This window comes from Pisolithus orientalis (assembly GCF_024613125.1).
Source record: "Pisolithus orientalis strain OTSU chromosome Unknown F5J12scaffold_34, whole genome shotgun sequence".
Classification (NCBI taxonomy): Eukaryota; Fungi; Basidiomycota; class Agaricomycetes; order Boletales; family Pisolithaceae; genus Pisolithus; species Pisolithus orientalis.
Genome location: NW_026260815.1, coordinates 160,296 through 295,056, shown reverse-complemented (window position 1 = coordinate 295,056; position 134,761 = coordinate 160,296). Strand labels below are relative to the sequence as shown.

The window sequence follows — 134,761 nt, the reverse complement described above, 5'->3', positions numbered from 1 at the left end:
AGCACCTTTGCTGATTTTACAAAAGACTTCAAAAGTTCTTTCACCTCCTCCAACACTGCTGGTGCTGCAATTACCAAACTATGTGCCATGAAACAGAAAGAATCAGTGGAACAATATATCACTGATTTCAGAACTGCTGCTGCCAACTTGACCATCATGGAAGATGTCACATTGATTGAGTTCTTTTCTCAAGGACTCAAACCTTTCATTGCAAACTGAATCCACATGATGGAAACCACTCCTACTGAGGTCACTGGGTGGTACACACAGGCACAAAAGTTTGATGCAAAATGGAGGAAAGTAAATGAACTTTCTGGAAAGACAGAGAAGAGGATGTTCTACCCCAAGAATAACCTTGGTGAAGAAAAAGATCCAAAGACCATGGACATGGATGGAGTGAGACTCTCCAAAGAAGCAAGAGACTGTCACATCAAAGAAGGAAGATGTTTTGGTTGTGGAAATAAAGGGCATCTCTCTTGAGAATGTCCCAACAAAGGGAAAACCCCCCAGAAGAAGGTAAAGAAAATCCACAAAATTGTGGAGGTTGAAGAAAGTGATGATGAAGAAAAAGTTGCTGGTCCATCCATCGCTCTGGTAAACATTGCTAGAGCACTTGGAAAGGGTGTTTTAGATGGGAACTCTGTGTTGATGCCAAAAGTTCCCAAAACAAAGGACAGTTCAGTTTCTGTTGCCCTGGTGCTAGTATCTTCTACTCCAGATTGTACTATGCAAATTCCCATCTCCCTCTACACATCAGAAAGAACTGAGAAAGTCATCAAAACCACTGCACTGGTTGATTCCAGTGCAGAAATCTCCTGTATCGATTGGGGATTTGTGCAAAAGCATTGAATCCCTATGCAGTGACTCGCTGAACCCATCCTCACAAAGAACACAGATGGAACCCAGAACTCCAAGGGAAAAATCCTGTTTTCCACCACCCTCTATTTTAAGGTTGAAGGGATTGTCCACCCAACCTTCTTCCATGTCATCAACTGTGGAACAGAGAACATCATCCTAGGTCTCCCTTAGCTTCAGGAAAATAACCCCATCATTGACTGGAGAATGGGAACCCTCTCCATTGATGAAAAGACCAATAGGTCTAAAGAACTGAAACACAATATCTCTTCTGTTGCAGTTGAAGAACCCACCATAAACCTTGTGTCCCCAATGGAAAAGAAAGGGATAAACAAGTTTATGGATTACAAAGAACCAGAAGATGAAACCATCCATGCCCACTTCATGATGTTGGTTGGAAAACTCATAGAAGAAAGCAAAGAAGATTAATCTGAACAATAGTCTTCTTCAAAAGATCACCATGGCCACTGAATTGGCCCAAGAACATAAAAAGAAATCAAAACCTGTTCTCCCTGAAGACTACAAGGAGTTTGCTTCAGTTTTTGAAAAACCCTCCGATGGAGTCCTTCCTCCATCACAGCCATATGATCATGCTATCAACCTTGCTGAGGACTTTGTCCCCAAGGTGGCAAAAGCATACCTGCTCTCTCCTTTGGAAAGAGAGTCTGGAAAAGTTCATTGAGGAGAACCTCCATGAAGGAAAAATCTGCCTGTCAAGATCCCCCCAAGCTGTGCCCTTCTTCTTTGTAGGGAAAAAAGATGGCTCCCTCCACCCCTGTCAAGACTACTGATATCTGAACAAAAATACCATGAAGGATGCCTATCCCCTTCCTCTCATTTCAGATCTCATTGATAAACTCAAAGGAGCATCTATCTTCACAAAGATGGATGTATGATCAGGCTATAACAATGTCCATATCAAAGAAGGCAACCAATGGAAAGCCACATTCATCACACACAAAGGGCTTTTCAAACCAACTGTCATGTTCTTCAGGCTATGTAACTCCCCTGCCACCTTCCAGTGCTTTATGAATGACTCGTTCCAAGACATGATCACTGAAGGATGGTTGATCATCTATATGGATGATCTCCTCATCTTTTCTACCAACCCTGAAGAACACACATGAAGAACTCGCCAAGTTCTTGAATGAATGAATGAGTTGTCACTTCCTCTCAAGTTGGAGAAGTGTCATTTTGATCTTACCAAGGTTGAATACCTCAGAATGATCATCAAGGAAAATACCATTGCCATGGACCCCATCAAGGTTCAAGGCATTGCTGAATGGCCAGTCCTGAAGAAGGTCAAAGATGTGTGGTCCTTCTTAGGATTTGCAAATTTCTATAGAAGATTTGTCCCATATTACTCAGACATTGCCTGACCTCTGATAGACCTCACCAAGAAAACGGTCACTTGGGATTGGTCAAAGAAATGTCAAACTGCCTTTGACATTCTAAAACAGATCTTCATGGCACAACTGACCCTCCAAATGCCTGATACTTCTCAGCTGTTCACCATCACTACCAATGCATCCAAGTATGCAACTGGAGGCATCCTCCTTCAGGAAGACTCCAATGGCCAGTGGCAACCCTGTGCCTTCCTCTCCCAGTCATTTAACCCCACTGAAAGAAATTATGACATCTATGACAGAGAACTACTAGGAGTTATTTGAGGATTGAAAGCTTGGAGACACTATCTCCATGGCTCTCCATTTCTGGTCAAGGTGTTCACTGACCACAAGAACTTGACCTACTTTAAAGCACCCCAGAACCTGAACCATTTCCAGGAATGCTGGCTACTTGATCTCACAGACTTTGATCTGCAACTTGAACATGTCCCAGGAAAAGACCTGGCCACCCCTGACACATTATCCCACTGACCTGACCATATTCCTGATGATGATGAAGACAACAAAGGAGTTACCCTCCTCCCACAAACACTGTTCATCAACCTCATTGACATGAACCTCACCCAAAAGGTAGCAACTTCCTCCATGAAAGACCCCATGGTCCAAATGGCACTTTGTGCCATAGAAAATGTTGATATGCCACTCCTGTTCAAATCCCATCTCTCTGATTGGTGATTTGATAATGGAGTGCTACTCCATAAAGATCAGGTTTATATCCCAGATGATCCCTCCCTTCGCTGAACTGTGGTGTCAAATCACCATGATCACCCTTCTGCAGGACACCCCAGTGTCCTGAAGACCCAACAGCTCGTCTCATCCGAGTTCTGGTGGCCTGGACTTGCTTCCTTCATCTGCAAATACATTGAAGGCTGTGCTGTATGCCAGCAAAACAAGGTTAACACCCACCCAATGATCTGCCCCTCATGCCCATACCCTTGACCTTGACACTCAGAGCAATCCTGGGTCTGAAAATTTTAGTATTGCAAATGCACAAACTATGCTGCACCAGTGGCATGACCCTGCCCTTGAAGGGACACTCCAACATTGGTGGATGCATTCCAGGAAAAATATCAAACCAGAAATCATGTGGTCTCAACTTCATAGGTGTTTTACTCCCAGTTTTGAATCACTGCTGGAATATGGGGTTCATCAAGGCTGGTATGACATTGATAATACACTCCAGTGGTAAGTCTTAGCACGTATCATTGTGAAGTTTTGACTACTGACATTGTTATACTCAGTATGATTTTTTGGTGGATTTTTATACCCTGGCTTCAAGAAGAACTCAATGGTTATCAGTGAGTGTGTCAATCACACTATGAAATGGCATGATCATCACAAGGTAACTGCTGCTTACTTCTAAGTTGCTCAGCATGTCAATTGACACTGCTTATAGGTACTCCCTCATGGTGTTCCCAAATTAATGTTTTGCTCTCCACAGGACTATGGTGTGATAGATTTCAAGGTGAGTTTGTTACACATGTAGTATGACATCCATTGACTAACTCTACTTGTAGTTCATGGTTGACAAGGCCACATTGACTCATGTTCACAAACTATACCTCAACACAGGCCACCCTGTGTTTGATTTAGTACCACATCCATTGAATGGACACATAGAAGAGTGCTATCACTTTTGAGGATGACAAGCTGCAGGATTGTCAAGTCTATAGAGAGGAATATACTCAGACTTCAAGTTGGTTGAAGCTGAGGTGCAGTAAGGAAAAAAATAAACTGCTAAGTGTCCGCTTTTGGATTATGTAATGCTGTGCTTGGTGGACCACAACTAAGGTAAAAGTGATAAACTCCAACAATCACTGCCTTGGACGTCCAGCCATCACTCGCTCGAGTGTTTGGGATGTTTACCTCAACCTCCTGCATGCACTTCAGAATCACACACTTTTGCCGCCCATTTTAGATTCGCTGCCCATAGACATTGATGTGGATGACTCATTACCATTACTCGGAGGACAACGTGAACTTCCTTTCAAGAAATGCAAAGATGGCTATTGCTACATGGGTGGTGCCGGTGGAGGCCTTGGTCTAGGTAAGTTACTACTAATCAGACTCAGATTAAATGAAGCTGAGATTTTTTCAGATGATGATTGTGTCGACGAGTTGGATGATGTAGAAGGAGAACTTGATGTTATGGAAGAGGGCCCCAACGTTGTTGTCTCGGACTTTTCTGATGAGGAGGTAGATGATAATGACTCCAGCGGGGATGAATCAGGTTGAGTATATAGCAACTGACTACATACTGTATGTCCACTGCACGTCGGTCATCTGTACTACTGTGTTGGTCATTTGTACTACCATTTGCCCGTCATGTGCCCTACCACACGTCCGTCATCTGCCCTACCGCACGTCCGTCATCTGCCTTACCACACGTCCGTCATCTGTGCTACTGCACGTCCAAGTTCTGCGTGACTGCGTGACCAACGACTGCACTACCGCGTGACCAACGACTACACTACCGCAGTGTCTGGTGTCCCCCTGCTGACAGAACTTCGAAACTTTGAAAAACGTACTGCACGTTCGACATCGGCACAAAAATCACCTGCCAAACAAAGCGCGGTTGTCTGGCTTTCCATACTGTTGTGAGTTTTGGCCAATTCTGGTCTATCATTATGAAGGTCGCTGTAAGTAATGCTTATGCTCGCAACACTGGTTTGATTACCGGCATACTTCAGGCTTATGCACCCCTGACAGGCGTCAGAGGGCACTCGCTACAGTCGTCCTCTGACAGTTCTACGACCCTCTCCTGATACCTCACCAACTAGCTTTCCCTCCTGATTCAATGCCTGATTCTTTGCAGTGGCCCATTCGACGACCTTCTCCACGAACCTGTCAACCTCCGCCTGCGTATTTCCAGCATGTACGATCACGCGCACCCTCGACACTTTAACAACCGGGTAGGTGACTGCACTAGCATTGTATCCGCAGTCGATCAGGTAGTGCGACAGCTCGACGGCGTGAGGGCTGAGTAGGGGAATCACAGGAGAGTACAACTTGAGTTCTGCACTTCGCCGGGCGGCGGCGCGGTCCAAGTCAGCAGGGGTGAGGGTAATGATTTGCGCAGGGAAAGGCTGCAAAACATTTCCGAGGTGGGTCTGGGCATATTGGACGATGTGGCTGAGTTTGTTTCGGAGCTGAGAGGTGCGCGAGGAAATGAGTAACGAACAAAAGAGAAAATCTCTGCTTTGGACATACCTCCTGTCCTTTTGGTCCGGAGATGATGTCGAGACAGGAGTTGATCACATGGACATCCATGTGGGCCATGGCAGTGGTGTATCCAAATGCTTTGGCATAATTGACCAGGTACTTGTGCACCGTGGTTGAGGTCAGAAGAACGGCTGTCCAAGTTCAAAGGTTTGAGGTACAATATTCAGCTTATCAGGGAGTGTTGAAAGGAAAAAAATTTAAATCTACGGACGGACTGACCTCCTCGATGTCCCCACGCTTTCCCAAGTGTATGCATCATCGTGTGGATGCGCCCCTTGAGACCAAGAAGGGCGACATATCCACGTCCATCGGGTCCAAATATTCCTGAACTATGGGCCTCGTCGACATAGATATGGGCATGGCCTTTCGGCACTGACTCCTCCACAGTACGCACGATATCCTCCAAAGGCGAGAAATCTCCGTCCATGCTGTAAACACTTTCAATAGCGACGAACACCATCCCCGACCCTTGCACAATCTGTGCATGGTACTTCTTCAAAGCATCCTCCAAGCACTGCTTGAACGCCGTCACGGAATTATGCCTAAATTTGTATTGTTTATCTTTCGGGATATGCGAAAGACGCACACCCTCGCGGATCGAGCTGTGTACGAGTTGGTCAAAGATGAGGACGTCGCCTGGTTGTGGTACCGTAGACCAGAAGACCTCATTGGCGACGCAGCCGGAGGTACAGAGCAGTGCATCAGGGGATTGGAAGAAGTGGGCGAGACGCTCTTCGAGAGCACGGTAGCCTTCGCTGTTGCCAGTGGCGAGGCGGGTGCCTGTCGAACCGAAGAGGCGGGGGGCAGAAAGGGCCTTGGACAGGAAACGTTCACGGAGTAAGGGGCTTGTTGACAATGAAAGGTAGTCATTAGAGAAGAAGTCCGGGGTAGGGGATACGAAGGGCCCGTCGATAGCAAGGAGGGGAAGGCCAGACTGTTTACGGCGGGTCAAGATATTATCGAGAGATTTTGTCAAGGCTGTTTCCTGAGCAGACATCGATGAACCAGAATACAGAATACAAAATTGGAGTGCTTGTGCGCGAAATGGCCCTTTATGTAGTCCGGAAGTGAACTCGGCTCGCCGCAGCAGATCTGGCGATTTCACAGCACCGAATTTTCCGGACTGATGAAATGGGCGTAAAGTATCGCATTAAGATGTCACCGTAGTTGTAACGGGGTTGACCATGTCTGGAGTTTTCTAAATTTGTCTGTTAGTTTACCAGGTTAGTATGTAGAACGGGTCATATGTCGAGCGTACACGTGCGGCAGTAACAGTATATACGTAGTAGCTCTTGGTAGCCTCTTGCAGACGCTCATCCGTGTGGAGTCTTTGTTGGGTCCGGAAGTAGTAACGGAGAGATGGCGAAATATGCGGCCACATCCACGCACATCTCGGCTCACGGCGCACTCGACACGCGTATATGTTGACTCGGCGAACATTCAAGTATCATATCGCCTGAACTATTCTTGATATGATTGCTATAAGATGGGATCTTCTTAAGACTGTGAGTGAGCATGAGAAGAGAAAGGAACTGCGCGCGGCCTCACACGCCTCGCATCAGCATTCACGCGAAGGGGCAGCTCGGGACACACTGACGATTTTGGTGTCGACGATGCAAATAGAACGGGATAGTTGCGGATGTCTGATCTGTTGATCGTGACGAATATATAAGTAGTTTGCCGCAGGCCGGTGTACTATCAACTTACCGGAGTTCAACAGGAGGTGCAAAATCACGATTCTACTACAACGCAGTCGATTTCTTGCCCATAAAAAAAAGGAGCGAGATTTGCTCAAGATATGTCAATTTAAGCAAATAACCCCCTCAATAAAAATAGGTGTATATAGGGACCCAACAAGCCGACAGGTCTCTACAGACCTCAAGTGGAGCATTGGTCTAAAAAAAACAGGATATGAGTATGAGTGTGAGGTCAGTAGATGGCAATCACGCTGTGGCACAATTCAGGCGCCGCTTCGACATCACAAGAAGCGATCAGGCCGACATCTTGTCGGAGTGACTTTCGGAATGCAGACGGCAGAGATGCCATCTGTGACAGTCGGTGACAAAACTTTGCAACTCCGGCTCCAATTGTGGTCATCAATCACTGCGGAAATGGGATTTTAATCGGGTGTGGTGATAGTTGGGTGATAGGCCATAGTCATACTATATCCTAAGAGTAGCAAATGCTAATAATATGTCTGAGAATCATCATGAGGTGTTCTCATTTTGAAGTGTAATCTGGTTGGATTCACAAACTTATTGCCATGACAATTCCAACATTAATCAACTATATTCTAAGCAGATTACACTGTGATTATAGGATATGTACATGAGTTGCATCATATAAATCACATTGATCCTTGCCATCTTCACTTGTGCTATTCAGAATAATAAGATCAGATTATATTCAGAGTGCCTACTACATGGTGCACTTCAAAAATGGTCACCCCCCCTGGGTGCCACCCTTGCTTGCTGCTCCCCCAGCCCCCTCATCTGAATCCAGCACATACAAACACATCTTCTGTTGTGAGTCAAAGTGTGGAAAGGTGGTGAAAACCAACCAAAATCAACACCAAAGACAAATATGAGTGAGTGGTGGTTTACCTCTGTGGAACCTGGAGGGCAGAGAAACCTAAAGTGGGGGAAATTTTGATGGCAGGTGCTCCTAGCACAAGTTGATGATGAGTTATGCAGGAGAAGATGAATGAATGCTGACTGAGAAGGGGATGCTGAACAGAGTGAAGGTGTTCAGCTGAAAGTACCTGGGAGTAATAGACTTTGATAGAATATGCTCCTGGTGCAAGTCAATGACAAGTTACACAGGAGTGGATGGATGACTAAGCAGACCTGCTGACTAAGTGTGGATGAAGCTTCAGATAATGATGGAGGTAGATAGACCCCTTTGTAGAGCCTCAACTACCAATGATATGAATGAAGACAGATAGACTCTTCTGAATGAGCCTCAACTGTTGACAATGAGTTATGCTGAGCTGAGCTGAACTGACTGCTGAGTGAATGGCTTCTGGTTCACTGGGGGTGTAGCTAAGTACATGGGGGTTTATATACTGTGGGGGGAGAGCAGCTTGTGACAAACAAGGCACAAACACTTGGTAAGTAATGAGTAAGGACTGAGTAATCATGATGAGTAAGCAAGAAATGAAAAGTAAGCAAGCAAAGAAGATTGGTAAGTATTGGCAATAAATGAGCCAAGGACAGTCAAAATATCACAGAATGAGTCAAATGGAGTCAGAAACTGAGTAAGCGCACTGATATCACATTAGGGGGTGGCAATGCAAGTCAGATCTCAATGGAGACATCTCTAGACCCAAAGATGGCATGACAGATGGATGGTGTTTCCAGAGAGGGAAGTATTAATTCCAGAATTGAAGGGCATGAGTCAGGCATCAAAGGGGCTAGGGCATTGGGGGTCTGTGGGGCAATGGGAGCATAAGCAATCATGTCTCCCACCCTTTCATCACTCTCAGCAAAGTTAACAAAAGCTTCATGAATGGGGCTCTGACAGAGGAGGAGGAGAAGGGGGGATGTCTTCTGCTGGATCTTGCAGTAAGAAGGCAAGATGCATGTCATACTCATCATGAATGCGATCAGGGAGGCTGGAGAACAGTAGACTATGCTGCAGCTATTGCAATGTGGGAAGAAGGATGGACAAGATTGGAATAAAGATGGTGCAGGGAGCAGGGAGGAACAATCCATATGCTTCATCAAGAGGGGAGACCAAAATGACCACATAAGACCTTTCTAACTGAGTGACAGACCTGCAGTGACCAAAGAATGTCCTTCTGGAAGTCATACTGACAAGGAGAACATGCTGACCAAGCTGCATGGGATGAGATGGGGCTGACAATGATGGGATAAACCAGGGGGCTTCAGGACAGAAGCTGGTGGGAATGCCTGGCAGATATACATAGCCACTGTCTCTGGAAAATGAGACAAGTGAGATGATCGATGAAGGGGCAGCCATGATTGATGGACTTAGTGAAATGAGTGTCTGATGGATGGCATGCTGTAGAAATGTGCAAGGTGTGAGGATCCTCTCCAAATTTGGAAGGCAGAACTGCATGGCTGAGCACATAGTGTAGTCACATTTAGTCACAACACATGGGCAGCCTGTGCACCAAAACACCAACACTTATATAGACCCCAAGACAGGCCCGCCTAAATAGATTAGCCAGTACACATGGACAGGCCTGAGGGACTAAAGTGAGAGCAACATATGTACAGGCCTGTAAGTGCATTACCACAACATATGGGAGGGCCCATGGTGGGTAAGGATGTTGAAACATTTAGATGGGCCCATGACCAATTAAGTATACTGAGTTGCTGTAAGACATGGATGGGCCCATCCTGGTAGGTTACACCCCTGTTGCATGGAGAGGGTCACAACATAAGGATGGGCCTGGAAGTAATATCATTTATGGTGTCCCAACATCTAGACAGGCCCGTTCATAATAAGCTGTACCCCTGTCACAACATAAAGACAGGCCCATCAGTAATGTCATTTCATAATGTCACAACATATAGATGGGCCTGTCAACAGTAAGATGTACTGCTGTTGAAACATAAAGACAGGCCTGTCACTAGTATCATTTAATAGAGTCACAACATAAGGTCAGCCCATCAGTAGTATTATGCAACATATGGACAGGCCTGTCCACAGTAAGATGTACCTCTGATGAGACATAAAGATGGGCCCATCAGTAATCTCATGTATAGCATCACAACATATGGACAGGCCCTTCAGTAGTATTATTTATATCGTTACAACATATGGGCAGGCCTGGCCCCAGTAAGATGTACCCTGTCAAAACATAGAGATGGGCCCATCAGTAATGCTATTTAATAGTGTCACAACATAAGGATGGGCCCTTCAGTAGTATTGTTTATATTGTTGCAACATATGGATGGGCCCATCAGTAATATCATCTAATAGTGTCACAACATAAGGACAAGTCTGTGTATGGTATTCTTAGGCAGCAGAAAGGGAGATCCAAGCTATCTACATAAGGACGGTCCATGGAAGGCATTCTCAGGCAGCAGAAAGGGAGATCAAAGGGATCTATGTAAGGATGGGCCCATCCATGGTATTCTCAGGCAGCAGATAAGGGAAAACAAAAACCAGTGTTACAACATAAGATGGGCCAATCCGTCCATCGCAGGATTACAAACCCTTGGCACTGCATAAGATGGGCCAATCTGTCATATCATAGATAGCTCACCACAAATGGATGGGCCTATCCATAATTGGGTTATCCCCCTGTCACAATATAAGATGGGCCCAAGAAGACAAGAAATGAAGAAAGTGGAACCTCTCGCACTATAGAGTATCTGAATTTCCCATTATAAATTGTGTTTCACATTGGACAACTTGCCTATTTAGTTGGAATCTCAGGCACTGGTCTATGTAGCTGCAAGTCAGGCTCCACCATTGGAGCAGATGGGAAACATGCAAAACAAACAGCAATGCTATTCCAGAACAACACATCATATTTTTATCTGAGCCTCTGCTTCATATATGCATTCAGGATTATTGACTTGTACCAGTATTGCCATCATGCCATGGGAATCATTCATAGGCAGGATATAAAATGTGACATCCATGTATCTCATTGTCTGTCTTTAACCTCTGACTCTTCCACTCTCCAATCACCATCACCACTCTCACCATCAAACTACTCCATTGTCTCATCATCAGACACATGTCATCATTGTTGTCTCACAAGCTCTTCAAGAAATTGCCTGAGCTTGATGCTGCAGCCAACTGCATCCTTCAAATTTACTTCAAGGATATCATGGAAAGTAGCAAGCTGGGAGAGGTGGACAAGATTGCAAAGTGGAGAGGTGCCATCAAGGTGATAAATGATGAACTAGTGTGTCATAGCATCATCACATTTTTTTCACTAACTGATACATTCAGGATGCTGTACATGACCTCATTGCTAGGACAGATGAGATTCTGATGACCCTCATTGGCATCAACACATTCTTAAAGTGGCATGAAGACCTCAGCTCGATCAAGCACCCATGGCCTGAGTGGAAGACCACCCTATCCCCTTCCAAAACTGACATTGCCAACCACAAGTGGCTCAACATCATCAAGTGTTGATACAACTACCACCAGTTGGGCCTCCCTATGCCCTGTGTGGTGTCAACACCCACACCACCTGCTCAAGAGACTGAAATGCCTATGAGTGACAAAGGAAGATGGAAAGTGACTGAGGCAGAGGTGGAGCAAATGATAGCAGATAGCTCGCACAGGATGGAGGTAGATGATGAGGGTGAAGATGAGGTGCCAGAGAAGGAGGAGGATGAGGAAGAACCAGTGTGAGGCAGGCAGAAGCACAAAGCTGCCATGAAAATGACATCCCATTGATCCAGATGTTGATCCCACTCTAGGAAGGAAACAGCAGAAACTGATGATGACGAAGATGTTCCCACTCAAGGCCAATTGAAATGCAAGCCTTGTCCACCATTGGATGGACTATACAGTCATGCTGCCATAGCTGCCAGAAGGACACCTTCCCCTGACCCCCATTCCTGCAAGTCATGCCACAGACACAAGGTCCAATGCTACAAGAACCCCAGGAAGTCCTGCTTCCTGTGTGACAGTCACAAAATTCGATGTAGCCATGCCAAAGGTGGGATTGCTGCTCCCACTCAATGGAATCCATCATGAGCCAGGGGAAAAAAGCAAGCTTGAAGTCTGTCCCTGACAATGGAGGCCCAAGAATCCCAAAGCCCAAAGGAATGTCCCCCAAAGCAACATGTTTTGATGGCTTCCAAAGTCATCAATGCTAGGGTTGGGCCCTCCAACCAGGGAGAGATGATCCCTGAGGGATCTTCACTCAGTATGTTCACAATTTCATGTATTTACACTGACTCAAATTTTATTTAGAGATTTGTATTCCTGCATTCAAATGCAGGGATTCCTGCCCAATCCTGGCTGCTGTATGAGCAGATTTGATTGTCAAGGCTGGCCCATCTGTTGCATGGGAAGTAGAGGGATCTACAGCAGCAGGTACATTTAATCACTCTACATTTATGCTAATTATCACAGTTAACCCTTGTATTCAAAGCAGACACCCACCCATTGACAACAGCAGCACCCATCCAACTCACAACTGCTGCAACTCCCAGCACACCATCACCCATCTGTGCCCCAATTGCCAAGGTGTTGCAAATGTCCAACACAATTGAAGAGTGAATCAAAGGTTTGGAATGTCGACTCCACAATGCTGAGGCCCACTGCCAATACTATGAGGATTGAATGTATGATTTCCAAATACAACAGGACAAAACCATGCAGATGCTGGACAGGATGGCTCATGAGCTGGAGGCTCTGCATATTCAGGTATATGGATGAGCATTGGGTGATGATCTCATCAATCTCTTAGGGCCTCTGGCAGATGAGACAAGGGTGGATAGGACAGCAGGGTGAATGAGGCCATCTATCATTTTACTCCTCCATGGTACATATGATGTCATTTTGTATTTCCATTTTAATTGACTACTCATGCTGCATTGTATATTCAACCTTTATTTAAGAGTGAGAAAAAGACAATAATGGCTAGACAGCCAACAGAATTGTGAAGGATAATCTCATTCTACTAAAACAACTGCTAAAGTATCCTGATAGGTGGAAGCTTAGTGAATGCATGGCTTTGTGACATAGAATAGTTAACTTGAAACTTAAAAAATGAGATAGCAGGATGGTCTCATTCTGCTAAAACTGGAGCTGATGGAACCTGATAGACAGAACCTTTGCAAATGAACAGACTGTGCGATATGCAATAGCAACCTGCCATTCAACACAAATGCAATTAATAGTCTGATTTGGCCAACACATCTGAGTCTGCTAATATGGCCACTGATGAATCCCAATAGATGGACACCTGGTGAATGAGTGGGCTATGCTATTTACAGTGTTCACTTGAGAGTTACAAAACAAGATAACAGCTAATAATAGGATAATGATGCAAAGAAAGATGTCAGCCTGTGAAAACAGCATTCCATGGATCCTGATAGACAGAACCCTTCCAAATGAGTGGCCTGTGCAATATGCAAGGTTGATATGGACTGTCTTGACCTGCTAACACAGCATTTGATGGATCCTGATAGATGGAACCCTTCAAAATGAGCAGACTGTGTGAGATGCAAGGCTGAGAGCAATCAGTCATTGGATGCAAATGCAAAGCAATATTCTCATTGTGCTAACATAGGATCCAAGGTATGCCCACAGGTGGGACATGTGCAAATGAGTGGATTGTGAGATTTGCAAGGTTCAATTCAGGGAAAATGTTGCATTCTGCTATTGCAGGAGCCAATGTATTTCAATAGGCAGAAGCTTGGCAAATGAGCAGATAAATATTTCTCCACAGATCAAAATACAACCAAGGGCATTCAGCCAGTCACTAATGACCAATTCACCCTCTGTAGTGAGCAATAAGTATTCTGTTTCCCAACAATGGTTTGTTGCCCTTCATCTCAGCCCACAGACACATGAGCCTTTCAAGACAAATGATATACATATTCATGTCATACCAGACATATATACACAATGGAAATAAAACATGCAAAAAGTGAATGAATGGGCTAGCTTGCCACTGGACATCTCCTGTGAAGTACCTGCTGACCTGCCCATCAGCTACAGGGCAGAATGCAAGGGTGGGGAACAGAAACTGCAGGTTCACATTAAGCCCACATTTAACTACAAATCTTTCTCCAGAACAAACTGAATATCAGTTGCATTCATGGCCTGCCATTTGTGTTTGGCATGCTTGGCCAACCTCAAATACATCATCCTCTGCCTCACTGCATAACACTGCACCCCAGGAGCTCCAATAGCACTGCTTCCCATCTGTATCTTATGCCATTCTTTTGCTCAAAATCTGAAGAAACTTATAGCCCATTGAAATTCTGATATTACAAGCTCTTCCTCTTCTTCCCAATGATCTTGGACAGATTTTGCTCGCAGCCGATGAATGCAATAAACTAATTGAAGAAAGTTCATCAACCTTAAAGCACTGTTGAACAGTAAGGTCAACATACATTCAGACATCCAACTCTTTGATTCTGTGTCCCATGGGATGTCAATTGACCAAAACCATGGAAGATGGGTTCTGCAGTGCTGCTGTGCATTTTGGGAGAAGGCCACTGTCTGCACAGCCAGGTCTTCTTTATGAAGCTCTTGATAACATCCTAAGATATCTGCACCTGCACCAAGTACAACCATGGCATCTCTGCATTGATTATAAATCATGGCCTGTTTTTTTACTGAGACATTGATAGTGTGGATCATATCCCAGGCCCGAGTTTTCATAGAATAGCTCTTAGCTGTGTGCACCACCCCCTGAAAGACAGCCACTTTGTCTGCCAATGTAAGACAGAGGCCATGTAGTGCATCATTAGCTTGACCTGTGTGAAGCTTCAGCTCCATTTCTGCAAGATTTTGAAGCCCTCAAGCTTGACATGCATCCATGCCAAGAGCAAATGGAAGTGGCAATTTGTCCTACAGTCCTGCCAGGGTTCCATCTGAAGTGGGCAACTCATCCCCCACATCATCCAGCCAACCATCATCCAAAGCATAATCCTGCTCTGAATTTGTGTCAAGAAACACAGTCTGCTGTACAGATTCACTGGTGGAAGTGTTGGAGCCCACTTCAAGGTGCAGCTTCAAGTAAATTGTGGCATCCATGATAAAACCTGATTGTTCAGATGCAATGCAATCAGCATGGTGTGCCATAGCCAATTTTTTCAATTCTGATGCCTGTTCCCTGACATCCTTTCTGTCCATGTGAAGTGAGGTTATGGCCTCTTCTAAGTGTAAACCATGCACTAGCCAACTAGCTGCTTCATGTAGGCTTCCACTGGGTCTTGGTTCCTCCAATAATGCTAGTTTGATGGCATGCACTGTTGGTGCTTCTCATGATATGTCAGTATTTTGCATTTATCCAAAAAGGCAGATGCCATACCCACCCTTAATTGAACTTTGAAGATGTCCATGACAGATGGGTCATTGACATGATTGTGCAGTGCATGAATCTCTTGCATTTGCCAGCTGTTTTGCTGCTCTGCAGTCAAGGCTTCATCTAGCTTTATATATGCCTGCCTCACCAATGGCACTGCTGCTTGAGCCACTTTGAGCTTCTGTGATAGGCTATCCACTTAATCTTGGATGTCAGAGAGTGCGCTGCAAGTGGATCCTCAGACTAACCAATCCAAATAATCTTCATGAAGTTGGAATCATTCATCTGGAAATCCAGCAGTTCTTGGTGGTGTGGTGAGGTCATCCTGTGTGCAGATGCAGATGCCACATTAAGGACAGACCACAACATTTCAATGATTTCTCCATCTACCCATCTGGCCCCCTTGATGAACAGTGGGGCATACCATGCATAACATTCCTTCTTGTGCCCATGCACATGCCATATGCTGATTCCAGGGATAATCTGAAGTGATGACAGGATATCAATCATCTCACTTTGACCCACACACTTCCACAGATTTGTCATGTAGGAGCAGTTAATGTCATAGAAGCAAACCACTTGTTTGATCCCTTCCATATTGTATCCCAACACATTTGCCAAAGAGTAGTCCATGTTCAACTGTCTGCAGCACCATCAGTGGGTGTCAAAATCAACAATTCAACCTCATACATTTCTCCTTTTTGGAAGTCAACAACATGATGTGGATAAAAGCATCTGTGCCATGCACATGCAGTTGCCCCAATTCTGGTCGCATGAAGCTTTCCCTGGGCTGCATTTGCCTGACTGATAGCTCTGTGGTTGTTGCAAGTGGATTTCTGTGCCTGAGCTTAGATCATGTTTTGCACAGTGTAGGGAGCTGTATACTCCCTGAGGCTGGAACAGGAATCTGTCACTAAATTCTGCAGGCCTCTACAACAAACCCATTTCAGATCTTTTCCTGCTCATGTCCTCATGTTTCCTCCCAACCCCTGTCACCTTCAGAGTTTCTACCACCCTTCAGCATGTTGCTCAGTCATCAAATTGCTGATCTGGAAATTCCATGTTTGCACAGAGTCACCTGGAATTCAGCAGCCATGCCACCACTCAGTCATGTCACCAGTCATCTGTGCCACTTACCTCTAATAAACTCTGGTTTCCCTGGACTTTGTGCCAGTATGCTATGCTCTGCCTGTTATGCCCAAGTGCAGTGACTTCTTCAAATGGAATAGGCATGACACATGCAAGGGGGAGTCTACAGGCTGAACACGTTGTAACCCCTATGGCTCAGTTATCTCTGAGGTCTGGCAGAGGTTCGCTCCTTCTGGTGAGTTCTTCTGAGATCACACAGAGGAGGGAACAAGGATGAAAGAGAAGGAAGTTAGCTGAGTTGCAAGCTATCAAAAAACTGAGGATACAAGGTAAGGTACATGGGTTTATATACCCCTAAATATGAGTACTGTACCAGTCATGACAGGGTGTGTTGCGACACATATCTGCAGTAGTCAACAGAACAATCAGTCAAATAAATAAATGAGAAGGAGTCATCCAGGGTCAGATGATGGGCATAACAAGGGGGAACGAAGGCTATACTGGCTGTGCAATCAATGTGCAGTGAGGAGCCAGACACCAGAGCTATAGTACAACATGTAAGCAATATAAATGAGTCAGAGGAACACAAAGGAAACATGTCATCCATCAGAGAGGGCAGTGGAATACTGGATCACACTGAGGGTGCAGTCTGCACAGGTATTGGAAATACCATGACAGTGGGAGATCCGAGAGATCCTCACAGCATATGGACCCCTAGGATGGTGATGATTATGAGGGATGCAACAAGGCATGTGATGCATGTGACCACAAAGAGGCAAAAAAGGAAAGACCCCTGATGCGGGCATAACATCACCCCCCCTCTAAGGTCCTCAGACCCTTGAGGACGAGGCAGGCACATTAGCAGGGCAGGCAGAAAGGGGTCGATGAGTAGTATAGATGCGGGAACAGGTCTGAGAGGTGATGGGCAATTGTGGTGATGGAGATGGTGGTTCCTCAAGGGCCGGAGTAAAGTGGGAGCCACATCCACTGCAGCAAGACCAATGTCCCAAGTAACAACATTGGAAACATGTGTGCTGATAAAGGATGTGTTCCACAGGGACAGGAGACTGCCCTCTGAGGTAGAAACAAAGTTGATCGAGAGGGATGGGGACAATGGGAGTTGCAGGGAGAGGATCGGTGGCATGGATGGCATTGTGGTAGTGCTTGTGAATTCCAGCCCACAAAGCATCCTGTAACAGCACCTCCCAAGTGGAGTTATGAGTCCCTGTCCTGAGGCGAGCACCAACCTCTTTATACAAGTCGCCAGAGTCAGCATAAGATAGCTCCACCACTTTCCACTGGTCAATCTTCTCTTGTTCTGCACGCTTCTCTTCTTTCTGCTTGTGGGAAACTGACAGTTCCTCTTGTTTCAGGTGAATCTGATCAAGAATTTGAGAAGCAGGTGGGGCGAGGTATTCACTGATCTGTTGGCTGCAAAGATGATGATAGGCTCCACCCATAACAGTCTCTAAAAGCTCCAAAGAGCCATGTTCCAGCATGTTGATCATGATTACCTCCAACAGGGGCACAGTTCTGGCAAGCTTCCAAGTATGAATTTTGGAGACAGCAGAATTGATTACATCTGTCACTCTGTAGATTTCAGACAACAGCCCAAAATACATAACCTGTTCTGGTGAGCACCTGTCAATGTTGTCCCCATCAGTGGAAGATGTCAAGTGCCCTAACAATGTCCAGGTAGTCAGCTGCTGTGACTGGTAGTCATGGCTCATCATCCCTGGCAAGGGCTGCAGTGGCAAGGAGGTCGAGCACAGCGCATTGAGCACCATTGGAGTAGGTGGTGAAGGTGGAATGTAGGTGGGTAGATTCAGGAGCATGGGAGGTACCAGCAGGGGTTGCTCGACTACCAGTGTCATCTGCAGTGTGCAACCTACCCTTTCCCTTTCCCTGCTGGTTACTGTCCCCATCAAGGGGGACTCTGGCCTTGGGGATGGGGACCCTCTTGATCATGAAGGCCATGTGTGGATGTGGTCAGAGAGGGCAAGTGACAGGGGGCGATGATGGGTGAGGCTGCAAGATGGGGGACAAGAGGTACAAGTCAGAAAAGCCAGTGGTGGTTGTTGGAGGTGAGGTCAGGGCATAGACAGTGATGGGAGGGATGAAGAGGTCATCTCGGTCTGTGGAGGGGTCATAAAGGGATTCTGTAGTGGGGAGATTGGCATAGTCATTTTCTGTGTTAATGGAGTGGGGGGAATCCATTTAGTTTCTGAGGTGATGGGCAAGCTTGTACTGAGAGAGAGCATCTGTGGCATGGTCTTTTATGTGTTCTTCAGGTTCCCAGGTATTGGACAAATGTGGGAAGCCTTTCCACTTTACCAGGTACCACCTCTTTCCTCTGCACCCATCAACCTTGTGATTGATTATTGACTCAACCTCCCATTCAATTTCATCATTGACTAGTTCTGGTAAGGGTGCTGTGGGTGCAGTCCCATATACCTCATTTTCAATAAACAGAAAGATGCGAGAGGTGTGAAACATGGGGTGAACTTTCCAGGTGGGGGGGAGCCCCAATTGGAATGCAACCAAAGAGACAACCTGAGTCACCTTGAATGGCCAGAGATGTTGGGGTGCAATCTTGTCACACTGGTTTTTGATTTGGAGATGCCCAGTGTCAAGGAGGACCTGGTCTCCAACATGAGGTGGCACATATGACCCTTTTAAGCATGAACACATCAGGTCCTGTGCTTTCTTGTGTGCAAGAATGGTGGCATCATGGTTCAATGCCAACCTTTCCAATCTTCATCCACTGATGGGACTGCGGTGAGCTGAACTTCTGGATAGGGGGACAGGTCACACCCCAATAAGAGTGAGAAGGGAGTCATTTGATGCATGGAGTGTACCTGAGAGTTGTGGGCAAACTTGGCAGACAGTAACTTTGTGGCCCATGAGTTTGGTGCTTCAGTGCAGTACAGCCAAAGGTATCCCTCCACTTCCTGGTTGACTCTTTCACTTTCTCCATTGGTCTGTGGGTGATATCCCATCAAGAGTTTAGGGGTTACCCCTATCACTTTGTAAAGTTCTTTAGTAAATGAAGACATGAACTACAGTCCTTGATTGGAGATTACTGATTCAGGGATGCCATATCGGGAGTAGATGAATTGATGGAAGAGTCAGGTGACCCCAATGGAGTCAATTGTTTTGTGACATGGAATGAACAGAGTGGCTTTGGACAGCCCCTGATCAACAACTGTGAGAATGGAGTCATATTTCTGTTCTCCTGAAACCAGGAGATCCATGATAAGATCCATGGACATTTGTTGGAATGGAAATGCAGTCTTGGGCATGTCATGAGGGACCACAGGTGGCATTGGTGGATGAGTCATGACCTTGGTAGTCTGGCACAAAGGGCATCCTGCCATGTAAGCCTGTATGTCCTTTCCCATACCTTCCCACCAAACCTCCTTCCACATCTTTGCAAACATTGCCTTTTGTCCCAGGTGTCTGGCTGACTTGTGATCATGATATGAGCACATACAATGGTGACAGTCTTCAGGGGGAATATACAGCCATGTGGTTCTGAACTGTTTTGTTCCATCTTCTGCCACTGTGACATTATCCTTGGGTTCTGGACCTACCGAATCCTTTGGCATGTTGTTCTTGACGCATTTGTATAGGTCCATGGATATCATGTAAACTCCCCATGCCCCTTTTGCAGGTTTCCTCAAAGGGCAGGCATCAGGTAGCCTATTCTCCTTTGGCTTTTCCTCAAGTGGGTGAGAATATGGCTTTGAGTCAGGCTTGGAGCAATGAATCTGAGCAGGTAAACATCCTACTTGACAAAGATGGTTGATTTTTAGTCATTTTTGAATTTTCGTAATGGAAAAAGAGGGTGAAACAAGACAAATTTGGGGACCCACCCTCTCTGAAAGCCAAAGGTCCAGGGGAAGGACCATGGCCACTGGGGCAGGCTCCTCATGAGTGTCTTAATGAGAAAGAGTGTTGGCTGGGACATGGAGGCAACCAGCCTGCCAAGAGAACCAGATAGGGTATGACTGGATAGTGGCAGCCCAATGGGCCTGGCAAGGGGTGAGCTGTTGAGGCTCATGGTAGTATTCCAAGTTCTTGTGGTCAGTGAAGACCACCATCAGTTCGACCAGAGAGAGAAGGTAGGGTTGGAAGGCCTTCAGTGCTTGAATGACAGCGAGCATTTCGAGGTCATAGACCTGGTAATGTTGTTCAGCACTGACCAAGGACTGCGAAAGGTAAGAACATGGATGCCACTCATTGTCGGCTCCTTTTTGGGCAAGGACTGCACCAGTTCTGAGTTTCAAAGCATCAGTGAACAGGGCAAAAGGCTTTGAGAAGTTGGGGATAGTGAGGACTGGAGAAGAGCATAACAAAGACTTTAGTTTTTCAAACACAGCATCACAGTTCCAGAGTCCATTGGTAAGAAACACCCTTCTTTGCAAGGTCATGAAGAGGTCTGGTGACACTTGAGAATGAAGGGATGAATTTGCAGTAGAAGTTGCAGAATCCAAGGAATCTGTGAAGTCCTATAAGACTATCAGGGGCTTCCCAAGTACTGATGGCATCAGTCTTCATTGGTGAAGTTTCCATATGCTGTGAGTCAAAGTGAGGTTCAGTGGTGAAAACCAACCAAACCCAACACAAAAGACAATGAAAGCAAGTGGTGGTGTGCCTATGCGGTACCTAGATGGTAGAACCTGTTCTTTGGGAGGGTTTTTGCAAGCTACAACACTCAAAGATGAGTGCTGAGGGTTGGGGGTGCTCCTGACGAAGAGGGAGCAAGAATGTGATAGAAAGCAATAGGGTAGACTGCTGTCAGCCTACAGAAGGATGGATGGTGACTTAATTTGATGTCCTAAGCTGTACTGAGCTCAGGGAGGGCTTGGAGTGAAGTATATGGATGATAGATGATGATAAGCCAAGTAGATGATAGCTAGACCCTTAATAAAGTCTCAACTATCAAAGCTGATGAATGATTTACTGAGAGATGATAAATTGCAAGCAAGAGGGGCTCTCTGATGTCTTCTTCTTTTTCTACTACCTAAGTACAGTGACTTATATACAGTACAGGGGCATTGCCTATGGAAAACAAGGTGCAAACACTTGGTAAGTGATTGGTAACTGATGAGTAAGGAATGTAAGTGATGGGTAATCGTCTTGGAAAGCATTGGTAAGCATTGGTAAGGATAAGTAAGCCAAAAAGCGAAGAATCAGTAAGCAAAGTCAAAAGATTGGTAAGTATTGGCAATAGGTGAGTCAAAGACAGTCAGAATGTCACAGTATGAGTCAAGCAATGTCAGGAACTGGGAAAGTGCACTGGAATCACATTAGGGGGAGGCCATGCATGTCACATCTCGAAGAGATCACTTCTAGGCTGAGGTGGGATGACAGAGAGGCAGCGCTGATCTGATGCCGATATAGTACATCCAAAAGTGGACAGGGTGAGTCAGATGTCAACAGGGGTCAAGCTTTGGGGGTCTGTGGGGTGACAGGAGCATAGGGGATCACAACTTTCCCCCCCAAACCATCCTCTCAGTGAAGCAAATAAAAACTTCATGAATGAGGCTCTGTTGGAAGAGAGGATGAAAGGGGAGTGTCTTCTGCTGTATCTTGCAACAAGGAGGCAAGATGTGCATCATACTTGTCATGGATGTGATCAGGGAGAGTGGAGAACAGTAGATTATACTGTAGCTGTCAGCAATTTTGGAAGAATGATGGATGAGACTGGTATGAAGACGTTGCAGGGGGCAGGGAGGAAGGATCCATATGCTTCTTGGACTGGAGAGACTGAAATGACCACATAAGACCTTTCCAAGTGAATGACAGACCTGAGGTGACCAAAGAACATCCTCCTGGAGGTCATACTGACAAAAAGAACACACTGTCCAAGCTGGATGGGCTGAGAGGGGGCAGATGAGGGTGGGATGTACCAGGATGCTTCAGGACAGAAGCTGGTAGGAACTCCTGGTAGATATATGTAGCCATGGTCCCTAGCAAAGGGGACAAGCAAAATGACTGATGTGGAGGCAGCCATATCAGAAGAATTAGCAAAATGAGTGTCTTTTGGAGGGAGTGCTGTAGAAATGTGTGGAGTGTGCAAATCCTTTCCAACCTTGGAAGGTAGGATCACGTGGCTGAGCACTACAAGCAAGTGTGGGAATGGTTTCAGTGTCTGCAGAACTGGTGGAGATATGTTGAAAACCAGAATGCTGTACACAGGTGCTTAAGAATTTTATTGGCACTTAACTTGCCTCCTCCTTTTTCTTTGGCATTGACAACTTGTTCTTGTGCAAGGGATGACTGCCAACATTGCTGGCTGTCCTTCCTCGCATGAGGGCTATGGTCTTCACCTCCATTCATCAGCTACATCCATGTCCACCTCACCAAACACCTTTGGTGTGTGACAATGCCCTTTTCTGATGATCAACCCAAGGAATTCTATTTCTTCTGCCTCAACCTACCTGTTTCTCTCATTGAGATTCAAAGGTTTTGTCCATATACCTCTGGAACGAAGGGGGTGAGTTGCATTGTCCAAAGAACATTACTGTGGGCTCGAAAAGCCCTCTTGGTGTGATAAATGCTCCTTTCCACTCATCTCCTTCCTTGACCCAGAGGTTGGTAAAACCCCAACAAATGTCAAACTTGGCATAGTATTTTGACTTGACCAACTTGTCGAACAATGCTTGCACATTCAGCAATGGGTGTGCATCTGGCATGGTGAACAAATTGAGGTAGCAGTAGTCTTGAATTAACCACTTCTTCCCATCCTCCTTTGCTATGAAAAACACCAGTGTTGCTTGAGGCAAAGTTGACAGTCAAATTTTCTTGCCTAAAACTTTAAGTTCATCAGGAGACATTGGATATACCATGGCTTTCTTCAGCTTGAAGTCTTCACGGAGTCTAATCTCATGATCTAATCCTGTCCAATGTGCCAGAAGTGGGATATCATCTTCTGCAAACACCCTAGTGAATTCCTTGTATATTTCAGGAAGCTTGACTTCCTCTTTTCCACTTGCTAGGGCAGCTTCAAGTTCTGTGGACAGAGTAGTTTTGTTAATTTTCACCTCAGGGGTGTCACCTGAGTCCTGTTTTACCACTTCTGGGGACAGGCCAGAAGATTCCTTCTTACTGTCTGTGTCTGAAGACACCACCTGTTTGACAAAATAGTCAGATCCTTCAGGATACACATACCCATCATCCCAGCACATAATTTTGCCAGTTTCCCAGTTCATTCTTGGTTTGAGCTCTTTGAGGAATGGCATCCCAAGGAGGACATGTTCTTTTCCTATGAGAGGGCCCACATAGCACTTGATTTGGATAATTTGCTCCTTGATCTCCATCTTCAGGGTAACCTTGCAGGTAACCCATTCTTCATCCTTTCCAGTAAATGAGGTCATTTTGAACTTTCTTTCCACATGGTAAGTTGGGATGTGAAGTTTTTGGACCATCTTTTCCAAGATGAGGGAGACTTCAGCGCCTGAGTCAATACAGGCCCATATTCCTGCCTTATAATCCAGTAGTACAACCGACCCAAGAGGGGAACAAATTCACATATTCAATTCATCATCTATGGAAGAACATTTAGCAGATAACACAGAGACAGGACTGACTGATGCAGGAGATTCATCAGTCCCCTTAAAAAACCCAACAACTTCCATTCCTCTGCATTCACTTCATGATCTCTGACATAAGCAGTCTTTGTGCCATCCTCCAAGAGGACAATGTGGACATTGGACAGTTGAGTCTTGACCTTTACTTTACAGTCACACTTGATGTGACCTTTGGCTCCACAATTGAAGCACTTAATTTCCAAACTGGAGTGTCTAATGTTCCATTTACATTTGTCAGATAGTACCATTGAGCATCTTGTTTTTGTTTTGATAGTTCTCAGCAAATGACACAGCTGCGCCCTTGGTCATGTAAGTGAGTGCAAATGAAATCTTGAGGGACTCTGAATTGTAGACATGCTTGTTCAGGTTCAAATATCCTTCAACCTGCATAATCCAGGTCTGAAGCCCATTGTGGTTTCTGTTGTATTCACCAGGATGCCCGACATTAAACTCCCAGCCTCCATTGGGTGGGCAGCTTCCATATGTGTCATCATCATCAGCTGGGGCCTTACCCTTACTGGACCCACCAATGGGGACCTCTGGGGGAATTACCTTTCCAAAGTTCCAATGATACCAATCATGCAGGGCCAAGTCTGTAGGTATACCTGTTGGGAACAGGTCACTTGTAGTTGCATGCATGGCCTGGCAGAGCTCCTCCACCATAGTGACTCTTTGCTCTTCCAACCTCTGTCTCAGTTCCTCTTCTGAAATGGTCCTTGGGGGCATTTCAGGAACCAAATCTCCATGACTGATTGTCATGGACATTTCTTCTTGATTGCAAGCTTCCTGTTCTTCTTTGAGGACTGATCCAAATGAAGTATCAGACTTCTGATCATCTTCTTCTTCTGAACTAAGCATGACTTCCAAATCCCTAAACTGGGATAGATAAGATAACCAGGGGTTTGTTGCAGTAACTGAAGGACTGAGTCATCCTAGAGGAATGGGTGGTAAGGGAGGATTCCGTCCAAGTCCAAGGGGGTTAGGTTGAGGAGGGACTGGAGGTCTTGATTTCTGTGGGTTAGACACTTTTATGGATATTGACAATGAAAGCTGAGGGAGGATTTATTTCTCAAAAGAAACCTGTCAGTGTAGAGGGGTTATAGGGGATGCACAAGTGACTTTACATGTAGGGAGACATGAGCACTGGCTCCAGGGAGGCGATCTATTAAAGCCTAGTGGCTGCCCATAGAGCGGTGGACTTGATTGAGGGTAGAGGGATGCTTCTCAAATTCTTGATACATGAGGAAGCAGGACAAAGGCAAGTCAGTCTTTACATGTAGGGAGAGTGATGAGTGAAGTGGTTTGTTGAAGTTCAGTAACCAGGGACAAGTAGACTTTCATGAAGAGGTCAACAAGTCCCAAAAGCTGTGTGGAGTTTTTCGATTTTGTTATGCCCAAGCACAGTAACTTCTTCAAATGGAATAGGCATGACATGCACGAGGGGGAGTCTATGGGCTGAACATGTCATAACCCCTATGGCTCAGTTATCTCTGAGGTCTGGCAGAGGTTCACTCCTTCTGGTGAGTTCTTCTGAGATCACACAGAGGAGGGAACAAGGATGACAGAGAAGGAAGTTAGCTGAGTTGCAAGCTATCAAAAAACTGAGGATACAAGGTAAGGTACATGGGTTTATATACCCCTAAATATGAGTACTGTACCAGTCATGACAGGATGCGTCATGACACATATCTGCAGTAGTCAACAGAACAATCAGTCAAATAAATAAATGAGAAGGAGTCATCCAGGGTCAGATGATGGGCATAACAAGGGGGAACGAAGGCTATACTGGCTGTGCAATCAATGTGCAGTGAGGAGCCAGACACCGGAGCTATAGTACAACATGTAAGCAATATAAATGAGTCAGAGGAACACAAAGGAAACATGTCATCCATCAGAGAGGGCAGTGGAATACTGGATCACACTGAGGGTGTGGTCTGCACAGGTATTGGAAATACCATGACAGTGGGAGATCTGAGAGATCCTCGCAGCATATGGGCCCCTAGGATGGCAACAATTATGAGGGACGCAACAAGGCATGTGATGCATGTGACCGCAAAGAGGTGAAAAAGGAAAGACCCCTGATGCAGGCATAACACTGCCCCCCTGTGCCACTCAGCTCCACCTCCCACTTGTACACATACTCTTGTTCTGTTGGAAGATACCCCTTACTGTTGTTCCATTCTTACTCTTGTCTACTACCCACCAGACTATTTCATGTGCATCTGTACTTCACTGACATCTGATGTCCTTTCCTTTATTTTCTGGTCTTTTAGTTTTTCTGCCCCACCTTACTCTGACCCATACCTACTTCCCTTGTACTATATAATTCCACCATGATGTTGGAAATATACCCACCCATCTTTTGGAGTCACTATCTGAGTCATTTGTGTGTCTAAGTGTTCAAAAGTGTCTGCTGTGTACTCTGTGTCTACTGTGTCTTCTGTGTTTCTGTGTCTTGCCTCCATGTCTCACAAGTCTTGGAATTACTTCTTTGTGCCAAGGTCATAACTCAGAATTTTGTATACAAGTCTACTGGTTCCCAATTCACCTATATCTCTGTGGAATTAAATTCCATGCCCCATATTTGACTCCTCAATTGACCCTACCACTGTATTCTACATCTCCTTCCTACTCAGCACCCCTTGGGTTGAGCCTAGGGATTGCCCTACAGCTTCCCCCCTAATTGCACACTACCCAGAGGTAGTGTCCCACATAGTTTTGGAGCCCACTGTGAGGGGTCTGTAGATCTGGAAAGGAGATCCTTATGACCCACTTGGCAAAGAAATGAACTTGAAGAGCTCTTAGAGCCCTTCTGTCGCCTTTCTATTTCTTCATCAGAGATCTTAATCCCCATAACTGATCCCAGAGAAATTTCAGAACCTCATTCATCTGATTCAGACCCCAGTCTAGACAAGATCTTTTGGAATTCAGATTCCCCAGTGTTTTACCCAGTGTTTCCAGGAGGTTTCGACCTCAACAAATCCTTCAATCCTCCTGTAGAGCATCAAGAACTTTTGCCTCTCTCAGAACTAACCTCTTCTTTGTCCTCATCATCTAGTGATTCTGGACTTGCTGCTGAACAACTTCTTATCCCTTTGCAATTGCTCACTTTAATTCCTGCTATCATTTCCCCCACCCAGGTTCCCACTCAGAATACCTCAGTCTCCCCACTCTTAAGTTCTGCATCAACTCACATAATGTCTGCAGCTAGAGATATACCACTTAGGGGCTCTAACAAAGCCCCAAAGTTTTCTGGTCATACTGAAGACATCACTTGCTACCTTGAAGATGTCAAACAACTCTGCATTGAAGCTGGCTTGGACACTGGAAAAGATAAAATCCACTGGGTCATCCATTATTCCAATCACAACAAGGCTGAATTTTGGTCCACCTTAGATGCTGCAACTGATGGCTTCAATGACTGGGATGTGTTTTCCAAAGAACTCCTGAACTACTATCCAGGTGCCTTGGTGAAAGATTGTCACTATACCAAAGCCAACCTCAAAACCTTACTCTACCACCAAGTCCAGAAACCTATGGGAGAATTTTGACACATCCTTGGCCTTGTCTAGAAGAAGAAGAAACTTCCTGATGACTACATCAATGAGAAATTCCTCAAGGGGTTTCCCCTGAGGTTCCAGAATTCTTTGCTCATGCAATTGCAACTTTCTGACCTAGATCATGACATCGATGAGCTGTGGGAGTTCACTCTGGTCTACAAGCATGCTAACTACCTGCTCAGCAGAGCAAAACAAAATCTCCCTCAGCTTGATTCATCAGCACTGTTCCCCCAGAATTCTGCTCCATCTTCCTCACTGACTGTTCCTACTATCTTGAAATGAGAGTATGTTCATGTTGCCCAGCAACCTGCTTCTGCCCTGCCTCCTCAACAAGGTCAAGAAGGCCAATTCTGTCATTCCTTCAATCCACAGTGTTTCTTCTGCAGAGGAACAGATGGCCACAGAACTGCAGAGTGTGTGCTGTGCCACAAATACATACAAGCTGGGAAATGCTCCCTGATTGGGGGAAGAGTTTTCATGCCAGATGGCTCTGACATCCCTAGGACAGCCACTGGCCAGAATTTTAAAGAGAAGATTGACAGCTTCCTTGCCATGCACGAATCCATTATTGCCTCAGCCAATCTTGTCTCTGTACAACAACCTGGTCAGCAGTCAAGCTCTTCTTGTGGTCACAATACCCCACCTCATCTTGTCAGCACAATGTTCTTCAGCAACAAAGAAGCCCCAGAATTTCAGGTTGACTTGCACCCTTCTTCCTACCTAATCAACAAAGAACTTGAGGAGGATGCCAACAAAGAAGACCAATGTGCCTTAGTGAGAGCTTATGCTCAGGTAGAAGAATTGAAGAACAATATCAGGAAGAAGAAGAACACTTGTTTTGATGGTGTAGAAATTCCAGCTCATTGCCAGTGAACCCCAGTGGCTGCTCCTGCACCTGCTGGTGTGCCAGCCACCTCTAAGACAGCTGTTAATTCCACACCAACCAATTCTATCACTTCTACAGAAATCCCAGCCATTACTAAAACTCTGGTCATCTCTAGTCCCACAGATCTCCAGAAATCCAAGCCTATGACAAATTCTGCACCCCAATTTCATTATCAAAGCAGTTTTGACAAAGTGGCAGCTACCAAACAACTCATAGACCAAGTCTTAGATGTGAAGATGGAAATTTCCACTAAAGATCTCTTAGCCATCAGCCCAGAGATTTGCAAGCAGGTTAGAGAGCTAGCCACAATGAAGAAGATAACTATTGGGAGTTTAGAAACAGCATTGGAAGCTTCTGCCTCTGCTATCTGGGCATCCTACAAACAGTATTGGGTCAGAGACACAGAAGGGAAGTGTGTAGGCCTCACTACTGCACCATTATGTGCTGTCAATGGCATCCTAATGGACAAACTTCACATTGAATGTATCCTGGACAGTGGATGTCAGGTAGTGGCCTTGCAATGGGAGTTGTGGGAAGCCTTAGACCCCCCTCCATACTGACATGACTATGACTCTGGAGGCTGCTAACCAATCCAAAGAAAGCACCCTTGGGGTCATAGAGAATGCCACCTTGCATGTAGGAAATGTCAAGGCCCATCTACAAATCCAAGTCATTGATCATGCACCTTTTGACTTACTGCTTGGTCAACCCTTCTTCTGCCTACTCTCCAGCATCCTCCATGATTTCCCTGATGGAGAACAGTCTCTAGAAATCCACAACCCTAATTCTGGGAAACAAGTTTTAATCCCAACATGACCTCACAACAGACTGCATCCCCTTCCACATTTTGTAAATTCTGAAGACAAAGAAGACTTCTTCACATGAAAACAAATGCATCACCATATGAAACAGCCTGAGCAGGGTTTTTAGTGTCAGTCAATGACTCGTTTGGATTGCAAGGAGGCCACAATAATCTTTTCTCTGTGTGTTCTCTCTATGTTTCTGATCCTCCTTTATTACCTTCAAAGACTACTACCCTTTTGCCTACAGACACTTTCAAAAATTCTGCTGCAGCATTTATCTACAATTTACAAAGCAACAGTATGCCCCCCATTGATCCCTTTGATACTAGTTCTGTCTCTCCAACTGACCCTTTCTTATTTTCGACTGCTACTACCATTTCTCCACTGACAATCTCTGCCTTACACTCTACTTATCAGTTTGATCCTGTTTATCATGTCTTAAAGTACAAACCTGTAGTGAGGAAGGTGAGGCCAGTACTGATGTCAATGCCAGCAGAATTCCAGGTAGAGCGTTGGGAGGCTGAAGCCCCACTTGCAGGTCTGCCTGTTTTACCTACTCATCCCCCACTGTTTGTGCCAGGTTCCAGGTTTACTCAGGAAAGAGCTGACAAGCTCAATCTGGACCTGGAAAGGTTCCTTTGGCCTACAGAATTAGACCTAGTATGATGGCTGGTCAAGATGCACAAGGCTGCCTTTGCTTGGGATGCTTCAGAAAGAGGGACCTTTCAAGAGGACATGTTCCCACCCCTAAAGATACCTATGCTAGCCCACAAACCCTAGGTTGAGTGAAATATTCCCATTCCCCCTGCTATGTTCCATGAAGTCATTAACATCATCAAAGAAAAGATTTCTGCAGGTGTTTATGAACCATCTACCTCATCCTATTGCTCAAAATGGTTCTGCATAGTCAAGAAGGATGGAAAATCTCTGCACCTTGTCCATGACTTGCAACCTCTAAACACTGTTTCTATCCAGGACTCAGCCATTCCCCCCTTCATCGATTCAATTGCTGAAACCTTCGCTTGCCATTCTGTCTATGGAATTTTGGATCTTATGGTCAGATACAATCATCGCACTATACATGACAATTACCATGACCTCACTACCTTCCAAACTCCTATCAGTACTCTATGACTCACTAAGTTACCTATGGGCTACATGAATGCCATCCAGATTTTCCACAGGGACATCTGTTGGATATTGAAGGATGAAATCCCTGAAGTAACCATCCCTTTCATCAATGATTGCCCAATCAAAGGTCCAAAATCCTGTTACCAAAATTCCGACAGTTCCTACCAGATAATCCCACAAAATTCTGGGATCAGACACTTCATCTGGGAGCACCTACAGAACATCAACCATGTCTTACACTGTCTACATCACACAGGAGCTACTGTCTCAGCAAAGAAATGCATCATTGCTGTGAGTCAAAGTGTGGTTCAGTGGTGAAAACCAACCAAAACCAACACAAAAGACAAAAAGAGCAAGTGGTGGTGTGCCTATGCAGTACCTAGATGGTAGAACCTGTTCTTTGGGAGGGTTTTTGCAAGCTACAACACTCAAAGATGAGTGCTGAGGGTTGGGGGTGCTCCTGATGAAGAAGAAGCAGGAATGTGAGAGAATGCAATAGGGTAGACTGCTGTCAGCCTACAGAAGGATGGATGGCAACTTAATTTGATGTCCTAAGCTGCACTGAGCTCAGGGAGGGCCTGGAGTGAAGTATATTGATGATAGACAAGGATAAGCAAAGTAGACAATAGTTAGACCCTTAATAAAGTCTCAACTATCAAAGCTGCTGAATGAATTACTGAGTGATGATAAAATGCGAGCAAGAGGGGCTCTCTGACATCTTCTCTTTTTTTGCTATCTAAGTACAGTGATTTATATACAGTACAGGGATGTTGCCCTTGGAAAACAAGGTGCAAACACTTGGTAAGTGATTGGTAACTGATGAGTAAGGAATGTAAGTGATGGGTAATCATCTTGGAAAGCATTGGTAAACATTGGTAAGGATTAGCAAGCCAAAAAGTGAAGAATCAGTAAGCAAAGTCAAAAGATTGGTAAGTATTGGCAATAGGTGAGTCAGAGACAGTCAGAACATCAAAGTATGAGTCAAGTAATGTCAGGAACTGGGAAAGCACACTGGAATCACATTAGGGGGAGGCTGCACATGTCACATCTCAAAGAGATCACTTCTAGGCCAAGGTGGGATGACAGAGAGGCAGTGCTGATCTGATGCCAATATAGTACATCCAAAAGTGGACAGGGTGAGTCAGATGTCAACAGGGGTCAAGCTTTGGGGGTCTGTGGGGTGACAGGAGCATAGGGGATCACAACTTTCCCCCCCAAACCATCCTCTCAGTGAAGCAAATAAAAACTTCATGAATGAGGCTCTGTTGGAAGAGAGGATGAAGGGGGAGTGTCTTCTGCCACATCTTGCAACAAGGAGGCAAGATGTGCATCATACTTGTCATGGATGTGATCAGGGAGAGTGGGGAACAGTAGATTATACTGTAGCTGTCACAATCTTGGAAGAATGATGGACAAGACCGGTATGAAGACATTGCAGGGAGCAGGGAGGAAGGATCCATATGCTTCTTGGACCAGAGAGACTGAAATGACCACATAATACCTTTCCAAGCAAATGACAGACCTGAGGTGACCAAAGAACATCCTCCTAGAGGTCATACTGACAAAAAGAACATGCTGTCCAAGCTAGATGGGCTGAGAGGGCACAGACGAGGGTGGGATGTACCAGGATGCTTCAGGACAGAAGCTGGTAGGAACTCCTGGTAGATATATGTAGCCATGGTCCCTAGCAAAGGGGACAAGCAAAATGACTGATGTAGAGGCAGCCATATCAGAAGAATTTAGTGAAATGAGTGTCTTTTGGAGGGAGTGCTGTAGAAATGTGTGGAGTCTGCAAATCCTTTCCAATTTTGGAAGGTAAGATCGCATGGCTGAGCACTACAAGCAAGTGTGGGAATGGTCTTGGTATCTGCAGAAACAGTGGAGATATGTTGAAAACTGGAATGCTGTACATGGGTGCTTGAGAATTTTAGCCAGCACTTAACCTGCTCCCTTTCCTTTTCTCTGGCACTGATGACCTGTTCTTGTGCAAGGGATGACTGCTGACATTCCTGGCTGTCCTTTGCATGAGGGCCATGGTCTTCATCTCCATTCATCAGCTGTATCCATGTCCACCTCACCAAACACCTTTGGTGTGTGACATCACTGTGCTGTCTATCATAGTGGTTGGGCATAAGGTGTCATTTGAGGGGAGAATTCCAGATGAAGCTAAAGTCCAAAAGATTAAAGACTGGCCCTACTGCACAAATGTTACTGAAGTGCATGGATTTTTAGGTCTTTGTTTGTATTGCAGGATCTTTATCAAAAACTTTGCTAAACATGCATGTCCCCTCATCAAGCTGACCAAGAAAGATGTCCCCTTCAAATTCCACAACAAACACAGAGAAGCCATGGAATATTTATGCCAGGCTATCATCTCGTCTCCTGCACTATGTACTATTGACTACAATTCTGAAAGGAAGGTCATTCTAGTGGTCGACACTTTGAATATCACTGTAGGATACCTCCTCATGCAGGAGGGGGAAGATGAAAAATGCTACCCTGTGAGGTTCAGCTCAATAACTCTCAATGACTGTGAACACCATTACAGTCAAGCTAAACTGGAGTTCTTTGGTCTTTTCCACACTTTACATGACATCAGACTTCACATTTTTGGCATGCAGAATTTTGTCGAGGTTGACATGCAATATATAAAGGGGATGATTAACAATCCCGACTTACAGCCCAACACTACCATAAACTGCTGGATTGCAGGAATTCTTTTGTTCAATTTTGAGCTCATACATGTCCCTGCACACAAGCATGCAGCAGCTGGACAGTCTTTCAAGGAGACTGAAAGCAGAAGAGGATGAGGAGGGAGACAAAGACTATGAGGATTGGATAGATGAGTGTGGGGCTTTCACAGTCAAGCTCTTGAATCATAGGGAAGCACATTTCAAGTCTCAACCTTACCCCTTGGGAATCTTGAGCATTGTGCCAGACTCATCTCTTGCCCTGTCACAGAGCCTAGGTATCTTTACTGCCAAAGAATCGATGCCTGGAATCCTCAACACTGAAATTCCGAGGTCAGAGAAAGCGATCCAGAAAGAGAAGAGGTTAAAAGTGGTGAAGGAGTTTTTGGAAACAAGGAAGACACCAGAAGGGTTGGAGGAAGGGGAATTGGAGAGCTTAGTATGTCTCACCATGTGGTATTTTGTTAAAGGAGGAGAGCTGTGGAGAAAAGAGCCTCAAGGACATCACCAACTAGTAGTCACACCACACAAATGCCTCAGGATCCTTTGTCAGGCTCATGATGAGCTAGGACACAAGGGTATCTACTTGACCTGCATGCATTTGCTGACTCATTTCTGGTGGCCTATGCTAGAGCAGGACACCCACTGGTACATCAAGTCATGTCACAAATGCCAAATCTGCTGTTCAGATTGTGTACATATTCTGCCAGTCATCACCATTCCAGAACCCCTATTCTATAAAGTGTACATGGACATGTTCTTAATGCCAAAGTCAAATGGGTTTTGCTATGTCACCCAAGCCCACTGTTCACTCACCAGTTACCCTGAATGGGCTATGCTTCATGCAGAGACAGGCAAGTCCATTAGAAAGTTCATCTTCAAACAGATTCTGTGCTGTTGGGGTGTTGTTGAGGAGATTGTCACAGATAATAGGGGACCACATGTTCTCCCTCTCGACTAGCTCTCCAGGACCTTCAGAATTCATCACATATGCATTTCTCCTTATAACTTGCAGGCTAATGGAGTTGTCAAACAGCAGCATTTTGATGTAAGAGAGGTGATGGTAAAAAGTTGTAGTGGGGAAGCATCAAGGTGGTCAGAAGTAGCCCCTGCAGTATTTTGGGCAGAGAGGGTTATGGTCCACAAGGCAACTGGGTTTTCTCCATTCTATATGGCTCATGGTGTTGAACCCAGACTCCCTTTTGATCTGGTCGAAGTGACATTTTTAGCACCTTTCAAGGCAGAGTTTTACTTGACCACAGACCTCATTGCTCACCATGCTTGCCAACTCCAGAAATGCCCAGAGGACCTTGCTCACATCCACAATCTGGTCCTAAAATCCCACTTTGCCTCAGCCAAGGATTTCATCAACCATTTTGCATGTTCTATCAAAGACTTTAACTTCAAACCAGGGTCGCTTGTCCTCATGTGGAATTCCTGTATTGAACTGGAACTCAACTGGAAAACCAAACCATGCTACCTAGGGCCTATGATCATCGTCAGATGCACTAAAGGTGGCTTGTACATACTTGCAGAATTAGATGGCACTATCTCAAAATTCCACTTTGCTGTGTTTTGCCTATACCCCTATTTCCCATGGAATAACGCTTGAATTGAAGTCACCCAGCTGACTGGTGCTTCCTCACAAGACCTGGATCATCTTGAAGATGATGTGTTCCCAGACCCTACACTTGCTGGCATCCCTTTGGACGAGTCAGATGAGTAGTCTGTCCTTCTCTCTACCTCCTTTCTTTTCTTCCCCTGTTCTTTCTTTTATCAATACCCATCTCATCTCTTCTATAAATTCTGCACCACTCACATGAAGGAGTCAAAAAAAATAAAAATAAAAATTCCACAGACTCTAGTATGCTATTTACAGGTCCTGGAGATCGTCCTTCAACCTTTGCAGCTCCTCCCATCTAGCCCATGCAGTCTCGATCCGATGTGTTACCTGCCTCACCAACATCTCCAGCAGCCAGTAGACCTGCTCCAGCTCGAATTCCTCATCCTTGGCCCTCACCTTGAGCACTCACAGATGCTCAACAATGTTCACTGTTGACCACTCACATGGGTATTCAACCTCCAGAATTTCCATGGCTGATGGAGTGTCACTCTGGGCTGTCACTTCAATGTCTCCAGGTTCATCCAGTAAACTGGTCACAGTTGCAAAAAACAGTTCAATCTCGACTTGCAGTTCATTGATTGGAAGTGATGCATGGGGATTGTTGACAGGGACTGGTGAGGGCTTGGGTGAAGGTCTGGGCATTGGAGAGGCTCTGCAGAAAAAGAGACAGGGTGTTGGCAAAGGATTGCAAAGTGAAGGGGCTGGATCTGGCAAAGGCGAGCACATGGGGGTTGGATCAGGCTGCTGTTTTCAAGCTGGAATTTTCAGAGTAAGCTTCTTGACAGGTTTGGTTGCAGATTCTGCTGGGGCTGGCTTTGAGGTCATAAACGATTTGACTCATTTGTGGGATGGCCCTGCCTCCCCAACGGTACTGGAGTTCTTTCACTGAAGGTGGTGCCAACTTGTTCCCTTGTGGATTTTCACCTGTGCAGTACTCACCTTTCTCCCTACACCTTGAGAGTGCAAGCACTTGTGTTTCGCCTTCCTGCACCATTTGCAGGATGCCTCTGGCTCCCTGATGCATGTGAGGTTTGCCTGGGCACATGTCTTGCAGGGCTCATTGTCCCCAGCTGTGCAAGGTCCCTTTGTGGATGGACCTGGGTCGCCATCACCCTCATCATCATCAATGTTGTCAGCCAGCTTGTCCTCCTTGCTGGTGGCCTGCAGAATTTTCATTGAAGTCAGCATGCATGCTCAGGGTTGTCAAGGCTGTAGAGTGCACCTTCTGCTTCCCTTTTCCCTTGCTTGCACTACCAGAGCCCTCCCCTGTTGAGTGTGCAGCTCCTCTTGACAGGTTTCCTTTGGTGTCTTCTGGTGCATGGTCTTGGCCCTCACCTCTTTCTGCTTGGCCCTGGGTGCACATGGATGGTGCCTTGGCCGACCTCTCAGCCTCCATCTGCGCTCTCTCCTCTACCTGCTCCTGGTAGTCCTTGAAAAGGTTGTTAATGTTGAACCTATGCTGCCCTTCTGGCTGCCAGAGATCCACTATTGCTATTGCCACAGGGATTGCCTCATTCTGCCATATCGCAGATTCCTTGGTCAGGTCATGTAGGTTGGCATTGCACACCTTCAGGATAGAAATCTTGTTCTCATCAATGTACTTCCACCATGAGTAGATCCCAGCCTGGGGATCAGTCAGTGTGTTGTGTTGCACAGGTCTCTAGCACATTCACCCAGGTCTGGTCCCAGTCCTCCACCCACTCATATATTGCCTCTAAGCTCTCTTTGGGCTGTGGCACTGTGTCAATTAGCACCCTAACGTGCCTTAATGCTGCCAACAGCGAGGTGATGGCCTGGTCCCTCATGCTGCAAACTGGTCATGCATCATGGGTCAAGTAGGCTTGCATGGTGAAGGTTGGGTATGGATTGGGTAGTGGGTGTGGGTGTAGCTGGGGTGTGGATGTTTGACAAGCAGTGAGACACCTTCTGAGCACATTTAAATTCCACAGGGCCATCTTGTACAATGCAGAATTTCCCTCTGCATGAGGCAGAATTCCAACCACATGCCATCATTGTTACATAACATCTGCCAATATTCCATGCTCATCTCTGTCATGTCTCAGTTTGGTCTGACCAAGGACAGTCAGCATTTGATGTTCCCAGGAGGTGTAGGGAGCTGTATACTCCCTGAGGCTGGAACAGGAATCTGTCACTAAATTCTGCAGGTCTCTACAACAAACCCATTTTGGAATTTTTCCTGCTCATGTCCTCATGTTTCCTCCTGACCCCTGTTGCCTTCAGAGTTTCTACCACCCTTCAGCATGTTGCTCAGTCATCAAATTGCTGATCTGGAAATTCCATGTTTGTGCAGAGTCACCTGGAATTCAGCAGCCATGCCACCACTCAGTCATGTCACTGGTCATCTGTGCCACTTACCTCTAATAAACTCCAGTTTCCCTGGACTTTGTGCCAGTATGCTATGCTCTGTCCCCCTGTGCCACTCAGCTCCACCTCCCACTTGTATGCATACTCTCATTCTGTTCAAAGATACCCCTTACCATTGTTCCATTCTTACTCTTGTCTACTACCCACCAGACTATTTCATGTGCATCTGTACTTCACTGACATCTGATGTCCTTTCCTTTATTTTCTGGTCTTTTAGTTTTTCTGCCCCACCTTACTCTGACCCATACCTACTTCCCTTGTACTATATAATTCCACCATGATGTTGGAAATATACCCACCCATCTTTTGGAGTCACTATCCAAGTCATTTGTGTGTCTAAGTGTTCAAAAGTGTCTGCCATGTACTCTGCATCTACTGTGTCTTCTGTGTTTCTGTGTCTCACCTCCATGTCTCATGAGTCTTAGAGTTACTTCTTCATGCCAAGCTCATGACTTGGAATTTCATATACAAGTCTACTGGTTCCCAATTTGCCTACATCTCTGCAGAATTAAATTCTGTGCCCCATATTTGACTCCTCAATTGACCCTACCACCATATTCTATGTCTCCTTCCTACTCAGCACCCCTTGGGTCAAGCCTAGGGATTGCCCTACAGCTTCCCCCCTAATCACACACTACCTGGAGGTAGTGTCCCACAACAGGTTGAATGAATTCATACTTCCACAATATGTGGAGTGGCCTTCAAATGGTCCATGTAGTGCGGATTGGTCACCATATAACCTAGTCCATCCATCAACCACACCTGATCTTCAGATTTCTGCTCATGCATGTGTTCTGCTTTAAAGTTTCCATCCATTACTACTGTGTGGGTGAACCACCAGCTGGAGAAGGTCAGCATATGAGGATTGCATTATTGGAGCTGCTTACTGGTCCAAATCCTCACTAGTATCAACATTTATTCCAGGCTGGGGGCATGCTGTGCAAAATAATGCCAGTCTGCCTTTCTCTGCTGACCTGGTTGTCCCATGGAATCCATTCCATTTAAGTAGCTTGAGGTATTGCCATTTCCATGCAACCCATAGAAGCTCATGGTATCTATCCTGATTGACCCTTCAGACATTCCAACACTTGGAACCAAAATACCAAATCTTACTGGAACAAGGTGTGGAAACACACTGGATGTGATCCAATGCAACTTGCTGTAATAGTTCATACTGGATGTTCCACATTCCAGGTTGTCCCTCAGGAAGTCATCCAGAACTGTGAATGTGAATGTGGTGCTTGGCTTCTTGAACATTGAGGGAAATAGTTTGGCTCTGAGTAACCATATGTATTGGGTTTCTGAAGTCTTGCATTCACACCAATTCACTACAATGAAATGAACACCTGTGACATCCATGACAGTGAGATATCTTGACCCCACTGGAGGATGGAGGTGCTTTGGGTTTTCTTTGATATCTTCCACATCTTCCCATTCTTGATCATCCATGGGCAGAGGTTCACCTGCTGCTTGCTGGGCTTGTGCAATTGCATGGGGACAGGGTGCTCCGCCACGTCCTAGGTGCAACTGAACACCAGTCTGTGGGTCTTGATGTGAATGTAATTCTGGGCAACCAACTGATCTCTCACCATGTGGAGGGCAGATTCCTTGTAGAAGTCCCCTGTCCACTGTTGGATCCTGTGGAAAGGCAGGCTCTCATGACTCTTCCAGCAACATTCTGTGCAGAATAGGGGCTGATGCAAGCAATCCAGACATCTGTATACCCTGTCATTGCCACACCAGGTGCAGTTTCTTGGCTCTGGGGAGGCTTCCAGCTCCAGGAGTATCTTCAAGAACTCCCCCTTCCATGGAACCCATTTGTGGATGTAATCATTCTGCATCTGACACACCATGTGAAGTCCACTTTTGGGTTGGTGAACTGCTGCATACCTTTTTCCATGGTAACATCAGTTGCTGGACCAGTGGGCTCATGCTTTCATGTCCATTGAAGGCTGAATCTGCCCATGTATCAAGGTACTTGTGGGAGTGAGACCTTGAATGCTTGGATGGTGAGGATCAGGGAGAATGGACAGGGGTTGTTGGATCTGGCTGTTTGATTGTGACTTCTACCAATCACAATCTATATCTACCTCCAGTTCTCTGAGTCTTGACTTCCAGCTGCTTCACCCAATGGCCTGGGGTAGGACCAATCATTCTCATACCCTTTTGAGTGCTTCCCTTGGCCATCTGGAGGTTGCTGATTTCACAGTATGAGGTCAGTTGTTAGAAATGCTACCACTAGCACAAGTCACTTTATCATTTGGCTCTATTGATGTCAGTACCTTAACACATGTCAGGGCATAAATACAAATGCAACTACACTGGCCTTGCACAATGCATGGTGCTGCCTTCTTATTACTGCGCAATCCCTGCCTGCACATTCCCTTCCTGCTGCAACATTACCTGGGTGCTTTGCCTGGATTATGATGGTGAATTTGGATGCTATATTAGCTGATGAAGGTGAAATGAGATGTTCAGTATCAATATAAGTATGGATATGATTGGGCAAGCCAACTGACAGCCTGGATGCAAACCAGGAGCTAATCTGCCTTTGGGCAGGATCCTGTCAAAGAGATCAGTCTGATTGGATATTTCAGTTGCTTCATGGAGCTCTGAATGAATTCCTTGGCATGACTGCACTAGTACTGAAATGCATTGAGACCAAACAGGGGCACAAAAAAACTTAGTAGCCAACCATCTATTATACACCATTATACATCATACCACATCATACTCCATGGAGTCCCAGTACAAATCAGATGCCTGGGATCAGATGGAAAGAGATGATGCTGATAGTGAGCAAGACATAGAACCATCAGATGTGGGGGAAAGGGAGGAAGAAAGGTTTGAAGTGGAAGAGTTGGAGATCCTTGGGCACCAATGCCAAGAATGGAGGCAAGCAGGGAAGAAGGAGAAGCCTGCAGTTCTGCTATCCATATGGGAGGAGATGCAGCAATTGGACAGGAACAAGGAGTTGAGAGGGAGAAAAGTCCAGACCAAGTGCAAGGTATGCTCTAAAAGTTCTGATTCAGATGCTCACAATTCAAAGCACCCTTGTAGCTAATACAAGATTGGTTGAAAAAGCCCCTCTGTTCAAAGAAGCCCTGCATTACCCTTAGATCCAGTGACAAATACTCTGTGCAGGCAGTGGTCTGCAAATTGTACCAAGAGCAAATACAGGAGAAGCTTGCAAAAATGAAAGTAGAAGAAGGCAATACCCATGGAAGCAAGCAGATCCAACAGTATCAGAATGCATTGATGGCTTTTATTCAGGACAACCTGACAGAGGAACAATTGGCTGCAGCTGAAGATATAGCAGAAAGGTGGAATGGGCAGGAAGGCCCCATGCCGGAGACAAATGCAAGGTGTGATTGTATGAGGTCAACTTCCCAGTCTTCAATTTATCCTGGTTCCCAGGAATGCAGCCAAGTATGGGTACAAGTATGTCTGAAACTTTGTGATGGAGATGTGGAGGTATTGCAGAATGCACATAGTGTGAATGGCTGGGTGGAAAAATGAGGAGGGAACTATACAGGCATGCATGTGAGTCCACCATATTCTCCTCTAGGCCTAGGTAAGACTCATGCAATGACAGTATGGACTTCAATAATGAAATTGCAGATGGAATCCCCTTCAATGATGTCCACACACTGGAAGGAAGCTGGCAAGAGTACCTTGGGGAAACATTTGAGGAACCAGGAACACTGCCTGAGCATGATGGTGAGTCAAGTCCCAAACATGCTCAGAAACAGACAGTGGCCAAAGCAACAAGGACTGGCAAGGTTGACTCCATGAAATTGGTGAAAAATGCTGATGGAGAGATTTGGATAGGAGAAATTGTGGGCCTTAGCCAGGACCAACTACAAAAAATGGTTTGTGGATTTGTGACTGCTCACTACTGTGAGTGGCCAGAGTATTTAGTGTCCTCAATCTCTGATGAGTGCTATCAGGATTAGCATGTGGAAATCCCTTGTCAGCAGTGCTGTTCAAGAATTTTGGTCATCATCAAGTGGAAATGATAGCAGCCCACCATCTTCCTGAAGGATTTACCTTCAACTGTGACCCAAGTCACATGTGGATGACAACAGCTACCCAGCTGCTGTCCTTTTTGTGCAAGTGACAGGAATCCCATCCAAATGATGTGTTTGGATTTCAGAAATGGATCAATTGATCTGGTGAGCTGCAGCCACCAGTGGATAGAACTTTGGCACCCCTCCAGGTTGTGAGGCAGCAGAAATACCAGAAGCCACCTGCCCCCAAATGCAAAAAGAATCCCAGAAGGAAAAATGTCAAGGGCAAGGGTAAAGTGCAGTAAGAGGGAGTGGTGGATGATAGTGCAGATGACAGTGTGGATGATGGCCCAGATGACAGTGTGGATGACAGTTTGGATGATCACAGTGAGGCTGAAGCAAGTGATGTTGGAACAGATGGTCCCTCCACTAAAAAGGTGTGCCATGTGTGATTTTCATGCATGACAGATCAGCACTAATGCAATTCTGGTCTTCAGGTATCTGGCAGGAGGCAAAACCATGCCAAGACACCATTCCCTTCTCATTCCTGCTCAAATCCCCCACCAGCTGATGGTTCCCATAGTGAGTGGCTCTCTGCACCTCCAGCCCATGCAAAGACCCCAGTGCATTGTCCACAAAATAAAGTGCTAACTGACTATAATAGGCAGGAAAGCAACAGCCATGATTCTGATGATGAAGCTGATGAAGACACTTATTTGCCCACCCTATCCAATTCAAAGAAAACAGCAACATCCCTGAATAGTGAGCTTCCTGCTGTAACTTGTATTTGCAGCAAACCCTGATCTGCACTCAGGGAACAAGTACACAACTGATCTACAGGACCACTCAGAATATGCAGATGAAGATGGATTGGAGAGCATTCCTTTCACTGACCACCCAACTGAGGAGGGGTCAACAAGCAGAAAAAAAGGTGGAAAGCTGAAATCCACCCTGAAGTGCACACACCAGGCAAGTTTGGTCATGTTGAATCAACTGTTATGGCTAACAAGTTTGCACTGTATATTAAGCAGGCTCTGTCAGAATTGAGTGAGCCAGACATGAATCAATGTCGACCTGGGGCCAAATACTTGTCCAAGTCCAACCATAATGGATCTGTGACCACCAATGCAGCATCCATGAATGTGAAACAGGGCATCCCTGGGAGCACCTGGAAGTCACCTCATGTCAGAAAGGCCCCTGCAAGGCCAGATGCAGATGTTCCATCTTCTGATGCAAAGAGATTGTGTAAGCAAACAGGCAGCAATCAGAAGCAGAAGTAGTTATTGAATCCCTCAAACAGTCAGAGTGGAAACATTTTTTGGAACTTGTGTACAGTCTATAGAGGACTTAGCCTAGTGTGACACATTAGAATACAAGTGTATGACATGTATGGTAGCTCATGACACCATGGTGGTTGTGAGAGGTGTCTTTGATATCAGAGAGAGGGATAGTTAAGTGGGACAGTTGAGCAAGACAACTGAGTGGAGAGCTGAGTGGGACAGGTCTATATATTGGCCATGTGAAAGCAACTGGTAGCTATCTATGTAGGGAGATATTGCTGCTCATCTCCCATGTATTGCTGTTACCCAAAATTTGGCTTCATCTGCCATTGTCCAACCTTGCTTCCCATGGTGTGAATGATATTCTTGCCATTGTTCCTACAAGTTTAAATCTTGATTGATCATTGACCTATCAGTGAACCCATCATCATCAAATATGTCCACCAAACAGTCCTGCCAAGTTCATTTCCATCATCAAGGTGAGGTGGTCTTTCAATGTTGGATCCAGCAACCTAAGCCATCCACAGCTAATGTAAGACCAATCGAGCCAAGGCAATCTAGCTCCCATGTGAAGCAGTCCAAAAATCTGGAGGAGATGCTAGTACAACTGCATGAGTTGCAAGAGCCAACCCTCCACCAATTGTCTCAAGTGGAAGGGCAGATATGGCAGGGTCAAACATGGATATCATGGCCAGTGAGTGAACATGATTTCTCTCCAAGCTAAACAACAAACATTCTTTTGCTATAGATTCATGTGAAAGCTTGCTGGATCAGTTCCTGCAGGAAAGGGAGCCAACTGCTCTGGCAGAGGGCAGAATCACAGCTGGTGAGTTGGCATGATTGCCCTTCAAGCTAATGAACAAACTAATTTTCTAGTAATAGATCCACATGACAACTTGATGAATTGGTTCCTGAATGGACAGGAACCAACTGCTCCCCCAGTGGATGGTATGAATGTGGATCTACTTGAGCAATTGCTGAATGTGTGGGAACCATCGGCACCACCAGTCACACATGAGAAATTAAACAGGATGGATGGGTCTTCACCACCTGCACAAGACATTACTATGCAGGTCAATTTTCTGGCAGACTTGCAGAATGTGTGGGAACCATCTCCTCTGCCCATCACCTGTGAATCATCAAATCTGAGGGACTGATCTCCTCAACCTGATTCTCTGACTAAACTGCTTGCTCAATTGCAGGATATGAGGGAACCAATGCCTCCCCCACTCATTTCAAATGTACCCATCAAATCTTTTGACTTGGCAGCAGATGAGGACAATGATGCAAACCATTTGACTTTTGGCATGCCTGAACAATCAGAGATGAGGGATCTTTTCAAGGAAATATGCAATGGTGAGCATTTATTTGGTTCTATTCATGTGATCAGTGATATCCATTGATTATGTAGGTGAACTTCCATCCACACAGCAATCTCTTCAAATGGAACAATGGGGATTGGCACCTGTTCCACATTGCGATCAAGGTATGGGCATGAGCTTAATCTGATACACCTTTGACATTGATAATTTTAGTCCTGTGTGCCTTACATGCCACAGTATCTTTCTATTGTGGAAACACCACTCCCAGTGACACACCATTCAATCCCACCCTTGATAGGCACCTTGTGCAGGCTGCAAATGCCATTGCAAGAGAATTGGGCACAGCTGCAAGGGACCAGTATGGTGCAGCCTCTCAGGGCCTTTGACTTGTCAATATGCTCAAATTGATGGAAGTCATTCATTATCTGCATTCTGCCTTTGAAAATTGTCCTGGGCCATTCATTGCCAGTCTGTGGTAGAGATTGGTATCCTCTACTTGGCATGCTGGATTGAGGTGGCCTCTGTACATCTGAAGCAGACTGCCAATACCATGGAATGGCCTGCACATTGGTTTGCAAACCTAGCAATGGACTTGGTAGGTTTTACATCAATTTTTCACAATGTGGGACTGATACATAATTCCTTCAGAATCAGCTTAATAGCTTGATTCTGGTGACAGTGTTGCATGCCAGTTATACTCCTCCCCTCCTGGTGTGCTACCATGCATACCTCAGACACCAAGATGATGAGGTTAGCTTCTGCAATCAAATGCAGCTAATTCCCCTTAGCACATTTTGCATAATCAACAATATCAGCACCATCATCCCACATTGGACCCCACATGCAGCTGATCCCAATTCCAGCTTTGCATTCCCTTGGTGGCTATATTGTTCCGAGGAATATGCAGCAGATTCCCAAAGATTGCAAGACAAGGGATTGTTTTCTGTGGCCTGGGATTTTTTTAAGGTATGCTGCTTATTCTCATTGCTGCAAATAGTTGATGATGGCCCAGGGCTGATGGCCATTGCCTGAGGTGCCAATCACAGACCATCTTGATGGCCATATTGAGGAGCAGGTAAACTACTGCATTGAAAATATTCAGAAATATGCCAATGTTGTCAATGGTTGGGGTCAACAAATTGACCATTTCTATGCTAGGTGGTGGGCATTGCATGGGTTGTTGGGCATGCTGCTTCAATAGTTTACATGTTTTTGACCGTGGAGTTGGTTGAATATACATTGCTGTGAATGTTGATCATTTATGAGGTACTGCCCATTCACATGATGTCTGAACCCCCACCCATCCATGTGATGTCTGACAATCCACCCATCTGCATGATGGCCTGAGTAGGTTTATTTTTTTTGCAGTTTATGATGCACACCCTTTAGCTCTGAGTACCTGCCCAATCTATGATGTTGAAGCACCCACCCATTTGCAAAATCTTGGCAACACCACCCGTCTGAAGTTCAAGAGCCAGCATATCCTAATAAAATATGAGATCTGCATTGCCTACTAAATCTTGCATTAAATTTTGCAGCTTCAAATCAACAGTTCTCCAGTTGCAACTGGTCTAGGTAGTAGGTCATCCATCCACAGTGATTGACACATGGGAACATGCACTGACTGATGTACATTGGCATGCATGTAGTTCACCAGGCATGCTCTGTCACTGTCTACAGCTCCCACCCCATGCTCCAATGCTGAACCTGAAAATGCAATGATCGTCCCTGGGTTGTAGTGCAGCTGCAGATTCAACATTGGAATGACAAAGTCCAAGGGTGGGTAGTTGCCCATAGTTACCAGCATGTCATACCATGGATCCTGTCCATTTATCCCTGTGGTAACAAGTTGCCTGATTCACCATCACAGACATGCTGCTATATGTGGAGCTCCATATTGGCAGTATGGAGCTCATATCTGAATCTGCCCACTGTTCCACCTGTTCACCAAGGTGGATCAATGCTTCCCTGCCATCTGCATATATTTGTGGATGGATGACATGCAGGATCGCAGATAACAGGGCATTGGTGTCAGACATTTGGTTGACCCATTCCCTTGTAGAAGTGTTTTCCATCCTGGATTTGAGCAGCCATGAGGCTTCCAGGAAGCCATTTTGGGGCTTCAAGACAGATGAGTGCTTTATGCACAAGGAAAGAAATGATCACCCACCCCATGACCCTGTTGAAACCATGCAGGTGACAGGTTGATGGTGCACCTTTCAACTCAGCATTATCATGGAAATATGACTTGTCCATCTGCCATGCCTGTGGGGAAGCCTTTATGCTCTCCTGCAGTGGTTCCCTCAGAAGATGAAGGCAGTTCCATATGTTGGCCTGCCATTGCATTAAGTCAGTAGAATATGAGATTCTGCATTCCCTTACCCTTCTTTTTGGGCTGAGAGCATCCAGCAAATACCAAATGTGGATGGTGTTTGAGTCAGTCACCAGAATGGATGGCTCAGTCACTTTGGCATATCTCTCAGCAGCTTCTGCATTGCAGGTTTTTCCATCCCGATTGTTCCTGATGTTGACTGCAGAAAGATGAAAACTTCCATTGCACCATTATGATGGACTTACTTGGGTGACAATAGGCCTGTGAGATTACTGACAATATGTGATCTGCTTCACATAACACTGGAAATGGAATCAATATATCTGGAAAGGGTGCAAGGTCTGCTGAATACCTCCTCTTGAAATCTGGCTTTCATGTATGATGCAATGCAGTCCATTAGTTCCATTCACCAGATGTGGGGGGTTTTAGATGTGTCTTGCATAGTATTCATGCTTGGGGTGGATGAGGTTGGAGTTGTATAGTGGGCAAGCTGCTTGCAGCTTGTTGGAAAATTATGGCATGTTGGGATGCTTGCCTCAATATTTTGCTGTGATCCAATCAATATGTTGTGACACTATACATGCTATTGGTGTTGGGCCCATCTTATGTTGTGACAGGGGTGGATCTTACTAGACAAACCCATCCTTGTTTTATGGTGATATAAAAGATATTACTGAAGGGCCCATCCATATGTTATGACCATATAAATAATGCTGCTGAAGGGCCCATTGTCACACACCAAAGGTGTTTGGTGAGGTGGACATGGATACAGCTGATGAATGGAGATGAAGACCATGGCCCCCATGCAAAGAAGGACAGCCAGGAATGTCAGCAGTCATCCCTTGCACAAGAACAGGTCATCAGTGCCAGAGAAAAGGAAAGGGAGCAGGTTAAGTGCTGGCTAAAATTCTTAAGCGCCCATGTATGGCATTCTGGTTTTTGACATATCTCTGCCATTTCTGCAGATACCAAGACCATTCCCACACTTGCTTGTAGTGCTCAGCCACGTGATCTTACCTTCCAAAATTGGAAAGGATTTGCAGACTCCACACATTTCTACAGCACTCCCTCCAAAAGACACTCATTTCACTAAATTCTTCTGATATGGCTGCCTCTACATCAGTCATTTCACTTGTCCCCTTTGCTAGGGACCATGGCTACATATATCTACCAGGAGTTCCTACCAGCTTCTGTCCTGAAGCATCCTGGTACATCCCACCCTCGTCTGTGCCCTCTCAGCCCATCTAGCTTGGACAGCATGTTCTTTTTGTCAGTATGACCTCTAGGAGGATGTTCTTTGGTCACCTCAGGTCTGTCATTCACTTGGAAAGGTATTATGTGGTTGTTTCAGTCTCTCCAGTCCAAGAAGCATATGGATCCTTCCTCCCTGCTCCCTGCAATGTCTTCATACCGGTCTTGTCCATCATTCTTCCAAGATTGTGACAGCTACAGTATAATCTACTGTTCTCCACTCTCCCTGATCACATCCATGATGAGTATGATGCACATCTTGCCTCCTTGTTGCAAGATACAGCAGAAGACACTCCCCTTTCATCCTCTCTTCCAACAGAGCCTCATTCATGAAGTTTTTATTTGCTTCACTGAGAGGATGGTTTGGGGGGGAAAGTTGTGATCCCCTATGCTCCTGTCACCCCACAGACCCCCAAAGCTTGACCCCTGTTGACATCTGACTCACCCTGTCCACTTTTGGATGTACTATATTGGCATCAGATCAGCACTGCCTCTCTGTCATCCCACCTTGGTCTAGAAGTGATCTCTTCAAGATGTGACATGCACAGCCTCCCCCTAATGTGATTCCAGTGTGCTTTCCCAGTTCCTGACATTACTTGACTCATACTTTGATGTTCTGACTGTCTCTGACTCACCTATTGCCAATACTTACCAATCTTTTGACTTTGCTTACTGATTCTTCACTTTTTGGCTTGCTAATCCTTACCAATGCTTACCAATGCTTTCCAAGACAATTACCCATTGCTTACATTCCTTACTCACCAGTTACCAATCACTTACCAAGTGTTTGCACCTTGTTTTCCAAGGGCAACACCCCTGTACTGTATATAAATCACTGTACTTAGATAGCAAAAAAAAAAAGGAAGACATCAGAGAGCCCCTCTTGTTTGCATTTTATCATCACTCAGTAATTCATTCAGCAGCTTTGATAGTTGAGACTTTATTAAGGGTCTAACTATTGTCTACTTTGCTTATCCTTGTCTATCATCAATATACTTCACTCCAGGCCCTCCCTGAGCTCAGTGCAGCTTAGGACATCGAATTAAGTCATCATCCATCCTTCTGTAGGCTGACAACAGTCTACCCTATCGCATTCTCTCACATTCCTGCTTCTTCTTCATCAGGAGCACCCCCAACCCTCAGCACTCATCTTTGAGTGTTGTAGCTTGCAAAAACCCTCCCAAAGAACAGGTTCTACCATCTAGGTACTGCATAGGCACACCACCACTTGCTCTTTTTGTCTTTTGTGTTGGTTTTGGTTGGTTTTCACCACTGAACCACACTTTGACTTACAGTGTTGTTCTGGAATAGCATTGCTGTTTGTTTTGTGTGTTTCCTGTCTGCTCCAATGGCAGAGCCTGGCTTGCAGCTACATAGACCAGTGCCTGAGATTCCAACTAAATAGGCAAATTGTCCAATGTGAAACACAATTTATAGTGGGAAATTCAGATACTCTATAGTGTGAGAGGTTCCACTTTCTTCATTTCTTGTCTTCCTGGGCCCATCTTATATTGTGACAGGGGGATAACCCAATTATGGATAGGCCCATCCATTTGTGGTGAGCTATCTATGATACAATGGATTGGCCCATCTTATGCAGTGCCAAGGGTTTGTAATCCTGCAATGGACAGATCAGCCCATCTTATGTTGTAACACTGGTTTTTGTTTTCCCTTATCTGCTGCCTGAGCATACCATGGATGGGCCCATCCTTATGTAGATCCCTTTGATCTTCCTTTCTGCTGCCTGAGAATGCCTTACATGGACCATCCTTATGTAGATAGCTTGGATCTCCCTTTCTGCTGCCTAAGAATACCATACACAAATTCATCCTTATGTTGTGGCAGGGGTGCATCTTGCTAGATGGGCCTGTCCATTTGTTGTGATGATATACATGATACTACTGAAGGGCCTGTCCTTATGTTGTGATGCTATTAGATGATATTACTGATGGGCCCATCCATATGTTGTGACAATATAAACAGTACTACTGATGGGCCCGTCCTTATGGTGTGACACTTTTAAACAGCATTACTGATGGGCCTGTCTTTATGTTTCAACAGGGTACATCTTACTGTGGCTGGGCCTGCCCATATGTTGTGACAATATAAATAATACTACTGAAGGGCCTGTCCATATGTTGTGATGCTATACATGAGATTACTGATGGGCCTGTCTTTATGTTTCATCAGAGGTACATCTCACTGTGGATGGGCCCATCCATATGCTGTGACAATATAAATAATATACTGAAGGGCCCATCCATATGTTGTGACTCTATTAAATGATATTAGTGATGGGCCCATCTTTATGTTTCAACAGGGTACATCTTACTGGGGCTGGGCCCACCCATATGTTGTGACAATATAAATAATACTGCCGAAGGGACCATCCATATGTTGTGATGCTATACATGAGATTACTGATGGGCCTGTCTTTATGTTGTGAAAATCTAAATAATATTACTGAAGGGCCCATCCATGTGTTGTGACTCTATTAAATGATATTAGTGACAGGCCCATCTTTATGTTTCGACAGGGTACATCTTACTGGGGCCAGGCCCACCCATATGTTGTGATGATATAAATAATACTACTGAAGGGCCTGTCCATATGTTGCAACTCTATTAAATGATATTAGTGATGGGCCTGTCTTTATGTTTCAACAGGGTACATCTTACTGGGGCTGGGCCCACCCATATGTTGCGACAATATAAATAATACTACTGAAGGGCCTGCCCATATGTTGTGATGCTATACATGAGATTACTGACAGGCCCATCTTTATGTCTCATCAGAGGTACATCTTACTGTGGACAGGCCCATCCATATGTTGCATAATACTACTGACAGGCCTGACCTTATGTTGTGACTCTATTAAATGATACTAGTGACAGGCCTGTCTTTATGTTTCAACAGCAGTACATCTTACTGTCAACAGGCCCATCTATATGTTGTGACATTATGAAATGACATTACTGACAGGCCTGTCTAGATGTTGCAACACCATAAATGATATTACTCCCAGGCCCATCCATATGTTGCCAACTTTGTATTCTAATCATAGATGGGCCTGTCCTTATGTTGTGACCCTCTCCATGTTATGATAGGTGGGCCTGCCTTGATGTTGCAACAGGGGGGTAACCTACCAGGATGGGCCTGTCCATGTCTTACAGCAACTCAGTATACTTAATTGGTCATGGGCCCATCTAACTGTTTCAACATCCTTACCCACCACAGTGTGAGTCAAAGTGTGGTTCAGTGGTGAAAACCAACCAAAACCAACACAAAAGACAAAAAGAGCAAGTGGTGGTGTGCCTATGTGGTACCTAGATGGTAGAACCTTTGACCTGGGTGGGTTTTTGCAAGCTACAACACTCAAGGACAAGTGCTGAGGGTTGGGGGTGCTCCTGATGAAGAGGGAGCAAGAATGCAATAGAAAGCAATAGGGTGGACTGCTGTCAGCCTACAGAAGGATGGATGGCAACTTAATTTGATGTTCTAAGCTGCACTGAGCTCAGGGAGGGCCTGGAGTGAAGTATATTGATGATAGACAAGGATAAGCAAAGTAGACAATAGTTAGACCCTTAATAAAGTCTCAACTATCAAAGCTGCTGAATGAATTACTGAGTGATGATAAAATGCAAACAAGAGGGGCTCTCTGATGTCTTCCTTTTTTTTTTTGCTATCTAAGTACAGTGATTTATATACAGTACAGGGGTGTTGCCCTTGGAAAACAAGGTGCAAACACTTGGTAAGTGATTGGTAACTGATGAGTAAGGAATGTAAGTGATGGGTAATCATCTTGGAAAGCATTGGTAAACATTGGTAAGGATTAGCAAGCCAAAAAGTGAAGAATCAGTAAGCAAAGTCAAAAGATTGGTAAGTATTGGCAATAGGTGAGTCAGAGACAGTCAGAATGTCAAAGTATGAGTCAAGTAATGTCAGGAACTGGGAAAGTGCACTGGAATCACATTAGGGGGAGGCTGTGCATGTCACATCTCAAAGAGATCACTTCTAGGCCAAGGTGAGATGACAGAGAGGCAGTGCTGATCTGATGCCAATATAGTACATCCAAAAGTGGACAGGGTGAGTCAGATGTCAACAGGGGTCAAGCTTTGGGGGTCTGTGGGGTGACAGGAGCATAGGGGATCACAACTTTCCCCCCCAAACCATCCTCTCAGTGAAGCAAATAAAAACTTCATGAATGAGGCTCTGTTGGAAGAGAGGATGAAAGGGGAGTGTCTTCTGCTGTATCTTGCAACAAGGAGGCAAGATGTGCATCATACTCATCATGGATGTGATCAGGGAGAGTGGAGAACAGTAGATTATACTGTAGCTGTCACAATCTTGGAAGAATGATGGACAAGACCGGTATGAAGACATTGCAGGGAGCAGGGAGGAAGGATCCATATGCTTCTTGGACTGGAGAGACTGAAACAACCACATAATACCTTTCCAAGTGAATGACAGACCTGAGGCAACCAAAGAACATCCTCCTAGAGGTCATACTGACAAAAAGAACATGCTGCCCAAGCTGGATGGGCTGAGAGGGCACAGACGAGGGTGGGATGTACCAAGATGCTTCAGGATGGAAGCTGGTAGGAACTCCTGGTAGATATATGTAGCCATGGTCCCTAGCAAAGGGGACAAGCAAAATGACTGATGTGGAGGTGGCCATATCAGAAGAATTTAGTGAAATGAGTGTCTTTTGGAGGGAGTGCTGTAGAAATGTGTGTAGTGTGCAAATCCTTTCCAATTTTGGAAGGGAAGATTGCATGGCCAAGCACTACAAGCAAGTGTGGGAATGGTCTCAGTATCTGCAGAAATGGTGGAGATATGTCGAAAACCAGAATGCCATACACAGGTGCTTAAGAATTTAACCAGTGCTTAACTTGCTCCCTTTCTTTTTCTTTGGCACTGATGACTTGTTCTTGTGCAAGGGATGACTGCTGACATTTCTGGCTGTCCTTCTTCACATGAGGGCTATGGTCTTCATCTCCATTCATCAGCTGTATCCATGTCCACCTCACCAAACACCCTTGGTGTGTGACAGCAGGCCCTCCCATATGTTGTGGTAATGCACTTACAGGCCCATACATATGTTGCTCTCACTTTAGTCCCTCAGGCCTGTCCATGTGTACTGGCTAATCTATTTAGGTGGGCCCATCTCAGGGTCTATATGAGTGTTGGTGTTTTGGCACACAGGCTGCCCATGTGTTGTGACTAAATGTGACTACACTATGTGGACCTCGGGTGAACTTGGTGAACAGCACTTTCACAGTTGGCTTTCCAGCATTTGGGTGGTATTCAACTTGGATATTGTCAACAATGTTGATATCAACCTCAGGTTCAGCAACTGCATAACATATTGGCATGGGAAATATGTGATCACATATCAACATGCACCATTCAGTTCATCATTTGCACCCACATCAGCACCAGCAGGCAGCTCAAGATCCATAACCATGGGCCAGAATGTGGCAGGCTCTGCTAACAATTGTGAGAGTCCAATTCGGAGAGTAGCAGGAAACTTACCCAGTGCTGGCTCTGCATGCATCTCAACAGTGGGCCCTGTCACTGATCCACCAGTAAGAATGCCTGTTCAAATCAATCCAGTGGTAAATCAGAAATAAAATCAACTGGTAAAATTCCTATGTACCTTCTCAACAAAGCAAGTCAAAGTGAGCATGATCTTCATTTGTTTTGCAAGCCCACCTGATGCACAATTTGTGATGAGGTCCTATTCCAGTCAGCTCATCAGTAAATCACTTTTGCTGGCCAGAGCTGTCCAGAGCTGTCCAGCACTGGACAGATTCCCTAGGACTACCAGCTCACAAAGTGGTCTACTGATAGGCTTGAACATTTTCCCACATGATTCACAGGTAGTAGTGTGCTTTTCCAGAGGCATACTACTGGTTGACAAAGGGAATGCATCCTGTGAGAGTAAAGACAGTAAATACAATAAAGAAAAACAAGTGGTCAGCAAAGTGAGACACAGACAGTAGCAGTCACTGTTGCAAAGGGCATTGCAACAGCATTGCCAGCATATTGCAACTCCACACTCTCACATGTATGGAACACCAGACACTTCGCACCACATAATTTTTGAACTCAGTGCCGAACGCCTGAGCACTTACTACTTTCGAAAAAAAACTTTCAGCGAGACCCCAATCACCATTGTGCCAGTTGATAGATGTCCACTCGTCATTGTGCCAATGTCCAAAGTTCCATTACCATAGGTTCACATGCTATAGCAATAGATTCGACAGTCATTTACAAAACAGTAGCATAGAGTTTTATCTAAGCCCAATATCCCATAGATCTACAAGCCGCAACAAAAATCTTGCTTCACTAACAGACATACCCTGGCCAGCAAGAAAAATAACCAGATCTTCATTGTTATGCACACACTCATGCGCCTGGATAATGTTTGATGTCCCCAGTGCCATATCCATGGGATGCAAGATAGCAAGCCACTAGGTCACCAAGTGGGTGAGCAAGGTTCCAGACACGTGAAGTCGAAGTTGGATAATAATTGCTGGAAACGATGCCATGAAGATTATGGACATGACTATAAATGATGGGAGAGATCACGGCCTCTGACCTAGATGAGACAGTTGATGTCAGAGTGGAGGAGCGAGATGTAGATGAGGTATGCAAAAAGGTCAGGTCAGACGATGACGTAGAAGCACGCAAAGGCATTGAGGTAGTTTGTTGAGATTGAGGCAAAATGGATAGCGAGCAATGGAGCTGTTCAGCCAAAGAATTGGCTGTGGCCTGGAGGGGGACTTTCACCTATCTGGTCGTGTGTCAACATGGGTGGCATGCATTGTGGGACTCCTTTGACGATCATGAAGGCTAATGCAGTCCAAAACGAAGTAGTTTCCCTTCGTACACGGTATTTAAATGACCCTTCAGCATGAGTTGCACTCTCACTGAATGAAATCAAGCTACAAACTACATAGTATGAGATTAAAGACTCATGCTGTGCGATGAATACCAGGGGGCGAACCAATGATGATCACATAAAAACTACTTTCATCTTCCAGTAATGTCTGTACACGTTGTGAGTCAAAGTGAGGTTCAGTGGTGAAAACCAACCAAAACCAACACAAAAGACAATGAAAGCAAGTGGTGGTGTGCCTATGTGGTACCTAGATGGCAGAACCTGTTCTTTGGGAGGGTTTTTGTGAGCTACAACACTCAAAGATGAGTGCTGAGGGTTGGGGGTGCTCCTGATGAAGAGGGAGCAAGAATGTGATAGAAAGTGATAGGGTAGACTGCTGTCAGCCTACAGAAGGATGGATGGTGACTTAATTCAATGTCCCAAGCTGTACTGAGCTCAGGGAGGGCTTGGAGTGAAGTATATGGATGATAGGTGATGATAAGCAAAGTAGATGATAGCTAGACCCTTAATAAAGTCTCAACTATTGAAGCTGATGAATGATTTACTGAGAGATGATAAATTGTGAGCAAGAGGGGCTCTCTGATGTCTTCTTTTCTTTTTTTTGCTACCTAAGTACAGTGCCTTATATACAGTACAGGGGTGTTGCCTATGGAAAACAAGGTGCAAACACTTGGTAAGTGATTGGTAAGCCAAAAAGCGAAGAATCAGTAAGCAAAGTCAAAAGATTGGTAAGTATTGGCAATAGGTGAGTCAAAGACAGTCAGAATGTCACAGTATGAGTCAAGCAATGTCAGGAACTGGGAAAGTGCACTGGAATCACATTAGGGGGAGGCTGTGCATGTCACATTTCGAAGAGATCACTTCTAGGCTGAGGTGGGATGACAGAGAGGCAGTGCTGATCTGATGCCAATATAGTACATCCAAAGTGGACAGGGTGAGTCAGATGTCAACAGGGGTCAAGCTTTGGGGGTCTGTGGGGTGACAGGAGCATAGGGGATCACAACTTTCCCCCCCAAACCATCCTCTCAGTGAAGCAAATAAAAACTTCATGAATGAGGCTCTGTTGGAAGAGAGGATGAAGGGGGAGCATCTTCTGCTGTATCTTGCAACAAGGAGGCAAGATGTGCATCATACTCATCATGGATGTGATCAGGGAGAGTGGAGAACAGTAGATTATACTGTAGCTGTTGCAATTTTGGAAGAATGACAGACAAGACTGGTATGAAGACATTGCAGGGGGCAGGGAGGAAGGATCCATATGCTTCTTGGACTGGAGAGACTGAAACAACCACATAATACCTTTCCAAGCAAATGACAGACCTGAGGCGACCAAAGAACGTCCTCCTGGAGGTCATACTGACAAAAAGAACATGCTGTCCAAGCTGGATGGGCTGAGAGGGGGCAGATGAGGGTGGGATGTACCAGGATGCTTCAGGACAGAAGCTGGTAGGAACTCCTGGTAGATATATGTAGCCATGGTCCCTAGCAAAGGGGACAAGTGAAATGACTGATGTGGAGGCAGCCATATCAGAAGAATTAGTGAAATGAGCATCTTTTGGAGGGAGTGCTGTAGAAATGTGTGGAGTGCACAAATCCTTTCCAATCTTGGAAGGTAGGATCGCATGGCTGAGCACTACAAGCGAGTGTGGGAATGGTTTCGGTGTCTGCAGAATTGGTGGAGATACGTTGAAAACCGGAATGCTGTACATGGGTGCTTAAGAATTTTATTGGTGCTTAACTTGCCTCCTCCTTTTTCTTTGGCATTGACAACTTGTTCTTGTGCAAGGGATGACTGCCGACATTGCTGGCTGTCCTTCTTCGCATGAGGGCTATGGTCTTCACCTCCATTCATCAGCTACATCCATGTCCACCTCACCAAACACCTTTGGTGTGTGACAATGGTTGTGTTCCTCTGAAACCTACAGGTAGGCTTCCAAATCCATTCGAGGACCCGTTCCAAAGTTCATCAGCTGTCTGCTACACTTAAGGTCAATGCTAGGGCCGCTGCATGAAACATCCTCACATATTTCATCATCTGATTCCATCTTGACTGAAGTAAGTGCCTGGAATTTATCTCATGACAAACTAGCTAAGGAAGGAAGTTTGTTACATTTTTATGGTCAGGCCTTGTGTGTGCCAGTGGTTCCATCAACTGGGATGCCAGCCGGTCATCATCTGGTGGATCGTACTTAACCTGTTTACCGTCGTTCTTGCCCATTCACTCAGTATCTTTGTTATCTTGTGATCCTTCCCCCATGCAAGCATCTGTTTCAAACCTCATTACTCAGTTTACTGAGGATGTGTTCACAAAAGAAGACAGGATCTGCCAGCAGTCTTGGTGCCAAGCTCTGATATGCAAGGGCAAGCCTTGCCTCTATGTTGTTTCCTATGATCCTGCTCAGCCTGGTAAATTCATCTGTGAAGTGTGTCATAGGTGGTACAAGAACAAACCTGCCACCATAGCTTGGGCACAAAACACCAATGGTATGTATGTTCTGCTCTGTTCGTTGGGCTTGGACTCATACATCCTCAGCATTACCTGATCCACAGTACATACATCAGTCCATAAGCACTGCACAGTCACGAGGTATGTCCAATCTGTGCGTTCAGACTTGCTGCTAAACTCAACTTATTCATAGCTTCGGTCAACCCCCCTGCCATCATGGCCATGTCAAATGCTGCTCCAAACCTCGGCAACTTGGCAATGCTGATGCCTCCACTGCCAATGCCAACTGCTCATCACAACTCCAAGTTTTTCCCTGCTGGTCCAAGTGTCCAAGTGCCATCCGCTTGGCAGGACATCCCTCGGCCAGCAAACCCTCCAGCAAATGCTGCATCAGGCCACATGATCACGCTGCCACCTGGCTCCACTGGTTATAGCGCACATCATGTGCATTATGCAGCTCAACATGAATGTTGGGCATGCATGGCTCACAATCTGCCTCCCACAGAGACAATCTCCTTAGAAATATGGGCAGTCTTCAGAGCTGGGGGCAAAAAGAAGAATCTGCAAGCAAACAACATCAGGGTAAGTTTTGCTCGATTCAGATTGTATGAGCAGTGTTAATCGAGTTCAATAGAGTATCTGTGAGGGGCTGAAAGATGTTGATGCACTGAGCACTGCACATGAACTTTCGGCCATAGCACTTGGCATTTTGGTACTGCGCATCAAAGATTACTGCCCACAGTTTCCCTGGCGAGAGGAGGAATTCTTCATCCATGACAGTAAATGGGTTGACCTTTCCAGACATTCAAGCCCAACAGCATACTTTTATGGTGACTGTCTCCATGACAGCAATCAGAAAGGATCAAAAGCGAAGGTTTTTAAATCAAAACAGTTCATGTTATTCATCATTGTACCTGTGAATCAATGGGAAGAATTTGAAGAATTTCGAGAGAAGCTCCACTCTAGCCCACCTGCCCACGAACAGCAGACATCTCGGGCCAGCTTGAGCACTTCTCTCCCTGGTTCTACGGCCTCGATGCTGGTTGTACCTTGGAGCACGATGATTTCTGAGCCATCCACTCTTTCTTTCTCCAAGGGAGTGGTTTCTACGATGTCAAGTAGCATGTTTGATCGCCCAATCTCACACGATGTGGCACATCTTCAGGATGGAGAAAAGGTATGCTTAGCTCCAACATGATTTTGACCCAACCCATCCACTAATGCATTGAACATAGGATATGGTGCCACCCACTAATTCAAGTGTGATGTCCAGTAAACGCCACCACCATCATACTAGTAGTTTGTCCAGCGGTTCTACTCCCCTTCTGCCCCAGAAGAGATCTGCGAAAACTTTCTTGTCCCCCAACCGCAATCAAATCAAGAAAGCATTACAGTCTGGGGGGCCTCCAAATTCAATGTAAAGACAGGTAAGCAGACTTTCCAGTTGATATCATTGTAGTTTCAAAGTACTGATGTATCTTAGTCTTCCAGCAGAAAGTCATACAAGTGGACTTTTACCTCATCCCGACCCGTGATCTTAACAATCTGGTCAGCGAGAAGGCTGCATTCGATATTAGAAATGCTACCTTTGCTCTGGGAAAATCCATGGTGTGAGTCAAAGTGAGGTTCAGTGGTGAAAACCAACCAAAACCAACACAAAAGACAATGAAAGCAAGTGGTGGTGTGCCTATGCAGTACCTAGATGGTAGAACCTGTTCTTTGGGAGGATTTTTTGCAAGCTACAACACTCAAAGATGAGTGCTGAGGGTTGGGGGTGCTCCTGATGAAGAGGGAGCAAGAATGTGATAGAAAGCGATAGGGTAGACTGCTGTCAGCCTACAGAAGGATGGATGGTGACTTAATTTGATGTCCTAAGCTGTACTGAGCTCAGGGAGGGCTTGGAGTGAAGTATATGGATGATAGATGATGATAAGCCAAGTAGATGATAGCTAGACCCTTAATAAAGTCTCAACTATCGAAGCTGATGAATGATTTACTGAGAGATGATAAATTGTGAGCAAGAGGGGCTCTCTGATGTCTTCTTTTTTCTTTTTGCTACCTAAGTACAGTGACTTATATACAGTACAGGGGTGTTGCCTATGGAAAACAAGGTGCAAACACTTGGTAAGTGATTGGTAACTGATGAGTAAGGAATGTAAGCGATGGGTAATCATCTTGGAAAGCATTGGTAAGCATTGGTAAGGATAAGTAAGCCAAAAAGCGAAGAATCAGTAAGCAAAGTCAAAAGATTGGTAAGTATTGGCAATAGGTGAGTCAAAGACAGTCAGAATGTCACAGTATGAGTCAAGCAATGTCAGGAACTGGGAAAGTGCACTGGAATCACATTAGGGGGAGGCTGTGCATGTCACATCTCGAAGAGATCACTTCTAGGCCAAAGTGGGATGACAGAGAGGCAGTGCTGATCTGATGCCGATATAGTACATCCAAAAGTGGACAGGGTGAGTCAGATGTCAACAGGGGTCAAGCTTTGGGGGTCTGTGGGGTGACAGGAGTGTAGGGGATTGCAACTTTCCCCCCCAAACCATCCTCTCAGTGAAGCAAATAAAAACTTCATGAATGAGGCTCTGTTGGAAGAGAGGATGAAGGGGGAGCATCTTCTGCTGTATCTTGCAACAAGGAGGCAAGATGTGCATCATACTCATCATGGATGTGATCAGGGAGAGTGGAGAACAGTAGATTATACTGTAGCTGTTGCAATTTTGGAAGAATGACAGACAAGACTGGTATGAAGACATTGCAGGGGGCAGGGAGGAAGGATCCATATGCTTCTTGGACTGGAGAGACTGAAACAACCACATAATACCTTTCCAAGTGAATGACAGACCTGAGGCAACCAAAGAATGTCCTCCTGGAGGTCATACTGACAAAAAGAACATGCTGTCCAAGCTGGGATGGGCTGAGAGGGGGCAGATGAGGGTGGGATGTACCAGGATGCTTCAGGACAGAAGCTGGTAGGAACTCCTGGTAGATATATGTAGCCATGGTCCCTAGCAAAGGGGACAAGTGAAATGACTGATGTGGAGGCAGCCATATCAGAAGAACTAGCAAAATGAGCGTCTTTTGGAGGGAGTGCTGTAGAAATGTGTGGAGTGCGCAAATCCTTTCCAATCCTGGAAGGTAGGATTGTGTGGCTGAGCACTACAAGTGAGTGTGGGAATGGTTTCGGTGTCTGCAGAACTGGTGGAGATATGTCGAAAACCTGGAATGCCGTACACAGGTGCTTAAGAATTTTATTGGCGCTTAACTTGCCTCCTCCTTTTTCTTTGCTATTGACAACTTGTTCTTGTGCGAGGGATGACTGCTGACATTGCTGGCTGTCCTTCTTCACATGAGGGCTATGGTCTTCACCTCCATTCATCAGCTACATCCATGTCCACCTCACCAAACACCTTTGGTGTGTGACACTGGCTCGATGCCTCTGCCGATTCAATCATCAGAGTCAGAGCATTCAAGATGGCCCAAATTGCACAACTCAACCTATCACCTCTCAGGGACACAGGTATCAGGTCATCTCCCAATGATCGCATCGTCCTCAAAAGACCGTATATCGATGACCATCCTGCGGAAGTCAAACCCCCATTCACATGTTATGCCCTACAAGACGAGTCCAACATACTCTACCATGAAGCTAACGCTTTGTACTGGGCCAAAGCACTCTTGCAGATGACATACCAATTCATTGATCGTGCTGTCAAAGATACCAAGGTACCACCACCTTTCAAAATCCCTCACCTGCACTTTGTGGACACAGGATTGTTATTTGTGTATTTGGATGTGCCAGTGGAAACAGAAAGGGGGTCTGGGAAGCCGTCCAAGCCCAGCAGTATTGTGAATGTCACATACCTTGTTGAGGAACTCATCCACATGTCCTCAGATGATGAGTTTGTGAAGTACATCCACAATGGCAATGTGGCTCCTTGCTTCCTTCTGGATACAAAGGCAGAAGAGATCACGGACTTTTTGGCCTTTACTCAACACGTACAGTACATCATGACTGGTGGTCAAGTATACATATCTGACTATCAAGGTAAGCTGTGGTGATAGGCAGCACTATTCATGCATCTACTTACATGAGTTCAACCAGGTAGCAGACTGCTTTTGACAGATCCACAGATCCTCACACATCTGTAAGTACATTTTACTCAGTATTCTACCTTGTCAACATCCCGTGCTCTTTTATTGTCCCTAGTGATGTTGCTGAAGGTCAAAGACTCTTCGGTGAGGGGAATGTGGAGAAAGGGGTGGCGCTGTTCGAGAATCAACATATTTGCAACTTGTTTTGTAGATGAGAAGGCTTTGGGATGAAGGCTTTCAGCCATGGATCGAAGTCTCTTCATTCAACCACTTAGACATTAGACACATATGTACTCTAAGCTGTGGGTCTATGTAATATTGAACTCAGATAAAACTACACAATATTTTTTGTAAATGACCGCCGAATCTATCACTATAGCATGTGAACTCATGGTGATGGGACTTCGGACGTTGGCACAATAGCGAATGGACTTGTTGTATTGGATGTTCAACAATGGTATAATGGTGATTGGGGTCTCGCCAAAAGTTTTTTTTTCAAAAGTAGGAAGTGCTCGGGCGTTCGGCGCTGAGTTCAAAAATTATGTGGCGCGAGTGTCTGGCTTTCCATACACACGCAATCTATCATGAACTGATTATCACCGTGTAAAAATCTGACATCATTGCAATGGACCGAATAATTTTCCGACATAGAGCTGTCACCAAACGCAAAAATACCATCGCCCACTCCGAAACCTCACAAGACAACGTGCGTACTATAGCGTTTAATTACGCCATACTACTGGGTACTGATACACAGGCTTACCAACAGCACGCAGAAAACATCATGGGCCGATGATGTCGACGAACTCGGTATGTATTATCCGCCCTGTGTAATCAGGTATCTCGTGGGAGAGAGAATCACTCTTGAGTTGTTTTTCGGTCGATTGACTCGAACTTCGCTGTTTTTTCGTGGTATCGTCCGCGCGGATTCCATGATGACGGATACCATCGTCGACAGATCAACCCAATATAATCGAAGATTACGTGGACGAGAATGGGATCCATGTCGCCGTCGAATGTACTATTAACGACGCTAGGGAAAGAAAGTCAAGGTCAGTCTCATTCTTGTGCTTTTCCTGCTTACTTCCGCTATCATTTCGTTGTTCAAGTACACACGTTAATCTGATCCCCGTTGACTCCGATAGTGAATAGATAACCTGAAAAATCAAACGTACTCTCCAAGAGTTCATCGTCGAGCACCCTGTTGCAGAACGCAAAAAATGGGCCAAATTCGGCAAGGAAAGAGAGACAAAGAAAGCCCGGATCACGCTACGACGACAGTCGGCGAGAACGTTACGCTCAAGATAACTGCCGGTAACAAAGTACGTGGACATTTTGTGATACTTTTTATCACGTTCGACGTTGTTTACTATTCATGACGCAGTCCTCGGAACCGGAACCATTCGCAGAACGGACGATCAAGGCTGAACTTGTGAAAGCGGGAGGTGGAAAAGTCTCTTGTAGACTTTGTAAAGGAGACTGCAAAATGTCCTTACAAGGACCACCTTGCAGGGCCGGAAACATCAGGTACGTCGAAACTCTACCATGTTTTCTGAACTGGTCAGGGGTTGACAAACAATTGAAAGACACTCCTGACGAGGGTACATTTGCGAATGCTGCAGCGGAACCCGAGCCGGCACCTACGACAGGCAAATAGGTCCCTCCCTCGATGCGCATACGTGGGCCAGGCGAATCGATGCCCCGGGTTTGGGTGCCGGTGGGCCAGGCACCTCACGTGATGAGTTCCCCACGCTACGCGTGACCAACATCTCCGAAGAAACCCAAGAAAACGATCTACGCGAGTTCTTTGGAGCTTTGGGTAGTGTCATCCGTGTGTATGTCGGGAGGGATAGAGAGACGGGTATTGGTGAAGGTTTTGCTTTCGTGAGCTTTGAGGATTGGATGAGTGCGCAGAATGCGATGGGGAAGTTGAATGGGAAGGGGTATGATAATTTGATTTTGAGCGTGCAGTGGTCGCGTGAGTGTGGTTTCTTTCTCGGCTGCATTCTGCAATGTGGTTCTCTGTTGATTTGTGGTCGAGTTTACAGTATCTGTACCCATTCGTATCGAACATGCCAAACCATGCTTTCGTCGGGACGTTTTGTAGGTGCGTCGAATCTGGTCTGGTAATCTAATTTGTTGCGGTGTCAGAGACATTATGGTGCGTGTAACTGATAGACCGGCTGTACTTCTTGCCGAGTCTCTGATAAGACCAACGCACTTCTATGACAAGACTCTGGCATGGATTCACATGCGATGATGGTGTTCATCGTCAAAGTACAGCATTAAAAGTACACAACATTAACCCTTCGTAGATCGACCATCATTTCTTTCCCGCCTTCTTCGCAGCAGTCCTCAATCTGGTAATCTGTTTCTTCCACCCGAAACACAGGTTACATTCTGTCGCATGACTCGTTAGTTGATATCGTCTGTGGGGGTGAGAGACACAGTGGACTGACCCGCAGATCCATGCTTCTTACACTGATACACACCATCCTTGTTCGTAGTCACAGCCGGGGGTTGGAGTGGCTCACGGTTGATGGCGTCAAACTGAAGGATGTGATTACAGTAATGCATGCCTGGCGAAGGAGGGAGACGAACCCCATAGAACCCGTCATTCTCCTCGCGACCGTCGTAGTCACAGTCCTTGCACTAATAGACGACGTGGGAGTAGTTATGTGATTGCAGGGTTGGAAGCTGATAAGCGGTTTGTCGTGTATGTATGTGATGTAATGGACATACCACTTCCTTGAGGTGTACGCAGAAGACTGCGTCGTTGATCTCTACGGTTGACATTATGGGCAGGTACAGTGCAAGTGAGGAGGAGGACAAGCCAGTGGGGTATATTTGTACCCGACCAGGGCGCTTGGGAAGAGTGGTCTGGTGACCAGAAGCACTGGGACAGGGGTGGGAACTATCGAATATGGCACGATCACATGACCAGGCGTGTCTTCCCAAGTCTATTACATACTCTAGCAAACTTGAGGGCATAGCGAACAAGCTGGATCTGCAGCGGACACTGGCAAAGCGTATTATTTCTAAAAAGATGGCAGACAGGCTCCCACCCGAGCTCTGGTCTCACATCTTCGACCTCGCCGCGGACGAGGATGTCATATTCTATCCAGGTCTGCCAACCAGCATGGCTCAGTCCACCTGGGCTCGCGCCATCTATGGCGACTGGAAGGTCAGAACACCACAGGATACCATCAACATCATACAGCGGAGGAGTTACGCGACGAAGAAAGTGAGAGTTTTTTTAAATCTTTATACCTTGCCGCGCTACACACCGATGAATTGATGATGTGTGTATGTCAGGCCATCATCCGAACCTGCAAACGATGGAGACAACTTGGAACCGAGTTCCTCGTCCGATGTCTCTTCTTTGACAATCCCACTAAACTGCGTGACCTTCGTCGCATCCTGGACAGAGATACATCCCTGGGGTGGTGGGTTCGTCGCTTGCACATCACCCATTTCTTCAACGGGCGCGGTCCAACCATGGACGACTTTGAAGAGCCCCTCCTGGCCATCCTCGCGCAGACGCCCAACCTTGAAATATTTATCGTAGATTGGCCAATGTCAACCGCGTTCGGAGCCGTCGCTGATACGCTAGGAGCATACTGTCGCAACCTCCGCACAGCCCACTGGCATGTCCCATCCGAACTGGTCTCCAAAGTTATATGGGCACTCGCATCCCTTCCTAGTCTCATCTCTGTCCACCTCACATTCGACGAGGCAATCAAAGAACCTGACACTATCACCCTCGGATCCGCGGAATCCGTCAAACTGACTCTACCTAGTCTCCAACAACTCTTTCTAAAGGGGTTCTGCCAGGAGTTTATGGAACAAGCTGCGGGGTGGACGTTACCTATGTTCAACACTTTCTCCTTCGACTTTGGAGCTAATACGCACGACATACCTGACGTCACTGGTTTCCTCGCCCAACACGGTGCAACTCTTCTCTTCCTTGATCTAAACTGCGTGCCCGCACTAGACATACGCGCCATCCTGGATCTCTGTCCAATCCTTACCACCTTCTGCTTCAACCTCGACTGGAAAATCCCCCCTCCCGAACGATCTACCTCCCTCAATCATGATGGCTCCAACAACGACCCCAATGCCGATTTAGATGCCGATCTCGCTCCGATATCCCTAACCAACCGCCCACACGAGCACATCCGCCACATAGGTCTCCATGGGTGCATATACGCCTTCGGAGTCGGTTACGCCTCCGCATACATCTCCGCTGACCCCTTGCGCACGCTCCTCGTCCAGCGCACTAACGACGCCAACTTCCGCGCTCTCTCTCGCGCATCGTTTCCCCGCCTCGAGCGAGTGAGGATTCTGAACCCGCTATTGTTGCAGGATTTAAATGACGAAAATGGACCGAGAGCAGGCGAGTGTTTTGAGAGATGGGAAAGGTGGTGGGATGCATGCGAATCCATGCGTGTGAGATTGGAAGATTGTTCGGCCGGGCTGCTAGGGAACCTCCCGCGGGATCCTGTCGGAGAACCCGACGGGAGTGACGAAGAAGAGGAAGGCGAGTATGAGGATTATACAGACCACGAGGAAGAACGGACGTCAGCAAGGGTGAGCAATGTCGCCGAGTTAAGGGAGCTTTTGGAGGAGTGTAGAAGGATGTCGGCGGAGGCTGACCAGCAACCATCATTTTTCTTCCCACTTTGATTTTGTTTGACTGCTTTCGTTGGCTCATACATACCCTATGTCTGTTTGATGTACCCTCCGTGTCTTTTATGTATACGCAGCCTAGAGGAAAGGATTTAGACAGTTTATACACGCCTAGTAGTCGAAGTCCACTATGGTTTAGTGATCTCCCGCTTTGCCCTCTGGCTTCCTCGTCTTAAACACGCCCCGTCTCACAACTTCCCTCACAATCTCCCTCGCTCGTTCCTTGAACAGCTCCCCATCCTCATCTCCTCCAACGTGCAACCGTTCCCGACCTATCGACTCCGTCAGACGAAAGTATACAAAAACGAAACTACGGCATGATCACGTACCAACGACCCCCCAATTTCTCGTACTCGGAATCCTCAACACCTCGCATTCAACTTTCCACCCCATCCACCGACTCAATCTTGCCAACCATATTCTATACACCGAGTACTGACTTTTACGAGTGCCCTCTGCACCAAGATTGAGGGTTTCTATGAACGCAGATTCGTCGTCCATGTCTCCCTCGAGGTTGATAGTAGATGGATCATATAGAGATGATCTGCAGTAGAACGAAAGCAGCGAAGATGTCGCTGTCGAAGACCTCGCAAACCGCTCATCGAATCCCCATGCACAGCAGGGGATGGAAAGGTATCCTACGGCATCGCAGAGCGTCGCCAATACAGGCACCCATGGCGTCAGCTCGTCGGCGTGGTTTCCGATGAGGAAGACGCCTGGCTTGAAGAAGTCTGTTCCGGTGTCGTTCTTGGTATCGTCGGAGGATTTTAGATTGCCACTTGATCCTGCGGATTCTGTTCGAGGGTGGTGGATGTAACCCGTAGGATCAAGGGAGTAGACGTGCAGAGCTTTTCTCGTCGCTTCGGGATAGTGAGACCAGGACTGGCGTGCTCGCACATCGATACCATGACCAACGTACCCCTCAGAAACAAGGATATGAACTAAGAGTCCATTTCCGCATCTGTCACAGAGGTAAACAATCGCTCAGAGAAATGAAAACGAGAATCGGTGGGGTGTGTGCACGCACCCTAGGTCCAGAAACCCACCCGCAGGACGAGGCCAGTTTCTGCATGGCATCATATTTGTATCCGCCCCGCCTCCATGATCAGCATCAGGTTCGACACTGCCATCGCGACGAGTCCCATACGTCGCCTTCCAGAACAACATCAAAAAAGTTGCAATGCCTACATCCTACATATATAAAAAACCGGCACACGACCGACCCCGTCAATGACATCTCACACAAAGATCTCAGGATGCATGAACTCACCTCGAACACATGCTTTGCTGGATCCGTCGCCTCCTTCCATTGACTGACGAGATGCTTGTACCGCTCTCGCAGGACGAGGTATAGATCTTGGTATGTCTCGCGTGGGACGAGCGTGTCATGGTGGACACGTTTGCGATAATGCGTGAGTGCGCCCCACCCATATCGGTGGACAGTGTCAAGAAGGGCGAGGCAGGTTCGGTAGAGGCGGGAATTAGAGTCGGGTGGATGAGGTGGGGTGGGCCCCGATGGGGGGAGGACGGCTTCGATGAGGAGCATACCAGAAGCTAGGGTCGTCGTTTCCGACTCACTACAAGGTTCCTGGATATTCTGGACGTACCTCACTGCAAGACGCCTTACTGCAGGATGGTAATAAGGCAATGATTCGCCGTCTTTCAAGAGCGGAGTCAGTATCAGCAGCGATGTTGCGCTGTCTTGCTCGTCTTCGTACATCGGTGTAGTAGTATGTTCCCCCTCCAGAGCATGTACTTTTCCTACTTCCGTGCTTGTGACCGTTGCGGTATAAAATACACACGTTTGTTCAAGACTCGCATCTCTTCCCGGCCTGCGCGGTAACAGCCGTCGGCGTATCGCACGCACAGGTCTATATCCCTCGAGATCGCAGTGCGTAAGAGCCTTGAGCAGCATCGTCTCAGCATCTTCCTGTTCACGGGCTGGACCGTCATCCTCCGAGAAACGCACATCGCTCAGCGTCTCGGATCGTAATATAAGTGTCGAGTTGTACTCTGGGTGGTGTACGAGTTGGTCCACTGCGTTTTCAAACTGGCAAATGGGCAGGTCGGATGCGATAGTATCAGCACGTGGGACGGATGGCGCGGCCGTATTTCAATTGGAACTAGTAATCATTATCAACCTGCGATATGAAACTGGTACAACTCACAAACTCGGTTGTGAATGGAGCAGGGCAGCGTATGATGGGTGTCCATATCTCAGTCCTGCCGCTGCATGATGTCCGGAGGGGAGCGTATTCAGCACTAGTGTTTGTGTCACATGGCAGTGGAGTAAACTGCGGACGGACGACGGGTTGGGTCATGGCATGAGCAGTGAGACTGATAGGAGCCACACGAATTTGCAACTTCGGTACATTGTAGTACTTACGTAATGACAAGATCGACGTGACTCGGAAGGAAGGAAGTACTGCATCCATTATCTCTGCGAGTAGCGAACACCATACAGAACGAATAATTCTGCTCTCCGAGTTACAGAAGTGATATGTTGACAGGCGGGTGATCAAGCAAATACGGGTCAGTGACATTGAAGGGACGTGAAAAATGTGGAACCCTTGACTATTTCTCAAACAGTTGCCATCCCATCGTCGTCGCGACGAAGGTTTTCAAATAGTGTCTCGGTCACCCCGGGTGACAAAACGGCGATAAAACTTTTATTTGAAAATGGGACTGTACGGTATTTCATGAGGACTTATTTTCGCGGATCCCCCCACCCTCTTTCCTTCCTGCCCTTCTCCTCTTCTCATTTCGTCTTAGTCGAGTTGATTCTCGACCCATTTTTGTGCCATGTTTTCTAGAATTTTTTTGGCCAGCATCGCAGCGGGACTTGCGGCAGCCTGGCCAGCGAATAATACGGTCGCTAGTGGTATGTGGTCGGTGAACAGCTACGCGGCGCAGAGCGGCACGGGATCGATGAATAGCTACACATCGCCAAGCAGCGGGTGGTCAGCGAACAGCTACACGTCGCCAAGCAGCGGATGGTCAGCAAGCAGCTCCTCGGCATCAAGTAACGGATGGGCTACGCCCCCATGCACCTGCGGTGGCAACATCTACACGACATCAACCACACCCTCGACCACGCCTCCATGTACTACTACTGCGACCGGCACCACTGCTAGTGGCATGTCTCATACTGTCGTTGTCGCGCCGACTCAGGGAATCCTTCGTTATGTTCCATTTGTCGTCAATGCGTCTGTCGGGGACACCGTTGTGTTTGTGTGGAACGCAAACAACCATACTGTCACCAAGTCGTCGGAACTCGCGGTAATGTGATTCCTCTGCTCGTAACAAATACATATCTAATAGGAAAGCTGTTTTAGATTTGTAATAAGACCACGGATGCGCCGTTTGCCTCGGGTGAACAAAACAAAAGTTTTGTCTGTAAGCAGCGGAACTTCGCGTCTAGTGATCTCTCTGAGGTTTTCTTCCAGTCCAACAGATGGTCAACGATACAAACAGCACATTCTTCTACTGCGGTACTCCAGGTCACTGCCAGAAAGGCATGTTCGGTATCATGTACGTCGGACGAATGTCGGCTACTATGGCGTTATTTGATGTTCACGTCTTGTGTCAGAAACCCTCCGAATGCTGCTATGGGAAGCAACATGTCGTTATCCAGCATGATGCCTGCTATGGCTGCAAACGTAAGTAGGTATGCCAAATTTCCCTCTTACTTGCTAACAGAGTTCGTCAGAGTTCGGCCATGGGCGCTATGTGGCAGTACACGCAAATGATGACTCAAAATAATACCATGGCAGCGGGCTGGGGGGGTGGCATTGATATGTCTGGCATGCCTCAGTGGGCTTATCAATACGTGGCCGAGAATGTGATGTAAGTTCTAGACTAGGAATCTAGGAGTCTGAGCTGATATCTCAAAGGTACACCCGTACGTTCCTGGCTGCCAACCCGGAAACCCTTAACGAGGATGGGAGTGTTAGCCTCAGCAATGCAGGGAGTACGCCGTTGATGGTCCCAGTTGACATCACGTCTGTGCAGAACGGCAGCACGTCATCGCAGGGAGGAAACTCTGGCAGTTCCCCAACTCAATCTGCGAGCTCGAACCCGTATGCGACAATGACAGGTGGTGCTGCGCAGCTCTTGTCCTCCAAAGTCGTCGTTGGTTTCACCGTTGCGATTTCCTTAATTTTCGTTCTCTAGGCAACTCGTTGACGGGATTGCTTTTTTTTTTCAAGCTGTCATTCACGGCGGAGATGGAAAAAAAAATCTATGATAGATCTGTACTGAACTATTAGGTACTGAATATACGTTGTTATTCTGTATGAAATCCTAAGGAATTTCAAAAAGAAAAAAAAGAACGCCTTGTTCTGGCGCAGAGGTACCGCCTTTCAATACCGCGTAACTGTCACTCAAACTCTGTATACTAATAGAGTAAGGACGAGATTGGCAGGAAGTACATCCATTATTGCTACTAGTAGTGTAAACCATGTGGAATGAACAAGTCTGCTCTCGGAGCTTCAGAAGATATATTGAAACGAGGTGAGAATGTGGAACCCTATTGTGAAGAAAGTAGGGAACGGTGCGGAAGGGTAATATGCCAGCAAGTGATTGTCGCACCATCGGAAATAACAAGTACAGGGTAGCGAATTCCTTGAACGATGTTATGGGCCAAATACTTTGGCACTTTAAAAATAACTGAAAAGACCAGCCCGCATGGGAAGCAACGCTACATCACATTTCCAGAGAGAACCTCTTCTTACGTATCCTATTGTGGCTGTACGACCTAGAATGCGGGGGAGTCATAATCGAAAACGGTACCAGTGCTGGTTCAGTGGTTCTTACCTCGGCAAGAGCCGTGGTGACAACGGATCAGGTGACCTCCGGCGCTGTCCGGCCGGCTATGTAGCAGGAGACATACCGCATTAAGATTATTGCACATTAAACATCCCACAAGACGCAGAAGAAGATTGTATCTCACCTTAGTCGGACACGTCGTCGCGGTGACGGTGACAGTGACAGTTTGAATTTGGGTACCATTCGCCCCCGGCGCGGTCGCGGTGCAAGTCGCATTCGGTGTGATCATGGTGTTAGTCGTATCCAACATGATTGATCCTGTCGCACTCGGCGTTATTGTAAGGTATGGGGTTGTGTCGGTCGGGTTATTGTGATGTTTTGTGTGCGTGTGCGTATGACTGGGTGCCGAAGAGCCGCCGCTGGAATGGGACGGAATCGAGGTAGCTGCACCTGCCGAAGTGGTTGTCACGGTGGAAGTTATCTGAGCCGACGTCGTGCCTTGAATCGAGGTTATGCCCGGAGTCGAGGAGGATACAGGTCGCAGCGGTTGACACGAGTTTAACGCCGGAGGCGGGGATGAGTGCCTAGTCGTGTGTGCACTAGTAGCGGGACGCGAACTTGCACTAGTAGTAGTAGGATGTGAGCTTGTGGTAGCGGTAGTGATAGAAGAAGAAACCTAGGGAAGTCGAACGTCAAAGGGAAACTTCAAAAAATCAACGAAGGAGACAACCAACGTACTCCTCCACCTCCAAGGATTTGTTGCAAGACGGACGTGTTAATCACAGCCGCAGTTACAACGCCGTTTCCATCCATAGTTAGTGTAACAGGATTATCTACATTCAACAAGGTTACGCAACCGAGTCCTATATATCGCGTTTCCCACGAGAGAGTTGAATGTTTAAGGACCAGAGGCAGCCACAGCATCAAAGTAAAAAGACATACCGGGCGCCGGCCCGAACGACGCCGAAAACCTCATAGCCAAGAAAGTGAATAAATTCGTCGCTTGGTCGGCGGCAGGGGAGGTCACTTGAGTGAACGCTTGTTCATTCGATGCGATGAAGATGCCTGACTGAGCAAATTGATGGCTATATATAAAAAAGTCAGTACGAACCATGGTAAGGGATAGCAATTTGTCAGGGGCACACACGCACCAATAAGTCGTCCCGGATGCATTGTTTTGGTCGGCTGTGGGTTGACCCACCCCTGCGCGATACAGGTTAACTTTGTCGAGAGACTCATTTCCATTGACGAGGACCATGGGATCATTGAGGGGGACCAGTGCTGGACCACCAGCCGGCGGATAAAATGCTCCTTGGAGTTCCTAAGTGTCCAAAGTATCAGTGGTGAGATTCCCACGCCGCAAGAAAACACTAACATTCGTCGATAGCGCAGGCGATTGACCAGTGGGGCAAGTCGCACAAGCGTTTTGGTAAGGCGTACATTTGAGTGTAGGCTGAATGAACTCGTTAAGGAGGGCATTATCGGATGCTGTTGGGGATCAGAACATGTCAAAACATGTTTAGGCGGATGTCCGTACCGTTCGATAGAACCTCTGCATTAGGATTGGCTTGCGCATTCTCCGGAGTGTGCTGCGCCAACGTATTATTGTTAATCAAAAGGTACGTGGTAACGACATTATCTGACTGGTCCTATTGAAGACGCCGTGGGATCAGACACCGGTGGGCGACACAAACGAACAAATAAAATATACCTGGTCAACGATCCGGAAATCCCGTGTCGTTGGACAAGCTTGGCCGTTTAAACCAGTACCGGGAGCCGGAACCTTAACAAGGTCGTTCGCCACAGCTCCGTTGACGGCAGTGAACCAAGCTGGGGCATTACAGTACGCGAACTATAAGTCGGTCAATAAACATGGCGAGGAGCGAACGAAAGACGAATCATACTTGTCCAAATACCAAGTTGTCCAGCCCGTTGACACAAGTATTGGTGTCGCCGGTCAAAGTGAGTGTATCAGCATTCGAGCCAAACCAAAGAGCAACAACTGCGCCGTTGGGAACGGTAGGCGTAATGGGGGGAATAAAAAAGCCTGCGCTTCCACCGGACTTGGAATGATTTGTGTTGTTCGCTGTACTGGTCATTCCAGCATTGATGACGAGGGGACTGTAAATCTGGATATTGCCAGTCGCAGGATCAAATATGTTTGCTTCCACGAAAACGCCTTGGTCAGCGAAGTCTAGTTGCTACGCATTGAATGGGTAAGTAGTTGCATCTTCAAGAGGACAAATTCTTGATTACATTACATCCCGAGAGTTCAAAAGGAGTCGCGAGGCCCGCCGCTGTGAGAGGATTGTTCGGAATTTTGAGCGTACATTGTGACCGTACGAAGAAAGGAAAGGAAAGGAGGGTGAAAAGAAGGAATGGGGTTTCAAGAAAGTGCATTTCGAGAGAGTGGACAGGTCACAGACCAAGAGCCACGAAAGCTAATCACTTACAAAACCGCACCCGCGGTAAAATGAATAGAATGACTATCAGACGGAGGGCGAGAGACGATGCGGGGATGGTTTCCGGACAAAGATATCGACTTTTATACTCACCTTAAGCAATATGACCTTCCCATAAGCTGTTGCCAGGCACCGACGGCACCTCACGAAAAAACCTCAGCTCAATCTGGCGTCCCTTGGGGGTGACACGAGGTACCTCTGTACCCACCCTCCTCAATCTGAGGACAAACTCAAAACGTAGTTGGTGTCAGGAACCATTGCAATGGTCCATTTTCGCTGGGTAGTAAGGATCGGCATAAACCACCTCTGAAGAACAGGATAATGATATCCGGAACCACTTCTGAGCAACAATGAGATACTAAGGGGCGAATGTGTCCTCCGTAACCAGGATGCCATGCGGGTCAGTGGTATAACAACTGGGCCGGTTGTTTTGGTTGCTTCGGCCCCCTTCTCCGTAAAACCATAATGTACGCCCAAATGCAGTAGCGCTTTTGTGCTAGTAGCCGCGATAATCCGTCACCCATCTGGATGTATCTGGATGTATCGACGTCCTTGCAGATAAGTGGGATCTGCCTCCCTTCGTTGCTAACTACTGGTGTTCGAAGTCCTCGCGCAAATATTACCTTGTTTAGGCATACTTTACGATTTCACATGTAGTCTGGATACCGGCAGGCCTGTCTATGAAGCGTCCAAATGTCTATCGACAGCTTGCTTCATATAGACAGTCTGGTATCCAGACTAACTTTGACTTAGTCTCGAAGTAACACGCGAGCATCACTCACGAAATTTAAAACCTGGTCCCTACCAAGAACGAGCATTGATCTGTACACTGCAAAATATTCCCCCGTTATCGCATCTGTTATTCCTGCTACCACCCTAAGTTTGCTATACAGCAGAAAAATACTAACACCAAATCTAATGTGTAGCTGGGGGGATTAAGTTTGTGATGTCAGTGCCAAAATGCCATGCCAGCAATCCGAAGCCTACCTTCGGCTCATATTTTCTGCAAGAATAAAAGTCAGCACGACGTGATCCAGTATGTACTGAAGCGAATCAGAAATATCGAGATACGGGGGATGCGACGGCTTCCTAATTCCCAGATTGTGTTTATGGTACTTGGCAAGCTGACCATCCATGCTCTCTCGTTTAAGCTACTCTCATTCATCGCGCAATCGCTCCTATGCCATGAATTCAGACGCACCCAGCAGTTTTCGCTGCCAATCTTCCACTTGTACGTTTGATTGTCTGGTCCGACAAAACATGGACTCCTGTTACCATCGGTTAGTATCCGCATGCGTTGAGCGATCAAGACAACACACGAGCAACACCCGTGCTGGGTCATCAACTGACTAGCTTCAACCTCTCTCCCCTCGAACCAAATCTTGTCACTACTGCAGTGACTCCATTTGATGGTGGCAAGTGTCGTGGGATCGTTTGAGCTACCGGAAGTGTTGGCCTTGTAAAGGGTCGTCTGTCGGTTTAAGAAACCACTGGTGGACACAGTGTAGAGTGATCGTCCGTGCTCGTCAGCCATAGACGTATTCAAGTAATCACTAGTGCTAAAGGTGAGTCGCATAATCGCCTTGGCTCAGAGCTAGGGAATCCGTAGACTTTATATGCATACAGGCGCTCTGACCGCACGGCGCACGCGGAGTACATTTGGGATGGCCTTTTCTCTGATCAGATGGTCAAGAAGCACGAGATGCCAAGACACATCCCCACGTAAGCTTGAACGTTCCGCAGTATACGGGCGGCGACGACTGTGCAAAACGGTTAACATCCAATCGCAGCAAAAGTAGAATCGGATGGCGGCCGCCCGGGTTGCTGACCACTATGGGAGAAGACCACTCAGAAGTATCGTTTTATTCCTCATACACGCAGCTCGATTGAAGGCGCGCAATATTGTCTCAGTTGAACTTATCGCGGTACTGCATTTCTGATTCTGATAAGTGATCGAAGCAGTTGTCTCTATGAGTCGATATGGCATGTGTCTACCGAGCAACAGAATAAGCCAAGTTTTGCAGAGACTCGTGTGTGCCATACCTTTTGGAGTCTCGACTCGCTAAGACTAAAAGGGACCACGATGCCCATGAATTCGAGGTGCAATCACTCTTGATTAGGCTTGGGTGAATAGGTAGCGACTCATAGTCTCTTCGTGCACGTGGATTTACAGTAGGACCTCGGTAAGGGTAAGTCACCGTTCTGTCGGTAAGAAGGTTGAAGCAGTCATTGAGCTGACAGGAACCGAATTCCTTGAAAGACCTATGTACAAGGCCCACGCGTTTGGTCCGACATATGTAGGGGAAAGGTCGCGGACGGGAAGGAGCCTGTAAACCAACCTGAAAATGGTATCCCGTCAGTCAGTTAGTAGCCACCAGTCAGCGCCCATCAGAAGTTTACTACTTCTCAACCATACCGCCGTTCCACTCCTTGATATCATGTACCCTATGAACGACACCTCCATTGTAACGTCGATTGGCCTGGGAGCGCGGAATAGCCTGCCCTAAACCATTCCATCAGCACAAATAGGGAAACGCGACGCAGTTCATTTTTTTCTTTTCAACTCATCCAAATGGACTCGCACTATTGTCCTCCTGCATGTTCCGGGGAACTTCGTTTTTCATTTGTATCTACATGCAGGAGTCTACCGCGGGTTCCAGAGCGACCTTTCTATTAGGCGGCGGCTTCAGCTGGAGCGTGCTTCGTTCGCGCGAGCGTTGGGGCTACGTTCCTTTACCGGAGTTGCTATATATCTTTTCTCGGTATTTCTCGTGAGTCTTTATTGCGTTAGGTAATGCTATTAGTCCTCTGGTATATGCACTGTATATGACGTGCCATTTTTGATAGGTGAATAGGATGCGATTTTGATTGATTTGTGCTAGAACGAGGTCTGTTTGAAATGTCTGATATCAACTCGTCGAGATCCATGTTATGCCTATGCTGGAATGATATTACTGCGCTGGAAGCTTGCAGTGGGTGCGGTAACAGCGGAGCAATCTCACCAGAAGATGATTGATGAAGGTCGATATGTATTTGAACATTCCACGAACGACATTTCGAGTAGTTCCGTTCGTCCCTGGAAATCTTAGTACATCTTATCTCTTAAGAGTCTTCAGAGTATCCTGGAAGTCACTACCGCTTCCCCTTGAGGTTTGCAGTGAGTTTTTCCCTTCCTCTTCAAAATATATTCCACTGAATTCCTGTTTTGACCTCCAGTTGGCTTTCTCTCCAACTGTAGATGATGCCAATATTCGAGCAGAAAGAGGACAGGCAACCCGCAGCCAACACCAGACGTATAATGACGTTGCTGGCAAACAGGGCGATACTAAGTACACCGCAGCGGCTTGTAATCTAAGCCAGAGCAACGTTTACAATGGATCGAAAACGTTTCACGGGAATTGACGGAAGTCAGAAAACCTCCTGGTTTGAAGATCTGGTAGATAGTAATTAGTACAAGTAACGAAGCCCAAGTTATTAGGCCAGCATGTAGCGGTACAGTGCAAATGGTAGTGGAATGGGAAGTTATGACGAGGGTGAAAGCCTGTGTGCTACTACCAGCCTCTTGCATGATTCGTCACCTCGTCGACAAGCCTGCGTCGTCCATTGCACATGACTATGAACAAATCTTGAGGCTCCCTCTACGTCTTTGAGTAACAAGTAAGCCAACGAAGACAGCACGAAAAATACGAACAGAAAAAAAGCCTCCGATAAAGGAAGAAAGGCAGACCATTAGCAACCGATGGTTGAGCCCAAAATCCCACATACGCACATCAAAGGATTTCCAACAGTTTCACTCGAATGTTCTTGGAGGTAATGTCGGTTCCGAGTCCCAAGACGACAATCCCGTTCTCTGCAGCGGCCCTCTTGTACATTCGTTCGGAAGCAATGCGTTGAAGGGCTGTCCGAGGTGAGTAATCATTTGTAATGCCCACGTATAGTCGTCAAACGTGACTCACGAAAGATAGCGTGTAATGGTGAAGGCGGCACGACCCCATCCGATTCAGCGTTACGATCTGATCTGAATCCGAGCCAGGAGTTGGTATCAGACTCTAAGTCATTTCCACAGGCAACCCCACTACTCGGACTTCGGATATGACGAATTCACGGATGCACGAAGACGCATTTCTGAGGCTGGCGCAGCGGGAGACCATCTGCAGTCGCGAATTCCACTGTTCCAAGCCCCGATACGTGGCACGGTATAGCGTCTCATTTCCTCTGGCAATGCATAGAAGGTGCAGACGGCAGGCCGCGAAGCGAGCGGGTGGAAGAAAGTTGATTTGATTGTAGATATTCGGGGCTTCTTGTTGGGGTAGCTTACTACGCAATTCCGTGACGCACGTTTCCATTTCTTCCCCTTCGAGTGATGGAGGGTTGTAATGAGTTTGGCTGTAAACGGAAACGGAATCCGGCAGACAACTGTTGCAAGACGACAACTTCCTTGGCCATGCACACAGTGATTTCGCTGGAGCGAGCCACGATTTCCTCCAGGAGATGTCCGAGAGCGTCGGCTCCTTCACCGTAGTGGGGCTTGACATCAGACTTGAATATGCCGATGAGAGAGTACGAGACGTCTTCCTCGACCGTCACATTGCGCGTCGAGGCGAGATGAAGTTTCTCGCGCACACCAAGATCGTCTAGAGAGAATTTGATGATAGTTCCGCGGGGAGTCTCGATAGCGTCTGCTAGCTCCTGTATAATCCCCGGAGATTCCTTGTTGTTTGGTACGGAACCGCCGAAGTACGATTGCCATGCGAGGTCATAGAAAAGAGGACCTTTGGTGAGAGAAGCTCTTGCAAAGTCCATGGCCGTGTCACCCGTAAACTACCCATAAGGTCACCGAGCTTGGATGAGCGCGCAACATCAGCAAGGAATACGAGCGTGGCTGCGGAATTCGCATACCATTTGTACATAGATGTGAGAGATTCATTAAGGATGAAGCTCGTGGACTCGTCGATACAACACATATCTGGCCATGCTCAATCGTGCCCAAGTCTGCATATGTCCCGCTAGAGTAGGAATCGTGCAGACTTGATCACCAATGGGCATGGTCCGATACGTATTTGGACCTGAATTTAACATCCTGGAATGACAGCTCATTTGGGCCCCGTTAAATGTGCGAGAACATGACATATCAAAAAAAAAAAAAACTTTCAACCACTCGTAGGATTCGCTCATTGTCCACTTCTCTCGTCATGGACGAAACCAACTCTTTGAACGAGGAATGGGCCTCGAAGATGCGCATCCACCCAGGACCGTTACAAAGGCAGCCAGGGCCGACATGAATGGCAACAAGGGGTCAGTTTCCGAGAGTCCCGCGAATGACAGGAAACACCTGCGCACCTTCGGTAGAGAAATCTGATGTCGTGTGGCTCGGAAGCATGAAAGGCAAGATCGAATGTGCGTGGGGCACGCTCTCGATCGCCCTGACCGAGTAGAGCACTTTCCATCGAAATATGGCCGATAGGCGATGGCTAAACTTGGAGCGACTTGAGGTGTGAGTGAGTAAATGTGCACATAGGGGAGTGAGAAGGCAGACTCACGTCCTTGATGTCCTCTATCACAGGCTCCAGTAAAGCATACTCGTATAAGAGCGCGGTTTGCTAGCACATCGTGACTAGGACTCGAAGCGTTCGCAATCCCCTCTGAGAGCAGCATTCTGGTGTTCATCGGGCCGTCCCGTATCTATGATTACGAATCTTATCTTTCATAGTTTCAGACGGATTAGAGGGTTACGCAGGGCACGAGAATAGCGTGATGATCGTTAGCGATGTGAGCTTCGTGAATACTAGTAGATGTACACTTATACCGCGATCAAAATACTTAGGTGGAAGGACACCTCTGAGATCGTGAATTGTAATATTCTTGCTGGTTCCACATGCAAGATACCCCCTACTTGGAGAGAGAGTAATGCATCCGACTCCTGCAATGCGTCCAACAATACTACCGGTCTGCTTGTGGGACACACAATCCCATAGTGAAGCTGATGAGCCTGTGGCACATGCAATGAATCTGCCATTGGATGCTATAGATAACCCACGTTTGTTTTCATGGATTGACCATTCTGAAGACAACGACTTGGAAAAGTCGAAACAGGTGATTTTGTCTGTTCCCGCGACGAACAGCTGCCGGCCATCAGGCCAACGGAGCAGACGGGTCTGGACTGGTTGAACTGTTTTGACCTGAATCGAATAGGATATCGCCATTGTGGGTGCTGTAGACGCGGAATCCACTGCTCTAGGGAGAACTTGACACAAGTAACGTAAGGGCGTGGAGTCAGATACCGGAGGTGATCCCAAATAGCTCGGCGTAGTTCCAGTCCACAGATACAAATTCTCCAGACACCACCCTGAATAATTTCGATCCGTTTCGTATCTGAAATAACCAAACCAGCGAACTGTCAATATAACGCCGCCTCAGCCTTTCTGACTGCTGGTACGCACCGACATTCATCGCTGGCAAGCCCGCAAGCACGGTTTGTCTTGGAGATTGGAGGGGAAAAGGACGATGCCAATCGTAGACTTCCTTGCGGCACCTAATATATGATCTACACGTTCCTCCGAGTACCGCTGTCGCGCATACTATAGGGTAAGGGTTGGAAAAAACGTGTGTAAGGAAGACGTGGTGACCTCGGATGTATTGGCAGATTTACAATCATCCAATCCCAGACGATTCTCCAGCGCATCCATTGATGAGTCCTCCGCCTCGCACTCGATCCCGGCAAATCTTTTTGCTCCACCATATCCTCACACTCGCGGATACCCTTAACCTTTTACCCTCGTGCGATGATAAAATACATCCGGGTCGCATCCCTGTCTCGCGTCCATCAGTAGGCTCGTCAGCGCGTGCACCTCCCTAGCGAGATGGGCGAGATAAGATGTAATATGATAGCGATATCGTCACCGGCGAGTATTTCATCCGAGTGCTTCGACGCCTCGCAGTTTGGTACGACTGGAATGGTGGAGTGTCATCCCTTTCTGTCACGTAATGGAAAGGGGGCTGGCGAGTCGGGAAGGGAACAAAGGTGAGAAAACGAGCTGAACTAAGAATGACGGAGAAGGAGCGGGTAAGGATGGTGGTGTCGCTGTTTCTCCTCATCCAGGACTCCCAGTCTCCGACAGTTCGAGTGAATGCATCAGTATTATAAGTCGGAGCAATACTCGCGTACTAATCCTCAGAGGAGAAGCTCTAGCTAGGCATAGCAAAAGACACGAAAGTACGTACATACTAATACCTGCGGGGAAACGGAGTGACGAAGGGACAAATCATCCACATCAGCCTTCCCAGACCACCCCAAACTTCCCGAACTTGAGGATGTCCCAAAATTGCCTCGAAAGGCGCCGCTGCTACTGATAGATGTGGAAGAGCGTACAATCAATCCTCACCTCATGATGAATAGCATAGACATCACGCGGGCATGGAGAGATCATATCGTATAGGAGGAACGCACATACCTTTTTCAAATCCGCCCGCACATGCGGGTACCGCACGAATACATCATCTATGTCGAACGGTACAGTCGCAGGTGGCGATGACTCGTACAGATCGTGCTCTTCACCAACAAGGGTTACATCAGTCCGAGTCTGTGGGCGGTACAGCCGTGCCGAGGTTGTTGTCGTCCAACTCTTGATGCTTGGCCGCAGTCACGGACGTGCCAATTTTGGCTTCCGAATCTGATAGAACATGGCACTCGATTATCGATTCCTTCCTTCCTCTTGTGGATGTATGTAACCCACGCTTGGCGCGCCGACGCTCCGTCTCCTTATCTGATGGACCTCCGGCCTCCGCTTTCGACATCTGCGGCGGCGGTGGAAGATAGGTGATCACACGCCTCTTCTGCTCGTGCTGCGGCGGTAAAAATGGAGCATCAGTACGCTTTGCCTAACTTGGCCCGCCGGCCAAGTCCCACACCAGGCAGCTTGAATGTGCCGGATTTTTTGATCCCACCACTAGGACCATTTCGAGCTTTGTTCGCCCCAGAACCGAGTGCCGCAGTCCTCTTGCCCAATTTCGCCGCGGAAAAAGTAGACCAGGATGCATCAGGATCGTTATCTTCGGTGCCAAATTTGTACGCACGTGCGAATGTGGGTGAAGATGCCGAGTATGGAGGTGGGCGGGGCTTGGGGGGCGGCGAGGGAGGCGAAGGCAAGGAAGTCCGAATCCTAGCTTTCTTGGCTGGCGTAGACGGTCCTGGAATGGGAGAGGCACTTCTTTTTGTAGGGCAATGGGAAATTAATGCGTGCCGCGGATTCGCCACAGGTCTTCCCGCGTGTCCTTGCGCATCCGATACCAGGTACGTCGACTCGCTGTCAACATGTAGCAGCGGGACCTCTTCGTGGATTCGGGTTTCTGCACCATAGGTTGGTGGCGAGTCAGTTCTGTAAACGGATAATAACTGGACAGGAGGGAGTGTCGTTTCTGCTGAGGGATAGAAGTGCAGGCCAAACAAGCGATGCGTGTGTATCCTCATTACCTGGATATCTGACAGGGCGTACGGGCGAGCTGTATAGTGCGTAAGGTCGACAAGAGGGATCTGTGCCAGGTAACCTGCGATCCTGATCATCCGATGCTCTGACATGGGGTACGCCAGGAGAGGAACGTGTGCCTGGATAGTGCCCATGCGACGAGGGATAATGTACGCGCGTTAACACTTTCTTTTCGGAAATAGAAGGTACGCAAGGTCGTGCAGGCTTCGCGGGGTCAGGGCATGCATAGGTTTCGGATCCCTTTCGTATGGGAATATTATTAACTCTCGTTTGGGGAGGAAGAATATTGGACTGGCACAGCCTGCTAGCCGATTCGTTTGGCAAGCTTGGAGCACCAGGTGATGATTCAGGAGGTGGAGGGAAGTTGATAGGAGGCATCGCGATCCCGTGCGCGTGACTTGTACGGCCGGCGGTTCTGGCTACCATCGGCGCCCTTTGTCTCGTTTGGTGCATTAGGTCGTCAGAAGGGGATATATGCGCATTAGGCTCTGGATAGGTAGAGTCTGATTGATCAGGCGGCATTGGAAACGCACGACATCGAGATTTCGGTCTGTTGACTGCCCTCTCAGGTGGATTAAACTGAGAGGGGGCGGTCGCCGTCGTTTGATCAGTTACGGTGTTCGCGCGTGTCTTCATTGAGAATCGCCGTTCGCGTACTTTGCATTACCTTTGACAGCTCGCCCATAAGACGGGTTACATACCTTTGTCACGTTCTCTCCCGAAGCGCGTTTCCCTTCACGAGAGATCTTCGTGTTCTGCGCTCTGTCAGCCTGTCTCTTAAAAGCAGTTTCGATCGGTCCCATCGTAGGGGTCGTATTAGCCTTAGAAGGCATCTGTGCCGTCTCCTTTGCCGACGGAAGACCATACGAACGTGCGTTGATCTTGGCGATACTCCAAGGGTTTGGTTTGTAGTCCACGGTCTCTTGACGCGATGATAGGTCGATGTCGCGAAGTAGACTCGAGACACCGCAACGGCCACGGTCTGCATCGTCACTATCAGAATCCGAGTTATCCGCATGGCTTACGCCGCCCGTTCTGTGGTTGAAAGACCAATCTTGCATCAAAGTTTGTGTTGGATATGTAACTAGCAGATCTCCTGAGACAAGCAAGCGACCCATCTTGGCGTTTGTTTGGCAACAGCCTGGGAACCAAACAAAGCCGGTCGCCGCCAAGCTAATCCTTTTACCATACTCCAGGGACCCGAACAAAAAATCAGCCCATCGGCTGGCGAGTCTTGATTAATGATTAATGTGAAGCTGACTGTGCCGCGGTCTTAACACCTTGCGTTGTTTGAGCGGAAATATGAGAACCGTGGTTTGCCTGCTTGAATTGCAGGCATGACATCATTGCAGCACTTGTCATAGTAAGATCAGATTGATCGTCGGAAACTCGACTCGATGCTCAGAGTTTGAACATTTACTTCCACGTCGTCTCTCTGTCAGGGCGAGTGATAAGTAATGACAGTATCTATTAGCGGCGACTGCAACCAACTTATAAAGATATCAGGGTCAGTGTCGCAACTCTCGGCTGCGAGTGGTGTCGTAAGTCCACCGTAAAACATAGAAAAAGCGTCGTGCGGTGTTAGAGAGGACGTTCAGACTTTCTGTCCCAACCCACCAGGTCCAATAAGAAAAAGAAAAAAGAAAAAAAGGAAAATGACATCCTCAAAGAAGGCCTGGGGGTGGTTGCACCGCAGGACGGAGTCCTTCAAAGCCCAGTCTGAATCTCTCATCTCTACCAGATCACGTCCCGTCTCGTATCTCAATCCCGTCCAGGAGGACCAGCAACGCGATATCGGCCAAGGCAGCAGCAGCCCAGCCCAGCAGCCTCACGAACAAGACGCCCGCGGAAGCAGCGTCCCCACAAATATTCCTCATTCTTCCGATCCTCACTCCGACATGTCTTCCGCCCCTCAAACCAAGGAAAAAGACGAGCTGCCCTCACCCGCTGTCGCTCAGAGCCGGCCAAGGGACTCATCCGACGCAGAGAAAGGATCCTACTCTCCCAGGATGAACAGCTTAAGGCAATTTTTGATGCAGGAAATTGACGGTTCACGCGCCTCTGCACCTTTAACCGCCTATTGCTTCATGACCGGCTTCATGTACGTCCCTGCTTCATTTCCACTGTGATACTGTTTAAATCCGTTATATCCGCTAGTGATGCGGTCTGCTTTTCCGCGATCTTCGTATGGTGTGCGTTCCAGACAGGAAACAGTGTCCAGGTACGCTTACTTCATTTCACCGCCCTGTACTACGCCTGACGTATGTGGCGGATATCAGCTTGCACTCGCCTTAGCACGTCTCTTCAACGGTACACACGACCTTTCTTTCCACCTCGCAGATCAACAAGCCCTCTGCTCTGTGTTCTCCTTCATCTTCGGCGCTTTCATCGGCCGACTTGGTGATAAGATCGGCTGCAAGACGCGTCTATGGGTCACCTTCGGCACGTTCATCCAGACAATGTTCACCATGGCAGCGGCCATCGCCATCTGGAAGTCTGGACAACCGAGTCTTTCGGATACTCGTGCTGACCCGGCATGGAGCAACGCGCTCTCGTTCGTGTGCATCGGGTTTATGAGTGCTAGCATGGGTTTACAGGGGATCATGGGAAAGAGACTAAACACCCAATTTACAACTACTGGTACGTCGAATACTTCCCTTCGGTCCCTTGTCTCTCCATTCCCCGTGACATACTGACACCCTCTCCACAGTCGTCCTAACCACAACATGGTGCGAACTCATGACCGAACCCCAACTCTTCCACTTCCGCCGGCTAGTAAAAGCACGTGACCACAAGGTTCATGGCCATCCTCTTCCTGTTCATCGGAGGATTCAGCGGGACGTGCCATCCTTGACAAAATCGGATCAGCTGGTACCCTCGGTGTCGGCGCCGGTATCCGTTTCCTCATCACCTTGTCGTGGTTGTTCGTGCCCACCTAAGAAAACTCCCAAGAACTAGTCGCGCGGTATATATCCGTGCTCTTTGAAGATGAATGCGAGGAACGAGGAAATGGAAACCACCAGAGACGACCGGTGACGAACGCAACGCGAATTATTTTCGGCGATTGTATAGCTTGTAGCAGTGGAAAGAGATGACGCAAGCCTGGCGCTGAGCGGTAAGATAATCAGGGAGAGGTCGTTGACCTGTTTAGAGGCTGCTCTTGCTGCCTAGCATACGACCAGCGAGACGAAAGACGGATATCCCGGGTTTCTGGCATTTAGATATAGTATCATTAGAGCTACATATATGCATATGACATTCGCCTTCATAGCAATTACGGCCATGGTTTAGGTCTTACAGGGATCCAGTTCAATAGATTGCTTTTGGTTGAATGCTTGCATGAACAAGAGAGCAGGGTAAGAAAGAAAGTATTGAGGTCATAGGTAATAGAAATGTAGACGACCTGTTGAGGGTTACAGTAGAAACTGCTGCCCTCACCAGCGAGAGGGATGTGCTGAAGTCACTTCGGCGTTCCGAGCTGGGAGCACGTGTACGACGACATGTCTCGTTCGGGAGCGTCCTGTGCAGAGTCCCAACCCCATCCCCCAATCCATTTCATTCGACGTTCAATGGGCACATTGGTTGACGCTACCTAGGACGTTTGCATCGGTCAAGATATGAGTGCCAACCCTTCTGCAACGCAAGTCTTTCCCCTAAATAAGAGCTGAACACACGGTACATGAGAGTGAACCGGCAATCACTGAAGTCCAGGTCAGTCTCACTTTCGTTCTAACTCTCACTCAACTGACTGGATGCCTTAGTCGCCAGATGGGTCTATTCAACAGGTTTCCCCAAAGTTTGAAGGGACGACCACTTTATTGCCCACGGATGCCGTCCTCGATAGTGCAGTGACACTGAGAGTGGAATCAGCATTGTGGGTCCGGTTGACTTGGGAAAGAGCTTATTTCTCCGACTAGCAGCATTGGAATGTGCTTCCGCCCCCAGCACTTTTTGTTCAATGCACGTCTCTAGTCGCTCTTGTGGAGTGTCTTATCAGAAACTGAGTGTGATGATGGAACTGGATGACGCTGTTACACTTGCAAATAATGTGTTGGCACTCTGTTCTCCAGAACACCCTGCACCAACTCAGGAGTTTCTCGCGACGTGTATTGATATAGAAAATGGTACGCCAGTTCACTCCTTAGGGGGTAATAGCAATGACTTCAAGTTCATATTTGTTTGATGTCAAACAAATAATCAGGAAGATTGTCAACGAAACTGTGAGAATCATTCCACTACGATTGCTGCACACGCAGACTGGAGTCCTATGTATCCGGGATGCGCAGATATCACGTTTTGACCGTGATTCTCAACGCAAAGAGCTACTCTCGTTGCCACCTGGCACGCACTTTGGACAGGATCTCGAAGGTACGTTGCCTCACATTTCGAAAAGTGGAGAATTGTTGCTATGCGACATCAAAGATACAAGTATCAATGACTTACCGCGTCCAGACGGTGTTGCAGAGCTGCATTCTCGTGCTCAGGTGCAGTTTCTTGTTGGAGTGGAGCGACACTGACTATTGATAAAGATAGCGGCGCTGAATTGCAAGAGAGAATTGGATCTATGCTCTCTTCGTATGGTCAGTCGGCCCCTGACGATTGTCCATCTCTTAGACGTAGCATCATTTTCTGGTGGCGTCTGGTTGGACTCTTCAAGAATTATTGGCTTCTCCGACGACCTTGTTTTATTTGCGATACTGGTCGCTGTACATGGACTGCGAACCGCCGAATCCCAAAACGGACGAGGTAGTGCTCAGAGGGCTCCAGAAGGCAGCAGGAACACAGAAACGACATCTTGAGGACTTCCGCCCGATCGAGGCTCGACGTCGTACCGCTCTGCTAGAAGACGCTATTTACTTGCTTTTTGGAATGTTCACGCTCCACTTACCATTCCTCTATGAGGAATCTGCAGAATATGCTTGGGCGTCTCTTGACGGGGATCATTTCACGCTCAGGAGACGTTTCGGTTTTGGACTGGGTTGGAGAAGCGTCGTCGCTCCACAGTTGTCTCCCTGCAAGCAAATGGTTCCGAGCGACCTTGCCAGGTGCGATGGCGTAAATCTCCAGTGCATGAATTGTACAGTGCCCTTGTCGAGTTACCGAGGCCGCAATTCATCGGACGTAGGCTTTTGTTGCCCCCTAAAGCATAATTTACATGCGAGATTTCGATGTCTAAAGATCATATACCACTCACTGCTCTGCTGTCAACTCCTCTGTCTCCGCGGCGTCCCCCCATCCTCATTCGCAAGTACACAGCGCGGCAATGCATTGGCATTGAGCTTGGACGGGCTAAACCTACAATCCTACATAATTGCATGCCTACAATTCATTGCCACCATGATTTGAATCGGACTTTGTTTTTGGGAGGATCACGGTTGCCGAAAAATGCGCGACGAATTTCAGGGTGCAGTGACCTTGTAAACAAGGTGATCGTTCACTCGATCATAATTGTCTAACTGATAACATTTGAATCTCCGCGCCACGTTTATGAAATTTATGCGTCCGGCCTGATGTCTATCCAGCTCAAATGCTTCGGACCTCCTCATTCGCCCTTGGCAGCCGAGGTAGCTGGATCCGTTAGCGCACAATAGGAGTCCTGTTCTTATCATTCGTGTGGTTGAAGTTTGGAAGCCGACCAATAACAGGTTACTGTTGGCAAAAGCCGACTGCAGGCGCAAGGCAGCATAGAAAAGCGTTATGCAGTGTCGAAAGAGGAGCAGACTTTCTATCTCAACCCACGAGATCGAAAAAGAAAAGGGATTAGAATGTCGTCCTCCAAGATGGTTGCACCGCAGGACGGAGTCCTTCAAAGCCCAGACTGAACCTCTTATCTCTACCAGGCATCCCGTTTCGTATCTCAACCCCGTCCAGGAAGGCCAGCGACATGAGCACGGCCTTGAAGGCAGCAGTAACCTAGTCCAAGAGTCTCACGAAGAAGACGCGAGTGCCGCGATAAATGATTCTCATTCTTTCGATCTGCAAGGAAAGGGAAAGGGAGACCTGCCGTCCCCGAGCGTTGTTCAGAGTGGGCCAGCATACCTGTCCGATGCAGAGAACGGATCTAGCTCTTTCAAGATAAGCAGTTTAAGACAATTTTTGATGCAAGAGGTAGACAGTTCACGTGCTACTGCACCTTTAACCGCTTCTTGCTTCATGACCGGTTTCGTGTATGTCCCTGCTCTACATGCACTACGCCGTTGTCTAATTCCATCATATCCGGTAGTGATGTAGTCTCCTTTTCTGCGATCTTCGTATGGTGTGCGTTCCAGACAGGAAATAGCCTCCAGGTATGTTCACTCCATTTCATCTCCTTTACTATTCCTGACGTATGTACATCAGCTCGCCCTTGCCTTAGCACGTTTCTTCAATAGTTCACACAACTACTCTTTCTACCTCTCAGACCGTCAAGCCCTCTGCTCCACGCTCTCCTTCATCTTCGGTGCTTTTCTCGGCCGGCTTGGCGATAAGATCGGCTGCAGGACGCGTCTATGGGTGACTCTCGGCACGTTCATCCAGACAATGTTCACCATGGCAGCGGCCATCGCCATTTGGAAGTCTGGACAACCGAGTATTTCAGATTCCCGTGCTGTCTCGGCATGGAGCAACACGCCCTCATTTGTGTGCATCGGATTTATGAGTGCCAGCATAGGGCCTACAGGGAATCATGGGGAAAAGATCAAATACCGAATTCGCAACTACCAGTACGTCGAACACCTCTCTTGCGTCCCTTGTCTGCCCTTCGCCCTTACTCTTTTGGTAGCAAACTGACACCCTCGCCGCAGTCGTCCTAACCGTAACATGGTGCGAACTCGTGACTGAACCCTAACTCTTCCACTTCCGCCGGCCAGTACAGGCACGCGACCATAAGGCTATGGCCATCCTCTCCCTCTTCATCGGGGCCTTCATGGGACGTGCCATCCTTGATAAGATCGGATCAGCAGGGACCCTGGTTGTCGGCGCCGGTATCCGTTTCCTCATCACCCTGTCGTGGCTCTTCGTGCCTTTGAGGAAAGCTGGCTGGAATTAGCCGTGTGGTATATATCTGTGGCACTGGTGGTGAACACGGGGAACGGAGAAACGGAGACCACAAGAAACGACGATGACGAGTGATGAACGCCATGCGGACTATTTCAACGATTGTATAGATCGTAGAGTGGAAGGAGACGACGCAAGCCTGGCGCTCAGCGGTAAGATTACTGGGAATGACGTCCGGAGTCATCGAACTGTTGACCCACTAAGAGCTGCTCCGCCGCCGTGGCGCACGACTAGCGAGACGACAGATGCATGACCTGTATTTCTGGCATTTAGATTCAGTATCATTTGAGTCACATGAGACATTCGCCTTCATAGCACTTACACCTTGCCTTGGATCACACAGGATTTTAGGGATTGCTTTTTTTTCTTTTCTAACCACCCCTTTGCTCGAACATCTACCAAGACACTTGGCACGGTGGCGTCCTTGCAGCCCACATCCTTGACCAGTGCTTCGTCAAATAACCTGATTCCAAGTTACATGCTATTGAGCACTATTAGCAACTCTGTAGATGTATTCTTTCGGAAAAAGAATAAAAGCGTAAACAGCATCATGAAGTCGTAAAAACTATGGTAAATGCATGACGAGGTGGGTATTTGTATTCTACTAATGATCAGCAATGGGATGAATGCATGCACGAACAGAGCAAGGTATAAAAAAAGAAAGCAATGAGGTTGTGGCTGATAGAAATGTGGACGATGACGTCTTAAAGATGAAGTAGAAGGGTTGGAAACTGCTGCCCTCGCCGGCGAGGGATAGGTAAATTTAAGAATTAAAAAAGATGCGAGTCTAACAAGCCAACAGCAAGATCAGAATGATCCACCACAAAAAAAGTAAAGAAAGATCCTTACCTGAAAAAAAAACCTCCCAACGACCTTCCATTATATCCTACACAAGTGGACCAGTACGGGTATGAGATGAGTCTTGATATGTATGCATAGTTTGAGTTGGGTAGTGGTTTATGTACAATCGGTTCGTCATTTCATCGTTGCGTTGGAAGTTTTTCTTTTCTTTTCTTTTCTTTTCTTTTCTTTTCTTTTCTTTTTCTTCTACGATCGGTTGGTGTTCGGGTGTTCGAGTACGGAGGAACTTTCGTAAAAAAAAAACAGGACGTTGCCATTTGGATCTTCATCACGGGTCACAAGTCCCACAGTATGCATGAGGATGCCGCATCGATATAAGAGCCAACCGACGCAAGAAGCGTAAGACAGCCAGGGAGAGGACCGCTGAATTTAGAAATTCGTAATTTCATGAAGAAAGCGTAGTCGTACACAGACGAGAGCGGGGACTCTCATCCGCGAACCAGCTCTCCCTTGGTCTATCTGTCGGCTCACTGGGCAATTCATGTGCGTCGTGTGCAGGAGTGGGCTCGCTGTAGTCTGCGGTTCCAAACGTCGTTGTGCTATACACGCGGTTCTTGACGAGCTGTAGTTGCAAAGGATTAGAGATAAAAGCGTTAAAGAAAAGTGGAAAATTCTGGCAATCGCGACAACACTTACTCCAGCTATCGGGCGCGTATAGTCCTCGAAATCTCGCAGGCTTGCGGCGCTCCGTCCGTCTACTTGAAGTCGGGGATGTAGCAAGCCCTCTGGAAGGCATGACGCTTCCGTGGGCACAGGCGATGGCACCGATGCATACGGAAGAGTAGGTGGGCGTAGCGAATCGTAAGGGTTATACGGCTCGTCGTTATGTTGTGGGATTGAGACCGTTGCAGCGTTCGTGTCCAGGAAGGGCGAGGGCGGACAAGGATTTGGATTCGAAACAATGTACGATCGTGAGGATGTTGGAACCGGCGCTTGTATCGGCACTGGCGTTGGAGGCCGGGCCTCGCCACCTCTTATGCCTGCGGTCCTCTCAACGTCGAATTCCTTCGAACCTTTCGTGGGCGTAGCAGGTAACGCTCTCGAGGATGACGATGGCGAAGGCGTATGACCCACTCTCCATAACCTATCCAACAACCCACGAACACCGTATGCAGGACTCGACCGACCCTTCCTCTCATCGCCACTTCCGGACCCCGAAACAGATATATTACTGCTTCCCGTACTCCGTCTTCGATCCTTGCTGTCATCCTTGTTGCGCACTGAGGATCCACGTTCTCTCCATACCCTGAAACTCGATGGCGGACTTCCGAACCCATGCCGATACTTCTTCCGCCCCATGCTATCGCTCGACACGCTCCGGACACCTCCAGAACCAAAGCCATGGTCAGTGTGCGAACTCGACAATGCACCCTGCGACGACATGCTCCTCAATACATCAAAGCTACTGGACGCCATACTCCTCGTGTGGGCATACGATCCGCTTCCAGATAAAGTCCTGCTCCTGGCATCGGCGTAATAGCTTGGACTGTACGCAGACCCTTCCGCAGACCCAAAAGCGGAGCCCAGCCCAAGTCTATTCCCACCCGAGGTCTGAGCATGAGGGTGATTTCCAGTGCCTAGAAGGGGTTCCTCACTTCCAGTAAGCGTCCGCGTGAGTGCATCGACGGAGCACGATCCAGATCCAGACCCCAAGGTCTGCGAACGCGCGTAGTGAGATGCACACGATGGAGCGATGTGACCGCTGAGCCACGCAGCAGCATCTGGCCCTGGGGAGCTCCTCCGGCGTCGCTCCGCTATTGGATTCACGTATGTTGAGGTCTGCGGGCGCGATGACAGGACCACAGCCGGCGGCGGCGAGAGGGGGGTGATATGTGATCCATCATCGTTGGCATGAAACGGAAGGGTGGGAGACGATGCACGGGCCGTATCAATGACCGAATCTCCATTTTCATTCGTCCGACGGTCCCGGTGCGATCCATAAACACCGTCTGTGCTACCCCCCGCCGTATGGCCGGTGTGTAGCGCTGCCAGTATACCCGCATAACGCTCCTCCATCACGGGTGGTCCAGTACTGCCGGAGCCCCGGCGGAGGTATTCGGGCTCTTCACCATCATCAAACACTTCACCTTCGAGCGGGCCGAGATGCCGTGAAGAACCCAGTAGGGCAGCATCTCTTTCACGTTTGCGATGATGTCTCCGAGCGCAGAAGATCCAAAGGGCGACGATGACCGCAGCCCCCACAAGACCCAATACGATGGCGGCAATCTTTCCCGGGGAGGTGTCACTGTGACAACAGTGAGGTCAGTTCAACTCAATCAGGACCACAACGAACGAGAAGCAGATCGAGTGTAAACCAAGAACGGCAAGCCACAGGAACCAGATTCACAGAACCAAGATAGAGGTCAAGGAAAGAGACCCGAGAGATCGAGGAGACAGAGATGGAAGTGGAAACCGGTCTACGCAACCCCAGCCATCACGTAGTGGGGTTGACACAAATGGATCAACGATTACTGCTATGATCTCAGCTGGCCGTAAGCCGTATGCAATGGGATGAAAACCCATGCCGGACAGGGGTTAACCTCTACGTCCCGGATAGATGTCACTCACCTACCGATGGCGTCTGCCCCGGCGGCCGTACTTAGAACACCACTAGTGGTCACTGTCAGGGTAGTTGTCCCAACGCCACCAGGTAAGGTAGAAACCATCGTGTACATGGACGTATAGGGCATGTATGTGTCACTGGTATGCGGTGAAACGGTGGTGTAAACCGTCTCGGGTATCGCGACGGTGGTAGTTGAGATTAACGTCTCTGCTGTAGTCCATAAGCTTGCAACAGTATTGTTTGTATTCGATGTAGCAGCACCTGACGTCGATGTCTCTCCGAGACTAAAAGATTCCGAGGTGGAGCTTGTCAGTGGAGATGTTGTTGCCGAAATAGACGTGTCAACAGACGGAGTAAAAGCCACGGACGTGGATGACACAGACACTACGGTAGATGTTGATAACGGGACCACGGTTGATTGAGTAGGTGAAGTGGCCACGGAAGACGTAGCCAGTACCGACGTAGAAAATGCAGGGTCGGAATAAGAAAAGGCAAAGCCAGAAGAAGTAGAAGTGAATGAGTCAGTGCTCGAGGTCATCGAAGTCAACGATGGCGTAGGCGAGCGCGTACCCGTGCTTGCTGTATCTCCTGCGGGCGTGCTAGATGGGACAGGGCTCTGCGTGACTGAACTGGGAATAAATTAGACAAGGACCCTCTGGCTGAAACGCGGAAGGATCTGACACACCTAGTACTGGACGCAGTCTCAGCAGCAGCAGACGTAGCGCCGGTAGTTTCGGTACCGGAGGAAGCGGTAGATATGACGTCGGAGGTGGATGAGTCCATGTTACTGGAGGTGGGGGACGGCGAGGGTGTTAGAGGAGAGGACGTCAGCGAGACGTCCATGAGAGGATAACGTTTCTGAGATATCAAGGTGTTGTAGAGAGATGGGAACAGATTGATGGGCATGCGGTAGCATGCATGTAGAGAGAGTGATAGCAGGTGAGATGAACGACGATGAACAGTGTGGTTGGTGGGCCTCGTGACAGTCGTCAGTGCAGACGTTTGAAGAAGTGGAAGACAGGGAAAATGGCTCGGATCGTCTCGACGCTCCGCTGTGAGTAATAATAACTTATAAGCGACGGCAGAAGGGTAAACCGTCCTTCTGAGCGAACTAGTAGACGCTGCAGGTCCCGATAATATTTATAAGTGTCCCGTATCGACGGCACCTGCGGTTGCAGTGCGCTGTGGAGGTTAGTGGTCTATCCTTCCCCTGGCCAGTACAGCTTGGAGACCCACACGCACACCCACGGAAGAAACCAATGACCGGCCACACAACGACCGAGTGGAGACAGCGAATAGTCACTACGGTTTCAAGCTTCAGCACAAATTCTGAGCGGGTCCACGCTACGGTGCTCACGCCATTAAATGTCGGAACATTGTACCCATTTCGGTTTAGTGAAAGGTACTGAGAACATTGTATTATTTTTTTTTTTCTGTGTTCTTTTTTTCGTGGTTTGATGTGAGTGGAGAGGGGTTGGGAGGCAAAAGCACCTCGCCATGCCACGTGGCCGACACAGCCGCGGGAACTGCTTGCCCTGCCGAGGAAGCATGTTGCATAACAAATAACGACAAATATGGACCCACACCTCTCGCTCACACTACATGGAACGTTTGATTGATGCAACGCACCCGGACACATGTCAAAAGCAGGCTCTGGGTAAACACTTTGCACCTCGACCACCCCAATGTGAACATACCCACCACCTGTCATTGGCACGCCTTCCATCATTGCCCACCCCAACTTGCCAAGATGACGCTAGATTATGTCATAGCATGGTTCTACTTCTTTCTTCCTTTGACCCGGGTGCCTTGTGTACCGATGACAATTTCAAAACATTTGCTGTACCTCGCAGTCCGAGAGGTCAAGGAACTTGACCGTGCCTCGATCAAGCTGTCATACTCACAGGCCGATCCCTAGCTCAGCCTCTCACTCTGACAGAAAACTATTCACCGTCTTTCCAGTGGATCAACATACCCACGATAATGACGCCCCACAAGACACCCCCCTTCTTATTACCACAGCGGCGCAGCCGATGATGGAAATTGTATAGACTGCCTACACGTATCATCGATGCGCACGGCCCAGCCCGTGAGACGACCCGAATAGTCGACCACATCTTATCTACCTGGGCTGCTGCGATCTCTGGCCCTCCGAACAGTCAATATTCGTTAGACCATCATTGCGGAAATGACAGGAATTCTCTCTACCTCGCTTTCGAGGCCGGAAGATACTCCTTATCTATTGATGCCCGCAAATGTTTCCCTATGGACACACATCTACACCCACTGCAGATTACCCCAGTCCCCAGTAATCTCCTTGGCGCTCAATACTTGCATCCTCAAGAACGTCGGCGTATCTTGATAATGAATTCCCCAACAAACGGTAGCACATGCTTGAACAGCAATCGACGCAATGCACGGAGGTTCGGACACTCGCACCATCCGAACGTGCAGTGTGGCGCTGACGGCCGCCGGTGACTAGAACGGTCGTTGCATTTCCAGGCGCAGGACTGAGAACAGATAGATCTAATTGCAGCCATGGTACGACGCACCCAGTCGTTCAACGGTCCGGATGTCGTCACTAGATCCGGTGAATGCAAGATGGACGGAGATTTGGATGCTTGAACATACCACCTCACGTGCGTGCGGTGCTGATTGTGGCCCAAGACAAGAAACGATTTTTACATGACTCAGCACAGAGTGAGAACATACTCTGAAGGCTGCATAATGGCTGTTATACACCTTTATTACAAACCCTTCGTTCAAAAATAGTGATCTTCGGTTCCCCTCTCGTGCATCTCCGGTAACAAGATTGCACCCCTGAAACTACCAGACCTGTGGTGACTGGTGAAGCTTGAAGTAGCAAGCACATGTGCACATTGACCGCGTCCGGATCCAGGGTACTGTTACCACTTATGTAAGTAACGATATAAGTCATGTTATTAGTTTTCCACTATTAATCAGAGACTAGAAGTTCCATGATGACTCAGCAACTGGTGTTTGTCTTCAACCCTTGCTATTTGAGACTCTCGCCAACACGTGCTACCCGACCTTCCGGTTCATGAGGAATGCAGGTGAGGCTGTGTGCAGCTCCTTCCTCTTCGCAGCGTTGTCTGTCGTTCAAGTCCGTCAAATGGTCTCCATTGACAAGTCTGCGAATCGATGCGGAATACCAAAGGTATCATGAATACTATGCAAGCGTTACAAGCCCCGTTGCTCTGGTTGAACGGCGAGAAGCTAAACCCTCAAGACTTCTGGGTATCTCATGCTCACTCACATTCTCAGGAAGATCCGGTCTTGTAGCAATCCAAGAAGGTTCAGGCGATGATATTTGAATGTTCGTCGTTAGCATACACGAGTGTCGAGTGTAACGTGGTCCGAGATGTGCGTGGATATGGCCGCATACTTCGCCATCTCTCCGTTACTACTTCCGGACCCAACGGTCTGCAAGAGGCTACCAAGAGCTACTAGGTATATACTGCCACTATCTCGCGTGTAAGCTTGATATATGACTCTCCTATATACACTGGGAAACTAAACAGACAGGTTTGGAAAATTCCAGGCATGGTCGACCCCGTTACAACTACGGTGACATCATAATGCGGTATTTTACGCTCCCAACGTGCTGCCACGTGGGTCAACCTCCAAACCATGTAGAAAAAAGCAAGTATTGCAATTTGCATGGAGGTCCACTCCTTCCCATTCGACTGTATAAGGAGAAAATGATCTTCCTCCGAATGCAAATCACTGAGATGATTGTTGGTGCGATGCGGGCTGATCCCTGATAAGGCTTGCCGCGAGGACACCACGGATTCGCCATTACTCTTCTAACGGCCATCTCTTGCCCGCTCACCACGGTCCGGACAACTGCTCATGGCTATCGGTTCATACATGGCATTTTCCCCATGGAATATGTTGCATCAGGCTGTAACCATGGGTCGCTTTTCGAAACCTCGGAGTGAAACCAGTCGGATTACTTTTGCCGTGTGTATGCCAGCACATCTAGCTCTGTTAAATGCGCCAAATCTGCCATGGCGTGCCAAGTTCGTTCCTTATCGGCATAAAAGGCCAGTGCGCACACAAGCGTTTTCTGGCTCAACGATGTCTGCTCAGGAATCAGCCTTGACTAAGTCTCTCGATGCTATCATGACCCGCCGTAAACAGTCTGGCCTTCCCCTCCTCGCTATCGATGGACCCTTCTTATCCTCTGCTCCGGACTTCTTCTCTAATGACTACCTCTCATTGTCCACAAGCCCCTTACTCCGTGAACTTTTCCTGTCTAAGGCCCTTTCTGCATCCCGTCTCTTCGGCGCGACAGGCTGCCGCCTTGCCACTGGCAGCGGTGAAGGTTACCGTGCTCTCGAAGAGCGTCTTGTTCACTTTTTTCAATCTCTTGACGCACTGCTCCGCACCTCCGGCTGTGTCGCCAATGAGGCCTTCTGGTCCATGGTACCACAACCAGGTAATGTCCTCATCTTTGACCAGCTTGTTCACAGTTCGATCCGCGAGGGTGCGCGTCTTTCGCATATTCCGAAAGATATGCAATATAACTTTAGGCATAATTCCTTGACGGCATTTAAGCGGTGCTTGGAGGATGTTTTGAAGAAGCACCATGCACACATGCACAGATTATGCAGGGATCGGGGACAGTGTTCGTCGCTATTGAAAGTGTTTACAGCATGGATGGAGATTTCTCGCCTTTGGAGGATATCGTGCGCACAGTGGATGAGTTGGTGCCGAAAGGCCATGCCCATATCTGTGTCGACGAGGCCCATACTTCAGGAATATTTGGACCCGATGGACGTGGATATGTCGCTCTTCTCGGTCTCAAGGGGCGCATCCACACGATGATGCATACCCTTGGAAAAGCATGGCGACATCGAGGAGGTCAGTTCGTCGGTAGTTTGAAATCTTACTAGCCCCCCTGATAAGCTGGACATTGCATACTAACCCTTGAACTTGGACAACTGTTCTTCTGACCTCACCTATGGTCCGCAAGTACCTGGTCGATTATGCCAAAGCGTTTGGATACACCACTACTATGGCTCACATGGACGTCTATATACTCAACTCCTGTCTCGACATCATCTCCGGACCGAAAGGACAGGAGGTATGCCTAAAGCAGAGATCTTCTCTGTTATTCCTACCCATTTCCTCACGCATCTGCCTCAGCTCAGAAATAAACTTAGCCACATCGTCCAATATGCATACGCCCTCCCCAGAAACGCTTTTCGACCTTTTCCTGCGCAAATCGTTGCGCTCACCCTCCCTTCCACGCGTGCGTCCGATATTGACTTGGACCGTGCCGCCGCCAAGCGAAGTGCCGAACTCAAATTATACTCTCCTGCGATTCCACTACTCACCCCGCACGCTGTCGAGCTTGCCGAATACCTGATCGACTGCGGATACAATGCTGGTGCGGTCACTTACCCAGCCGTTAAAGTGTCGAGGGTGCGTGTGATCATGCATGCCGGAAATACGCAGGCAGAAGTAGACAGGTTCGTGGAGAAAGTCGTCGAATGGGCCACTGAAAAGGATCAGACATCGAGCCAAGAGGGGAATCGCGGTGGCGAGGTACTATTGCGCAGAGGAACGGGAAGTAACGAAGAGCAAGGCACGAACACTTGCCTTTATATCAGAACGATAGTAGCGTTTAAAGTTGAGGTAAGCTTGTGAGGGGCTCAGTTGTCGAATAGACAAGTGAAGAACGAATATAGAATTCGATAGGGATTGAGGAAGAAATCCCTGAGTTTATATACATGAGTAGATACGCACGGACCAAGAGCGTAAAAGGAAACTACTACCATGTATAGTAAAGAATAGTGCAGAAGGTCATGGAATATGACGTATGACATGATATCATTATGATATCATTGTGGAGCTGATTGCTAAGGAAGGTCATGTGGTATACATCGTGTATCAACACGTGTAAGTCTGGATCAATCTAGACGTCGGAACATATACTCATATTTCCAACACTCCCCCTCGCTCTAAAATGGTAAGGTCACAAGACCCATTGACGAGCGATTTTGTTCAAATTTTTGCCACGTCAAAGATTTGGTAAGACCGTCTGCTTTTTGTTTGTCAGTTTGAACATATTCAACACTGAACAAATTATCTTGAACACATTCGCGAACGAAGTGCCATTGGACGTCGATATGTTTAGAACGACCGTCCGATACAGGATTCTCAGCAATGAAGCGAGCTCCCATATTATCGCAATAAAGAATAGTCTTTTCGGTCTTGAGTTGAAGTTCATCAAATAGCATAGAGAGCCATTTGATTTGACGTGCAGCATCACATAAAGCCATATACTCGGCTTCTGTGGAAGAGAGTGCGATTGTCTTCTGTTTACGAGAGCGCCAAGAAATAAGGGATGATCCGAGGAACATAGCATAACCGGTGGTAGAATGACGTGTGTCTTTGTTTGAAGCCCAATCAGAATCTGCAAAGCCATAAATTCGAGATTCAAGTCCCGAATAATATAAGGCCAGTTTAGGAGTAGATGCAATATAGCGAACTATATGCAAGGCCTTATTGCAATGATCTTCAGTAGGATTTGCCATATATTGAGACATGCGAATAACCGCATAGGCAATATCAGGACGAGTACCAAGAGCCATATAAAGCAATGACCCGATAATTGATTGGTACTGTGACCGAAGAGAAGATGTGGCTTGATAGTCTGATGGTGCTTTTTCCGGTTGGTATCCCGAAGGTAATGGAGTGCGAACATTTCGAGCAGTCTCCATATTGAACCTTTTGATAACCTTTTTAACATACGGGATTTGGTCAAGATAAAGTTCCTTTTTGGATCGATTTCGGTGAATTTGAATGCCAAGGTATTCCTTGACTTCACCAAGATCTCGTGATTCCCATTTCTTCTTAAACTGTTCTTTCTTGGCTTTAAGAAGATGTTTGTCCGAACCTAGAAAGAGTCCATCGTCGACATAGACGAGGAAAATGACGATCCCAGCTTTGGATTGATGAATATAAATCCCTGCATCCACTTTAGATCGAATATAGCCCATTGAGAGTAAAGATTGATGAAGGGCTCTATTCCATGCCAATGCAGCTTGCTTTAAGCCATAAAGGGCTCTAAGCAACCGATAAACCTTGTGTTCTTGACCCGAAACTTTGAAACCTTCTGGTTGCTCCATATAGATTTCTTCATCAAGGTTGCCATACAAAAAGGCAGTTTTAACATCCAGTGCTTCCATTTCCCAATTCCTTTGGGCAGCGAATGCGAGTAGAATTCGCACAGTTTCAAAACGAGTGACTGGAGAGAAGGTATCTTCAAAGTCGGTACCGAATTCTTGTGTGAAGCCTTTAGCCACAAGACGAGCTTTGTAACGACCATCGCTTTTAATAGCGAAAACCCATCGACACTTGACTGGTTTCCGATTTTTAGGAGGATCCACCAAAGTCCATACTTGTCTTTCTTCAATAGACTTTAATTCGTCCTTCATAGCATCGAACCATTTCTTTTGTAAATCAGGAGATAACTTCAGCACATCTTTATAGTGTTCCGGAGATTCTTTGATCCTGGCAGCCAATGCAAACTCGAAAGTATGCATTTCAGAAGGACCTGGCATTTGAGCATGTTGGTCCGGCATGCCTTTAGGAGAACTCGGAGTAGAAGGAAGTGGAGTGAGTGGTGAACCAGGAGAAGGAGGTGTTGTTCCTTGTGGATGTTCTGTCCACTGACGAGGAACTGCAGGAGGAATCATAGCTGGAGGAAGTCTCGGAGAAGGAGGTCTTCTTTCCTCTGCATATCTACGAATATCTTCTCTGGATTGTTGAGCATGTCGCTCAGCATTACGAATCCACTCTTGTGCTTGATCCCGATTCCTTTGAATATCTCTTTCAATGTCAACTGGGGGTCTGTCTCCATAGAGATTCCCAGGGCGAGATACTGGTATAAAACGACGCTTTGGACGAGGTTCTCTGTCATCTTGAGGAGGATTAGCTCTGCGAACATTATGCAAATCTCCTTGAACAGGTTGTGGTTCATATGGATGTCGAAGATGACGAGGGTCGACTGGTGGTACAGCAGCAGATGCTCTTCTTTGTTGACCTCTATTTTCATTTTGGTCCGGAGGTCTCTGCTGTGGGTTTTGTTGTGGAGGATTATTTGGACGAGGTGGTTGGCGGTGATGAGGCGCCGGTTGGATCTGATCAGGATCCGGAAGTGAATGAAGGCTTTCAGAATTGGAATCCGATGATTCATGGTCGTCTTCGGTATCGGGGTCAAAGGTTTCGGATTTGTCTTGACCAGAGCAAAAAGGAAAAGAGTCTTCTACAAATTTGGCAGTACGAGAAAGAACTATCTTCTGTCCATGAAGGAACCTATATCCTTTGGTATTTGGTTCATAGCCCAAAAATACCATTTCGACTGCATGAGGTTCCAGTTTATCTTTCCTTTGTTCTTTAGGAACCCATACATAGGCTTTACAGCCAAAGGTGCGGAAATATGTGATATCCGGGATTTTTCCTAAGAATAATTCAACCGGAGTCTTGAAAACAATCCTTTTGAGAGGAGTGCGATTATACACATGAAGTGCACAATCAAAGGCGAAATTCCAGAAGCGTTTAGGAACGCAAGCATGATGTCGAATGGTCCCAGCTTTCTCGGAAATTGTCTGATTAAAGCATTCTGCTCGACCATTTTGTTGTGGCTGGTCAGCAATAGAAAGGTAATGGGTAATTCCGCGCGAAGAAAGGAGCGCTCTGAAAGTAGAACCCATAAACTCTCCCCCTTGATCCGAACGGAGCGCAATTAGATGACGTCCAGTAGCATGTTGCACAGACACCAACCAATTGGCAAAAGCAGTATAAGTGTCGGATTTGTTACGAAGATAGAGGCAAAAACCGTAGGACGAATAATCATCCAAGAGGGTTAAGATATACTTGGACCGAAAATAAGATTCGACAGGTAACTCCAATAAGTCGGCATGAACCAACTCAAGTGGTTTAGTAGCGCGTTTCCAAGAAGGTTTAAAAGCTTCAGAGGACAACTTGCCCTGTGCGCAACCTTTACAAGAGGTAGCCTCCCCCTGTATATGTATTTCTTGTTTCAGGCCTAATCGGCGAATATGTCTGAGAACTGCAGTTGCAGGGTGACACATGCGATTATGCCAAAGAGACTCTTGAAATTCCCTAACCAGAGGGCAAAGGACCCCATAGGCAGTGGTAGGTGGAAGCGGTACGCCCACAAACCAATGAAGAGGTGAAGTCGGTGAAGCTACTTTTGCTTCAAGGACAATCCGGCCATCTGGTGCTCTGATAGTCTCGCCAATAAGAGTTGCTGTGCTCCTATACCCGTTGTTAAGGAGCGCATTTCGAGAACACAGTCGCTTTGAGAACAAAGGACTATAAACAACATTATGAAGTGGAAGGTTACTGCCATTTTCAAGGCGAATAACCACTGTTCCTTGACCTAGTAATTGGACCTTCTTCGAGCCTGCAGTAGAGGCGAGAGGTGGATTTTGAAACTCTCGGTAGGTCAAGAAATCAGTTTTAAACGGAGTCACATGATGTGATGCTCCAGAATCCAACATCCATAACGACTCACCCTTTGGAAGGTTCTTTTTAAGATTCGCATATGATGTCACACCAAAGGGGTAACAGTCATAAGAATTGAAAGCATGGCCATCGAACTGCGAGGGTAAGTACCCGGAGGCAGATTTGTTGGGATCATACTCGATGTCTGGATTATGCTTTATATGGAAAGATTTAACAACAGGACTTTCTGGCACAGATTCATGAAAAAGTGCTAAGGACATAGGCTTATTTTTCTTTAATTTTCTTCCTCGAGTAATTCGAACTCCAGAGGAAGGGAAATTAGTAACCCTGTTTGTCGCCTGAGGCGAGTTGCCATTGTCCTCAACATTCCTAGTCTCCACCAAGTTGTCGCAAGCCACAAGGGAATTTCCCATTGGTACTGAGGATTCGATGGAACCACTCGTACATGTCCCGTCCTGCTCAGCAGGGGGAAGGGAAATCGTCCTCGGATAAGAGTCCGAGTTGACCCGTTTTCGGGGTTCCCGAAGGGATAAGTCCAGCTGGTTGCAAGCTGAGACTACTCGGCGACAGATAGAACATTGGCAGATATTAGAACCAGGTATGTTGACACGAATCGGTACTGACTCAACTTGATCTGGTTGGAAATTCTGAATTTCCTCCAGATACCAAGGAGCAAGATTTCCGGTTGTTACATCAACAGGATAATTGGGGTTCTCCCCAACTGTTTGCATCGCCATATTAAGATCTTGGCGAGAAAGATCAGGGTCATACATCTCGGCATCAGTGATAACATGTTGCCCGAGATATATATTGAGGTCAGAAGAATAAACTCGTTCAACCGGAGTAGGATCCGGGAGAGAATATTTGGGAGATGGTTCGCGGGGTGGAATATTGATAGCAGTGATATCGAAATCACCAGCTTCAAAAGCAGTCGCAGCATTTTCATAAAATTCCTGGCCCTGAGCAGTATACTCCGGCTCGTAGGAATTTTGCCCATAATAGGACTCAGGGAGTTCCTCTATGTAGGCAGCGTCGATAGGTTCAGCACCTTCGACTTCTAAATTGTTGGCTCGGGCTTTGCCCTTGCCTCTGTGACGGTTCTGGCCTCGGCCACGAGAACCAGAGCCTGACTGCTGCGGTGCTTGTTGGTAGGGAGTATAACCTCCACGTCCACATCCACGAGTTCCGCGACCTCTTCCGCGACCTCCACGGTAACCACGAAAGGAACCTGATCCTTGTCCTGATTGATGATCGGAAGTATTATGTGCGCCTCTGCAAACTTGGCAGAGTGGCGGCTTATTCATGCGTGCCAGAAGAGAATTGGATTCTTGTTTGACTGTGGTCGATGATGACCCAGTCTTTTCCTGTTGTGGAAGCATAGTTTTGCCCGATTTGTGGGCCCAGACTTCTTTCATACGAGGTATGACGGTATCAGGAGAAAGTTGATCGGCGGCAATAGAGGATAAAATGTTAACCGGAGCTTGTTCCCAAGCATGTGTCATCGAATGGACTAAAATTAGCGCTTTCATTTTGTCATTAAGGGCGATGCCCTGAGCGCTGATTGCCGATATGAGCATAGTGATTTTGGCAATCTTCTGCATTATGTCATCCTTCGGTTTAATTTGAATGCGGATAAGCTGCTGGAATTCCATGAAAGTAGTCATGGCCGAAGGTGCTCCGTATGCAGTTTTAAGAGCTTCCCATTTGGCATGAGAAGTCACATGTCCATCGATTGACATTGCGATCATCGGATCGCAATAAAGCGTAAGAATGCCTTGGGCGCGTGTATCAGAAGTATTCCAGGCATCTTGCACATTTTGTGCAGCGCCAGCTCCGGGTTGAGCAACTGTGCCGTCAACTATTCCCATGATACCAAGAGTTTGCATATATGCTTTCATAAGAACTGACCAAGAGGCCCAGTTCAACCCATTGAGTTTGGGGATCTGTTTCGAAAGACCTTCGGACATCTAGAAGTCCATAAGCAGGTGTTCGAAAAGATACGAGTGAGTCGGATGAAGATAAATGGATGGAGGATTGAGTTCATGATCCCAGTGTTTGGTTCGACGAGTGGATGCTCGTTTTGATTGAGATGGGCGTTGTGTACGTCGACAAGTGTTTTTGTAGTAAGGACGAGGATTTCTTCTCTTTTGCCTTTTAGTTTCTGGTGCCAGTGTGCCTTTCTCAGCGAATCTCCAAGATGAGATGCGAGAACTATTTCGCTCCAGACTTAAAAAGTCTAATGGAGGAAAATAATGATACGACATGAAACTCCAATTGCAATCATGCAACGGAATTCCATCCGATCGAAATCCTAAATAAGGATCGGCACAAGAATAAGGAATATTCAAGGCATGGGAATGACGAAAATGTTTGTCCTTTACTAAAACCTCAAAAACATTGTAGGATTCATATAGTACACAAGTATTAGTTGCCGAATGGCTTCGGCCGCCTGATGCGTACGGTGCGTCCAGCGAGTTTGGAAGAGGATAACTTTTGACGAACGGCTCGAGCTTCGCGAGCTCGGCTAAGAGCCGTGGTGCGTATTCCGCGAGGTCGGGGAGCTGCGAGATAGTCGAAAGTAGAGTCGTCCATGATACGTTCGAAATCACGTAGAATCTCTTCTGTGCCGGGCCAGTAAGCGAAGTCTGAGTCAGCGGGTTGGTAACCCCACTGAAGATGCCGGTTAGAAGAGTCGTATCGCAGGGAATTTCCCACATCTGCTTCATCCCTATACCGTCGTATAAACCTAAAGAGACTGCTATCAAAGCGGTCTCCTCCGCGGCGCCGTTCCCTGAACCACCTTGGGACACATCGGATGTCGACGTCCCCACTATCCCAAGCTCCTCGGAAACAGCGTTCAAGATGCTGGTTCCAAACGCAGAGAGGAGGGACGAGGCCGTTAAACTCGGGGTCGTAGTAGGGATGGACGTTGTAGTAGATATAGACGAATGTGTCGTGGGTGACCGTAAAGGCGGGAACAGAGTAGAGGGCAGGATCTTCATAATACGCTGAAGGAAGATCGCAACCGTTGAAGTTAGCTATGGCGTGCGGAGACGACGTATGGGAAAGTTTAGGGAAGAAGTCGGTAAGGTAGCCATGATAGGCGAGGTGGATCCCTGGATAAAAATAGGGCGATTCGAAACCAGGAAAGTGGGGCATAGACTGCCACGCTGTTTCCACGGTGTCAATAGGGACGAGGAAGGTCGCAGGATTGGGTTTCTTGAAGAACCCGACGCTCGACGGAACCGCTTCTCTCCAGGACGCACAGTTGCGTACATATAACATCTCAATATACTCTATAATCTCTTTTACCGCATACTTCCTCCATTTGACATCATACATTCCATCCCGATGTTCAGCAACCTGGAGTTCGGTTGTCTTGGCAACGACGAGAGACATCTTTTTATTAATCAGTAACCGTTCTGCGACAAAGCAAACGAGACTAAAGCAAATCGAACTCAGCGTTGTCATCGACAGCGAGAACGATCGCAGGATTAACTAGCTCGTTGACAGCCGCAACTTCCTCAGGAAGAGGAGTCGGTGCACGTCGAGGAGAAGGCGGGTCACGCGCTTCAACCTCATCGTACGGCGGAACGGGATCAAGATCTGCGTCGTGGTCAATGTCGGGAAGATGGAAATGTAGATAATGGGGAGGAGGTGTTGGTGGACGAAGAACAAGGCGCTGTAACAGCAGCCTACGAGCAATCTGCTCTTGAAGCAAGAGTTGTCGCCTTCGCCACCAGGCGGAGAGACCTAGAAATGAGAACCAAAAAGCGATGGAGCGTATTGCGAGCTCCCGCAAGTAAACCGGGTCATGTCCACCATAATGAAGTAAAAGAACGGCCTGGTTAAGGCCAGCGACTATAGCAACGGTGAAGACTACTACTACCGATCCTAGCGCATCTAGGCCTACGATATCCATAGTGATATGCCTGTCGGCAGTGATCGCTCTATGCAAATACCGCAAATAGCTTACCACCTAGTTATAGGCAGGGCTCATAACCTATTGCGCAGAGGAACAGGAAGTAACGAAGAGCAAGGCACGAACACTTGCCTTTATATCAGAACGATAGTAGCGTTTAAAGTTGAGGTAAGCTTGTGAGGGGCTCAGTTGTCAAATAGACAAGTGAAGAACGAATATAGAATTCGATAGGGATTGAGGAAGAAATCCCTGAGTTTATATACATGAGTAGATACGCACGGACCAAGAGCGTAAAAGGAAACTACTACCATGTATAGTAAAGAATAGTGCAGAAGGTCATGGAATATGACGTATGACATGATATCATTATGATATCATTGTGGAGCTGATTGCTAAGGAAGGTCATGTGGTATACATCGTGTATCAACACGTGTAAGTCTGGATCAATCTAGACGTCGGAACATATACTCATATTTCCAACAGGTACTAGGGGAAAGTCGTGGAGTCGTCAGAGGGCGGCTGTAGCGAGGAGTGTCGTCTGACGTCTGGCAGGGGTAAACCTGAAGTATACCAGTAATCAAACCGTTGCACCCAGTGTAGCGAACATAAAATAATGTAAAGTACTATGTAACATATGTTGCACCCATCTGTCGATGCGAACGTACGAAGGGGAAACAATAAGGGGAGTTTATGTTGTCACATTGATAGCCACAATTGGAGTCGGAGTTGCAAAGTTTTGTCACAGACTGTCACAGACGGCATCTCTGCCGTCTGCATTCCGAAAGTCACTCCGACATGATGTCGGCTTGTTGGGTCCCTATATACGCCTATTTTTATTGAGGGGGTTATTTGCTTAAATTGACGTATCTTGAGCAAATCTCGCTCCTTTTTTTAACCAAGATATAGGCAAGAAATCGACTGCGTTGTGGTAGAATCGTGATTTTGCACCTCCTGTTGTTTTTGCAACTCCGGTAAGTTGATAGTACACCGGCCTGCGGCAAACTACTTATATATTCGTCACGATCAACAGATCAGACATCCGCAACTATCCCGTTCTATTTGCATCGTCGACACCAAAATCGTCAGTGAGCTGCCCCTTCGCGTGAATGCTGATGCGAGGCGTGTGAGGCCGCGCGCAGTTCCTTTCTCTTCTCATGCTCACTCACAGTCTTAGGAAGATCCCATCTTATAGCAATCATATCAAGAATAGTTCAGGCGATATGATACTTGAATGTTCGCCGAGTCAACATATACGCGTGTCGAGTGCACCGTGAGCCGAGATGTGCGTAGATGTGGCCGCATATTTTGCCATCTCTCCGTTACTACTTCCGGACCCAACAAAGACTCCACACGGATGAGTGTCTGCAAGAGGCTACCAAGAGCTACCACGTATATACTGTTACTGCCGCACGTGTACGCTCGACATATGACCCGTTCTACATACTAACCTGGTAAACTAACAGACAAATTTAGAAAACTCCAGACATGGTCAACCCCCTTACAACTACGGTGACATCTTAATGCAATACTTTACGCCCACTTCATCAGTCCGGAAAATTCGGTGCTGTGAAATCGCCAGATCTGCTGCGGCGAGCCAAGTTCACTTCCGGACTACATAAAGGGCCATTTCGCACACAAGCACTCCAATTTTGTATTCTGTATTCTGGTTCATCGATGTCTGCTCAGGAAACAGCCTTGACAAAATCTCTCGATAATATCTTGACCCGCCGTAAACAGTCTGGCCTTCCCCTCCTTGCTATCGACGGGCCCTTCGTATCCCCTACCCCGGACTTCTTCTCTAATGACTACCTTTCATTGTCAACAAGCCCCTTGCTCCGTGAACGTTTCCTGTCCAAGGCCCTTTCTGCCCCCCGCCTCTTCGGTTCGACAGGCACCCGCCTCGCCACTGGCAACAGCGAAGGCTACCGTGCTCTCGAAGAGCGTCTCGCCCACTTCTTCCAATCCCCTGACGCACTGCTCTGCACCTCCGGCTGCGTCGCCAATGAGGTCTTCTGGTCTACAGTACCACAACCAGGCGACGTACTCATCTTTGACCAACTCGTACACAGCTCGATCCGCGAGGGTGTGCGTCTTTCGCATATCCCGAAAGATAAACAACACAAATTTAGACATAATTCCGTGACGGCGTTTGAGCAGTGCTTGGAGGATGCTTTGAAGAAGTACCATGCACAGATTGTGCGAGGGTCGGGGACGGTGTTCGTCGCTATTGAGAGTGTTTACAGCATGGACGGAGATTTCTCGCCTTTGGAGGATATCGTGCGTACTGTGGAGGAGTTAGTGTTGAAATGCCATGCCCATATCTGTGTCGACGAGGCCCATAGTTCAGGAATATTTGGACCCTATGGACGTGGATATGTCGCCCTTCTTGGTCTCAAGGAGCGCATCCGCACGATGATGCATACACTTGGGAAAGCGTGGGGCCATCGAGGAGGTCAGTCCGTCCGTAGATTTAAATTTTTTTCCTTTCAACACTCCCTGATAAGCTGAATATTGCACCTCAAATCTTTGAACTTGGACAGCCGTTCTTCTGACCTCACCCACGGTGCACAAGTACCTGGTCAACTATGCCAAAGCATTTGGATACACCACTGCCATGGCCACTGGATGTCCATGTGATCAACTCCTGTCTCGACATCATCTCCGGACCAAAAGGACAGGAGGTATGTCTAAAGCAGAGATTTTCTCTTTTGTTCGTTACTCATTTCCTCGCGCACCTCTCAGCTCCGAAACAAACTCAGCCACATCATCCAATATGCACAGACCCACCTCGGAAATGCTTTGCAGCCTTTCCCTGCGCAAATCATTACCCTCACCCCTGCTGACTTGGACCGCGCCGCCGCCCGGCGAAGTGCAGAACTCAAGTTGTACTCTCCTGTGATTCCCCTACTCAGCCCTCACGCCGTCGAGCTGTCGCACTACCTGATCGACTGCGGATACAATGCTAGTGCAGTCACCTACCCGGTTGTTAAAGTGTCGAGGGTGCGCGTGATCGTACATGCTGGAAATACGCAGGCGGAGGTTGACAGGTTCGTGGAGAAGGTCGCCGAATGGGCCACTGCAAAGAATCAGACATTGAATCAGGAGGGAAAGCCGGTTGGTGAGGTATCGGGAGAGGGTCGTGGAACTGTCAGAGGACGACTGTAGCGAGTGCCCTCTGACGCCTGTCAGGGGTGCATGAGCCTGAAGTATGCCGGTAATCAAACCAGTGTTGCGAGCATAAGCATACTTGATGTAAGGCATTATGTAACGTATGTTGCGTCCACCTGTCAATGCGAACGTACGACGGAAAGAAAAAGGGGGATACATTAACACTGGGGTTGCAAAGCTTTGTCTGGGATTGTCGTAAACGGCACGTCTGCCGAATGTGCACTCCGAAAGTTACTCCGACGTGATTTTGCCTTGTGATGTCGAAGCGGCGCCTGAATTGTGCGACAGCGTGATTGCCATCTACCAACGTCACACACTCGACTTGAGACTTGTAAGGACCTGTCGGCTTGTTGGGTCCGTACCATCGCTGTATACTTTGGAACAGTGCAAGAGAGCCTCACGAGCGATGAACTGAACTCGAGGCGAGCTATGATGATGTATCCACTATTGTACATTCTTGCAACACCAGGCAACCCGACTCTGACTCAGCACTCAGCACTCAGCGGCTCTGCTCCCTGCCAGTCCTCCCACTCCGACGTCTATTTTTATTAGGGGGTTATTGAGCGAACCTCGCTCCCCACAGCGCAGCTTTTTAGGGGACTCCTCGTACGACACATTGGAACCCTCGTTTGATTGTTAGATGGGCAAGAACTCGACTGCGTTGTGGTAGAATCATGATTTTGCACCTCCCGTCGTTCTTGCAACTCCGGTTAAGCGATAGCAAACCTCACGGCAAACTACTTATGTATTCGTCACGAACATCAGATCAGACATCCTGCATCCACAACTATCCCGTTCTTCTATTTGCATCGTCGACGTTCAAATCAGTGTGTCCCGAACTGTTCCTTCGCATGAATGCTGATGCAAGGCGAGGCGTGCCTTGAGGAATGCAGGTGAGGCTGTGTGGAGCTCCTTCTTCTCAGCGTTGCTTGTCGTCCAAATTCGTCAAATGGTCTCCGTTGGCAAGTCTATGAATCAATACGGAATTCGAAAGCATCACGAATATCTATATCATGCAAACCCTTCCAGCCCCCTTGCTCTGGTTGAGCCGTGAGAAGCTCAATCCACAAGACTTCCAGTGGGTCTCTCATACTCACATTCTCAGGAAGATCCAGTCTTATAGCAATCATGCCAAGAATAGCTCAGACGATGATACTTGAATATTCGCCGTCAGCACATGCGAATGTCGAGTGCAACGTGCGTCGAGATGTGCGTGGATATAGCCGCATAGTTCGCCATCCCTCCGTTACTGTTCCCGGTCCCAACGGTCTACAAGAAGCTACCTGTGTACCGTGACCATCTCACGTGTACGCTCGATATACGACTGTCCTACGTTCGCCGGGAGACTAATAGACGGATTTAGAAAACCCTGAGGATGGTCAACCGCGTTACAACTACGGTGACATCCTAATGTGGTGTTTTACGCCCATAACATGTTTCCACGTAGGCCAACCTCCGGACCGTGATGGAGCAAGCGAGTATTGCGATTTGCGCGAAATCTGCTCCGCGCATTGACGTCCACACCCATCCCATTCGTTTTTCTAAGTGAAAGATGATCTTCCTCCGGGTGCAGGTCAATGAAATGATTGTTGGTGTGATGTAGGGTTGATCCCTGATGGGACTTGTGTTTGCGAGGACATCACTGATTCACCATCACTCTCCCAAAGGTCATCCCCTGCCCGCCCATCACGGTCCGGTCAACCACTCATGGGGTTGTTAGTACACACATGCCTCTTTTTTCTACGGATTACATTGCATCTAACAGTACCCACTTCATCAGCCCGGAAAATCCAGTGCTGTGAAATGCGCCAAATCTGCTATGGCGAGCCAAGTTTGCTTTAAAGAGGCCACCTCGTACACAAGCACTCCGGCACTCCAATCTTGTCTTCTGCTTCCTTGTTCACGGATGTCTGCTCAGGAAACAGCCTTGACGAAATCCCTCGATGGTATATTGACACGCCGTAAACAGTCTGGCTTCCCCCTCCTTGCCATCGACGGACCCTTCGTATCCCCTGCCTCGGACTTCTTCTCTAATGACTACCTTTCATTGTCAACAAGCCCCTTACTCCGTGAACTTTTCCTGTCCAAGGTTCTTTCTGCACCCCGCCTCTTCGGTTCGACGGGCTGCCGTCCTTGCCACCGGCAATAGCGAAGGCTACCGTGCTCTCGAAGAGCGTCTCGCCCACTTCTTCCAATCCCCTGACGCACTGCTCTGCACCTCCGGCTGCGTCGCCAATGAGGTCTTCTGGTCTACAGTACCACAACCAGGCGACGTACTCATCTTTGACCAACTCGTACACAGCTCGATCCGCGAGGGTGTGCGTCTTTCGCATATCCCGAAAGATAAACAGTACAAATTTAGGCATAATTCCGTGACGGCGTTTAAGCAGTGCCTGGAGGATGTTTTGAAGAAGCACAACAAACAGATTGTACAAGGGTCAGGGACAGTGTTCGTCGCCGTTGAGAGTCTGTACAGCATGGATGGAGATTTCTCGCCTTTGGAGGATATCGTGCGCACTGTGGAGGAGTTAGTGCCGAAAGGCCATGCTCATATCTTCGTCGACGAGGCCCATACTTCAGGAGTATTTGGACCTGATGGACGTGGATATGTCGCTCTTCTTGGTCTCAAGGGATGCATCCACACGATGATGCACACCCTTGGAAAAGCATGGGGACATCGAGGAGGTCAGTCTATAAAAATCTTTCTATCCAACCCCCACCGATAAGCTGAATATTGCACCTCAATATTTGAACTTGGATAGCCGTTCTTCTGACCTTACCCACAGTGCACAAGTACCTGGTCAATTATGCCAAAGCATTTGGATATACCACTGCCATGGCCCACATGGATGTCCATGTAATCAACTCCTGTCTCGACATCATCTCCGGACCAAAAGGACAGGAGGTATGTCTAAAGTAGAGATCTTCTCTGTTGTTCGTTACTCATCTCCTCACACACCCCTCAGCTCCGAAACAAACTTAGCCACATCGTCCAATATGCACGTACCCACCTTGGAGGTGCTTTGCGGCCTTTCCCTGCGCAAATTATTACGCTCGCTCTTGTTGACTCAGACCGCGCCGCCGCCCAGCGAAGTGCGGAACTCGAATTGTACTCTCCCGTGATTCCCCTAGTCAGCCCGCACGCCGTCGAGCTGTCGCACTACCTGATCGACTGCGGATACAATGCTAGTGCAGTCACTTACCCGGTTGTTAAAGTGTCGAGGGTGCGCGTGATCGTACATGCTGGAAATACGCAGGCGGAGGTAGACAGGTTCGTGGAGAAGGTCGCCGAATGGGCCACTGCAAAGAATCAGACGTTGAGTCAGGAGGGAAAGCCGGTTGGTGAGATATCAGGAGAGGGTCGTGGAACTGTCAGAGGACGACTGTAGCGAGTGCCCTCTGACGCCTGTCAGGGGTGCATAAGCCTGAAGTATGCCGGTAATCAAACCAGTGTTGCGAGCATAAAAGAATAATGTAAAGTACTATGTAACATACGTGGCGTCCATCTGTCGATGGGAACGTATGGGATAAAAGAAATAAGGGGAGTATACGTATGTTACATTAACCTGGACGAGACGATGCGGAAAAGAAGTGGGAAAAAAAAAAGAGAGATCCAAACACCGTTAGATGCACAACTGATCGGGGACTATGAGGCCAAGTTAGGTTACAGTGTGGGTTTACATAAAATAAACGAAGTTGGGGATGATGGGGATCGAGGCCAGCTAGTACACCCTGCGGCAAGCTATTCGTCACGATCAACAGATCAGACATCCACCACAACACCCCGTCCTATCTGCATCGTCGGCGCCCAAGGTCCGTGTGACCTGAGCTGCCCCTTCGTGAGAATGCCGATGCGAGGCGTGCCTTTTTGCTCAGGGCAAGATCTTCTGAGGGAATGGCGTAGGGGCGAATTGAAAGGTGGACTATCGTGGGCAGGGCATGAGGCGAGGAAGACGATAGAGATGTGGGGAATCCAACACCTAAAGTGAGGTCAGATGTCACGATCTTATTTTAGGAAAGATGGCGGCGCTTTCAATAGCACCGATTTGGAGCACCATCATGTGATCCCATCAACGTGTCAACCAAGCCCGCAGCAATACGAGGGGCCAAGGAAAGGAACATAGGGGAAGTTTACTCACTCATCAATGTTTCTTCATCCTGTAGTATCTTTCCCAGGTACAGAATACGGAAATATGAAGGGGCAGGGGGACGCTCTTCTGGCCAGGCTGAAACCATCCAAAAAAAAAATCACATGTCAACATCGCACATTGCCGTGCGTTTTGTTTTATTCAGGCATCCAGCCAGAACTGATAGACTTGCCTGCATCACGTGTAGGCCACGTGTTCCATACCAGCTCTTTCACTCTGCCAACCGTTGTCGCTGGATCGAACGACTGAGACTTTCGGCGGCCAGATACGAGCAAGAACGTGAGTGTCACTTGCGGTGTCTGTGGAACCGGCGACTCTACTGCCTCATTAGGCGTGACAAACAAGCCTACGTTGGCAGCGTTTGAATGGGGTACCGGAGCTGAAGCTCTGGCGAGTTGAGAGGCGATGTACTTGGTTCGGGTAACGGAGGGTACATTTCAGAAGATGGTAAATCCAGATCAACACGCGTGTAGGATGTGTGTGCGCTAGCGGACATATAAGGTCCCAAACTGAAGGCGGGAAGGGCGTTGGAAGTGCCGTGGGCTGTGTAAGGTCGTTCTGTGGAACGTACGCGAGGGGTTGCAGAGTATGTAGCAGAAAAAGGACGGAGGGGGGTACGACTGCCTTGAGAGGTCAGAGGTCGTACGACAGAATCGGGTAATGGTGGATAAACTTGGGTAGCCGGTGATGATGGTGACGGTGGTTGATAATCCGAAGTGGTAGGATCAGGATCAGTAGTAGACGCGGAAACAGGCTGTGCAGTATCGCTCATCCGTGGAGACCTGAGGCGTCGGTGGGATAGGTGGACGACGGACAGGGAAGATGAGACAAGCGGAGTGGGGGTGTGAGCGGTACTGTTGAAGAGCAAAAGTGTGTCTCGATGACGTACGTCTCAATGTGGGGTGGAGGGCGTTTAACTTCTAGAAGACACCACGCGTCAAAAGGTGGGGCTAGCACGAATGCTCAAGCTTGGGAAAGAGGATGTTTTCAGGAAAGACGAGTCTGGAAGAACAGGAATTGGATTGGGCGTACGACTCTCAGTCTGCTAGAGAAAACTCACGCGACTGGAGGGCCCTTCACGGATTGCGTCGCACGCAGTTGGAAGTAGAGATATTAGGATTTGACGGCGAAAGGATTCAGTCAAATCGGAGATATTGAGGCTACAACTCTAACCAGATGCGGGATAACCTGACCGAGGCGGCTTTAGCAAGGGATCATGACGAGAAGTATGTACGACTGGCACCTGATGCGGTGGAGAGTAGCGGACTGGGTGGGTCCTGGTCACGCAATGAAGGTGGCAAGCCTGGACGATTCTAGGCTAGTAATAACCAAGAAGGCCAAATCGAGGTTTTCGCTTGCGAGTCGTGCAAAAGGTTCCGCTGTCAGTGTAAGACAACTCGACAACTCGCAGACTTCTCAGCTCTCTGCGACGATGACGAAGGTCAGCTGTGAAGAAAGAATCCAAGGTCCGTCTGTTTTTTTTCTTTATTAACAGGCAGTGACGGCACAGCTATGATCCAGCTAAGGGTCTAGTAGTGTCGGGAAGCACGTGACCCACGACTGCGAGTGGGCTGGCTCGGCACACCGGTAATACCAGTTTGAGACACGATCGGATAGCCCCGTCTTTCAAATGCTAATTGCCGTATGTTCATCGTGATTCGAAACAGTAGTCATCTGGAACTTCACTTATATGCCGACTCCTCATAGCACTAATACCTACACAGCGGAAAAAAATTGTACCCATAAACGAAAGGAAAGCCAAACAATTAAAGATCTTCCTCCCCCACATTAGAGGAGCCCTTGTAAGACATCGCGTCCCGATCCATACTCGACACTCGGGCGTACTCGAGGAATAACCTATTACCAACCATTTAGTGCGATTCTGAATCTCGAAGCGACTGACACACCTGTAGAGGTAAGCGCTCATATCTTCTTTCCTCCAGAATCGCATACTCCAAGCTCTGCCCTCCGAGGCTATGCGTTTAGCAAGGTCGTCATGGGTGCGGAAGAACGCAACGGCGTCGTATAGGTCTGTATAAGAAACCTGAATGGGGACATAATGCACCCACGGTGCTATGCGAGACGTATACCTGCCCGACAGTGATGAGCGGCTGTAGAGAAGAAAGTGAAAACCATACCATTCCGGATAGATGGTCGCCTTGAATATCAGCGAATTGGTGGTCATCAGTCGCTTGAATCGACCTGACCATCCATTTCCATCGACCTGTTCAGGACATCGACGTCAGCGATATCCAGTCGAAGTACGCAACCAGTAGCGAACTCACATCAAAGATGAACTTATACCTCCCTTCCTCCTTTCTCCCCTGCGATCTCCTGAACTCCCACATCTTCTCCATCTCCTTACACGTCCCTCCCTTCTCATCGCACATAATTGCCCCGCCTACAAACGCAACGTCCATCCAGGCAGGATTAACTCGCGCCAACCTCACTTCCTCTGGCTCGCCCACTTTCGTATTCTCATCCTCCGGAACAGGGAGTATACTCACATTCCCAATCACCGAATTCGCAAGCGAGACCAACCTCGCTCGCTGTGCATACGACCACGGCGTGTTAGACGACGCGTACAACCCCGTATTGCTGCCCCTCCAATCAAGACGTTCGTCGATCTTCTCTTCCCACGGCACGTCACCGTGCTCCTCAAGATCCAATCCTGAAACCCAGCCATACGGCACAGGCGGACGGATGTCGTGGTGCAGTTGCGTTGCGCAAAGAGAGAATCTAGGCACGAGCGTTTTCTGGGGGTAAGGTCCTGCGTAATGCGAGAGGAACTGGCCGTGGGTCACCAGTAACGAGGGGTGCGCACACGGATCCATCGTCGCACGGTGGGATGCAATAAAAGTTTTTGGTGCGCTCGTATTGAATTGCGGTTCATATGCGTGCGGAGGAAGTGCGGGTAAGGGAGGCCTCTTCAGTCGTGCAGGAGTGGAAGGCTGGCAGCCTTGCGCCCAACCAACTGTATGAATGGGAGGGAAATCCTTTTGCCTGACGGCTGAAACAGGGGGGTCAGTGTTTTCTTGGGAATAAAAAAGTGCGCAATGCATACTCGTTCCTCTTTTGGCAGCGTTCATGACCATGGATTTTATCCTCCAATCAGATAACATGTTTGGATTGTCGTGCGGGGAGAACGACATCCTCAACGGGGGGAGGTCATGTTCGACTTCCTCGAGGAGATTCAGTATATCTGAAATTCGAACAAGGAAAGCGGTAGGGTTTCCCTTGACAGTAGTACGAACGATTTCAAGTTTATCACTCTCCGGCGTCTTCGCAACGACGATGATATCGTCGCGCTCTTCGAGCTCCCGCTCTGAGGCCGCGAGATCTTCCGGGTGAAGCCCCCAGTAAGGTTCGAGATCGTAGTATATTTCGTCGTACTCGTCTGGAAGTAACACGTCGTGCTTGACAACGTAATCCCACCTAACCAGATGAATCACGTAAACGTAACAGCCATCATGAGGAGACTTACCATTTGTCGAATCCGAGCGGGGGAGGGCGCTTATACCGGCGTTCGTACTCCACTACAGCCTCTTCGAGTGTCTTGCTTGCGCGCTGCAACTTTGCGTTCCACTCTTTCTCTGCATTGCGAATCAGTTCAAATATAGGATGGGGACCGTTAGGGTTGACGATGAGCAATCCGTCCGGCGTATAGGTGTGCTCTTCGGGTGCAGAATTCCATGGATGGTATCCATTACGGTATTGATGTTGTTGTGGTTGCTGGAGAACAGACATATCCACGACAGAAAATACTCGGACATGGGTGGGCGGTGAGCCGAAGGAAAGGCTATGAAGGGTAATCGCGGCGAGCCAGAGGAAACCGAGGGAAAACGCTGATCGGAATAAGAGCCTCCATACACTCCTCTTGGTTCGAAGTGCCATCCTCAGATGATCGTGTCTAGCTTAAGACCGTAGTCTAAGGCTAGGATGGGAGGGAGAAAGGCTAGAAGCGCTTGGAATCGAATGAACGAGAGAGAGAGAGAAGAGGGGGCCTGGATGGGCGTCAGCTGTCATCCAGATCAGCGTAAACTACATAAAGCACCGGTACAAAGTTCCCCAATAGGTCTCACTTGCCAATGATGGAAGACTGATCTTTGGGCCACATCGCCATCGTGGGCGACTGGTAGGGGTCATCGTCGCTAATCGACAAAAGCCCTGCAAGATGAAAAGGCGGTAATTAGAACATTCCACTAGATTTCACGGACACTAATAGTTGTCACGTCGACAAGTAATACTTAGGCACCAGGGTGGAGTGGGCAGCACATGGATGTTATCTTTATCGGTGATCTCCGCCACAGCCAAGATAATCAGCCCCGATCACATCAGCTCCGCCACTTTATCAGCCTCTAAAAGCTTGGGCCCCCATTCAATTTATCTCCTTCCACTCAACTACATCATGGCCAACGTTTTCGTAAGTACCCCCCACGTACGACGCTCTCGATCTGAGTAGTTAAACCTTCATCCAGTTCGACATCACAATCAACGACAAGCCTGCCGGTCGCATCGTCTTCAAACTCTATGATGACGTCGTCCCTATAACGGCCAAGAACTTCCGCGAGCTAGCCATGAGAGAGAAAGGCTTTGGTTACAAGGGATCCAAATTCCACCGCGTTATCCCCAAGTTCATGCTTCAGGGTGGTGATTTCACGAAAGGCAACGGTACCGGTGGCAAATCGATCTATGGCGAGAAGTTCGCCGGTAGGTCACCACTTTGATTCGCAGCGCAGTATCTCAATGACAGACCCTGGGCAGATGAGAATTTCAAGATGAAGCACACTAAGCCAGGCATCTTGTCTATGGCAAATGCTGGCAAGAACACCAACGGCTCTCAGTTCTTCATTACTACCGTCGTCACCTCTTGGCTTGACGGTGCCCACGTCGTCTTCGGTGCGTCTATCATTTGGTAGTCGGTATCGGTGATTAACGTGGTGCTATAGGTGAGGTCGTCGAGGGTATGGATGTCGTTAGAGAGATCGAAGGCTATGGATCTCCAAGCGGCACCCCGAAAGCGTCTATCGCCATTTCTAACTGTGGAACTGTATAAGCTTCTATTGTAGATTGATACAGTACGGAAAACGTCGCGTAGGCTGGATGAAGTTGTGAACTCATGTACAGATAGTGAATCTCATGTTGTCTGGACATTTCTGCGTGTTGCTTCAGCACTCGTTTTGACTTGCTGCAGTTCTCATCGATCGTGATTATCGATATCAGCAAATACCACAGCCACGGACCAAGGAGGGATCGCATCCTTGAGTTGCACTTGATTATCACCACTTGGCGCTGGAGAGTGGAGACGCGCGATTTTCGGGCTTTACAAGCATTAATCGTCTAACTGGAAACCAGCGTTGATTATACACCGGGGGTGCCCTTCGGGCCATAGTAAGATACCCACGTTCGCCTTGTGAGACCGTGACTAATAGCTTTGAATCAACCTGCATGCGTTAATTGCTAAGCACAACACTTCGTCCTCAACCGTGCCGGGAGATTGATGAAGTTCCCTTGGACCCTGGTCAGATACGCCATGATACACACCTTATCGCGAAATTAGCTGCTCAGTCAGCAGTGATGCGAGTAACACATATAAACGCGGTCGACGATGGAAGCATTCTAACAAGTTCATAGGACAAAGTACCTACCAAGTTTTCCCCGCAGTTCAACAGAATCATATCGGTCTAAATAACTACTATGGCTTCAACGAGCAAACGCACTATCTTTTTCACGGGTGCTACAGGTCTGTTCTCATTGACCCCTGTGTAATACGAATCCAATCCATGAATCGAAACAGGTTATGTTGGCGGCACAGTGCTCACGCGCCTCATTGACCACCCTACTTTTGCCAACTCCGAGATCACCCTGTTGATTCGTCCTTCGAAGAAGGACAAAATCTCCGCTCTTCACTCCCTAGGGCTCAACACCGTCCTTGGTTCCTATAACGACCTCGATATTCTTGAGGAACAGGCATCGAAAGCTGACATTGTGTTCTCCGTTGTGAGTGCAATTTCGGAATTAATCATGGACATTGACATACCGTGCTGGTGGGATGTATAGGCGGACGCAGATAATTTAGCCGTGGCCCAGGCGATCTTGAGGGGTTTAAAGCGGCGGTAGCGAGGCGACGGGTCAGCAACCTCTGCTTATACACACTGTAAGCACGGATGCCTTTGTACCGCTTTCTCGGTTCTCATTTCCTTTATTACGGCAGTCTGGAACTGGTAAGTGTCTAAGCTCTGGCACTCACAGTGATATTGAGCAATAGTGGAAAGGTGTGCTGGTGGACGATGCTAAGGGCCTGTACCCCACCGACGTTATCTATGATGACTTGAATCCAGACCAGATCGATGCTCTCGCTATCACCCAGCTTGCACAGGAATGTTGACGTCGCCATTGTCGACGCAGATAAAGAGAGTACGTATCAGCGTCACATTGCAGTAGAGCTGATAGGATAATTCTTGAACAGACTATGTCAAGGCCTATATCATTCTCCCTCCGACGATCTACGCACTGGCGAAAACAAGATTCGTCGGTCTTGGGCTGCAGAATCCCCGTTCTCTGCAAATCCCGCAGCTTATTCGTGCGGGGCTTCTTAAAGGCCAAGGGGGAATGGTAGGCAAGGGCGAAAATGTCTGGCCCAATGTCCACATCGATGACAGTGAGCACCCTGTATTGCTTCTACTTTGCATCGCAGTCCTTGAGTGTCGACTATTCTAGTTGCCGACTTGTACATAATCGTGTATGAAAATGCACTATCAGGAAAGGCAGGTCACGGCCGGGAAGGATTCTACTTCGGTGAAAATGGGGAGCATAAACTGTACGACCTGAGCAAGGTCGTTGCGCAGGAACTTTACAACGTCGGAAGGGGAAAGTCTCCAGAGCCAGCTCCTTTCACCGAGGAAGACTACAAGCGTCCTGAGAATTTTGGTGTGAGTAGTTTCTCGTTGGTTATAGTATCACGGAGCCTGAGCTGAATGAAATATGTATAGCTTGAGTTCCTTGGGACGAACGCCAGATGCCTCGCACGAAGGGCTCGCGCGCTGGGTTGGAAGCCCAAATATACTACAGAGGATGCATTCAAGAGCATCAAGCCTGAGGTCGAGTACGCGATCCAGAGTGGAAATTACTGATATGGAGTATTCCGGGGAGTCTGTTCATATAATTTTAACGAAAGCTTTCTGTACCAAATGTACTACTATCTACGGCTATATTGTCTTACTTGTCTTCGTCTTTCCTGTGTGTTATGGTTCACTGGAACCTTGCTCTGATGGCATTGCTCTACTGTACATACCCCAAATGTAACCAGAGACCAACAGATGAATCCCCACCAACCTTGTGCGGTTGAACCAGGTCAGGCGGTTTGTTTGATACTCCACCGTGGAATATTGGATCCCCGGAGAGCGCTGTGGTTGAGCGTACTGGTTGCCCTCCACTCCAGTGTCATCGAACATTGCGGCGCGTAGAACTAGAGAAGGCTGTTTACACACCGCATTCTTGACTCCGCAACCTGAAACATTGTAACATGCTAACCACTACGTCAGATAACAACGAACAAGATCACGCCTCCACATCAGCCCTGTCCGTTGCTTGACGTTTGACGTGTTCCATCGCAGCACCGGAATATACTGTCGCAAATTTACTTGGTCTATTGTCACGTGCCCCCATTGTCGCAAATTTATTTGGTCCATTGTCACGTGCCCCCATTGTAAGCAGCGTGTAATGGACCACTTGCCATTATAATGGTCAGGTTTGGCTAGATTATAGCAAATATGTGATATTTTATCTAAGATATAGTGCGAATGTGTAAAATATTATGTACAAATACCCATTTTTGGCAATCTTTCAATGACACATGGGTGGCATTGGCATGGCTTATAACGGAAGTGTGAACAGCCACCCTTAACATGTATTATAAGGTTCTTATCACGTGCCCAAGAAATTTGCGACAATTACTACTTTAAGTTTCGACGCACCTGTTCGTGAGACCTCGTCGAGGGATGCCTTTTCACGATACAAACTATCAGTGAATCCCATGTTGTCTGGATGTTTTTGCCCATTGCTTCAGAGCCGGCATCTACGTACTTCCTGCAGTCGACGTCGATCGTGATTGTTTGAAATACGCTATCGATATCGGACCACGGATCGGTGGGGGATGACCGGGATCATTACTGGCAATTTTCGAGTTGCACGAGTACATCGATTATACACGGTGGGGGTACCCTTCAAGTCATGATACGTAGAACATCCCGAAGATGGACATGACAGCATAACCTTTCCATCGATTGTTAAGCACAACATTTGTCTTCGACCGCCAAAAGCTGATCAAGCTGCCTTTGACCTTGGTCATATATGCATGCCATGATATACATGATATCGCAGATTTAATTTGCTCAGTCAGGACCGATACGAACACCACATATATCCCAACAACACCCTGGACATAGGACTTACCGAGCTTTGCTTGCAGTTCACCAGAATCATATTGGTTTAAACAACTACCATGACTTCAACAAACATATCCACTATTTTCTTCACGGGTGCTACAGGTCTGTTCTGATTAACCTTGTGCGACGTTGGTCTTCTACTCTGACACGAATCCAATCTGTAAACCGAAACAGGTTATATTGGCGGCACGGTGCTCACACGCCTCGTTGACCACCCTACTTTCGCCAACTTCGAGATCACTCTGCTGATTCGTCCTTCGAAGAAGGACAAAATCTCCACTTTTCACTCTCTTGGGCTCAACACCGTCCTTGGGTCTTACAACGACCTCGATATTCTCGAGGAACAGGCGTCAAAAGCTGACATTGTATTCTCCATTGTGGGTGTAATTTCGGAATTGATCATGGGTATTGACATACCGTGCTGACGGGATGTACAGGCTGACGTAGATAATTTGGCCGCGGCACAGGCAATCTTGAGAGGTTTGACGAAGAGGTACGACGCGACGGGTCAGCAACCTCTTCTTATCCACACGGTAAGTACGGATGTGCATGTCCCGCTTTCCCAGCTCTCATTCTGCCCGTTGCAACTTGCGGCAGTCTGGAACTGGTAGGTGTCTAAGTTTTGGCATTCAGAGGGATATTGAATGAAAGCGGAAAGCTGTGCTGGTAGACGATGCTAAGGGCTTGCATCCCACCGACGTTGTCTACGATGACTTGAACCCAGACCAGATTGAGACTCTTGCTATCACCCAGCCGCACAGGAAGGTTGACGTCGCCATCGTCGACGCCGATAAGAGAGTGAGATCGTCGTCGCGTTGCACCAAAACCAATAGGATAACCCTTGAACAGACTATGTTAAGGCCTATATCATTCTCCCTTCAACGATATACGCACTCGCGAAAACAAAATTTGTCGATCTGGGGTTGCAGAATCCTCGCTCTCAGCAAATCCCACGGCTTATCCGGGCTGGGCTTCTCAAAGGCCAAGGGGGAATGGTAGGCAAGGGCGAAAATGTCTGGCCCAATGTCCACATTGATGACAGTGAGTACCCTGCATGACTTCTATTTTGTATCGCAGTTTTGAGTGCCAACTACCTTAGTTGCCGACTTGTACATAGTCGTGTGTGAAAATGCACTATCAGGAAAGGCAAGTCACGGCCGGGAAGGATTCTACTTTGGTGAAAATGGGGAGCATAAATTGTACGACCTGAGCAAGGTCGTTGCGCAGGAGCTTTACAACATCGGAAGAGGAAAATCTCTGGAGCCAACTCCTTTCACCGAGGAAGACTACAATCGTCCTGAGAATTTCGGTATAAGTTGAGGTTTCCCATTAGTCATAGTATCATGGAGCCTGAGCTGAATGACATACCTATAGCTTGAGTCCTTGGGGACGAATGCGAGGTGTCTCGCACGAAGGGGTCGCGCGCTGGGTTGGAAGCCCAAATATAGTACAGAAGATGTATTCAAGAGCATCAAGCCGGAGGTCGAGTACGCAGAATGGAAATTACTGATCTCGAGCATCCCAAGGAGTCTGTTCATATATTCTGTACCAAATGCACTGCTTTGTGCGCCTAAACTGTACTTCAAACATGAGAGTCAAAGCGAATTTTGCCCTTCGCTCTTTACCAGCAGGACTGCAGAGCTTTCAGTTTTGGAGGACACTTTAGTCACTGGCAGGCAGCCCAAAGACTCACCCCTCTCCGTCTTTTTCAGCAGTCTTCCTTGCTCCCGGTATCATGTACGTTAGCATCTTGTATGTCAACCCCTGGAAAATGCTCACTGTATCCCTGCTCTACCCAAAATGTCATTGCTCTACCGTACATAGCCCGAATGTAACCGGAGAGACAGATGGGCCCCCGCCAATCTTCTGCAGTTGAACCACTAAATTAGTCAACAGCGGACTCACACCTTCATCATGCCAGCCCTATCCGTCGCTTGACGTCTTCCATCGTAGCACCGGAATACACTATCGCTTTCGATGCCCCCTTTCGTGCGACCTCGTCCAGGAATGCCTTTTCATGTCTAATCCTCTCAAACTCCGATCTAGGACCTTTGAGCAATTCTTCAACTGCGTCTGCGACGTCATTTTTCAATTGCCCATGTCCCTTGCTTGTGTATATCCCCGCAATATCTTGTGCGTTACTCCCCGTGCATGCAGCGAGGATAGTCAGGAGGTTCGATGTGCCTGGGCGAGAGACGGGATCATACGTGATACCCGGTATCGAGTCAGTCACGGCAGCACGGATCTTAGACTTGATCTGAGACGCTGCATCTGACAAGAGAATACGGGATGCCGTATCTGGTGACGACTTGGACATCTTGGATGTTGGGTCTCTGAGCGACAGTATTCGTTTCGATGGTGCTATTACAATCGCTGTCTAGCGGGTAGAGACAAAACTGTTTTGTATATACTCACCGTTGACGTATATAGGAAGGGGAAACAATGGTTTTTGACCTTTGAACGTGCGATTGAATATCTCCGCGAGATCCCGTGTCAGTTCTATGTGTTGTTGCTGATCCTCTCCGACGGGAACATGGGTAGCCCTAGAGACACGATGAATCAACCAGCCATCGACAAGACGCGCTCAATTATGACCTGTATATGAGTACGTCTGCAGCTTGAAGAACAGGATATGTGAACAAGCCGGAGTTCAACAGTGACTCGTCCACTTCAGCCTCTGAGGTGGCGTTCCTAGACGTGGCCAATCGGGACTAAGACAGCGTCAGATAGTTAGCTCAGTGGGCTGTAACGATGTGTTCACCTTCCAGGTTGTCGTCCGACGCAGCTTGCCAACCGGGGTCAAGCAATTCAGGATCCAGCAGAGTTCTACGTGGTGCAAATTCTAACGGGTTGATCGGCTACACGGACATGTCGGAAAAGTTCGCCACTTACATGGTCTTGGTGGAACAGAACGGACCGTTCGGGATCGAGCCCTATGGCCAGCAAAACCGCCAACATATCATCTCTGGCCGACCGCAGCACAGCGGGATCTTGGGGCAAAGTCAGCGCATGCCATCCCACGATAGAAAACAGCAATGTATCATCGGGGTCTGCTGTCTTTTGTAGTTTAACCCAGTTAGAAAGAGCTCCTAGGTAATTTCCGAGCTGTATTGCCAGCGCTGTCAAGGCGTTGAGTCTCTGGGCGGAAAACGGTTGGACTGACGTGAGGAACGCCTGTCGGCTGAATACCAGAAAAAATAACGCGTTTCTGCAGCGGTTTTGTTGACTGTGAAATTTGCCTGTAGACAGTTAGGCGATGGCCGGTGCGTCGCCGCAGAGTTACTCGTTGACAGACGCGCAACATGACGGTAAAATCCGATAAAAGAGTCAGTCATCACAAGGCGATACTAAATGTTCCGTAGCGACAACTAATACGACGTCACGACTCTGTTCGAGCACGCCAACTGTGCATTACTTATAGTGAGAATCTGCACGCGTTCTACGCTGGTGCTATTCTAATCCTGCAATATAGCTTACCTGCTCATAAATCGCCTGAGTAAGTTATATACTCTACCGAGGACGAGCGAGCGCCGGCTTGAGGACTGAGTCTTCAAGCGTCCGCAAAGTGTGTAGTTTTAAGGTTCCGGCTTTGAAATGTGCTCCGATACAGATTGTGGTGGCCATGCCAAACCGACGACACGGCCGTCAATGTGTCTCTCTCACTGAAGTCTAGGCTGTTTTCCGACGTTGTCGCGCAGCGCGTTGCATACGGAGACTTGCGAAATGCTACGGTGCCTACGGAGGAACTGAGGAGCAGCAGGCCAACATCCTGCTTGTTTTCGTTCTTAGTCTGGCACATGAGACCACTCCGCAGTAGACCCGGATTCATTCTTTCGCATTTTCGCTGTACTCACCCTTGTCGCTCCCGACGCACACACCTCGGCACCCCTGATCATTACAAGGCGACAGCCATCTAATACTACTTGAGGCTCCTGGACCGTGCGCTCACCTGTCGGATTCGTTTAAAAGTCCTTTGCATTAACGTCGGTGTAATGGACAGCCCGAAGCACCGGGTTCAGAACGTTCAGGCGTGGGTTGGTAGTTGCTGATGCTTGCTGCCCGGAGTCTCATGGATGCGTATAAACACCGCCATTTGTACCTGTTCTAGCTGCTACATCTCACAGCAGACTTCCGGCGTGTTACAAGGAGAGACTGCTTTGTACATACGGTGTCGAGTCGGTCCGAGTCCAACCAACTCACCGACGAGGTTCAGGTCGTGGACTAATAGTGGCGCCGACACAGGCCGAATGCTCCTCTATCAACGTTAGCGCTTAGCGTTCGAAGAAATGTGTTACCTTGCGTGGTGTTGGGAAAATGAAAACCGGGTGTTGAGACGTACCGAAATCTACACCAACAACCTTTGACATGCTCCACTTATAAATAGTGGTGAGGAGTCGCTGTATTCGCTAATAATTGCATCATCTTACTGCATCGTCATTCTCCCAGGGTAGATGCATTACACACCATGGTTTTTGAGCACTACCCCACGGTTTGAGCCTTCAATCCCGAGGACGGACACCGCGCCACAGGAAGACCTGGACGTTGTGGCGCCAAGTTGTATCGCATGCACAGCACGATATGGAATCAGCTTCTCGCCCTGCTCAGTCAGCAGTATGAGGTCTATATGACGACAGTGGCCCTCCTTTTCGCTTTCGCGGACTTCTCCGTTGGTTCTCACCACGAGCAACTCTGAACAAGAACTATGGCTCCAACCGGCACCCGCATCTTTTTAACTGGCGCAACGGGTAAGTCGAATGTAGGAACAATTCCTCATCAAACTCACGGTTTGTCGATGAACAGGCTTCGTTGGTGGCAGCGTACTTTCGCGCCTCATAGAACACCCCACTTTCGAGCACACTGAGATCTGGGTCCTCATTCGCCCTTCCAAAAAGGATAAAATTCCGGCGTTGCACTCCTTGGGTGTCAAGGCTGTCCTCGGGTCATATGACGATCTTGACCTCCTTGAGGATCAGGCAGCACATGCGGATGTTGTATTCTCCTGCGTGAGTACTCATTCTGATCTGTGTCGACGAATAGCAAGTGACTGTACTGCAATGCATCAGGCAGATGCAGACAATTTGTCTGCTGCACAGGCAATTTTGAAGGGGATGAAGAAGAAGCATGAGAGGACCGGAGTGCAACCCCTTTTTCTCCATACTGTGAGCCGCGGCTCTCCTGACGTCCGGTATGGTCGTTGATTGATGTGGGATTTGGGTTGGGTTAGTCTGGTACCGGTGAGCGAGGCTTTTCACTATGCAAAGTTAATGGAGTACCGAAGGAATGGTCAGGTGTCCTGGTAGACGACGCGAAAGGCTTGCATTCCACAGATATCATTTACGATGATATGGACGCAGATCAGATCGACAGCCTTCCGCCTACGCAGATGCATCGGAACGTCGACTTGGCCATTTTAGAGGCAGATAGAGACCGTAAGCAGTGGATTTGTTCTTTGGCAACCCCGAATCATCTTATGGCATTCTTATAGATTACATTAAGAGTTATATTATCTTGCCTTCTACTATTTACTCCCAAGCGAAGACGGAGCTTGTGGCCCTTGGCGTGCAAAATCCTAGCTCCGTTCAAATCCCGATGCTTATCCGTGCGGGGCTTCTCAAGGGTCAAGGAGGCGTCGTAGGAAAGGGAGAAAATATCTGGCCTAACGTCCACATTGATGATGGTCAGTACCCCGACGTTTTTCTCTCCAGTAGTATTGATATATCTATCCGCACTGTGTGCTTTTAACTTTACCCAGTTTCCGATTTATATATAGTGGTGTACGAGAACGCGCTCTCGGGCAAGGCTGCCCATGGCCGCGAAGGCTTACATTTCGCCGAAAACGGCGAACACAAGATGTATGATGTTTCTAAGGCAGTAGCACAAGCGCTTTACGAGCTTGGGAAGGGGAGGTCGCCCGAGCCAGAGCCATTCACGGATGAGGATTATAATCGTTTTGGAAGGGAGAATGTGAGCCTTTTAAGTATGTCATGCTTGAGTGTGCGCTGAATGCTGCGAAAACGTTCAACAGCTTGAGTACCTTGGAACGAACTCCAGGTGCCGCGGGCGAAGGGGTCGCTTGCTCGGTTGGAAGCCCAAATACACGGCGGAGGATATGTTTAAGAGTATCAAGCCTGAGGTCGAGTATGTCATCCAGCACGAGAAAACCTGAGTTTTTTTTGAACAAGTATCGTAAGCGCTTCAATTTTTTTGTTCGTACAGTAACGGTTGCCATCTCTCGAGTTAAACGTTAACATTGACCAAACTGCGATTCCAAATAAAATCGAGTGCAGCTGTTGTTAGAAAAGTGACTCGCCCCGCGACCGGCTGAATGCGGACCCATAGTCACCTTCGTTGAGACATATCGTATCAAGTCCTGGGAACCCCAACGATGCCCCTGGGGATAAGGACAAAAAGAGAAGAGTCAAGACGTTTGTTCCACCTACCTGAAACTGAACGGACCATCTGCACCTGAGTGGTTCTCACATCTCAACCCTACTGAACCAGCGTCCTAAACGACCTCACTTAAAATGTCCACTGCATTTGGCATTCCTCACCCCCCTGTGGCATTTGCCACTGCCAAAACATACCTCAAGACTCCAAATCAGTGCACTGACTAGGTAGTTGTAGCTGCCCAGAGGTGAACTGGCACTTACTACTGCTGCCAGGACCGGCGTCTGGTTGTTTACTTGCACATCGCAGCAGACTGCATGTTTCGGAAGGTAATGCTGCATGGTCGCCAGCTAACCTAGTGGTAGCCTGGGAATTTTCCACCGGAGCGAAGGCTGTTATTTTGGCATGGTAGCCATTAACGTTGTTCACCATCCCGTGTGGCTAAACCCGAGACAACAGTCAACTTACAAATGACCATTAACATCCGGTCAGCTCACGTTCAGCAGTCGCTGACATTCCGGAAGGACCACAGACATTGCCACAACGCTGAGAGGAAACGGAAGCAGGTATATTATTGGGTTATGCTGCCCAGACAATGCATGATCTAGCTAAAGTATTTTAAGCATTGACATTAACGGGCATGCAGCCCATGTTGGCGAGGCCGAACTGAAATAGGTGAAAGTGAGGTTAATCCACGATGCTTGGATAAAGCAACGTACCATGTTGTTGTTGGTGCAGCAAACGGGCTGGGTGTTGCACTGAGCACCGCTGCCAGTGCCAAGAACGGTGACAGGGGTACAGCTAACACCGACGAGAGCGCTAACCGGGACGGAGGCGGCGACTGCAGTAAGACCGGAGGTATTGAACAAGTTCTGGACCTACATAGAGGTCAGCAATCTCGACTAAACATCGCAATGAAAATATTACATACAGTCTGGACTTGGTTGCAGCACGAGAGAGAACCAGTGTCGCACTGAGAGGAGTCACGAACTTCGAGAGGTCCAGCAATAGCAAGAGCAGCGAAGGCAGCAACGGCAAAGATGCGGGAGAACATGACGATTGTTTAGTGAGTGACTGGGTTGAGTTGGCTCAAGAGAGTGTGTTGTAGTTGGCAGAAGAACGACGAGTCGATGAAAATTTCAGTCTCCCACTGCCATCCTTATATACGATTTCTGGAAGCAGTCATTCGGACTTGGCCAATATCGCCCACCAGATGGAAGAGAAGCCCATCTAGACACGTGATCGAGTGTTCCAGATGGTTTGCTCCCGAAATTAACAAGTAATATTGATTTATGTAAGTACTCTGTCTCAATATGATCTCCGTGCTGATGATTCCCCACGCTGTGTGGGCGAAATGCAGGACAGTGCTCTCCGTTCACAACGTGCCAGAAACACGCTGTTGTCTGCTGCATGATGGACGTACAAGATTCCTGAGGAAAGGTGCAGGTTGCCTCGTTCCCAATCCTATCATAAGAAGTCTGCCAAGTCACTGACAAGTTTTTGATGAATTTCTGAAAAGAACCGACAGGGACGTCAACTGAAGCTCCTCCAATACTTACGCAACTAATCGCATCAGATCAGAGTTGAGTTCTCGGCATGCTCGGTCATTGCGATGAAGTAATGTAGTTTTTCTTTATTAGTTAGCTGCTTTTCTGATCCTTACGCATCCTGACGAATCGTAATACTGCAAGGTATTTAACTAGGTACTACACTGGTAAGTAGGTTAATCAAGGAGACTCCTCTGGTCCAACCTTGACGTCTGATAGATTGACTCATTTCCCGGGATCGCGCCCACATGATGTGGGTTGGGGCTTGTCATGTCAGGAACTTTTTTGTCCGCGTTCAGGAATATCATTTCCCCCTGCGTACTTACTTAAGTCTGGACGCTAGATCAGATTTCTGACTTAGACGAAAACGATATCCACAGCACGGTCTCTGGCCCTTCAAAGGGAACAAACATTGTGGGCATCCCTCCTCATGTCTACGCGTTCAGGAATCGTACCGCGTGATCTTTGAGGACGTTCAAACTGCATTATTGCCAGTCTATATACCGCAAACCACCGAAAAATGCAAACCTTGCATGGTGTGCATTACGTATCGTTCGTAACAAGCATGACAACCACGATCCGAGAGCTTGGGGAATTTCTTCGGCTCTTCGAGGAACCTGAGGTAAGTAGTTCGCAGAACAAGCTATAGTAATATCCACTTTTTCGGCCGCGGTCTGGTCGTCGCGGTGGTCCAGACCCACACAAGCGGTTGCCGCTTATACGAGAGAATTCTTTTTCGACACGAGATGTCTTGAGTACCGGTTTGTTGCCTTACCTGAATGAGGACGGTTACCGCTGAGATCGTATACTCGAGGATTTTTGAATCCACTGAAGGGAGTCCATCCCGTTTTGGCAGGGAACTGTCAAACACACTCCGCCCGCAGTAACGCCGATTCGCGGAACGCCCAGGAAATTCCACCCCGAGGGCTTGCGAGTTGCGCACATCAAAAAAAACGTTTGATCGCGGGCGCTGGCAAAAATGACAGTTCCGACCCTGTCTGTCCCACATTAATAATGGCTCGGCATCGCAAGCGGGCGCTGAAGGCTTGGATGCCAATCTTTTCCTGCAGGCCGGAATACCTCCTCAACCCAGCGGGGACATTTATGTATGAGGTCCTTTGTCATTTGGTCATGAGGCTCTAGACCGCTCTGTGGTGGGCGGTGACCGTCCCGATCGCAGGTCCTATGCATATCTGCTGCTGTGCTTAATTCGTAGTGTGCCTCTGTGTCACATGCAATGCTTGATGCGATAGACCTCCCGTCTTTAGACCTATCTGCGCAGTGACTGTTAGAAAGCTCCACGGTGGCCCGCAGATTTTGGTCATTGGTGACGTTGCTACGCCCTTCGCGTGAGTTTTCGATCGGGCGATAACTTCGAGGTGTCCGTGGAAAATAACAGCCCGCTTGACAGGATTATCTCACTTGCCTATCATACGGTAGCGTCTGTGTGCTGGCTCCGCCGATCGACAGTGAACAGTCCGTACAAAAAGGGGGGAATCTTATTCCTGTCGAGAAAGATCTGTCTGTCTTTACACCTGATGCCAGAAGTCTGTGCCCTCGTCGTCACATCTGTATCCGCAGTGCCCCATCTCGTTCGCGCCACCGCTTACTGTGCGAAGAAAACCAAGGAATATTTTGATGCCCAGATCCGCATAACATACATAGACAAGTACTCACCAATGGTACCATGTACGTCTGAAGGCAGAAATAGGTGCGTCCAATAAACCTTCCACTTGCTACCGAGAATTTCCAGGCGGGTGACATTTACGTGCACACTGCATATATAATCCTGTGTTGCAAAAAGATGGAGAAAGTAAGTAGGCGGGACGTGTACGTTTGGCGAACCCAAGCAGCCCTCGTCCTGCGTATAAGTTAGTTACAGTCCTATCAGAAAACATACTATGCCCGCGCATCGAACAATCCAGATGTCACGTCAACCGTTCAGTCAAGAATAGGATGTCCTAGATAACGGGGAAAGTGACGATCAGCGACGGCAACAAAATCTCCAAAATCGAATGAACTGATGTTTCACATTTCGTTCGTAGAGGGCAGGTGCGATCAGCACCCTTGGCATGAACGAATTGCCGATCGCAGAGGCTAGTGTCCGACAGTGTAAAGTGAAGCTTGGGAGCGTTTGGCGACGACCCGATTGAAGCTGGAGGGAGGGGTGAAGTGGAACTGCTTACGATCGCCATAATTTGATAAATACTGGTTGGTCGGCATCCCGGGCTGGCCGCGATGGTGATCATACGGAGCTACCTCTCATATTGGAGGGAACCCTGGTTGAAGATTTGAAGGCCGTCCCGGAGGCGGATTGCATATAATACAGGTGGGGGTAAAAATACCTGGAGCTGCTTGCGTTGGAAGTCATCTTGTTGGCATGATGTGGGGACATGCTTCAAGGCATTCCGAGGGAAATGAATGATGTCTAGCGAACGACCACCGACACAGCCCGTAGCTGGCTAATTGATTAATCCGTTCAACTGATTGACCGGCTGAGGTGGTTCCCTGAGCTTCCTATTAATGCGTTGCAGAAATGCGGAATTTCCGGCTCGTTTTCGCCGTGGCTATAGGATATCGTGTCAGCCCACTTTGGCCAAAGAGAAAAGGTCCTAAAGTTCATGCGGGACGTCATCTAGGTCTTCCTGGGCTCAGCTTGAGTTTTGAGCGCCAGCCGCACGGTGAACTCATGTGAAGCTCACATTTCAGAAGGTTGAAAACGTGTACGGGGCAACGTCGTCGTGTGGAGTTTGAAACAACATCTCAGGCTCGCGTGTGTATTATGAGACATACCCTCTGATATCCAAAAGTTGTCTGGAAAGTTCGGGGAGGTGTAACGCCTAATTAGCATACAGACGAAGAACTTCTACGTAAAAGGACTTTCCTCGTTGTGGTGGACAGACTAGGCTGCTTGGCTCCAAGCCTAGTTCGTGTTAGACCAGTTCCAGACCGCTTATTCTTTCCATCTGAAAAAGTTCAACTACGGATCAAAGTCTATCGAAGCCTTCCAAGTCGAACACGACGCTGACGTATAGTACGTACGCATCCCGTATCACTTTCCGCTTCTCGGTCAAGAGTGAGCGCAGGTGACTACACAGAGAATCGAAGCCTCGAAAAATTTCGCTGCACTGACTTTTGATTCCGAACCCTTGGGATCTTCTGCCCGAACTGCAGGTTGCCATTCGGTCGGCCCGGCACGATGAACTGTCTCGTGCTCTCCAACATGCGATCTGATCACCACGTTGGCATTCAATCGTTAAACATATCTTGTTCTTCGCTTTCACCGACGTGGCGAATTGCATATTTGTTCATTCCTGGGTGATGGCCCTCGGGCACCACATGATACATGTCAAAGAACTTACGTGCGACTCTATCCAAAAGAAAGGTGGCAGTGAGAGAATGAATGATACTCACACTATTAATGACATACTCCGGAGCTAGTAACGATGTTGATTCTGCCCTGAAATGTACGTACATACAGGTAGGAAGGTCTGCAGCAGCTGCTCAGTGGCTCCGGTTTAAATCAACCTATGAGTGCGTAGATCGGGCTCTCGTTGTTCATCCTTGCAGTGCTGTGCTCAAAGCTGCGAATGCGCATCTCGAGACCCGCAACCAGATGTTTTGAACAAACTTGGTTGGGTTGAATGTGTGAACTGAGAACAACCTTGGCAAGCATATGGTACATGAAGGCCGGACAACGGAATGAGCAGAGAGATAAATAGTGCGACATGGTTGGAGATAAAGAGCGTCAGTGCAGAAACTGGATGAACAGGACTCACAATTCTGGGGAACCTGGCCAGGGAAGGTCAACAATAAGAAGGATGGCGGTGGCAATAACGGTGCAGCAGTAGCATTGACCCCGCGGAGTCAAGGAAGTGCTACTGGCCACGTAAGAATACACGCACCGGGGATACATGGCAAGACCATATACCTCCCACAAGCAATTCGTGCGGCGATCGAGCCTCTCTGGAACGTTGCTGGAGGTGGCCTACCTACTTACTTCAAGCTCAGGGTCCCGGGGCAGACTTGGCAGACCCATGGTGAATAAAGTTGAAAAGGTCATAATGCATATATCGTAAAGCATAACGCACAACTTTTTGAGGGAAAATTTGATGAGGTAGCGTTCCCAACCAGCCGAATTGCATGCTGATAGCCCATGATTCTCATAATGCATTGGATTTTGGCGGTCCCAGTCGTATGCATTATAATGTCCTTTTCTACAGTGCTCGTTGGATGAATAGATTTCATGTGAAGGTAAGTATGGACTCGGAGAACGCGGCGAGCACCACTGGAGTGTGTGCGACTGTGCGGACTTACCAAATTGGGGTAGCACCACTTACGACATGTTCAAGTTCAGCCATGACAGCACACTTCGGCTTCACAGCGCGTGCTACTTACATATTACATATTAACGGCAACAAAAATCGGCTGGTTAAGCGGAGAAAACGTATATAAGGATGGCAGTGGGAGATTGAAATTTTCGTCGACTCGTCGTTCTTCTGCCAACTACAACACACTCTCTTGAGCCAACTCAACCCAGTCACTCTCTAAACAATCGTCATGTTCTCCCGCATCTTTGCCGTTGCTGCCTTCGCTGCTCTTGCTATTGCTGGACCTCTCGAAGTTCGTGGTGGCTCCACTCAGTGCGACACTGGTGCTCTCTCGTGCTGCAACCAGGTCCAGAGCGTATGTGATGTTTGTATGATATTTAGTCAATGTTGCTGACCCCCTTGTAGGTCCAGAGCTTGTTCGACAATGCCGGCTTCATCGGTGCTGACATCCCGGTCAGCGCTCTCGTTGGTGTTAGTTGCACCCCTGTCACCGTTCTTGGCACTGGCAGTGGTGCTCAGTGCAGCACTCAGCCCGTCTGCTGCACCAGCAACAACATGGTACGTTGCTTCATTCACGTTATAAATTGATCCTAATTTATCTATTTCAGTATGGCACTGCCAACATGGGCTGCATGCCCGTTAATGTCAATGCTTAAGTACTTTAGTGAGATTATGCATTGTCTGGGCGGCGTAACCCAGTAATATACTCCTGTCTGTTTCCTCTTAGTGTTGTGAGTATCTGCAATAGTTCCGGAATGATGGTGACTGCTCAACGTGAGTTGACATGTTAATGGTCATTTGTAAGTTTACTGTTTTCTCAGGCCCCACCATATAGAATGGTGGGGAAATGATATACCGGCGTCTGTCTCCCTTTGTGTAGTGTCATGATACTTTTAAGGTTACGAATGTCGGTAACAGTCTGTTAAAGCACATTGGGTGCTGTTCACCCTCCAAAGTTGAAGTCGAAGTTTTTGACTTCGACTTCGGCAATGTAGTCATGTGATGATTATATAAGCTGTGCATGCCTATGTGAATGTGAAGTTCCAAGTTTTGGGCTTCTGCTTCAGTAATGTAGTCATGTGATGATTATATAAGACAACAACACAACTTGTAGTTCAATAGATAACATTGTGATAACAGATCAAACAACTCTGCTATGGATCTTGAAGCACAGCAGCTCCAGCACCATTGTTGTTGCCATCTTGCTGCACTTGTAGTAGCAGTGATGATCCAGGTGCTATGCCTCTATGACCTCCTTTTTCATTCTGACTCAGAACCAATCCCCTACCATACCTCAATCCTGACTGGTGAGGGGTGGATGCTAGAGCTCCTGAATGGTCATCCAGACAGGATATGGACTTGCCTTGGTGTCAGCCATGGGGTTTTTGATCACCTGATGCAGGTGCTCACCCATCATGGTTTTGTGCCTTCTCACAATGGAATTTCTGTGGAGGAACAACTTGGGATATTCCTCTACACCTGTGTTACTGGGTTGTCATCCCAGCATGTTGCTGAGAGGTTCCAACACTCACCAGGGACCATCACTAGGTAGGGA

At 47.7% G+C, this 134,761-nt stretch overlaps 31 protein-coding genes across 31 annotated transcripts; 16 read left to right on the top strand and 15 right to left on the bottom strand.

Moving 5' to 3' along the window:
* Positions 1–3,195: 3,195 nt before the first annotated feature.
* On the top strand, positions 3,196–3,563 carry F5J12DRAFT_725316 (uncharacterized protein; the record flags this gene model as incomplete). The annotated part of the gene is made up of 2 exons (XM_051741627.1): positions 3,196–3,446; positions 3,503–3,563. Coding segments are annotated over 2 exons (312 nt in total), but the record flags the coding sequence as incomplete, so codon positions are not given.
* Positions 3,564–4,987: 1,424 nt separating this feature from the next.
* On the bottom strand, positions 4,988–6,480 carry F5J12DRAFT_725421 (8-amino-7-oxononanoate synthase; the record flags this gene model as incomplete). Its single annotated transcript, XM_051741634.1, has 3 exons — positions 4,988–5,410; positions 5,472–5,614; positions 5,703–6,480. 3 exons carry the CDS (start codon positions 6,478–6,480, stop codon positions 4,988–4,990), a joined length of 1,344 nt encoding a protein of 447 aa, XP_051596905.1.
* A 28,612-nt stretch (positions 6,481–35,092) lies between these two features.
* On the bottom strand, positions 35,093–36,648 carry F5J12DRAFT_895917 (uncharacterized protein; the record flags this gene model as incomplete). The annotated part of the gene is made up of 4 exons (XM_051747890.1): positions 35,093–35,239; positions 35,783–36,004; positions 36,066–36,467; positions 36,517–36,648. 4 exons carry the CDS (start codon positions 36,646–36,648, stop codon positions 35,093–35,095), a joined length of 903 nt encoding a protein of 300 aa, XP_051596904.1.
* An 8,577-nt stretch (positions 36,649–45,225) lies between these two features.
* On the bottom strand, positions 45,226–46,569 carry F5J12DRAFT_785210 (uncharacterized protein; the record flags this gene model as incomplete). The annotated part of the gene is given in 8 exon segments (XM_051743193.1): positions 45,226–45,324; positions 45,355–45,411; positions 45,474–45,693; positions 45,713–45,960; positions 46,007–46,174; positions 46,223–46,371; positions 46,418–46,433; positions 46,525–46,569. 8 exon segments carry the CDS (start codon positions 46,567–46,569, stop codon positions 45,226–45,228), a joined length of 1,002 nt encoding a protein of 333 aa, XP_051596903.1.
* Positions 46,570–56,585: 10,016 nt separating this feature from the next.
* F5J12DRAFT_785209 (uncharacterized protein) lies at positions 56,586–58,311 on the top strand (the record flags this gene model as incomplete). Its single annotated transcript, XM_051743192.1, has 6 exons — positions 56,586–56,814; positions 56,864–56,917; positions 56,970–57,358; positions 57,411–57,953; positions 58,077–58,203; positions 58,271–58,311. The coding sequence occupies 6 exons, from the start codon at positions 56,586–56,588 to the stop codon at positions 58,309–58,311; spliced, it is 1,383 nt and encodes a 460-aa protein (XP_051596902.1).
* Positions 58,312–60,388: 2,077 nt separating this feature from the next.
* On the top strand, positions 60,389–60,838 carry F5J12DRAFT_686744 (uncharacterized protein; the record flags this gene model as incomplete). The annotated part of the gene is made up of 2 exons (XM_051740323.1): positions 60,389–60,559; positions 60,605–60,838. Coding segments are annotated over 2 exons (405 nt in total), but the record flags the coding sequence as incomplete, so codon positions are not given.
* Positions 60,839–62,091: 1,253 nt separating this feature from the next.
* F5J12DRAFT_895910 (uncharacterized protein) lies at positions 62,092–65,557 on the top strand (the record flags this gene model as incomplete). Its single annotated transcript, XM_051747889.1, has 7 exons — positions 62,092–62,193; positions 62,256–62,331; positions 62,384–62,398; positions 62,458–62,472; positions 62,529–62,814; positions 63,848–64,115; positions 64,187–65,557. 7 exons carry the CDS (start codon positions 62,092–62,094, stop codon positions 65,555–65,557), a joined length of 2,133 nt encoding a protein of 710 aa, XP_051596900.1.
* A 69-nt stretch (positions 65,558–65,626) lies between these two features.
* F5J12DRAFT_957073 (uncharacterized protein) lies at positions 65,627–67,881 on the bottom strand (the record flags this gene model as incomplete). Its single annotated transcript, XM_051749880.1, has 5 exons — positions 65,627–65,832; positions 65,890–66,521; positions 66,588–66,751; positions 66,831–67,610; positions 67,729–67,881. The coding sequence occupies 5 exons, from the start codon at positions 67,879–67,881 to the stop codon at positions 65,696–65,698; spliced, it is 1,866 nt and encodes a 621-aa protein (XP_051596899.1). The 3' UTR covers positions 65,627–65,695.
* An 817-nt stretch (positions 67,882–68,698) lies between these two features.
* On the top strand, positions 68,699–69,733 carry F5J12DRAFT_895908 (uncharacterized protein; the record flags this gene model as incomplete). Its single annotated transcript, XM_051747888.1, has 6 exons — positions 68,699–68,839; positions 68,896–68,956; positions 69,007–69,091; positions 69,150–69,219; positions 69,270–69,406; positions 69,454–69,733. 6 exons carry the CDS (start codon positions 68,699–68,701, stop codon positions 69,731–69,733), a joined length of 774 nt encoding a protein of 257 aa, XP_051596898.1.
* A 235-nt stretch (positions 69,734–69,968) lies between these two features.
* Positions 69,969–72,858, bottom strand: F5J12DRAFT_914832 (uncharacterized protein). The gene is made up of 10 exons (XM_051749134.1): positions 72,584–72,858; positions 72,232–72,528; positions 72,039–72,179; positions 71,865–71,976; positions 71,703–71,815; positions 71,479–71,648; positions 71,270–71,412; positions 71,066–71,190; positions 70,376–71,003; positions 69,969–70,316 (listed from the first exon to the last, which is right to left on the bottom strand). The coding sequence occupies exons 1-10, from the start codon at positions 72,725–72,727 to the stop codon at positions 70,219–70,221; spliced, it is 1,971 nt and encodes a 656-aa protein (XP_051596897.1). The 5' UTR covers positions 72,728–72,858; the 3' UTR covers positions 69,969–70,218.
* Positions 72,859–73,581: 723 nt separating this feature from the next.
* F5J12DRAFT_340481 (uncharacterized protein) lies at positions 73,582–74,492 on the bottom strand. Its single transcript, XM_051738969.1, has 4 exons — positions 74,109–74,492; positions 73,991–74,057; positions 73,777–73,940; positions 73,582–73,715 (listed from the first exon to the last, which is right to left on the bottom strand). Exons 1-4 carry the CDS (start codon positions 74,363–74,365, stop codon positions 73,658–73,660), a joined length of 546 nt encoding a protein of 181 aa, XP_051596896.1. The 5' UTR covers positions 74,366–74,492; the 3' UTR covers positions 73,582–73,657.
* Positions 74,493–77,239: 2,747 nt separating this feature from the next.
* On the bottom strand, positions 77,240–77,742 carry F5J12DRAFT_914831 (uncharacterized protein; the record flags this gene model as incomplete). Its single annotated transcript, XM_051749133.1, has 2 exons — positions 77,689–77,742; positions 77,240–77,630 (listed from the first exon to the last, which is right to left on the bottom strand). A coding segment is annotated over exon 2 (351 nt), but the record flags the coding sequence as incomplete, so codon positions are not given.
* Positions 77,743–80,358: 2,616 nt separating this feature from the next.
* Positions 80,359–82,333, bottom strand: F5J12DRAFT_895905 (uncharacterized protein; the record flags this gene model as incomplete). Its single annotated transcript, XM_051747887.1, has 5 exons — positions 80,359–80,459; positions 80,523–80,631; positions 80,696–81,207; positions 81,260–81,902; positions 81,974–82,333. The coding sequence occupies 5 exons, from the start codon at positions 82,331–82,333 to the stop codon at positions 80,359–80,361; spliced, it is 1,725 nt and encodes a 574-aa protein (XP_051596894.1).
* Positions 82,334–82,836: 503 nt separating this feature from the next.
* Positions 82,837–84,727, top strand: F5J12DRAFT_851856 (uncharacterized protein). Its single transcript, XM_051746555.1, has 4 exons — positions 82,837–83,373; positions 83,430–83,493; positions 83,552–83,912; positions 83,983–84,727. Exons 1-4 carry the CDS (start codon positions 82,928–82,930, stop codon positions 84,228–84,230), a joined length of 1,119 nt encoding a protein of 372 aa, XP_051596893.1. The 5' UTR covers positions 82,837–82,927; the 3' UTR covers positions 84,231–84,727.
* A 1,162-nt stretch (positions 84,728–85,889) lies between these two features.
* Positions 85,890–86,842, top strand: F5J12DRAFT_340310 (uncharacterized protein). Its single transcript, XM_051738968.1, has 2 exons — positions 85,890–86,698; positions 86,795–86,842. Exon 1 carries the CDS (start codon positions 85,983–85,985, stop codon positions 86,616–86,618), a length of 636 nt encoding a protein of 211 aa, XP_051596892.1. The 5' UTR covers positions 85,890–85,982; the 3' UTR covers positions 86,619–86,698; positions 86,795–86,842.
* A 538-nt stretch (positions 86,843–87,380) lies between these two features.
* On the top strand, positions 87,381–88,774 carry F5J12DRAFT_851833 (uncharacterized protein; the record flags this gene model as incomplete). Its single annotated transcript, XM_051746554.1, has 5 exons — positions 87,381–87,439; positions 87,496–87,559; positions 87,612–87,890; positions 87,922–87,973; positions 88,121–88,774. Coding segments are annotated over 5 exons (633 nt in total), but the record flags the coding sequence as incomplete, so codon positions are not given.
* A 779-nt stretch (positions 88,775–89,553) lies between these two features.
* On the bottom strand, positions 89,554–92,637 carry F5J12DRAFT_895902 (uncharacterized protein; the record flags this gene model as incomplete). Its single annotated transcript, XM_051747886.1, has 4 exons — positions 89,554–89,730; positions 89,805–91,413; positions 91,737–92,360; positions 92,417–92,637. 4 exons carry the CDS (start codon positions 92,635–92,637, stop codon positions 89,554–89,556), a joined length of 2,631 nt encoding a protein of 876 aa, XP_051596890.1.
* Positions 92,638–95,132: 2,495 nt separating this feature from the next.
* F5J12DRAFT_340172 (uncharacterized protein) lies at positions 95,133–95,509 on the bottom strand. The gene has a single exon (XM_051738967.1). It carries the CDS (start codon positions 95,412–95,414, stop codon positions 95,199–95,201), a length of 216 nt encoding a protein of 71 aa, XP_051596889.1. The 5' UTR covers positions 95,415–95,509; the 3' UTR covers positions 95,133–95,198.
* Positions 95,510–95,832: 323 nt separating this feature from the next.
* F5J12DRAFT_895901 (8-amino-7-oxononanoate synthase) lies at positions 95,833–97,448 on the top strand (the record flags this gene model as incomplete). The annotated part of the gene is made up of 5 exons (XM_051747885.1): positions 95,833–96,241; positions 96,313–96,626; positions 96,731–96,841; positions 96,904–97,395; positions 97,428–97,448. 5 exons carry the CDS (start codon positions 95,833–95,835, stop codon positions 97,446–97,448), a joined length of 1,347 nt encoding a protein of 448 aa, XP_051596888.1.
* Positions 97,449–106,852: 9,404 nt separating this feature from the next.
* On the top strand, positions 106,853–108,483 carry F5J12DRAFT_957047 (8-amino-7-oxononanoate synthase; the record flags this gene model as incomplete). The annotated part of the gene is made up of 3 exons (XM_051749879.1): positions 106,853–107,634; positions 107,751–107,859; positions 107,921–108,483. 3 exons carry the CDS (start codon positions 106,853–106,855, stop codon positions 108,341–108,343), a joined length of 1,314 nt encoding a protein of 437 aa, XP_051596887.1. The 3' UTR covers positions 108,344–108,483.
* Positions 108,484–110,252: 1,769 nt separating this feature from the next.
* On the top strand, positions 110,253–111,735 carry F5J12DRAFT_895896 (8-amino-7-oxononanoate synthase; the record flags this gene model as incomplete). Its single annotated transcript, XM_051747884.1, has 4 exons — positions 110,253–110,460; positions 110,519–111,031; positions 111,109–111,251; positions 111,313–111,735. The coding sequence occupies 4 exons, from the start codon at positions 110,253–110,255 to the stop codon at positions 111,733–111,735; spliced, it is 1,287 nt and encodes a 428-aa protein (XP_051596886.1).
* A 400-nt stretch (positions 111,736–112,135) lies between these two features.
* Positions 112,136–112,799, bottom strand: F5J12DRAFT_725264 (ubiquitin-related domain-containing protein; the record flags this gene model as incomplete). The annotated part of the gene is made up of 3 exons (XM_051741620.1): positions 112,136–112,326; positions 112,486–112,572; positions 112,676–112,799. Coding segments are annotated over 3 exons (402 nt in total), but the record flags the coding sequence as incomplete, so codon positions are not given.
* Positions 112,800–114,123: 1,324 nt separating this feature from the next.
* Positions 114,124–116,878, bottom strand: F5J12DRAFT_339870 (uncharacterized protein). Its single transcript, XM_051738966.1, has 6 exons — positions 116,577–116,878; positions 115,979–116,513; positions 115,559–115,929; positions 114,780–115,504; positions 114,402–114,718; positions 114,124–114,351 (listed from the first exon to the last, which is right to left on the bottom strand). The coding sequence occupies exons 2-6, from the start codon at positions 116,386–116,388 to the stop codon at positions 114,261–114,263; spliced, it is 1,914 nt and encodes a 637-aa protein (XP_051596884.1). The 5' UTR covers positions 116,389–116,513; positions 116,577–116,878; the 3' UTR covers positions 114,124–114,260.
* F5J12DRAFT_851736 (cyclophilin) lies at positions 116,867–117,819 on the top strand. The gene is made up of 4 exons (XM_051746553.1): positions 116,867–116,917; positions 116,973–117,204; positions 117,259–117,393; positions 117,444–117,819. The coding sequence occupies exons 1-4, from the start codon at positions 116,903–116,905 to the stop codon at positions 117,548–117,550; spliced, it is 489 nt and encodes a 162-aa protein (XP_051596883.1). The 5' UTR covers positions 116,867–116,902; the 3' UTR covers positions 117,551–117,819.
* A 131-nt stretch (positions 117,820–117,950) lies between these two features.
* On the top strand, positions 117,951–119,627 carry F5J12DRAFT_851731 (uncharacterized protein; the record flags this gene model as incomplete). Its single annotated transcript, XM_051746552.1, is given in 11 exon segments — positions 117,951–117,969; positions 118,056–118,098; positions 118,116–118,237; positions 118,292–118,494; positions 118,555–118,575; positions 118,619–118,651; positions 118,763–118,877; positions 118,903–118,911; positions 118,964–119,155; positions 119,215–119,426; positions 119,487–119,627. The coding sequence occupies 9 exon segments, from the start codon at positions 118,192–118,194 to the stop codon at positions 119,625–119,627; spliced, it is 972 nt and encodes a 323-aa protein (XP_051596882.1). The 5' UTR covers positions 117,951–117,969; positions 118,056–118,098; positions 118,116–118,191.
* A 1,370-nt stretch (positions 119,628–120,997) lies between these two features.
* On the top strand, positions 120,998–122,261 carry F5J12DRAFT_895891 (uncharacterized protein; the record flags this gene model as incomplete). Its single annotated transcript, XM_051747883.1, has 7 exons — positions 120,998–121,043; positions 121,116–121,318; positions 121,379–121,474; positions 121,539–121,548; positions 121,600–121,739; positions 121,802–121,982; positions 122,041–122,261. 7 exons carry the CDS (start codon positions 120,998–121,000, stop codon positions 122,259–122,261), a joined length of 897 nt encoding a protein of 298 aa, XP_051596881.1.
* A 435-nt stretch (positions 122,262–122,696) lies between these two features.
* Positions 122,697–124,260, bottom strand: F5J12DRAFT_339576 (uncharacterized protein). The gene is made up of 6 exons (XM_051738963.1): positions 124,105–124,260; positions 123,834–124,046; positions 123,703–123,783; positions 123,537–123,652; positions 123,357–123,484; positions 122,697–123,302 (listed from the first exon to the last, which is right to left on the bottom strand). The coding sequence occupies exons 1-6, from the start codon at positions 124,243–124,245 to the stop codon at positions 122,854–122,856; spliced, it is 1,128 nt and encodes a 375-aa protein (XP_051596880.1). The 5' UTR covers positions 124,246–124,260; the 3' UTR covers positions 122,697–122,853.
* Positions 124,261–125,456: 1,196 nt separating this feature from the next.
* Positions 125,457–127,317, top strand: F5J12DRAFT_339627 (uncharacterized protein). The gene is made up of 8 exons (XM_051738964.1): positions 125,457–125,686; positions 125,742–125,944; positions 126,005–126,100; positions 126,166–126,175; positions 126,230–126,370; positions 126,427–126,618; positions 126,694–126,905; positions 126,967–127,317. The coding sequence occupies exons 1-8, from the start codon at positions 125,644–125,646 to the stop codon at positions 127,105–127,107; spliced, it is 1,038 nt and encodes a 345-aa protein (XP_051596879.1). The 5' UTR covers positions 125,457–125,643; the 3' UTR covers positions 127,108–127,317.
* Positions 127,318–127,617: 300 nt separating this feature from the next.
* F5J12DRAFT_339697 (hydrophobin-3 precursor) lies at positions 127,618–128,586 on the bottom strand. The gene is made up of 4 exons (XM_051738965.1): positions 128,260–128,586; positions 128,048–128,206; positions 127,797–127,994; positions 127,618–127,720 (listed from the first exon to the last, which is right to left on the bottom strand). The coding sequence occupies exons 1-3, from the start codon at positions 128,380–128,382 to the stop codon at positions 127,947–127,949; spliced, it is 330 nt and encodes a 109-aa protein (XP_051596878.1). The 5' UTR covers positions 128,383–128,586; the 3' UTR covers positions 127,618–127,720; positions 127,797–127,946.
* A 1,818-nt stretch (positions 128,587–130,404) lies between these two features.
* On the bottom strand, positions 130,405–132,914 carry F5J12DRAFT_785189 (uncharacterized protein; the record flags this gene model as incomplete). The annotated part of the gene is made up of 13 exons (XM_051743191.1): positions 130,405–130,484; positions 130,553–130,650; positions 130,710–130,736; positions 131,135–131,337; positions 131,368–131,442; positions 131,669–131,689; positions 131,918–131,965; positions 132,009–132,105; positions 132,238–132,245; positions 132,290–132,335; positions 132,655–132,753; positions 132,781–132,806; positions 132,876–132,914. 13 exons carry the CDS (start codon positions 132,912–132,914, stop codon positions 130,405–130,407), a joined length of 867 nt encoding a protein of 288 aa, XP_051596877.1.
* Positions 132,915–133,398: 484 nt separating this feature from the next.
* F5J12DRAFT_851670 (hydrophobin-3 precursor) lies at positions 133,399–134,301 on the top strand. The gene is made up of 4 exons (XM_051746551.1): positions 133,399–133,561; positions 133,612–133,764; positions 133,815–133,870; positions 133,934–134,301. The coding sequence occupies exons 1-3, from the start codon at positions 133,436–133,438 to the stop codon at positions 133,860–133,862; spliced, it is 327 nt and encodes a 108-aa protein (XP_051596876.1). The 5' UTR covers positions 133,399–133,435; the 3' UTR covers positions 133,863–133,870; positions 133,934–134,301.
* Positions 134,302–134,761: the final 460 nt, after the last annotated feature.

What these genes read in the sequence shown, in the direction of transcription:
- F5J12DRAFT_914832 (XM_051749134.1), bottom strand. Translation starts at nt 72,727, where the DNA reads ATGCACTTTCTTGAAACCCCATTCCTTCTTTTCACCCTCCTTTCCTTT. An exon ending in ACAACTTGGTATTTGGACAA is followed by an intron (nt 72,180 to 72,231) that starts GTATGATTCGTC and finishes ACCGACTTATAG; the next exon opens with TTCGCGTACTGTAATGCCCC. An exon ending in AAATCCTTGGAGGTGGAGGA is followed by an intron (nt 71,004 to 71,065) that starts GTACGTTGGTTG and finishes CGACTTCCCTAG; the next exon opens with GTTTCTTCTTCTATCACTAC.
- F5J12DRAFT_340481 (XM_051738969.1), bottom strand. Translation starts at nt 74,365, where the DNA reads ATGCGACTCACCTTTAGCACTAGTGATTACTTGAATACGTCTATGGCT. An exon ending in ACCCAGCACGGGTGTTGCTC is followed by an intron (nt 74,058 to 74,108) that starts GTGTGTTGTCTT and finishes CGATGGTAACAG; the next exon opens with GAGTCCATGTTTTGTCGGAC. An exon ending in TTGGCAGCGAAAACTGCTGG is followed by an intron (nt 73,941 to 73,990) that starts GTGCGTCTGAAT and finishes GAATGAGAGTAG; the next exon opens with CTTAAACGAGAGAGCATGGA.
- F5J12DRAFT_851856 (XM_051746555.1), top strand. Translation starts at nt 82,928, where the DNA reads ATGACATCCTCAAAGAAGGCCTGGGGGTGGTTGCACCGCAGGACGGAG. An exon ending in TGCTTCATGACCGGCTTCAT is followed by an intron (nt 83,374 to 83,429) that starts GTACGTCCCTGC and finishes TATATCCGCTAG; the next exon opens with TGATGCGGTCTGCTTTTCCG. An exon ending in CACCCAATTTACAACTACTG is followed by an intron (nt 83,913 to 83,982) that starts GTACGTCGAATA and finishes CCCTCTCCACAG; the next exon opens with TCGTCCTAACCACAACATGG.
- F5J12DRAFT_340310 (XM_051738968.1), top strand. Translation starts at nt 85,983, where the DNA reads ATGGACTGCGAACCGCCGAATCCCAAAACGGACGAGGTAGTGCTCAGA.
- F5J12DRAFT_340172 (XM_051738967.1), bottom strand. Translation starts at nt 95,414, where the DNA reads ATGCAAATTGCAATACTTGCTTTTTTCTACATGGTTTGGAGGTTGACC.
- F5J12DRAFT_339870 (XM_051738966.1), bottom strand. Translation starts at nt 116,388, where the DNA reads ATGGCACTTCGAACCAAGAGGAGTGTATGGAGGCTCTTATTCCGATCA. An exon ending in GGTATAAGTTCATCTTTGAT is followed by an intron (nt 114,719 to 114,779) that starts GTGAGTTCGCTA and finishes TGTCCTGAACAG; the next exon opens with GTCGATGGAAATGGATGGTC. An exon ending in ATGAGCGCTTACCTCTACAG is followed by an intron (nt 114,352 to 114,401) that starts GTGTGTCAGTCG and finishes GGTTGGTAATAG; the next exon opens with GTTATTCCTCGAGTACGCCC.
- F5J12DRAFT_851736 (XM_051746553.1), top strand. An exon ending in CTATGGCGAGAAGTTCGCCG is followed by an intron (nt 117,205 to 117,258) that starts GTAGGTCACCAC and finishes GACCCTGGGCAG; the next exon opens with ATGAGAATTTCAAGATGAAG. An exon ending in CGGTGCCCACGTCGTCTTCG is followed by an intron (nt 117,394 to 117,443) that starts GTGCGTCTATCA and finishes GTGGTGCTATAG; the next exon opens with GTGAGGTCGTCGAGGGTATG.
- F5J12DRAFT_339576 (XM_051738963.1), bottom strand. Translation starts at nt 124,245, where the DNA reads ATGTTGCGCGTCTGTCAACGAGTAACTCTGCGGCGACGCACCGGCCAT. An exon ending in AGCCGACAGGCGTTCCTCAC is followed by an intron (nt 124,047 to 124,104) that starts GTCAGTCCAACC and finishes CTGGCAATACAG; the next exon opens with CTCGGAAATTACCTAGGAGC. An exon ending in GCAGACGTACTCATATACAG is followed by an intron (nt 123,485 to 123,536) that starts GTCATAATTGAG and finishes TCGTGTCTCTAG; the next exon opens with GGCTACCCATGTTCCCGTCG.
- F5J12DRAFT_339627 (XM_051738964.1), top strand. Translation starts at nt 125,644, where the DNA reads ATGGCTCCAACCGGCACCCGCATCTTTTTAACTGGCGCAACGG. An exon ending in CTTTTTAACTGGCGCAACGG is followed by an intron (nt 125,687 to 125,741) that starts GTAAGTCGAATG and finishes GTCGATGAACAG; the next exon opens with GCTTCGTTGGTGGCAGCGTA. An exon ending in TTTAGAGGCAGATAGAGACC is followed by an intron (nt 126,371 to 126,426) that starts GTAAGCAGTGGA and finishes GCATTCTTATAG; the next exon opens with ATTACATTAAGAGTTATATT.
- F5J12DRAFT_339697 (XM_051738965.1), bottom strand. Translation starts at nt 128,382, where the DNA reads ATGTTCTCCCGCATCTTTGCCGTTGCTGCCTTCGCTGCTCTTGCTATT. An exon ending in GCTGCAACCAAGTCCAGACT is followed by an intron (nt 128,207 to 128,259) that starts GTATGTAATATT and finishes ACCTCTATGTAG; the next exon opens with GTCCAGAACTTGTTCAATAC. An exon ending in GCTGCACCAACAACAACATG is followed by an intron (nt 127,995 to 128,047) that starts GTACGTTGCTTT and finishes CACCTATTTCAG; the next exon opens with TTCGGCCTCGCCAACATGGG.
- F5J12DRAFT_851670 (XM_051746551.1), top strand. Translation starts at nt 133,436, where the DNA reads ATGTTCTCCCGCATCTTTGCCGTTGCTGCCTTCGCTGCTCTTGCTATT. An exon ending in GCTGCAACCAGGTCCAGAGC is followed by an intron (nt 133,562 to 133,611) that starts GTATGTGATGTT and finishes ACCCCCTTGTAG; the next exon opens with GTCCAGAGCTTGTTCGACAA. An exon ending in GCTGCACCAGCAACAACATG is followed by an intron (nt 133,765 to 133,814) that starts GTACGTTGCTTC and finishes TATCTATTTCAG; the next exon opens with TATGGCACTGCCAACATGGG.